A 142,312-nucleotide genomic window follows, 5' to 3' on the forward strand; every position below is an offset into this window, starting at 1 on the left:
GCCAGTGAGTAACTGTGGCTCCGGGGACACATCCATGCTCAGAAAGCCATGTGCAGGCCAGAGGGCAGAGCCTCACTTCTCATCACTTTTTCAGATAGGATACCCATTAACCTTCCATTACCCTGAGCCCAAGCAAGCCATTTCCCAGGATGGCCTTGCGTTTTTCGGCTTTAAAAAGCAAATGTTCTTTTCTCCTGAGATGTCCATTCACAATAACCCAAGTTTTCTGTGCTTCTACTCTGGCCTGAGCATGATGCTGAAAACTTTAAGGGCATCTTTAAAGTTATTGTTGTGGTTGTTGTGGTTGAAGTGCTGTAACTTTAAAATCAAGATGTTTACGTATGTTAGGCAGTTAATACCTGTATTGCCAGTCTGCTCCAGTTTTTCAATAGGGTCCCCTTATATAGTCTAGGCCTTAAAGCCTCCCACCCCCATTCTCCAGAACTTAGTGCATATTTTAAAAATTCCCTGTAAATAGCAGCATGGTGTTTATTTCACAGATGGGAACACTGAGGCTTAGATGAAGTTAACTTGCAGTGCAACATAGCCCACAAACACCCAGAACAGAATCTCCTCCGTGTTCTACAGCACTACTCTGTTTTCTCAAGTTAATTTCTCTATTTAAATGCCCTCCCTTTTGGAAGCTGGGAGTGATCTGGTCCTGGAGATATTGTCCTCTCTATTTTCTCCCCCAGCACTGGGGATCGAACTTAGAGCATCGTGCATGCAAAGTGCTGGGCGTGTGTGGAGGGTTCTGTGGGCTGTGGGCTCTTCTTAGCTCACCCCCTCCCCCTTTTCTTTTACTGACTGGATGTTTCCTTCTGTTGCCTTCAGGTCCTGGAACAATGCTGGGCACAGCAGACATCAGAAGGTTTAGGTGCCAAGTGGAGAAGCAGGGACAGCCTAAGTGAGTCTTCAGAGCTGGGCAAACTGCCTGGCCCAGTCATACCCACCTTCCCCTCCTGGCAAGAAAGAAGGGACTTTCTTTTTGTTTCTTCTGGTCTTAGAAAGGGATCAGGTAAGGGGTTTTGGAGGTACAAGTGATTCCAGAAGTCCCACTCAGGACATTCTCAGCCTGTCCCTTCATTCCACAAAATCTATCCTTTCCTTGCTGGGCTCTTTCCCTGGGCTCTGTGTCTGATCTACAGCTGCACTCACCGGCCACCATCCCAGAAGAATGCCTTCTCCAAGGCTGTAGAACCCAGTGTGCTTGTGATTTCCGTGTCTCCATTTGCATACATTTGCATGGCCTTGTGCGCTCAGGGTCTGGTTCTCTGAGTACTTTATCTAGGGCCTGGTGCAGCTTTCCCCACATGAAATCTTGTTTTCCTCTGAGCCTTAGTATTCTAGAAGCCAGAGAAGTTTGCATCTGATAATGTCCAAGAGCTATAGGATTCTGGGGTTGGGGTGTGTGGGGGCAGGGGTGTAGAGTTTTCAGGGAAGGAAACACTGAGAGAGATAGGATCTTGGGGGTTCACAATTGGAAGCAAAGCTTAAGGGCTCCGAAGACTGGGACTGGGGTGGGATGGGATCCGGAGAAAGGGAGAGGTTGGCAGCTATTATCTTAGCCATTGTTCATCTCTTTATTCATCCATTAGTACGTGCTCCACCAATGCGGAGACTGTGCTCCACACTAAGTATACAACGTCTTTGAGTTTGTGTGTTCCTGGGGGTAGGGGAAAGCACAGAGCAACCTCAAGTGCCACTTGTCAAGTACTAGCCCCCTTCTTTCTAGAGACAGGGTCTAGTTTTGCCCCGGAACACACCCAGCAGTACACTGGCCAGCCAGTGAGGTGCAGGCCACCCCACCCAGCCGTTTTAACAGGGGCTCAGGGGAATTTGGGTCCTGTTGCTTGCAGAGTAAGCATTTCCCACCAAGTGATCTCTCCAAGCCCCGTAGGACATCTTTGTTTTGTTTTGCTTTAAATTAACGCTCATTCACTTAGTTGAAAAGTAAAGTCATTAGCCCCCACTTATAGATGGGGAAACTGAGGTTCAGGGAGATTAAGACAGTCAGGAGGTGATAAAGTTACAGATTTAAATCCAGTCTGGCGCCTCTCTCTCTCTCTCTCTCTCTCTCTCTCTCTCTCTCTCTCTCTCTCTGTGTGTGTGTGTGTGTGTGTGTGTGTGTGTGTGAGAGAGAGAGAGAGAGAGAGAGAGTGGTGTTATGGGGGAAGAGATGCTGTATGAAGCAAGGAGGAGGACAAGCCTGGTGAGCAACAGTTTCCTAGGCTTAATTCTCCTGTCTCTGTTAGCAAGAGAGAAACCAGAGAAAAGACTGAGACAGGAGGCTGCCTGGAGGTTTAAAAGGGCCAAAGGAAAGAGAGGGAAAGAGAAAGAAGGACAAGAAATTTTAATGCCTTCGGACATCAAAATAGTTGTATGCAAATGAATGCAAATATAATGCAAATTGTCCCTCCCTCCCTCCCTTCCTCCCTCCCTCCCTCCCTCCCTCCCTTCCTCCCTCCCTCCCTCCCTCCCTCCCTCCCTCCCTCCCTCCCTCAACTCTCTTTCTGGAGCTGGAGGATTCACTCAGAGAGTAGCCTAAACTGGATGTCTTGGTTGTGAAGCCATGGTCTCTCAGACCCTTCCTTGGGTCCTGGCGGTGTGACCTCTGACCCCTCCATGCCCTCAGCTCTCATCTCAGCTGAAGCTTCTTCCCGGGGCTCCGTTTGTACTTGACCAGCTTCTCTTGATTCAAGGCCAAAGTCTGGAGTCTAGCTTCTTCCCAACACTTGAGCTGGAAGTGTTCTGAGACTCCTGAGAGGGGGTGGGGTGGGGGTGAGGGTGGCCATCTCCAGCTTTGTTTTCTCCCCAGAGGGAAAAGTGGCCTTCTTGGCAGCTGGCCTGCTGAGCACTCCTGTTTCCTGTCTTGTCAGCTGGATTGAGTTGTCAGGGCTGGGAGAAGGGTGGAGAGCAAGGCATCCTGGAAGGCCACCAAGCAACAAGTCCCTTCTAGCTCTTTCCTTCTGCCAGATGGGTTTCAGGGCCCTGAGCATGGGACTGTGGAATGGGGGCGGGAGGGTCTCTCTATCTTAAGTTCATAAAAGCCATTGAATCTGCCCCCCCCCACCTCGAAGAAAAACAAGGGCGGAAGGCAGAGGCCAAGATGGACTCCCAGGTCTGTTTTGAATAACACCTCTGACTAAATTGGATGGCATCACTGCCAAGAGGCATATTACAGAAGACAGACAGAGCAGGACAGTGCCAGGGTGACACAGCCAGAGGTGTCTTGGGAACCAGGATAAAAGCAGCTGTAACTGGGGAGTGGAAAGGAAGGGACACAGAGCACAAAGCTGTGCTCGGCTCTGATGTCCCTAATGCTGACTGTCCTGTGCCACTCTCAGCATGCTCCCCAACTGCCTGCCAGCAGCCAGCCCTCACCCTCCTCACAGAAACGCATGGCTCATTTTGTCCTCCATGGCTCAGAAGAATAGATTTTTTTAAAAAAGTCTTTAATTTAAAAATCGCAACACAAGAATTTTTTTCCCCAATCAGCTTTTTGACCTGGAACCCTGGAACTGAATTCCTCTTGCCAGCGCCAGGGCAACCAGTCCTTTCTTGGCTCTGAAAGACCAGGTGATACTCCAGGACACCTGCACTCTCAGGGCAAGCCTAGGCCCTGTGCGCCCTCTTGTGGAAGTTGGGAGTGTAATTTTTGCCTATAAAATTCCAGAAAAGAACCCTTCTGTGGACGGGCAACCACAGGTCAGGACCCCAGTCCCGGACAAACAGAGATATCAATGCTGTGTGATTCCCATCAAATACTGGACCTGTCTACGGATCTCGGGTGTATTAAAAAAGCGAAGAAGCTCTGGAGATGTCTCTAAAAGCTATCAGGTGCTGCAATGACCCTGAACTCAGAGGAATTAGAGGCCAGTGCATCCACAGCTGTATCAAGTAGCCACCAGAGCCACACACTGGCCCAGGAACTAGAGACGCCACAGGTATTGTCCTTCTCTGCAAGCTCCCAGTCTCTTGAAGGTTATATCACGAACAGATGAGTCCTAACAGGAAAGTATAGGTTTGTCATGAGGCTCCAATGGGGTGGAGGTGTGCCCTGTTGGAATCTGGTTGTAGACCAGAAATAGACAACAATGGAAGGTAGGGAGCCATGAGCCACACACAGGGGGGCAATGACCAAGCACAGGAGAAAAAGGTTTGAGAGAGTGGGGAGATGGGAGCCTTGGAGGACAGTCAGTCAGCCTTACATACACAGAGGAGATGCTTGGCTGGCTTCACTGGTGGCCCAGCCTAACCCAAGCATTTCTGAGGTGGAAACTTTTGGGCTGGAGAGAGAGGGAGTGGCTAGTAGGAAGTCTGTCCTATAATCCCAGCACTTGAGAGTCTAAAGCAGGTGCACTGCTTTGGATTTGAAGCTAACCTGGGCTACCTACTGAACTGTGGTTCAGCCTTGGCTTCAGGGCAAGACCCTGTCTAAAACACAAGTCAGGCATGGTGGTGCACACCTTTAATCCTACCGTTCAGGAAGCAAGGCAGGTGGTCCTTTGTGAGTTTGAGGCCAGCATGGTCTATATAGAGAGTCCAAGACAGTCAGGAATACATTAACAGATCCTGTCTCAGACAAACAAACAAACAAATGAACGAACGAACGAACGAACGAATGAATGAATGAATGAATGAATGAAAACAAAAATAAGGACTGGGGAGATGGCTCAGCGGTTAAGAGCACTGTCTGTTCTTCCAGAGGTCCTGCGTTCAATTCCCAGCAACCACATGGTGGCTCACAACCATCTGTCATGGGATCTGATGCCCTCTTCTGGTGTGTCTGAAGATAGTGACAGTGTACTCACACACATAAAATAAACAAAATATTTAAAAAAAACAAAAAACAAAAAAAATGTGCATTCTTGCTGAAGCAGCAGGAGAAGCAGGGCTGGGTGGCAAAGACTGATGCATGTTTGCTGTTCTCAGTTTTTGTTTTAGGGGGGAAAGAGTTAATAGTTTCAGGGCTAATAGGTTAAGGGGTAGGAAAGAGCAGGTGGTAAAGAGAGGGGAGATCTGCCCACACTGGGAGGCTTCTGAGGAATCAGGGAGGGGTTGAGATCCAGAGGATAGGGGAAGAAAATGCATGTTTTTCCCAAAGCCGGAGGCGCTCAAGAAAGGTAGGTGTGGGGCTGGGAGGTGGTGGTTTGTCCCACTAACCCCAGCACTTTGGAGGCAGAGACAGTTTAAGGCCAGCCTGGTCTACAGAGGAAGTTCCAGGACAGCCAAGGTTACACAGAGAAACATTGTCTCAAAAAACGGGGGGGGGGGTGGGGGGGGAGAGAGAGAGAGAGAGAGAGAGAGAGAGAGAGAGAGAGAGAGAGAGAGAGAGAGAGAGGAGAGTCTGGGTCTGGCTTCTGTTTCCTCTAAGAGGAGGAGAACGGCTGCAGGAATGGAATGTCTCTGTCTTTCTCTTCCTGCCTGATGCGAGGCAGAAGCCAGAGGCAGACAACCAACCCATCACTCCATAAGACAAAGACAAAGCTGCCACTCCTGGAGAGCGATGGTCAGTCTTGCTCTGCTGAGCCTAGGTTCTGGTGTGGCTCGTGACCCACACTACACACAGTCTTCTTAGCTGGAAACTCAAGGGGTCTACTACAGAAGGTCTCCATGAGTCCCTGCTATGTGACCCTGGGTTTCCACCCACTCTGTTGTGTTCCCTTCCGTGGCCATCCTGCAAGGTCCCCAGCTGGGACTATGGTGATTATCAGCAGCAAGCAGAATCAACTGGGCTTGCCTTTTGTGACACTGTGGTTTATTTACAGGGTGCCAGCAAGTCTAAGGGGATTCGGACCAGGGGGAAACAGGTCGCTGGTGGGCCAAGGCTGAAGAAGCAATATGGGGAAGGCTGTTCAGTCTTAGGAGTCCCAGGGTCTGGGAAGAGTAAAAGCTAACATCAGATGTGTGACATTGTAGCAATGAGGGGGGTGTGGCTACATGCTCTGACTACAACGTGTCCTCCCCTCATTGGCCATGGACACTTACACTGTCTGAGGCCCAAGGATGGGGAGAGCAGGTGCTATGTACCCAGGGACTAGCCTTCTGGGGCCTCTGGGAGGGTGGAGAGGAACAGCCGGCTCAGTTGATCCCTGGGTCTTTGTGCTGTTGAGTATAAACTCTAGAAGCTTCCTGGGAAGCCTCCCTGGGTGGGCAGATCTCTCTTTCTTACCCGTTAACCTTTTAGCCCTGAAACTAATTCAACTCTTTCCCTCCTAAAAGAAAAACTGAGAACAGCAAATATGCATTGGTCTTTGCCACCAGGCCCTGAGATTCTGCCTGAGAGTTGGATCCTCTGACTGCCTCTGCAGCGTTGCCACCACTCCAGGACTTACAGATTTGCTAATTCCTTAAGAGTCTCTCTTCCTCTGAGTATATGTATCTGTGGCAGTAAAAATAAAAAAGTGGGCATAACGGTTCCCATGAGTACCCTGGTGGTCTCCCTCCCTTGTTAGTTTCGGCTCCATCAGGCCATTGGAACGAGCACTAACTTATCTCAGATTAGCATCTCTCCTGCTGACTCTGTTAGCCATGAACTCTCCCAGCTACCCAGTAAAATCATGGTTCTAGAAGTCCAGCAGTGGCTGGCCTATCATGGCTCCCTACCACAGACTCTGCCCACACTCCCAGCAACCACCCTCTGGTAGTTAAGGTATAAACTCCCAACTACCCAGTAAAATCAAGACTCAACAAACTGTAACCGAACAATCAGATCTATACGTTAATTCTCAATCCACAATACATCCACACAATAAACTTACAACCAGTTGATAAGGATATAAACCGCCCACCTAGATAAGATACATTTGCCTACAGAAATCCATCCCAGCTACCTTGGCAATTCAAGACCACCCGGATCTGGGTCATCCTTCCCCATCTCCATCTTGATTCTCCTCTCTTCTCTCCTGCCTTACAAAAGCTTTGTTTCTGCCTTATTTTTTTTACTGTCCAATCACAACCTTGACCTAACTTGTTTGCCTTCACATGCATAAAGAGAGCAACCTACACGTACCCTAGGGCTTCTGCCTCTCTGTAGAGCCCTGGCAAACTGCTCTGGCAACGTGGGGAAATGAGAGCATCCACGTGCATCAGTGAGCGGGTATGTGGGAGCAACTACTGCAATTCCCTTGCCTACGATCCAAATGCTTCCTTACCATTCCGCCCTTTTGGTCTCCAGCCTGGCTTGTAAGAGCCACTAATAGCAACCCAGCTGTCTACCTGGAGCCAAGCAGCTAGGAACCTGTTGGACCATGAGCGGGGAAGGTGGGGCAGGAGTGGGATATGGGGGCAAGGGGTGAGATACAGTTTAGGAATGTCCAAATGAGGGAAGAAGAGGGTTGGTTTGCACATTGTAACAGATGGGTGATGGGGGAGTATCTCGATGAGGCAACCTGAAATTTGTGATTCCTCTTCAGCCACCCAAGGGTTGGCATTACAGGTGAATGCCATCAAGCCAGGCTGTGCTTTGGTTCCTTTCCTCCCTTCCCTTCTCCTTTCTGAGGTAAGACTAGACTGGAACTCACTATGTAGCCTCTGAGTGCCGAGATTGATTGCTGCTGCACCTTTGGTTTTTGCTTCTTTGTCTTGACACAAGTTGTCACTCTGTAGTCCAGGCTATCCTGGAAGTCACTGTGTAGCCCAGGATAACCTTGAGCTCATGGTACTCTTCCTGCCTCAGTCTTCCAAATGCTGGGATTATGACACGTAACGCCATCCTTGGCACTTAGTAAAGCCTTAGTTCTTAAGAGGGACCCTTGCCCACTTCACGCAAGATGCTATTTCTATGCTGTCCCACACACCCAGGTCCCACAAAGACTCTGGAGCAGAGACAGCTCAACTGCAGCAGTCAAAGTTCCTCTACTTAAGCTCTTCCAAGGCTGTGAAGGGGAAGACTGGAGAAAGCCTACAAGAAGGGTACCAGGTCTGCTGCAGGTTAAGGGAGAAGCTGGTGTGACCTTTTTCCTCTCAGGCAGAGGTACCCAACGGTTTAAACTTCTGGTTTCCCTGGAGCCTTCCTCACTTTAGGGAAGGGGATCAGTCAGGATCCTGCTCTGCCACCTCTAAACCCAGCGTGACCTGTATCTCTCCTCCCCAAGTTGTCCAGTGACTACTACCACAGAGAGCTAGTCTCACAATTAGGATCTCTCCTGCCCCCAAACCCAAGCCCTCTTTTACAGGTGAGCCCTTTGAGCCCTGCTCTTAAAGGCTCTAGTTGGCCACTCAGATAAACCCATTGTCTTAGTCAGTATTCTATTGCTATGAAGAAACACTACTATGACCAAGACAACTCTTATAAAGGAAAGTATTTAATTGGAGTTCGCTTAGTTTCAGAGGTTTAGCCCATTGCAATCATGTCAGAGAGCATGCAGCAGGCAGGCATAGTGCTGAAGAAGTAGCCGAAAGTTCTACAAATCCATTGGCAACTGGGAGAAAGAAACCCCCGAAGGGCACTCCAAGTGACACACTTTTTAAAACAAGTCACACCTACTCAATGAGGCCACACCCCCAATCCTTCTCAAATAGTGCCACTTCCTGATGACCAAGCAATCAAATATAAGAGCCTATGGTAGCCATTCCTATTCAAACCACCACACTCATTCTGGTTGGAGGTGACATCAGTAATGTACCCTATGCCGGATCTCAGCTCTGTTCTTTTTGTGTTGTTCTTTGTTTGTTTTATTGAGGCAAAAATTAGTCTTGAACATTTTATCTTCCTGCCTCTGCTTTACAAGTGCTGGGATTACAGGTGTGTGACCCCAGACTGCCTCAGTTGTGTTCTCACTAGTCACTGGCCTTGGGCAGATGTCTCAGGGTTTTATTGTTTTTAAGAGACACCATGACCATGGCAACTCTTATAAGGAAAAACATTTTTAATTGGGACTGGCTTACAATTTCAGAGGTCCCCATAGTCTATCACAGTCTCAATAATGTTTAAAAGCCCAAAGTTTAAAGTCTCTTTTGAGAGTCATGTAATCTCTTAATCATGTAATCTCCAATAAAATCAAAATCAAAAAGCAGATCACATCCAACATCACAGGGTATAAATTACCATTCCAAAACATCATACCAAAGAAACACTGGACCAAAGCAAGGCAGCTGTTTGTTGCTTTCCTTGGCAGGTACACCATGGCTCTCACATCTCTAACATCTTGGAGTATCCAAGGCAACTTCAACTTTACAGCTTCTTGTTCCAATGTCTGGGACTCACACACAATCTTCTGGGCTCTTCCAAAGGGCTTGGGTCATTTTTCCAGTTCTTCTGACCACTCTATGCTCTGGTTGACTCCACTCCACTACTGCTGCTGTTCTTGGTAGTCATCTCATGGTACTGGCATCTCCAATACGCTGGGGTCTTCCACTGCAACTAGACTTCACCAATAGCTCCTCATAGTCTCCCTTCATGGTGCCAAGCTTCAAGTTCTTTGCATGACCCCTTCAGTTGGGGACTTCAACTGTTGAGGCAGCACTTTCACCCATGGCCTCTCACACTGCCACACCTCAGCTGTTCTCCATGATCCCTTCATGCCTTCAAAACCAGTACCACCTGGATGATTCTTTTTTTTTAAATTAATTTATTATATATAAGTACACTGTAGCTTTCTTCAGACACACCAAAAGAGGCATCAAATCTCATTACAGATTATTGTGATCCACTACGTGGTTGCTGGGAATTGAACTCAGGACCTCCGGAAGAGCAGTCAGTGCTCTTAACTGCTGAGCCATCTCTCCAGCCCCACCTGGATGATTCTTACATTTTACCAAGTCTGGCTGCCAGCATGATATCTATCTCTGGAACACAGCTTCTTTGTGGTCCCAGAAAACACTTCCTGGAAGATTTCACCTTAGTGATGCTGGTCTCTTCTTAGCCACCGCTAATTTCTTAGCTCTAGTTAACCATTATCAGTTGTTTTGGTAACCCCTTTTAGTCTTGACTCTAAAGCCAGAGTCACATGGCTAAAGTGGCTGAATTCTGCTGCTTGCAGGAGCTAGAACATAGCCCCCTTGTTCTATGGCATCATCACCAGCTTTCTGTTTTCCAGTTCCTTCATTGCCTAAGCTTGGATGTCCAGGAACTTTCTCTGTAGACTCACCTTGAACTCAGATCTGCATGCCTGTGTCTCTTGAGTACTAAGATTAAAGGTGTGCATCATCACTCCTGGACCTAAGCCTTTCTTTACCTTTTCACAAGATCTTTATAAGCATGGCCATCATGCTTCAAGATCTGGATCACAGGTATACTCTCCACTTCTGGACAGTAGTTCACCCAGATTAAAAGTCCAAATGAAAACAACAACCAGGTAGCAATAACGCCTAACATGATATTACTATTCCTTGTTCAACTGCAAACAAGTAAACAGTAAGCTTAGCTTAGTGGGAACTTGCCCCAAGGTCCTTAATTCCACTGAATATCCTTGAACACAGGATTTAGCTCCAATGCACTTCCTGGTGTCCTTTTAATACTGGAACCATACATTTCGTAATTTTCCCTTCTAAGCTTGGTTTGCTTGATCAAAATTATCTTCATAAGAATGAACCACATGGCAGAGTCTATACTAGGCTTTTTTTGATATTTCCTTCATCAATGCAACCAATCTGAATAGCTTCAACTTGATCCAGGCAGCCTCCCAAGAAAAGGGCAAAGAGTAGCCACATTCTTCACTAAAACACCATAAAAATGATATCCAGGTAACATGCTAAAATTTCTCTCCTTTGAAACCTCTTAAGCCAGGTTCCCATAGTTCAAATCACCCTCAGCACCAATGCCTTGATATTCCTACAAGGATGGTCCATTAAGCCCCACCTAAAGCATGCCACTGATTTCCAACAAAAACATGGTCAGGCCTATTGCACCAATGGTGTACCATTCCTGGTCCCAACTTCTATCTTTGTCTGGCATTTATTGCTGTAAAGAGACATCATGACCAAGGCAACTTTTTTTTAATCATATAGGCATTTTTTTTGGTTCTTTTTTTTTTTTTTTTTTTTTTTTGGAGCTGGGGACCGAACCCAGGGCCTTGCGCTTCCTAGGCAAACGCTCTAACCACTGAGCTAAATCCCCAACCCCTATATAGGCATTTTTTAAAGGTTTATTTATTTATTTTATGTATGTGAGTACACTGTAGCTGTCTTCAGACACACCAGAAGAGGGCATCTGATCCCATTACAAGTAGTTCTGGACCACCATGTGGTTGCTGGGACTTGAACTCAAGACCTCTAGAAGAGCAGTCAGTGCTCTTAACTGCTGAGCCATCTCTCTAGCCCTGACCAAGGCAATTTTTATTAAGGGCAACATTTAATTGGGGCTGGCTTGCAGTTTCAGAGGTTCAGTCCATTATCATCACGGCAGGAAGCATGGCAGCATGCAGCAGACATGGTCCTGGAGAAGGAGCTGAGAGTTCTACATCTTGATCCAAAGGCAGCCAGGAGAGGACTATTTCCCATAGGCCACCAGGAGGAGACTTGAGCATAGGACCTCAAAGCCCACCCCCACAGTGACACACTTCCTCCAACAAGGCCACGCCTACTCCAAGAAGGCCATGCTTCCCAATAGTGCCACTTCCTATAGGCCAAGCACATTCAAACAACCATAATCATCATGGCAAGAAGCACGGTGGCAGACATAGTGCTGGAGAAGGAGCTGAGAGTTCTACATCTTGAACCCCAGGCAGCAGATGGAGACCGTGCACATTGGGTACTGGGTATAGCTTAAATATATAAGACCTCAAAGCCTACCTGCACAGTGATACACTTCCTCCAACAAGGCCATACCTCCTATAAGTGCCACCCCCTGTGGCTAAACATTCAAACAAATGACTCTGTGGGGGCCATTCCTAGTCAAACCACCACAGCAGGCCACTCAATTTTACATGAGAGTTGTAACTCTATAAAATATTACCTGATCCCCACAAGGATCCAATGGAATATTTGACACAAAGACACTTTTGTTGATGTTTTGTTTTATTTTTTTAAAAGATTTATTCATTTATTATGTATAAGTACACTGTAGCTGTCTTCAGACACACCAGAAGAGGGCATCGGATCTCTTTACAGATGGTTATGAGCCACCATGTGGTTGCTGGGAATTGAACTCAGGACCTCTGGAAGATCAGTCGGTGCTCTTAACCACTGAGCCATCTCTCCAGCCTGATGTTTTGTTTTATAAGACAATCTTGCTGGTGCTTAGGCTAGCTTCAAGTTTTCTTTCGTCCTTCCTTCCTTCCTTCCTTCCTTCCTTCCTTCCTTTCTTCCTTTCTTCCTTTCCTTCTTTCTTTCTTTCTTTCTTTCTTTCTTTCTTTCTTTCTTTCTTTCAGAGACTTTTTTATTTATTTTATTTTATATGAGAACACTGTAGCTGTCTTCAGAGACGCCAGAAGAGGGCACTGGATTCCATTTCAGATGGTTGTGAGCCACCATGTGGTTGCTGGGAATTGAACTCAGGACCTCCGGAAGAACAGTCAGTGCTCTTAACCACTGAGCCATCTCTCCAGCCCCTTCAAATTTTCAATTATTTGGACTGGGTCTCGAAGTGCTGTAACCTGAGCCTCCACACCTGGCTAGAAAGCTACTTTGTAAACCGTGAAGTGTGACAGAGGAATAACTACTGATAAAATGGCCTCTTCCAGGGGCTTTCACAGGACCTCTAAGACGTGCGGTGGTTTGAATAAAAATGACCCCCATTGCTCATAGATTTGAATTCTTGGTTTCCAGTTGGCTGACCGTAGGGAAGGATTAGGAAGTGTGTCCTTGTTGGAGGAGGCATGTGGCTGAGATGGGCTTTGACATACCAGAGCCAGCGTCTTCCTCTGCCGGCTGCCTGCCGGTCAGAGCATATAAAGCTCTCAGCTCTGGCTCAAGCACCATGTCTTTCTGCTTCCTGCCGCGATGATCATGGACTAACCCTCTAAAACTCTAAGCAAGCCCCCAACTAAGTGCCTTTTTAAATATAAGAGTTGCTGTGGTCATGGTGTCTCTTCGCAGCAATAGAACAGTGACTAAGACAGACAAGAAGCAAAGCCTTCCTTCTGTGCCCGTGCTGACCTGCCATGGCCGACCACCTCTAGCTATCTAAAGGCTCGGGGTTTGGTGATGATTTGGCATCAGTCACCCCAGCAAAGCACTAACTGCTGTGGTGGAGCTTGGGGCACCGTGACAGAGGCGGGGATGAGACTGGGCAGAATTTACAACTGTGGTCTGTTACTCAGACTGTGAAATATCAGCATTAGGGAAGACCAACCCCGAAGTCTTAGGGAATTTACATTTTACTCCCACCCTTGATGCCCAGCGAGGGGCCCCAGTCAGAGAAGCCTGGACAGCCCTCAGAGCTCCGTCAGTGCAGGGCACAGGCAAGCTTGGATCTCTGCAGGAAGGATGTTGGGAAAACACTCCAGGTCTTGCAGCATACACTTTATTTATTGTTTGTTTTTGAGACAGTCTTGCCGTGGATAGCCTAGTACTCGATATGTGTAGCCCAGGCTGACCTGGAACTCTCAGCAATTCTCCTGACTTACCCTCCTGAATGCTGAGATTACAGAAAACGGGAACACTTTTTATTGTTTGTTGTGTTTAGACAGAATCTCATGTAGTCCAGGTTGACCTCACACTTGCTGTGTAGCCCAAGCTGGCCTTGAACTCCTGATCCTTCTCCCTCTGCCTCTCAAGTACCAGAATTAAAGGCATGTGCCACCATGCCTGGCTTACAACCCTGGTTTAAAACATTCTTGATGTCTTTGTTTTGTTTGTTGTGTTATGTTTTTCAAAGATTTATTTTTATATTTATTTCTTTTCTTGTGCTGTGTATGTGGGAGCCCTTGGAGTCAGAAGAGGGCATTGGATTCCCTGAAACTGGAGTTGTGAGCCTCCCAAAACGGATGCTCTGCTGGAAGGGCAGAAGTGTGCTTAATGGCTGGGCCATCTCTCCAGCCCCTGTTGTTTTAAGACAGGATCTCAAGTAGCACACACTGGCTAGCTAGCCTTGAACTTGCTTTGTAGCTCAGGCTGGCCTTGAACTCTTGACCATCTTGCTTCTGCCTCCCAAAGATCATTGGCAAGTGCCACCACACCTGGTTTGAAGCATTACTATGACTATGACTACTGCTGCTGCTGCTGCTGCTGCTGCTGCTGCTACTACTACTACTACTACTACTACTACTACTACTACTACTACTATTACAAGTTCCCATTTTGTAGCCCTAGCCTAGTACTACTACTACTACTACTGCTACTACTACTACTACTACTACTACTACTACTACTACTACTACTACTAAGTTCCCATTTTGTAGCCCTAGCCTAGAACTATGTTTGGCAAAACATGCATTTTGAAATGCATTACTTCTAGACATTTGGAAGTCAAATGGGAGATGGAAAGAAGGAAGAGACTCCACAGAAGGAGACCATCTTCCATCCAGAGCAGTTGTTAAAGATCATGATGGAGGGAGAGAGCAAAAAGGACAGATGGGCTTCCTTTCTTGTCTTCCGGCAAGGTTGCAGCAGGCTCGGTAACCTGATCAGGCTGTCTCCCCACAGATCCTGCACTAGACCTTGGTCCAGCAAACCTAGGTCTAGCCTGGAGACAGTCTTTTTTCAGAGCCATGAGATAGATGGAACTGTTCTGCACTCTGCTGCTTCCTTCCCCAAGGCCTATGAAGAAGGTTTGAGTCTGCTTCCTCTCCCCTGAGGAGCTGGGTCCTCTGTGGAATCAGAGGCTTGGTTACCCATAAGCCTCTGCGGCCTTCACCTTGCTAAACTCACTGTCCTTTAGCCTCAGCACACACTCGGGCTCTTCCATGAAGTCTTCCCAAGTACAGCTGCCTCCAGCTGCCTCCAGCCTGCAATTTGCTATGCAGTGTGGGCTGGCCTTTAATTTGCATAGAACCTTCTGCCTCTGCCTCCTGGGTGCAGGAACTACCAGTGAGCACCATGACTTCCATCGAGGGCCCAGATGTGGATGCTGGAAGTCTGGTTCTAAGATCACTCACTGGCTTATCTGTTCTCTCTTTTTTTGGTTCTGTTGTGCAGGACATTAAGTCCATGGCCTTGCCCATTCTGAGCCCATTCTCATTTATTCTCTATAAATGAGCTGTCTTCAGTCCCTGTCTCATCATTTATATAACTTATTTGTATTTGCACTGGTGTTTTGCTTGCATGGATGAGCGCCACTTGCAAGTACTCTTGGAGGCCAGAAGAGGGCGTCAGGCTTACCATGTGGGTCTTGGGCATGGAAGATGGGAGCAGCCAGTGTTCCCATCACTGAGCCGTCCTCCAGCTCCAAGGTTTTTATTTTATTTTTTCATGCGTGAGAGCCCTTGGGGGCCATAAAAGGGTGGCAAACCCCCATTATGTTGACGATACAGGTGTCCGTGAGCCTCCCCACCCTGGAAGTGGATGTAAAGAATTGAACTTGGGTCCTTTGTAAAAAAGCAGCATGCGCTTCTGAGTCCTTCCTACTTCCCCTGTTCCATCATCTTAATCACAGAGACTCACAGAGCACACAGTAGGAGTTTTAGAAGTTGCTTTGGGGGCGGCCCGGCCGGGGTTGCTATGTGTGTATGTGTGTGTGGCGGGGAGAGATAGAAGTGGCTTTGCCCAGACTGGCACAATGTAAAGGCACATTTCTGACACGAGGTGGCAGCATCGGACAAAATTCTCTCAGAAAGCCTAGGCTGGAGCCATCAGGTGAGTGAAAACTTAAACGACTTTTATTTCTGGTACAAATGATAAATATTTTGTATTAAAAATCTGGAATTCAAGTTTTCCTTGTACTTCATGCTCCCTCCCTGCCCCAGAACCTTGCCAAAGTTCTTCAGCCCAGAGGCAGGAAGAATCGGTGCCTGCTGAAGTATCCAAGTTGGGTCTCAGAAAAGGCACACAAATTGGGTCTTGGGGGCGGCATCCCTGCTCCCCGTTGCCCCCAGGGTAGAAAGAAGGCACTGTAACTGGACACAAGAGCTGGGGCATGAGTCCCCAGCTGTCCCTCTCTGGTTCCCTTGCTGGTGAAAAGGTTCCCTTGCTGCAGGGCCACGCCTCCAGAACAAGTTCCACAAAAGCAGCCTAGGCTGGTACCTTTTGATTCCACATATGTGAGCACTTCAGGGGAAAGGAGAGGCAAGGGTACCAGTCTGGAGAACTGCTTTAACCCCCTCTGCCTCAAGATGGGCGCAGTTAGGCTTCAGGGCTGCCTCAGGGTTGCCCACACTGCAACCCTCTCTCAATTCATGCAGATGAGGCCGTGGCTTCAGGGGCAGAGGCTCAGGAAGAGACCTAAGGTCTCAGATTGGGTTGCATCGCCCTCTGGTGGTCAGTGAAGGACTTGCGGGCCCAAGCATCCATCCTGGGTCCTTGGTCCTGGGTCCTGCAGTTAGGGGTCCTCATCCCAGAGGCACAACTGCCTCTGAGGTACATAGAAGTCAAAGCGGTAGCTTTTTCTGCAGCTTCGGATACCACACTTGTAGGGCGCTGGCCGGTCACGGCTGTGGCAGTACTTGAGCATGCAGGGGTACCAGGCCAGGCTCAGACTGTAATGGCAGATGCAGGGCTTTCCTCGGTCCCCCACTTGTCCACAACGAGGTAATTCCACCTGTTCTAACTCCTTGAGCAGAGGCTCGAACACAGAACTGTCCACACCTGGGGGAAAAGGCAAGCATAAAGAAGGCGGGAGCGCCTTAGCCCAGGATAGCCCTCTCTCTTGCTACCCCTCCCAAGGCTGTCCAAGGGATGAACACTGGTAAGCCCTGAGCCTGAGGCTAGGCTAGTGGGCTACATTAAATGACAGTACCCTCATCCAGTGAGTCTCTACTGTGTACCGGGGATTCAGAATTGGTCCAGAGTTTACTGGTGTGGTTGGGACTGTAGTGTGAAAGGGAAGTCAGGGCCCAAACCAGACCTGACTGCATAGCCTACACTGGACCATAGGGCCACCAATGATTTAAATAAAAAACTACATAAAGGACATGGCACCTCAAGTAGGTAGGGCAGGGATGGAATGACAGGAACAGGGTGGGTATGACCATAAGAAGAACATTCATGAGGAGTCCTGGGGCAGTGACAGGGGCCTGGCCAGGGCTCTGCTTAGCAGGCATGGGACGAAACAGCTTCTGAGGTACTAATGTCAGGCTTGTGTCTTCTGTGGGATGTGTTCTGGTGGAGGCGGGTGTGTTATGGGAATGACCACAAAGTCCAGCCCTGCCTTGGGAGAGGCAGGCTTTTTTCTATGTACAGCTCGTTGGGCAGAAGGCCCAGGAGCATGCAGCTTGAATCTCCCTGTCCCTCATACACAGAGGACCTGACAGTCCTAGCAAAGGGACCTGGAGAGGGGCCAGTAGTGTTGCACAGGGGCCCTGCAGAGGTGGGAGGAGGCCCCTGAGGGCTCTGGGAGAGATGCTGGCACCAGGGTTGGTGAGATGCTGAGTTCTGAGAGGTGCCCAGCAGAGAGACCTATGGGAACATGTGTGTCCTCAGTACATGTAGTAATAAGAGTGGTGAAGAGTTTTTCACAGGACCTAATGGGTTGCCCTTTGTGAGTCTTCTTATTCTTGCCACATAGGCACCACCTCCTCTAGGAAGCCTTTCCGATGTATCACAGCCTACCTTGGGGGCTTCACCCTCCCCCAGAATGCCCGTCACTCATGGCTACACACTCACATTCACTAGTGCTGGACTGATCTACCCACCACCAGCTATGGAAGCCGGGTGTGTCCATGTGGCCCATCCCAGAAGCGACTCAGTAGCTCTCTCTCTCTCTCTCTCTCTCTCTCTCTCATACAACAGAGTCACTTGGCAATGTCTCTCCCCCACCCCCTCCTGTGCTTCCCCTTCTGCCCACCCCCGGCTGACCTCGCTCTGTCCAGAACTGGGCATCCTCCTGGCGCGTGTAGATGGCATCGGTGGCCTCGGCACACACGTTGCGGAGATGGGGACTCAGCAGGCCTCCCTGACTGAAGTTAACGGCAATGTCCATGTGTAGCTGCTCCAGACCGCGCACTTCTTCAGCCTGCCGCACCGCGCGGGGGTTTTTCTGTAGGCACAAGGCGGGGACACATACATCACCGTCCTTTCCTTAGGTTGTAGAGGGGAAACAAGCCCAGCCCGAGAAACCGATACCCCAGCGGCGGTCAGAGCCTGTCTGGTTTTGCTTCCTAAATTTCTGGGGCTTTCTGGCAAGCTCAAGGTGGCACTGGTTAATAAGGTGGACAAGCTGTTCTTGGGTACAGGACAGTGTGGGTCGTGTGCTTTCTGAATCCAGGGGACTAAGTCTTTCCAAGCAGGGTGGACAAAATGTAGGGCCCTGGAGGGAAAGATGCCATAGGCAGGCCTGCAGCACTGGTCCGCTTAGGTAAGCTTGGGAAAGCCGGAACTCCAGGGAGGGATCCACGCAGGTCAGTGGGTTGAAGGGCTGCAAGCAATGTCTACCAACACACTTTCACGGATGAGTTCTAGTTCTAACCAAGGTCCTCGATGTGGAGACTGAGGCATTAAGGCAAGGTAATTTGTCCAGTGTCACAAATGAGGGACAGGAGACAGGGGGTATTAAATTCCAATCCCTGTATCTCCACCCAGAAAAGAGTGAGTGGGACCTGAATTAGTGGTTTGGGGCGACCTGAGAGTTGGGCCACAATACAGAGTAGAGATCTGGGGCTCTGTAGTCAGTTTGGTTGTAAGCAAAATCAGGAAGTCAGGACTCTACGAGGGTGAATGTTAAGAGGTGGGGAGGAAGATCTAGGGGTTGACAGTTAGGGGGAGGGGGGACATGAATGAGAACCAATGACTACAGGTGTGGGGCTCTGGGTCGGGCCTGGCCAGGAGTGGGCACTCACCTGCCGGAGCTTGGCCATGGCCTCACTGGGGATGATCTCATTGTGGTACAGTCGTGTGACAAAGCAGAGTGCCTGGAACTGACTTTGCCCCTTCTCCAGCTCCCCCAGGATCAGGGCTCGGAAGATCTTCACATCCTGCAAGGGAAGGGCAGGAAGATGGAGACCAGCGAGCGGGAGGGGAAGGCCCCAGACCAGCCCTGGAGTGGGACAGGCCTGGATGCTGTATCAGTGCCTGCCCTCAGGATACCTCCTTCCTCAGAGAATCAAGAAACCGCTTATCTTTTCCATTCACACCCTGTGACTTCAGAGGTCACACCTCAAATGTTTCCACGGCTTTCTGGAGAACTGACAAAGTGAACCACCGGGAGAGCTTTTCCAAAGAACCCTTTGACCAGACAGACCTTAATCTCAAAGGAGCCGGCACCAAAAAAAAAAAAAAATCTATCACTAATGGCCTCTCCTGGGTGGGGACCCAAGAGTCCTTAATCAAAGCACCATGGGAAGGAGGAGGAGGAGCTACATACATTTTTTACAAGCATGCATTCCAGAGCTCTCTCTGACTTTGTTACCCTTAGGGGCGGGCCTCCGAAAAGCTCTGGGTATTCTGCACTCAGTCAGGCCCTAGCCCCCCACCTCCATTAGGGATTGTGGAGACAAAGGCAGGCAGCTGCAGCTGTTGCTGTCTTCCAAGGCTGAAGTGGCTCACCTTTCCCCTCCTCTCCACTTCCTCCTTCCCTATGGGGATAACTCGTGGCATGACCAATGGGCCAGTGGTTCCTTCCTATTCTGAATCACAGTACGCATGAGAGAGGCTGGGGCAGGAAGAAGGGGCAGAGCCTCAGGCATCTTTTGCCGTCTGTTTGCTAGAACCCTCGGTTACATCTGCCTGCATACCCCACCCCCTAATCTCTATCTCACCTACCAGTGCCTTCCTAACTCTGCTGAGGAGAAGGAAGTTGGTAGGAGGTCCTACTCAGAAGGGGTCTCAATCTGGGAAGAGCCCTTCCGTGGAGGTGGGGGACGGGGGTGGGGGGAGGGGAAAGGGGCTGGAGGGGTTGCGGGAGGGGTGGGACCCTGAGCTCAGTAAGTATAGCTGGGATACTTCCTGGTCCCTGTGCCCACAGCTCTGCCCTGACACTAGGTGATGTCATCCTAAGTTTTCATTGCTCTGCACTTGTACCCTGGGCTGCCTCACCTGCAGCCCCCTTCATCGAGGGCTTACTGTGCAACTGCTAATGTCCAAGTGTTTGGAGAGCAGGGTCAGAGTGTTCCTCGGGATTCTAGATACAGGGAGGGGCTGAGGGTTCCACCACTAGGCCTCATGTATTAGCTGCCCCAGGCTTTCCCAGGCTTCACTGTGATAGGGGACAGACAGTTCACATATCTGGCAGGCTTGGGTGGAGCTGATGACCTGGAGGGAATGACAGTATTCAGCACTGTAAGCAGAGGTGACTGTCATTGTTGCAGTGACCAGCAAATGTTAGGGATGGTCTGTGACAAGTGTCCATTTTCTTTTTGTTCTGTTTGAGGCAGGGTTTTTCTAGGTAGCCCTGGCTGTCCTGAACCTCACTATGTATACCAGGCTGGCTTCAGACTCAGAGATCCCCTGCCTCTGCTTCCTGAACGCCAGGCTTAATGGCGTGTGTCACCACTGCCCTGTTAATAATCTTCTCATAGATTTCACCAATACTGTAACTCTACAAGGGATCTCCCTGACTGCCTTTACCAGAGACGGCTTTATACAACCACTTCCTTTAAATGCAACAACTGGGGATGGGCGAGTGGAGAGTGATATCCTAGAAAGGAGAAATTGAGGCCCAGCTGGGGAGAAAAGTTCCGTGAGGCTCCTCATCCCAGAGCCTTGGAAGGAAGGTGAATCAGCTCCGCTTAACACCCACTTCCTCTGACAGGAAATCCCTTCTCGGGTCACTGTGTTGGCATCTCCTTGTCCTGCCAGCCTGGGCCATCTGATCCTCCGTCAACTCAGGTCGGCTGAGGGGACGCTGGAGGATGATCTGCCGGTGGCAGGTCCCATTCTAGCCAGGCACAATTCTGCCAGGTGGGATCCCACACAAGACCTCCCATTCCGAGAGTCTGAGTCAGGCAGTGCCTGGGAGGAGCCTCAGGCAGGATCCAAAGTCCACCTCACTGGTATCTGCAGCTCTCACCCCTCTGAATCCTATCTGGGTACCGCTGGCCGTCTTCTCACGGACACGTGAACCAAGTGCCCAGCGTTCTCAGGACTGCTGTGGGGCTCAGTGAATGGAGATACCCTCCACCCACCACAAGGAGTGAAAGGCATTAAACATTTAGAGCCAGATCAGAGGCAAGGGCTCTGCTTGAGGAGTTGAAGAGATGGCTCAGTGGATAAAGTGCTCGCCACACAAGCATGAGGACCTGAGTCCAATCACCAGCACCCATGTGAAAACAACGGGTGTGGTGGAACATGCTTGAGATACCGGCATGGGGAGGTGGAGGCAGGAGCATCCCTGGAACTTACTGGCTAGCCAGGCTGGTCTAATCACGAACTCCAGGTCCCAGTGAGAGACTCTCTCAAAATACACGGTGAGCAATGGTGCCTGAGGTTGACCACTGGCCTCCTCCACACATGCAGATGCACATATGTTCACATGCGCTTGAGTGCTCAAGTGCATCTGCGTGTACATGAATACACACCTACATGTGTGCACATACAGAGACACAGACAAACAGATAAACACACAGACACACAGACACAGACAGACACACACAGAGAGACATAGACAAACAGATACACACACAGAGAGACAGACACACACAGAGAGACAGAAAGACACACAGACATAGACAGACAGACAAACAGATAGACACACACACAGAGACACAGACAAATAGATAAAAACACAGATGGACACACAGACACACATACAGAGACATTGACAAACAGATAAACACACAGACAGGCACACAGACACAGACAGACACACATACAGAGACATAGACAAACAGATACACATACAGAGAGACAGACACACACAGAGACACAGAAAGACACACAGACACAGATAGACACACACAGAGACAAAGAAAGACAAACAGATAGACACACACACTACACACTATACACACACACACACACACACACACACACACACACACAGAGTGTGCACGAAACCTGCTTTATAGTTCCTTCCCTGTTTCTGAATTAGATACTAACAGCAATGACAACTACCAGGTGCTAACAACACGAGAAGCTTCGTGGGCACAGAAGGAAGTCCTCTGTCACTGTATAGGACAAAGAGTCACTGAAGGTGATAACTGGGAAAGAGAAACTGCTGTTACTGTGCCTCAAACACATTGCATCATGAGCTCAGAGGTCTTCTCCACAACAGAGGCAGAGCTCTATGACAGAACTTGGGTTGGGTAACTCGCTCAAGGCCAAGGATTTAGGGGAAATATAGCCAGGATTTTAACCAGGTAGCCCAGGCTGTCCCACAGCTGAGCTCTTTCCCCAGAAAGCACAGTTGCCCCCCTGGACCAACTAGCCTAACTTCCCTGATGTCCAACTACAGAAACAGGCTGAGTGGGTGCAGTGTATTCCTAGCAGTTGGGAAGTGGAGGCAGAAGGATGGCCAGCCTGTAGAAGACAATTTGAAAGAGACATTTTTGTTTCGAAGGCCAAATGGAAGGAGGGAGAAGGAAGGCGGCAAGGCTGAGAGGGGGGAATAAATGAATGGATGGACTGAAGCTCAGGCCCACAGAACCAGTGAGTGTCATAGGACTAGAACCTGGGTCCCTTCCTGTCACACTCACTTGGCCACCATACCTAAATCCTTGGTTGATTGCCTAGGAACATGGCAGTTCCTACTATCACTCTGTGCATAGCTTGGAACAATAAAACAGCAGGCAGAAATACCTCCTGTCCTCTGACCGCCCTGGGAGAAACCCCTTTATACCCGGGTTCTCTGATCTTCCTGGTCCTGTTTTCCCCCAAAGCTGCATGCCATTTCCTGGCTCCAGGAAAGGAGTGGGCATCATATTCTGACTGTAGCCTCCCTGCTTGACCCACTAGCAAGGCTCCAGAACACCTAGGACAGTGTGAAAGAGCTCCCCTGCTTTGAGAACATCTGCCCAGATGTTAAGATCTGATTGAATCCAGGCCAGATGGAAACCTGGCTTCTAGACCTTTCTTTGCCTGGAGTCCCCTAGGATGACTCACCCAGATGTTGTCAAAAGCCCAAGACAGATGGCACAACTGGGCAAGAGAGAGGCTTAGGGTCTGGGCTGGAACTCCCAAACTGGGAGTCTTCCATAAGGTCCTTTCTCCAGGGACCTTCAGTCTGTAAGGAAACACTGGGGTATACAGCAAGAAGAGGCCAGGCAGGGTCAGGGAGGGTTGCTGAAGTCCTGTGTGTAACTGAGGTACATGTAGGCTTGAACATATAGCTAAGATATAATGCTAAGAACCAGGACTCCCTGCATCGGATGCTGGCCTTGCTGCTTCTGGCCAGTAACCATGTGTAACCTCCAGTGAATCTATGTGAAGTCTCGAGTCTCAGTTTCCATACTTGCCAACAAGGCCAGTAACAGTACTGCCTTGAGAGACTGCTTCGAGCAATGAGACCTGGCCAAGCTCAGAACACACGCTAGGACTCAGTTTCTCCTGACACTGCAACCCCTTGTTTCCAATGCCATCTACTCCGGGCCTGAGAAGTGGTAAAGACTCTTCTATAGATGGACTGGGGGCCCAGGCAGGTCCGATGACCCCTGTGAGGCTGGCACGCATCATCGGGAGAGCCCTGAGGACAATCCCAGAGGCAAGGCCATGAAGGAATGGCCGGGTCCAAAGGCCCTGTCATTAAAGGACTCCTGAGGTAAAGAAGGCTGACTTCACACAATCAGTTTCAGAGCCAGGGTGAAAGGCCTGGAGTTCAAGTTTATGCTGACAGCCGTGGAGGTGAAGGATGGATAAGGGAATAGCTGTCCTTGTGAGGATGGGCGGGGTGGGGGTGTGTGTGTGGAGGATGGGAAGGCTCCCCGCAGTGAGGGCACTGAGTCAGTGTAAAGAATGCAGGTCTTTCCAGCCTGGAGTGTGGTTTTAAGTCCTGCCACCACAGCCCCACCCCATTTTACTGTCCCCTGAGCATTTAATGCCCTCTAAGAATTATCACACTCTTTACTATAAAGCACGGGCTGGCATCCCGTGCTACTTATGTACTGAAACACAGTTTCCAGAGCGAGCAGTGCTGGGTCACTCCCTGGTCCTTCCTGCAAGCCCCTTACTCTGTGGGGATGCCCCGCCCCATCTGTCCGTCCTCTTAGGCCTCAGCTTGCAGGCATCACCGGTTCTGACATGGTCCTGTGCTAGGACCTCCAGCTCTACACAGCCACCTTCCCAGTGCCCTGCCTGCCGCATTTACCTTCCCTCCCAGGAGCACATCTCAGGGCAACGCACCCCTGCCCACTAGAAGATGGAGGGGGTCTCTCCAGAAACATCTAACCATGCACAGACCACTGAGCAAGAAGAGTATGAAGGGGGTTTGAGAACAGCGAGAAGCGGGGCGTGCACTAGGCCCGGTGAGATGGAGAGGGAATTGGGGTGGAGTCTGGGGGGTAGGTGGGAGGTGGCTAAAGAGTCGGATACCAAAGAGGGCAGGATTTAGGATCTAGGGACCAGCTAAAGAGTCTGGGCTTAACTGACTTAAAGGTCACTGGAAGTCACTGGTGGGTCAAGCCTAGGGCCGGTATGAAGTCGGCTTGACACTTGACTGTGCCCCGGAGAGTATTCCCTGACTCAAAAGCCAATCACTGTCCTTGCACTGCAGTGACTCATCCAGGCCCTCTGGGGTCAGAGGCTCCAGCCTGTTTATGTGGTAGCCAGGAGCTAGCACAGGGCAGAAGTTCTACACTCACTGGCTGAGTGAATGGATTCTCCCTCCCAGCCTTATCTTCTTAGCCATATCTATGGGGAGGGGATGAGGGGCTGCACTCCTGCAGGTCTATTAGCCCAACATCTACTATTTCGTGTTCCAGAGGGGAAACAGAGGCAAGGGGCTTTACTAGTCGCACAGCAGTAAGGCCAGCAGTAGAGACTCAGACCTCCCAGCTCTCGGGTCAGGACTCTGTGTCACTCTGAGGGATGGATATTCCACTCCTCTCTCTGCGCCTTCCCCAAACCGGTCCACCTTTTGAGACCCACTTCGTTTCCCACAGTGGGGGTTTCTTGGGTTCAGCTTCGAGGAGGAGGTTCCACAGGAACAAGGAAATGATGGCAGGCAGCTGTGCTGGAAAAACACCCATGACAGGAGACACCCTGTGTGGGCCCTCCAGGCCACTTTCCCGGAGAGGCCCACAGAGCGTTTCCTGCTGGCGGAGGGAGGCCTGACCCGTGATGGGTCAAGGCTGGAGCACCATGGCTTCCCATAGCTGCCTTTCAGACTGGGTCAGGGAAGACGGTAACACACTGCATGGCTTGGGCCACTGCTATCGGGCTCCTTCTTTATTCTCAAATCAAATCAAGCCTGGGCTGATGCACCCAGACTTAGCCTGGCTTTCCCTGCCCTCAGGCCACAGGCTGCCATCTTTCACACAGATCTGCCGTTCCTCAGTCTCTTCTCCTCACAGAAAGGCTCCCATTACACACACGCATACTCACACAAACACATGCACACACACTCAAACACACCACGGCAGCTGAGTTCTCTTCCTCAGCTTCTCCACGATGAAGAGTCAATCCCACACTTCAGCCTCATTTCCTTGGTCTCCTGTGTCCCCCTCCCTCTGTGATTCTCCTGCTCCACTTTCACACGCAGCAGGCTCTGGCTCATACACCCTCTCACCCACGGCCTCACCGCTCTCCTCACGAAGGCCCTTCAGCCACACATCCCAGGCTCCCAGATCCCAGCTCCTAGCTTTCAGTGCTCTCAGGATGCCCCGCTGTGGTACACATTCTAGAAGCTTCCTGGGGCATCAGGCAGCTAGGTGCTTAGTCTCAGACTGCTGCTATCACTTTCCATTACAGAGCAGATGAAAACTGAGGGGACCCAGGGAGCAGAGCTGCCTTTCCACGGTGTGTGTGTGTGTGTGTGTGTGTGTGTGTGTGTGTGTGTGTGTGTGTGTGTGTTTGTGTGTGTGTGTGTCTACATGCATGTATGTGTGGCACAGCCCAGGCCAGAAGCCACTGGCCACTCGCTGCTCCAGGGCCTCCACAAGCAGCAGCTACCCCCACTCTGCTAGCCCCAGCCCCCTTGCTACTGGACAGTTGGGGCTCACAGTCTCTTGGGAATATGCTGTCATCTCAGTCTCCTCATCACCAGACCGCGTGACTCTGGGGCCCAGGCCGGGCCAATCTAAATATTTATTCCTCCGCTCCTGGCTGGGACTGCTTCATGACTAGACAGGGCCCAGCTTCATTAGGGTGGGGCTGGGGACTGGGGAGTTAGAGCGTTCCCTAGCCAGGCTGTTCAGCGGTCAGGAGCCCCTCTGTAGCTCTGCCTTACTTTCCCAGGAGTAGGAGTAGATGCGCTCAACCCAGAGGCAGGATGCTACAGGAGACTTAATGCATCCCCCCACTGCATACACAGACCTCATCCAGGCCTGGACAGAGGCTTCTTGTTATAGGGTTAGTATGACTATTAGCCAGTACCAGTAGCCCTCACAGCCAGTCCCCAGACCTCCTAACAGCCCCTCGTGCTCTGTCAGCCAAATCCCAAAGGTCACCACCATCCCGACTGCCCCAGAAAAACAATGTGAGGCTTTATGTGGATCAACTGCTCCCCACAGTCTAGCTGACTCAGGGCTCCTGATACAGGGTGTCATACTTCCCTGGGGAGATGCAGTGGAGGGGCCAGGGGCCTGCTTGGTGGCTTGCATTGGAACTACACTTCTTATGGGTCCCTGGCTCTGCAAAGCCCTCCTCCATCACTCGGAAACGGAGTCTAGGCTCAGAGACACTAAATTACATGTTGCATCACACAGCTAGGAAATAGCAATCAATCAAGCAATCAATCAATCAATTAAATTGAATAAAAAATGCAGAGAATAACTGGACGTATTTGGGACCTATTTTCCAAGCTAGCCTGGTCTCTCACCCTCCAGGACCACCCCCGCACTGCTGAGGAAGCCGGGGTCCCCTAACAGTTATGAGTCTGGGAGACAGGGCCCATACGAACTGCAAATAAGGAAGTGTTTGTAGATTCTTGTGCACCAGGGTTCTTCCGCACTCCTGCCACTCCACCGTGTGTTTCATCTTTTTGGAAGGAACTTACTCAGAGAGCTGGAGTCGCCCAGTTAGCCAGAATGTGGTACAAAGATCTCCAGGAGCTAATCCTGGGTTACCACCAGCCAGCCGTCATAGACCTCGTCACCAAGGTCGCTTTCAAGCTCAGTTTGTGCGTCTGCAGGATGAGGCAAATGTATTTCACGGTGCAGCAATGCAGATGACTGAGCCACGGGTGGTTTTGGAGGGACTTCTCAGTGCAAGAAGCCATATTATACCTATGTAGTCTGCATCTTCAGGTTGGGTCCCCTGCCTGCCTGCCTGTGGAGTGTCTGTGAGCTTACAAATTCCATCCCCTTCTTCTCTTAGCAGTCTCTCCAGCAGGCTACACCATTGGCTCCTGGTGGTGGTTTTCACCAAGAATCAGGATAGGACTCCATCTGGACATAGCATCTTGATCAGGGATAGGAGATGCTAGCCACAGGCCAGGGAGCACACTGAACCATAGGTCAGACTTTGCACCTCAACCCAAGGAGACTTCATCAGATATGGAGGAAGGTCTAGAATTGGACCCAAGAGCCCCCCCCACACACACACACAGCCTGGTCTCCTTACTTCCTGTTAACTTCTGAGAAAACGCCCTGTGCTGCAGAAGTTTCCCTTCCTCAAAAGCACTCCTAGGGGGTTGGGTGATGGTTCAGTTGGCAAATCGCCTGCTATGTATGAGGACCTGAGTTCAGATCCTCAATACCCATGTAAAGAACCGGGCACCGTTGCACACGCCTATAATGCTCATGTTGGGCAGAAAGAGAAGCAAGGGAGTTCCTAAAGTTACACTGGTCAGCTAGCCTTGCTGAATCCATAAGGTTCAGTGAGAGACTCTGGCTTAAAACTAAGGTTGAAAGTGGTGGGGGAAGACGCCTGATGGCAGCCCTGGCCTCCAACACACGTGTGCACACGTGAACATGTACCCATGCCCATGTACCCACCAACATGTGCACATGTGCTCACATGTGTGCGCACACACAGGCATGCACACAGAGACACACACAGACATACACGTGCATACACACACGAACACACACTCAGGCATACAAGCGCGTGCATGCGCATACATACACTTTTATTGCCCTCTGCTCTCCAAGCCATTGCATATGTTCCACACCACAAACCATAGGAGGCTCTACACAGACAGAGTAGGATTTAGGGCCTTCAAAGCGTCTCTTGTCCTACACCTGTATGATGTGACAGTCTCTTGGGACAGTGTCCACGTGAATACTGCAGGTCCTCACTGGCTACATTCCACGGGAGCCCTGCCTTTGACCTCGGACAGGGAATCTGACGGTTTTTTTTGGATGGTTCCTTCCTCTGGCTTCCACTTACTACTGGTACCCAGAACGGGGAAGCAAACTTCTAATCTCCCTGGATCCTTATCCCCTTGGAGTAACTCTAAGGTGAGCCATAGCTGAGCTATGTGGCTCTTGATGCTGGCACCCCAGGGTCTCTTTCCTCTTCAATCCCCACCTCCCCATATTCCTATCCCCCCAATGTTGTCACACATGACTTTCTTCATATCTAACAATACCACCTTCCCCTTGCGGCCATTCCCAAACCAGGCAGCTTTCCTTGTGACTCATCCCTTCCCCTGCTTTTGGACATCCAGATAGGGGGACAGAGAGCTTTGTCAGAGATACAGTGTGGGGGAAGGAACTCAGAGGGGCTGTCAGATAAGCAGCCTGAGCAGGGATAGTAGCATGGCTGCTATCACTGTGTTCAGTTGCTGTATACAAGCAGGTCAGATTACATATGTAGGGCCTGGATGATAAACTGTGTAAAGAATGTTGCATACTATATTTATTTAGGAGTTAGAGTTCCTATTGATTTAGGCCCAGAGAATAATGGCTGCTTATAGTACATTGGGGGCTGGAGAGGGTAAGGTATGAGGCGCAGCAGCAGCAGCAGCGTGCATGAGGCCCTGGGTTCAAAACCTAAGCCAACACTGACACATTAGAGTGTGTGGGGAGGGTGGATATCATGTAGCCCAGGCTGGTCCTAAACTCACTAATAGCTGAGGATAACCTTGAGCAACTCTTAGTCCTGCCTCTACTTCCCACGTGCTAGATTACAGACGTGCATGCTCAGTTTATGTGGGGTCAAGAAACCCAGGGTTTCCTGCATGATAGGCAAATACTATATCCACTGAGCCCCATCCATACACTCCCCCTTTTAATGGATCTCCAGTAGCCCAGGCTGGCATTCAATTTCCTGCCCCTACCTTCACCTGACATTCCTTAAAGAACCTATTTGCCTGGCTCTCCTGTTCAGATGTCTGATTTAGTGAGGAAGAGTTCAACTGGTGTTAGAAACCTGCAAACTCCCCAGGTGACTCTTCAAAGTCACTGAGCTGTGCCATGCAAGCATTCTTTGAGTTAGAGCTCAGGGACCTGGTGAGTATTAGCCCGAGGAAGAGCTCCAGGTGACACAGGACAACCAGGTGACATAGGACATTCCATGCTGCTCATGGGATCTGCCAGCCAGGTCCAGATTCTAGCGTCCCACAGATGACTGCTTTACCAGCCTCGGGCCAGGATGCAGGCAAGGTAGGGAAGAGTCAGTCCTGGATACTTATCTGGAAAGAAGGCAGGGCTGGGAAGGGGTTGTGTAAAGGTCAAGACCACTCCTGCTCAAGGGTGACACTGAAACCCTAGGTTTGCTCAGTCCAAGATTGACTGCTGTCCTAAAAGGGTGGCTAGCCATTGATTCGGCAGCTTCCAGAAGGTGGTTGTTAGTGGAGGCTGGCACCTACCATCCTATCTCTCGAGACTGTGAGTCAGGTAAGAGGTCTAGCTAGGCTAGACTTGTGTAACAATTTCTTTGGGATATTGAAACATTCTATCCTGCAGGGAAGTTCCTGATGCAGGAAGTTAGGCAACTCAACAGAGTTTCCGGAAGTCCCTGAAACTGACCTGATTCACTAGGCCCCTCTTTTCTGAGTAAATAATAAAAGTAAATAATAAAAGCTTCGTTTCAAAGAAGATGCTCAGACCAGCCTCGTTATGGGAAAGACAAATGGCCTGAAAGAAGTTTAGAACAATTGAGGCACCTTGAAAGGACACTCTCCAATCTGCTGAGCTGCCTTCAGGCTTCGAGGATGCTTTTGTGAGTGGTCACCGAGCCTGCAGCGGGCCTTGGTGATGCATCTGCCTTGAGTCATTTCTGCTCCTGTAACTAACTCCTCATCCATATGCCTGTAGGTAACCCCAAGAAAACTCAACTGGTTTGCCAAGCTGGACTTTGGTGGTATTGGTATGCTCATCTGTTCTAGGCTCCCTATTTGGGGCGAATAGACCTGTGTATAGCATCTCCCCAGGAAAAGTTTTTGGTCACACTACATAGTGAGATTGTATAAAAAAAATTAAAGATAAAACAAAAGTTTCAGACTAACTTGGACCACACAGGAGGTTCAAGGTCAAGGTCAGTCTGGGCTTTATTTGAAAACCTTGCCTCCAAGTCAGGAAAAAGACAAGAGGCAAAGAGAGACTCTAGTCTTCCCTAGGCTCCACGTGGACTTTCTTTGTGATCTCTTGCTTACCCTTCAACCTCTTTAATCCAAACTGACCAGGGAGGAGGCTGGCTGAGAAGTGGGGTGAGCCAGCCTCTGAGCTAGCTAGGGGCTTCTTCGTTTCCTGAGGAGCAGAGAGGGCATACCTATATGATTTGCTCTATGTCTGGCTCTGCCCAAGGCCTCAGGCCAGGTGGCAATGTTAACCCATTTTACAGAAGAAGAAATGAAGGCCCAGAGAGATCAAACAGCTGGACAGAGGTTGGCCTCCTTGACCAGCTCACAGGTGATTAGGCAGACTTGCCTCATTCAGTCTGTACTGTGTCTCCCAATGGTGATCAGATTGCAAGCATTGATATTCCCGAGAAGATTCAGGATTTTTTTTTCCCCTAAAACATCTCCCTAATGGGGGTGGTGCACAAAAACACAACTTCTGGGCTGTTTTCTACAAGAAAAATCATTAATTACTTCTAGACAGAACGAACCAAGGTTTTGAGGGTAGAGCCCTTGAGAAGTGAGCAAGACAGGCAGCCTGTGGGAAGGACAGGCACAGAGTGGCTCTGGCCAGTAGAGGTGACATGCTGGCGTAGACTAAACACTGTCCTCCCTAGTCTCTGTGTACCCCACTCCACCCTAGCCGGGGCCAAAGACGTCCTCTGACAGCTGGTTTTCTAATTTCTGTGCCTTCTCCTCTTCCTCTACACCCCCTGCCCTCCGTGAAATTGAAGATGCCAGGGGCAGGTGGGAAATGCCAGCTCTGGGTCAGAGGTTAACCTGCAAAGCAGACTTTGGAAAACAGGGTGAAGGTTTGAGCTACCATGGGGATTAAAGGGAGCACTTGAATGTTCCCTGCATCTGAGCAGCAAGATGTCCCCACACCCCATGTCCAATCCCCAGTCTCCCAGCTCCGGGGCAGGCCACCAGCCCATCACAGCCGCTGGTGCTTCCTTTCCTGGTGGCCTTTCAGAGCAGAGCAATCACAACCTTTTGTAGCCAGAGGCTAGAAAAGCTCTACTCCACTCCTAGCCTTCCATGCCCCACCCAGCTTGGCTGTCTGACTTCTGGCCCAGGGACAGATACAAGGCTCCAGGATGGTCACAGCACATGGCCACCCGGGCATGTGGGTGGGAAACTAACGGCCCATTCTGTGGCTGGCTTTTAGGTCAGAGGCTTAGAGGGGAGATTAGATATCCACTCCCGATTGATTCTGCCTGGAACACCACAGACACAAAATGTTCCTAAAGTTCAGCTGGGCAAGCAGGGGACATGCTGGGCGACCAGCTCCCCTTTCTCCACACACTGGTTCACTAGTTCTGTTTGCATCTAAGAACCCAGCTTGGGCCTGTGTGACAAGCATTGGCTACCATTCTGCTAAGTCCTCTGTCAGGACTCCCTGGGCCTGGGCTAGAACATCAGTACAGACTCATCTCTACCCCACCCAACCCTGGATCTCACCCGTACCTCTGATGCCTATGGCAACCTCACAGGATCCCTAGTTGGCAGCCCAAACTCTGCCGCCCCCCCCCCCAAGGTCTCCAAATATTTCCAGTTTTGGAATGGAGCGGAGGGGAGAGGAGGGAAGCAAGGGAGGGGTAGCAATTTGGTCCTGGATATTCCTCACTTCTGTTCTTCCCCCAAAGACAGAGGGATGCAAGGCCTCCTTTTGGGGGGGGGGGGAAGAGCTGAGGGTGGATGAGTAGAAGACTCTCCTCCCCCCAACCATGAGATAAGGTCTCACTCTGTAGCCTGGGATAGTCTTGAATTTGTATTCCTCCTGTCTTAGGCTCCTGGGATGACAGGGGTGGTATTCACCTTCATTTCGTCCAGATTTTTCGATTGTTGGGTCACTGTCTGTCACTCACACACTGGAGCTCCATTTCCTGATAACTCTAGCATCCCTTCTCTCTTTCCATACCACCACACCACACCCACAGAGACAGAGAGAGATAGACGGGAGGGGGGGCAGCAAAATTGTGAACTTCACCAGCCCCTGTCAGGCATGGGCTGAAACAAGGACAATCCTTTCCCCATTCCCTCCCTTCCCCTCCCCCAACTCTTCCTAGGCCCTCTAGCTGCAAGCATTTCAGCTCTTCAGGTCACAGAGGAGAGAACTGCTACTAGACTTGGGAGGGACCCAGGGCAGACAGCTCTGCAGGGAAAGCGATCCCGGAATGGTGCTCAAGGCTGGAGGTCTTGAAACCAGTTCCTTGCCAAATGCAGCCGAGGAAAGGAAACTAACTCCACACCGCACAGCCACAGGGAGAGCCAAGGTTCTCATGCCACCTGTGGATTTCCCCCTTTAGTCACAGAGGCTGTGGCAAGAAGGGAGGCCTTGTTAACAAGTACTTTTGTCGGTGTGTCAGTTGGGCACAGAAACTGATCAGTGCGTGAGAAGGGCCTTGGTTACTCAGAACCAAGCAACAAAAAGCTAGAGGAGCTCACTGACGAGAATAAAGACCTAGATCTGGGTGCTAGAGAGTGGGCAGCGAGTTAGAAAGGTGACCTTGGGCAAGTCACGTCCTCCTTTCAGCACTGCATTTCTCTTTTGCTCGCTTGAGGGTGCCTGGGACGCCCGACTGCTAAGATCGCAAGCCTCCCGCCCGGCCCCCTGTGGTGGGTGGGACGGGACCGGTGGTGGTACCTCACCTTCTTGAAATCCGCGATGAAGGAGATGAGAGTGCCGTCCGGTTTGCGCAGATCAAGGCTGATGCTGTCGGCGTCGCTGTCCGCTTGCAGACTCTCCTCAGTCACCTGGCCGTCGGGCAGCCTCACACGAACCCGCAGCTCGGCCGGAGCGCCGCTACTCGCGCCCACGCCGTGCGGCGCCCCAAGCAGCAGCGGCGACAGCAGCAGCAGCAGCAGCGGCAGCGCGGGGCGCGCCGAGGGGACGTCGCGGCGGCCAGGGGGCCGCATCCCCGGGGCCCCCGGCGCGCCGCGTGGGGGAGGGGAGACGCGCCTACAAAGTTTGCCCGAAGTTGGGGGTCCGGTTCGGGGATTCCCGGCAGTCCCCACCTCGAGAGGAGAGACTCAATCCGGAGGTTCCCCCACGACGTGCTGCGAATTCACGTGGGTCGCGCACAGCCACGCACCCGGAGTCCCGGACGGCGCCCCCTGTGCGTGTCCCCCAGCCGCCCCGATTCCTGAGCTCCGGACTCCGTTCAGCACTTTTCATTCAATCCCACCCCCCGTCACTTCCTTCAGAAAACAGAAACCACCAGGACCTGCCTTAAAGAGACCGCGCACCTCTTGGCCCTTAAAGGGACCGCAGTGGCCCAGAGAGGGGCGGGGATTGGGGACTGCGGCTCAGCCGCTTTGTGGCCTAGGCTGGCTTTCTCTGGATCCCTCCCTCCCGCCGCACCGGGTCACCGGCCGGGCCTTGTCCAGAGTTTGTGCTCCCGGCAAATCCCTTCCTCCAATTAAGGGCGGGACGGGTGACTCTTCCCCCCCGCCCCCCACACCCCTTCTGGCTTGTTCTGGTGCCACGTGGATGAAATAATCGGGCTTGGATTTTCAGAGGTTTTGCTTAGTCTTTTAGTTTCTCTGACACAGCGAATTTCTCAAATGCGGCTGGAAAAAAAAAATCAAGCCTCACCTAGCATTCTGGTCTTTTTCTAGGTTGGGGAGTACAATTAGGGTTTAAGGGCCCTCTGTGCATCCATCAGGTGTGAGCTGTTTTTGTAAATGAGGCGGCCAATCTGGATGTCACCATCAAGGAGCCTAACACTGTGAGCCGTTATTCAGTTTTCTCTCCTGTGTTCAGTCAGCCTTTCCCCAGTCCAGCCCACCTCTCAGGGCCCCTGCTCTTTCCGGGAGGGGAAACACCAGATTCCAGGCCACTGTGGGCATCCAGATAGGAATGAGCACTCTACTTCAACGATCGCTTTGATGTTCATTAAGAAATGGCTTCCAGGATCCTTAAGCCTGTAGGTTCAGACTTTCTGGAAGAGGACAGGGAGCCCTGGCAACAAGGTCCAGAGCGATGGTTGATGATCCAGAGGTTGGGAGACACTTGGTACTTGACAGCATCTTTCTTGGGGAACCACCTGGCCCCTGAGGACCTTTTCTTCACCCGGGGGCGTTGGGGCAGGCTGGCAGACAATAACCAGACTGTTTCCTTGGGGTCTTAGAGCTTGAACTGGCAGCACTGAGTTGCCTGGGGTCTCAGAGCTGGCTTCTTGCCTGATAGAATGCTAGATCTCAAAGAGGCCTTCAAGCTGGGACTGCCCCCATGAGTCAGTTCCACAGTCATTAGGGGCCTCACCCACATTTCCTAACTTCCTCTGTTGAGTCCTGTCCCATTCATCATTAGTTTTGTCCTTGAAGGTATTCCCAGGCCCTAGACCCTCCCCCTAGTCCAAAGATCCTCCCATGCCCACTCCCACCCCCTATCCCCCAGGTCCCCAATGAGAACCAAGAAGTGGGCAGAGTCTTTCTTTCTCCGTTCAGACTTTGTGCCTTGGAAACACAAATGAAGACGGTTTCTATATACCTGTATCTTCCCTGTGAAAAGTCCTCCATTTCAGCTGGATCAGACCTAGTCTTTCTTTTTGTTTGTTTGTTAGTTTGTTTGTTTGTTGTTTTGTTTTTCAAGATAGGGTTTCTCTGTGTAGCCCTGGCAGGACTCCTCAAACTGACTGGCCACAGAGATCTATCTGCCTCGGCCTCCCGAGTGCTGGGATTAAAGGTGTGTGACTCCACTGTCCAGCCTGCTCTGTCTTTTAAAACGACAGGGAACAAGGAACCTTTTCTATGAGCCACAACCATGGCCCTAGTCTTTCTGGTGACTGCACCAGGTCTTCAAGATTGGGGAAAAAAAACTCACAGGTTTCCCAGCAAGAATTTCAGAGTCACCTGCCAATCTGCGTATGCCCTGTTCTCAGCCTCCTATACCATTCATTGTAGGGGTTTTGTTTTGTTTTTGAGATAAGGTCTCACTGTGTATGTAGCCCAGGCTATAGTATCAGGTCCAGGTCCTGTGTTAAGCATTTTATACATATCATCTTATTTAATTTCAGGATATCCTTCCTAAGCAATTCTCTTCTTAGCCTCTTTTTATTGGCTAGAAGCCCAGATTTAGAGAGGTACTATACCTCGAGTCACACAGGTAGTCCAGCCAGCAGCGACTGAAGCAAGGCTACCTGACCACAAAGCGCTTGCTTTTAACCACAGTAGCACCTGCCTGTCTGAAACCTTCACTTTCTTCCAGTCCTGAAAGAGCACACACCCCCATGCTATCTTTTCCTGTTATCTAACGGTTCATGTGGGCAAGATGCTGTCAGTTTAAACAAGCCAGCCCCAAGCTGGGAACTGCCTGCCTTCCACACGTCACCCAAGTACAGAGATATCCATTCATCTTGGACTCAAAAGTCCTAGAAGGAGAAGTTCTCAGAACCCTAATTACCATGACGACAACCAAACAGTCCTCGTGTGAGGGAGTCCTTTATGTCTTGTCTTTATGTGCCACCCAATGCTCAGATTTCTGTCTTCTCAGCACTAGCCTGAGGGAAAGCAAGTTCTGGGTCCCCAACAGTGGCTCTGAAAGGGCATCCGGACCTCAGTGCCATCGTGAGCTGTGTGATGCCCCGAGTCTCTTTCTTCAGCTGGGAAGTGGGTACATACACGCTTAGCTCATTTAAAGATTTGCTTTTCTTATTTTTAATTATGTCTACATGTGTGGGTGTGTGCATGCGATGTGAATGCCCTTGTGGAGACAAGGGCACTGATCTCCTTATAGCTGAAGTTACAGGGACTTGTGAACCCTCTGACATAAAAGCTCTTAACCACTGAGCCATCTCTCCAGCCCCCCTCTAGGGTTGTTTTAAGAATTAAATGAAATGTCTACTAAAACAGCTCGCAACATGTGATTGGTACAGGTTCACGGAAGGGAAGTTATTATAATTTATGATCAACGCATCAAATGCTAAATCTAACTACACACAACTTCCTGCCTTATAACCGTACAAATACATCAGCGCTCAGCAGATGTTTTTGTCTGCAGCTGGATCGAGTCTTTTCGGCTGTAATTGCCTGTAAACCCTGAAAGCAGACCCGGACAGCAAAACTCCACGAAACAAGGCTCTTTGCTTGTTGGTCTGAGTGGGTCTTTACCTAGTCTGTCAAGAAGAAGTTTCACCAGGCTTTCTCTGTCTGCGATCGCTGGTAAACAAGTGTCCACAGGACAGAAGAAAGAGAAAAGCAGCCAATGATCTGTGTGGAGAGAGAGACAAGCTGGCAAGGCAGCTTGCCCATGGGCAGGAGACGGGGAAGGACATTTCTCCTTGCTGTTTCTCCACAGTGGCTGTGGAGTTTAGGTTGCATTACAACCCTGTTCCTGGGCCCTTGCAGACAGGGCAAGCCGTTGAGCCTTGAGTCTGAGGGAGAATCCGGAATGGAGTGGGTCAGTTTATTCTCTGTCTCAAGACTGCCTAAAAAGAAAGTTCCAAGGACCTCGCTGCCTCAGCCAAAGCACAAATTAGGTTTATGGGATCGCCGGATTATACCTCTGTCTGTCCACTATGGGTGTGGTGGGAAACGGGCTGGAGCAACAGCAGCCATTGCAGAGAGAGGAAAACAGAAATGACTGGGTGTCAAGGACAGCCATTCATCCTCGGGTGGGAAACCAGACACAGGGGAGCCAGGCTGATTCAATGACTTTCAGGCCTGAGTGATCTGAGCCACAGAGAAAGTCAGCTCTCTCAGCTCTTAGACGGAAGCCTGAGGACTCCTGAAGTTCCAGCCTCCCCTGCAAGCTAGTTTCCGAGGGGTAGGGGCGTGTACTCCTTCCCTCGGGGCAGGCGAGTAGTGCACAGGCAAGCTAGGCCCCTGTGCTGTGAAGTAGTAGAAACAGGTGATGGGACTCAGTACAGCGGCTCCTTAGCTCAAGTTGGAAGCAGAGCCATCTAAAAAATATTACAGTGGGTAGGTGAGATGGCTTGTGGGTAAAGGCACTTGTTGCTAAGCCTGAGTTCTGTCTTGGCCCTTACAAGGAGAGAATAAATTCCTGTAAGCTGTTCTCTGACCTCTACATAAACAGTGTGGGATACACACACACACACACACACACACACACACACACACACACAGAGCAAAATGTAAAAAAAAAAAATTCTTTTTTCAGCAAACCCAAAACTTCATAATTGTTACAACTGGTACCATAAACCAGAAGAGACTGGCCTGAACCAGAAAGACTGGAAGGTTCTGCGGGATCTTGCTTAGACTTAAAAAACCCATAAATCGGGATTGATAGGCACAGGGGATGTCCCAATCACAAAGTGAGCAATTCAACATACCTACTGGTGCTGAGTCTGGTAGGTTTCCAGACACTTCGCCAAGCAGCTGAGGCGTGACGGGGGTGAGGGGTGGGGGAGGGCAGCTGCCCCAAATCATTCAGTAGGATGTTGAAGGGGCCAAGAAATGTTGGGCCTTGTGGGAAATGCCAGTACCCATGGTTGGTTTTTTTTCCTCCCTAAGAACAATGGGTGGCCACTGAAAGGTGTTGTTCAAGGGGTGACATGATCAGACTTGTGATTTAGATACCTGGGGGGTGGACTTTAGCCATCTAGTGGGAGGTGATAATAGGCTTGCCATGGTAGTGGCAGTTGGGAGGTTTGGAAGAGTCAAGCTTCAGCCTTGGGAGTAGGAAGGGGCAGGGAATAAGAAGGGGTCATGGTCAGTGCCTGCTTCTACTAAAGGCACTTGGGGGACACCACGCAGGGAGAAGCTCCGAGATGACTTTGTTAGGGGCTCTTCAGGTCCACATCACTGTCTCTGCCTCGGTGTCAGGACTGCAGACCATCCAGGGTCTCGGGCCAGCTTCTGATGTCATTCTCAGATAGGAAACTGGGTGTCCCAAAGGTGGGCTGTGTCCTTTCCCAGACATGGTTCCCGCTTCCTTCTCTACCCTCCAAGTCTCTGTCCTGGATGTGGCTCCTCTGTCTGTCCCCATTCATGTCCAGCATGATGCCCTGTCCAAAAGGTTCTCAACTGTGAGTGATACCTTCCATAGCTCTGTGTGTCTGACATCGAACTATGGGGGAGAGAAGCTATAGCCTCATGTCTGCTCTCAGGATCCTGATGGTCACAGGATCCTCAGAGAATAGGCCCCTCCAAGGGCAAGTCGGGCACCTCTTCATAACAGAAGACTTCAGGGTATTTTAGGATAGCAGTGTCTTGGTGCCTAAGAATATTCTGTGGACCACTGGTGACACAGGTGTCCCCTGAGATCATCCTATCCTGTCCTTTGTACCCCAACCATTCCCATTACCAGGGCAGTTATCAGAGTCCCTATAGAAAGGTCATGTCCTGTGCTCGACACATTCAGAGCACCAGCAGAGACCTTCGACAAGCCCTCCGGCTGCAGGAGGATCGATCTGGCAAAAGTGTAAGAGCACCTTGTGTGCAGTGATATTCTCAATGTGTAAGTACACTTTATGATGAAGCCCTGAGGAAATTTTTTTAAAAAAAGCATGTGGAGTTTTAGCCCAGTTTTTACTGCTCCTACAAAATGAATATACATGTAACAGCTTGGGAGAGAGGACCTGTCTTTTTACCAGAGGGCCCGGCATGAGCGGGCCTGGCCTGGAGAGGAGCCATCAACGTGTCTTTGTGCTATTGCTGCTACTGTGGGTTCTCGGGTCTTGGAATCTGCAGCTGTCATCTGGTTGATACTATCCCTAGAGCTCGGGCCAGAGCTGCTAAGGTTTTGACTCAGAGAGGGCGGACTTGGGTCCACTTCCTCCTCTGAAAGGAAAGAAGCACCCTTTCCCAAATCAGCCATTGCAAAACCACACTTGCTATCTTTATCATTTCCTCTTCCTCCTTCTCTTTCTGAGAGACAGTGCCTCAGGCATCCCAGGCTGGCCCTCAGTTTGCAACAGTGTCCTCCTGACTCAGTTTCCCAGGTGCTCTGATTACAAGTATGTGCTACCAAGCCTGGTTTCCCTCCCTCCCTCTTCTTCTCCCTCTCTTTCCTTTCTTCCTTCTTCCCTCTCTCTCTTTTCCTCCACTCCTGACAAGGTTCCTCAGCTTCCTAAATGCCACCAAAAAACCAGAACTTTTTAAAAATTGACTTTATATTTTTTTAAAAGAGCATGTTTTAGACTGTATATTACATGTTTTAGCATGTAAAGTCTATGTTTTAGACTTAGAGCAGAACTGCAGGGATAGTTTTCACAAAGCCCTTCTGCATCCACATAGATGGAGTCCCCCCCCCCACCGCCCCACATGCTCTCCCTTCATGCGCAAACCCCTCCCAACTGAGCCACGCTAGTGAATGAGCCTGTGTTGACATGCCCTTATCTCTCCAAGTCCATGGCTTCCATTACGCCTCTCCCAGCATACATTTTGTGGGTTTTGAGGAACGCATCATTACACTGTTACATGCTTTTACTCCCCAAGCCCTCTGTGTTCTGCCTATTCAGCCCCTCAGAGAACCGGACGTCATCGAGGAGGCTCATCAGGTAAATGGGTGTGCTGCATAAGCCAGACAACCTGAGTGGTGTAAAGAGAGAACTGACTCCTGAAAGTAGTCTTTGGGTCCCCACGCCCTGGCCATGCCTTTCATGCAAAAGCCCCACCCCAACACTAACAATGATAAAAAATTTAAATGCACGTAATGATTTTAGGTCATTTGAGAGAAAATAATGCCTAGCTATTATTTACTTCAAATTATCTTCTGAACTTTGTAGCTTTAATGAAATTTTTTGCTGGCTCTTCTCTGCTTTCTGTCCTGCTTTTCTCAACATCCTTTCTCTTTTCAATTCTTTCTTCTTCCCTCCCTCCCTCCTTCCTTTTTTCCTTCCTTCCTTCCTTTCTTTCTTTCTTTCTTTCTTTCTTTTTCCCTTTCTTCCCTTCTTTCTGGACAGGATCTCACTCTTAAGTTCCTCCTCCTTCGGTCTTCCAAACACTGGGATTACAGGTATGAGCCACCATGCTTGACTTTAATATTAATTCAAACCTGGATGACCAGGCATTAACTGTGTGCTTTTCTTTTGACACAGGGTCTGACTCTACAGTCTGGGCTGTCCTTGCCTTGTCCCTCCCTCTTCTGCTTCTTGGAAGCTGGGCTTGTGGCTCCACCCCGGGTTCCTCTTATCTTGCATCAGGCTTGTTTTGAATTTACCATGTAGCTGATAATGACTTTGAACTTATGATACCCCCTATCTCTATCTCCCAAGTGCTAGAATGACAGTTGTGTGCCACCCTGCTGAACTCCAGCTGTGTGTGTGTGTGTGTGTGTGTGTGTGTATGTGTGAGCATGTGTGGTGTGTTTGTGTGTATGTGTGTGTGTGTGTATGTGTGAGCATGTGTGGTGTGTTTGTGTGCCTGTGTGTGTGTGTGTGTGTGTGTGTGTGTGTATGTGTGTGTGTGTATGTGTGAGCATGTGTGGTGTGTTTGTGTGCCTGTGTGTGTGTGTGTGTGTGTGTGTGTGTGTGTGTACATGCTCACACATGCCACAGTAGGAGCACAGAGGTCAGAGAACAAGCACTGGGAGTCAGTCCTCTCCTACTCTGTGTGTCCTAGAGATCAAATTCAGGTCTCCAGGAGTGGTGACAAATGCCTTTACCCACTGAGCCATCTGGACAACCTTTGTATCCTTTCTCCACTCCTGTAAAGCCTCAGGTGCAGGTAGAATTGCTCATCTGATAGGTAAGGATGTAGAAGTTTGAAGAACTGAAGGCGTGTGCCCAAGGTCGCACTATGAAATGTGTGTGTATGGGGCACTCGACCTTAAGCCCAAATCCGACTCCTCTCCATCCTTGAAACTGACCGGCACAGCTTTCAAACTCGAGACCTCAGGTTGGGCCAGCCTTGGCTCCCTGCCCCCAGCAGAGCCCAGGCAGCCTTCCCTAGTGCACAGACCCTCCATCCCCTGAGCCTCATTTACCTTCTCCCAGTTTGTGTTGGTAACCATGACTCACAGATCAAAGAGTGCGCTGTCAGAGGATGCTGGAAATCAGACCCAAGCCTTTGGGCGGACTGGCATTTTCCTGCAAACAGACATTTTGGGGATCTCTGAGCTTCTATAGATGTAGGGTTAGAAGCCATATTCTGGGGTTTCTTCTGTGTGGGCTGGAACTTCTAGAATCTAGACAGTCATTTGCAACATCATTAGTGAATGTTTAGTGCCAAAGGGAATGCACCAGAGATGAAGGGTCCATGTTGTCCAAGAGCTGAGATGACAGGATAGGTCTGAGCCGTCACACCCAGCTGCCACTTACTCTCTTCCCCCCCCCTCACTCTTTCCACCCGTTAACATTCTTTGAATACTTTCATGGCTGTGCACTGACAGTGGACAGACATCATTCCCATGTAACTGATTTACTCTTCCTGTATTTGGGCAGGTGTAAGTGAGTGTGTTTGTGCCAGTGGGCACACCCACTCGGAGACCAGAGGTCAACATCGGGCATCTTCCTCTGCATTATGTTTTATATTTATGTGTCGTTTATGGGTGTGGGTGTGGGTGTGTGTGTAGGAGCGCGCGCATGCAGGACATATATGTGGAGGTCACGGGACAACTGGCAGGAGTTGATTCTTTTCTTCCACTTGGTGGGTTCCAGGGATTAAATCAGGTCATCAGGTTTAGTGGCAAGTACCTTTATCTGCTGAGTCATCTCGATGATCCCTCCATCTACTGTTCGAGCCGAGCTTGCTGTTTTAGATAGTCTGGCTGGCCGGCGAGCACTGGGAATTCTGCCGATCTCTACCTCAAACGAGTTGAAGTTATAGGTGCAAGTTGCTGTGCCTAGTTTTAGGGTTTGTTTTGTTTTTCTAGTTTTTGGGAGGGGGTGGTTATTTTGAGATACGGTCTCACCATGAAACTCCAGCTGGACAGAATCTTGGTATGTAGATTAGGCTGGCCTTGACCTCTGCCTACTGAGTGCTAGGATTAAAGATGTGTGCACCACGGACCTAAGTCGTGCTTAGTTATTATGAGGATGATGGAGATCAGGGCCTCTTGTTTGCCCAGCCAGCACTTTACACACTGACCAACCCTGTGTCATTTAAAGTACAGTTCTGCAGACTCTGGTCACTCGGACACTGAGGCAGGAGGATCTGAAGTTCAAGAGCAGTTTTGTCTGCTTACGAAGATGCTGTTTCAAAACAAAGCAGGATATGGTGGCTGGCCCCTGAAATCCGAGCACTGCAGAAGCTGTGGCAGGAGGGATGCGATGCCAAGAGTTCAAGGACAGCCTGGGCTACAGGGTGAGACCCAGTCTCCAAAACCGAACCAAACTAAACTAAACCAAACCTGGACAAAATAACAACAAAAGAAAACAAAACCTATAAAAACACGTTGCTGGTGGTCAAGAGTGGAAACGGGCAGTAGGGCATGTGCTTAAGCATGTGTAGGGCCCTGGGTTTAATACCTAGAACCAATTAAAAAAATTAAAAAGGTTTCTGGACCTCAACTATGGAGGTCATTGCCCATGGCTGGGCATTTTAATCAGGTTCTCTGGGATCATTAAATTATTCTGAGAGCCACTGTAAAGCTGATATCTCCTCCCAAGTAATGTCCCTGGTATTGGGACTTAGCAGAGTGTCCATAGCATGGTCGTACTTGAGAATAAGAAGACAATGCTAACCCTTTCATACACAATGGCATCCATCCTCCCTCAGTCTCCACTGCCCTCCCTTCTCACACCCTGGCCCTATGAGAGGTGAGAAAGGGAAGAGGGTCCCCGTCTGTCCACCTCACCTCAGCCACACTGGAAGAGCAGTCCTGGGCGGATTGTGAACCCCCAGGGCAGAGAGTCTGACCCAGCATGCAACGCTTCATCCTGACCAGGCAAAGATCTGATGGTAACAATTAATGTTAACGAGGCTCCTTCTTCGTCTGGGCCTGTCTGGAGGTTTTGCTAATTAATACTTCTATGGTCTCTTGGGTCCCTAGAATGAGAGGTCTGGGAGACCTGGGAGAATTGTATGGTTTCGTCCAAAAGAATCTGTAAGAAGACTGAGGCCTTGAGTGGGAAATGATAGACACAGCTGACGTTTCTGGAGCAATCCCTCCATGGCTGGTACCAGCTTGAACATTGTACATGAGCACGCATTCATTTCCACCTTATCCAGGAAGTAAGGCTGCTGTTTGTCATCCTCTATGGGGGGGGGGGGGAAGAGATGGGCACAGGTGTTAGGCCAAAGGCCACACCTTGGCCGTCTTACTACCAGGGTTCAGTTCCCACTCTCCAAAGCCTGCTGGGCACATGCCAATCACCCTTAGTTCTCAGAGCCGATGGCGGTCTTGAGGTTGGCACAGGCTCCTCTTGCCATGCCCTTCGGTCTGAATGTGGACTTTCTGTTTCAGGGACCTTAATGCAGGTGGGGCAGGGCAGGGACAGGCCTTTCCTTCTCCAGTGTGGGTGTTCACAGCTTATGAGAGAGCCTTACGCCTGGGCCCTCCTGGCTGCACCTCCTCTCCTTGTTCATCATGAATTGCTCCCACCTCCAAGGCTATGGTATGGAAGGGAACTCAGCCATTATGAACACTCAGCCAAGGTCTCACTCTCAGGGACTTGTCTCCATCATGACTGTGGGACCCGAGGAGACAACTTTCAGATTTCTGAAAGCTGGGTGTGACGGCTCCCCTGTAACCCAGCACTCGGGAGGCTGAGGCATGGAGGAATGTAGATTGAAGGCCAGCTTGGACTATGTAGACATGTCTCAAAAACAAACAAAACCAGGTGTGGGGCTCTACACCTGTAACCCCAGGGTTGGGAGGCTGAGGCAAGAGGATTGTATGAATCAGGAGACCAGGCCAGGGTGTTTCTGATATCAAGTGGGCCTTTAAGTGATGAACAAGGGCTGGAAGTTCAAAATGGACATATGCCAAGGGCTAGGGAGTCGCACAGGACAAAGTTGAGAAGAGACTGCCGCGGTCTAGTTAGGTGGTTTTGGAGTAGTGACTTAACTAACTGCCAATTTCTAGCACTAAAACAACATTTAATTTGTGATTTAAAAAAACTCAATCGAATCTATTACTAGTATGCACATGTATGTGCAAGAAGGCATGGCGTATGAGAGCCACGGGGTGGGTGTGAAGGTCAGAGGCCTTTCCTTCCACCCTGCAGAAGCAGGGTCTCTTGTTTCTGTTGTACTGTGCACTCCAGGCTAGCTGCCCCGTGAGCCTCTAGATGATCCTCCAGCCTCAGTCTCTTGCTGTAAGGGTGCTGGGTCTGTGCATTTGCTCCACCGCTTTGCACATTTTCATGTGGGCTCTCCCCAGGATTGAACTCCAGTCACCAGCCTTGCGTGACAGCACTTTTACCTGCTGAGCCATCTCTTTGTCCCTGTTGTCTTCGGGATTGGCTCTTATGTAGCCTAGGTTGGCCTCAAAATCTTTATGGTTCAGAGGATAACCTTAGCCGATGATCCTGCCTCTGTGCCTCCCAAATGCTGGGATTATAGGTATGCACATGCACCCCAGCATGGAACTAATGATCTCTAGTCTTTGGACTGTAGGGGGGATTAAATAAAGCACTGCACGTAATGCCCCGGATCCCTCAGCCAGCAGCTTTGCCTCTTGACCACGGGTCCACGATGCCTCAGGCCTTGACCGTACAGAGACGTGTCTGATACATGATCTACAGAGGGCTCTGCTTTCCACACAGCTTGACCCACAGGCAATGGTGCCAGAGATTTTATGAGCAAGAGACAATAGAGGCTGATTTTCCGTACAACTCGGTGTGTTTTCAAGGGGAGCTTGGGAGAGAAGGGGTCTGTAGCCACTCAGGCTCCTGAGGGGAATTCTGTTTCCCCAGTTCCCCTCCTCCCCTCCCCACCTCTCTTCAGCCCCCCTCCCTCACACCCTCCTCCAACCACCACATCTGGATTCAACTATGGAACAACGGGCTTTCTGTGAACACCCCCACCTCCTCTGCCCTCAGCCCACCGCTTCAGAACTTTGGTTCTCACAGGGTGGGGGTGGGTTGGGTGAGTCAAGAAAGCTCTGAGCTCTCTTTCCGAAAACCTGTAAGGTTAAGTCAATTTCTCTCTCTCTCTCTCTCTCTCTCTCTCTCTCTCTCTCTCTCTCTCTCTCTCCTTTCTTCTTTCCCTCCTTCCTTTCCTCCTTTCCTCCCTCCTTCCCTCCCTCTTCCCTCTTTCTCTGCATCAACCAAGAGGCCAGCCAGGGTCCAGATCAGAGTTGATGAGCAGCCTCTCTTCCTGTCCAGTAGAAGCCTGATGAGCTCCAGAGCCCGGCCGGCCGCACACTGGAATGCAGTCACAGTGGAAGGCAGCTGTAACTCTCATCAAAGTGACATCAGCCCCACAGCAAGAGGTTGCTATAAGTCCAGGGAGAACCGCAAATGCAAAGAAAAAGCTCCCTTAACTAAAAGATCCCTGGTGTCTGGAACTAATAGTGGGGCCTCCCTACCCAAGGTCCTGTTGGAGAGGTGGGAGGGAGCTAGAGCCTGTGAGGACTACCTCTCAGCCAGGCCCAGTGCTCTGAAGGGATGTAGCTGGAGTCCTCCCTGTCACTCTTTCTGAGGCTGGCAAGGTGCAAAGTCGGCTTGTGTCTTGAGGGCTGGCTGGGGACGTCTGTTCATTGACTTTTTAGGGACTGGAAGAGCTGTTGGCTTTGGTCATAAGGATTTTGTGAGCTTTGCTGGGGGAAAAAGTCATCTATGGTCTGAAGGTTAGGACTCACTGATGGCTTCTCTGGGTTTTGTCTGACTGATTCTATATATGATAGGTGATGTGTGATATGATATATGATATATCATAGGTATATGATATGTGCGTGTGGTGTGTGGTTTAGGCATACATGGCACATGAATGAGAATGTGTGGGTAAACATACCCACAGAGGCCAGCGCAGGACATTAGGCACCCCCCCCCACACACACACACTTTACTACCTTGAGACAGGATATCTCACTGAATTGGAAGCATGCCATTTTACCTAGACTGGCTGGCCAACCAGTGAGCTCTCAGAATCTGCCTGGCTTCATGCAGAATTCTGCTTGGCTTTCCTTGGGTTACAGGCCCACTCCCTAATCTAGGGTACAGGGATTTCCAGCCATCTGCAGATTTTTAGGTGTTGGAGATTTGAACTCAGGTCTTCATGCTTTCCAAACACTCTTACCTACAGAGTCGTCTCCCCAAGCCCCATGGTTTGGTTGCTGCTGCTGCTGCTGCTGCTGCTGCTGCTGCTGCTGCTGCTGCTGCTGCTGCTGCTGCTGCTGCTGTTGTTGTTGTTGATACAGGCTTGCCCCAAATTTCATATACAGCAGAGGATGACCTTGAACTCCGGACCTCCCTGCCTTCACCTCCTGAGTGCTAGGATGACAGGCCAACCTGCATTTCTGAGTTCCAGGACGATGACGGTGCTGTTGGCTCCAGGCAGCACTCAGACCTGCACTGTAGCAGCAAAGTGCTGACTCAGGCAGACTGCAGGACTTGCATGGGACTTCAACAGGGACCCCCAGGGCCTGGCTGTCCACAGCTGTGCTGAGCTGAGAGAGCAGTGTTTGGTGAAATACGCATTCTCCCGAGTAGTCTTCTGTATGTTCACACAGCTCCCCGGGTGGGTGTCTTCACTGTCCCATTTGGCAATCTGCGCTGGCATTAAAACCCAGTTTCTAGGCTGTGGATATAGTTTCGTTCGTAGAATGCTTGCCTAGTATATTAGTCACTTTTCTATTGTTATGACAAAACCCCGCAACGACCAGACCAACTTGGGGAGGAAAGGGTTTATTTCATCTTACAAGTCAACAGTCCCCCATAAAGGAAAGGCAGGGTGGGACTTCAAGGCAGAAACTTGGAGACAGGAACTGAAGGCCTGGAGGACCACTCTCATTGCATTGTTCTCATGGCCCTCTTGGCTTGCCCCAACCACCTGCCCAGGGTGATGCTGCCCCCAGTGGGTTGGGCCTTCACCCATCAATCTTGAATCAAGAAGATGCACCACAGGCTTGCCTACAGGACAATCTGATGGAGGCATTGCCTCACGTGAGGCTCCCTCTTCTAAGAAGACTCAATCTTGTGTCTTGACAGAAATACTAACCAGCACACCCCGGATGCACAAAGCCCCGGGTCAGTCTCTAATTTCAGTGCTCAGGGGGTGAAGGGTAGAGGCAAGAGAAAGAAACTTGCTTAAGCCACACCACAAGTTCGAGGATAGCCTGGCCTACATAAGACATTGTCTCAAGAAACAAGAACAAGTTGAGTCCCCCACCCCACCCCCCAACCTCCAGGGTCCATCTTCCTCTTCACTGCCAAAGAGGCTTAGGGAGAGCAGGGATGCAGAGAAAGGCAGTTACCAGCCTGAGTCACATGGTCCAGGCTGAAGGGTCGAGCACCATCAACATAAAGTGAGCGATTTGACGTTGTGGGTAGACAAACAGATACACCTGACACTGGAGAAGGCCCCGCTAACTCAAGGGATGCTTCTGGGACTCTCATGGATGAATGTGGCAGCTGAGACGTCCTGGGGGCAGGAGCTTGGGTAGGAGGAGAGCAGAAGACCTCCTGCTTCCCCATCAGGCCAAGTGGGCCAACCCATAAGACTCAAATGGATCACCCAGGGTGTGGTGTCGCCACCTGTCCTGAGACCCAAGGGTCTCCTGGAGCTCTTGTGAAGGTCAGGCCTGGGTTCAGCTTCCCTCAAGTGGAACATTTTTGTGGGATTTGGGCCCCTGTTACCTGCATACCTGCCACCCCTCTTTCAAGTCCTTGGGGTGCAGGGCTCCATGTGTAGGTTCCCTGTTGTGATAACCCCACAGGTTTCCTTCAAACTCAGGGTCTTTCCTCCTCTCCTCTGCCTCAGAAGGAATAGATCTTAAATAAAAATGGGAAAGCTAAGCTGAGGGTGACAGCAATGTCTGTCATCCCTCCATGGGAACAGTGGAAGCAGGACGGTAGCCATGAGTTCAAGCCTAGCATAGGCTTCAAAGAACGGCCCCATCTCAGAGTCCAAACCAGACCAAACAGGCAAAAACAAACAGAACCAAAAACCAAACCAAACCAAAACACCAAAACACCAGTAACAGCAACAACAACAGCATCATCAACAACAACAACGCCAGTCCAGATCTATTCTAAGTATGAGTTGGAGCTCTCAGAAGATGTCACCTTTGACTTCCAGCTGACCTCTCTAATGCAAGTGTATAGTTCACGTTTTGAAAACTAGCGTTAGGGGCTGGGGATTTAGCTCAGTGGTAGAGCGCTTACCTAGGAAGTGCAAGGCCCTGGGTTCGGTCCCCAGCTCCGAAAAAAAAAAAAAAAAAAAGAACCAAAAAAAAAAAAAAAAAAAGAAAGAAAACTAGCGTTAGGCCTGGAGTTGAAAGGAAGAGATTGTGGCAGGGTTGTAATGGAAATCTGTGTGCCTGCTGCAGCCTGCCATCCAGGTGGAGGTAACCACTGCTTCAGATGCTCTGTAATGTATAGAGGGCCCTGGGGTTGCCATGTTCATATCTCAGAGTGACCGAGGTCGTGCTCCCTGTGAAAGCGGGACCGCTTATTTCCAGGGATTGATTTGGAAAGAGTCCTGGTCTCTCTGCTTTGATATGAGCTATCTATATAGGATAGTCTATGTAGGATCTATCTGTCTGCCTGTCCATCCACCTGCCCGCCCACCCATTGATCCATCGATCCATCGATCCATCGATCCATCGATCCACCCGCCCATCCGTCCGTCCGTCCATCCATCCATCCATCCATCCATCCATCCATCCATCCATCCATCCATCCATCCATCTATCTATCTATCTATCTATCTATCTATCTATCTATCTATCTATCTATCTATTCTATATAGGATCCATATGGAGCTCTCTCTACGGAGCTAGCAAGGCCTTTATGACGCTATAGAGCAGTCCCCTTAGTCCAAGCCTGCTTCTTCTCTTGTAAGCACATTCAAAGCTCTGCTTCCCAGGAGCCCCATCTAAGACAGAAAGGAGCAACAGAATGCAGTGGGGCGTGTGTGTGTTGTGTGTGTGTGTGTGTGTGTGTGTGTGTGTGTGTGTGTGTGTGTGGGAGGATGTGGTTCTTTATTTTATGTATATAAGTACACTGTAGCTGTCTTCAGACACACCAGAAGAGGGCATAGAACCCCATTACAGATGGTTGTGAGGCACCCTGTAGTTGTTGGGAATTGAATTCAGGATCTGTGGAAGAGCAGTCAGTGCTCTTAACCATTGAGTCATCTCTCTAATCTCGAGAGTGTGGTTCTTTTCTTTTTTCTTTTAAGATTTATTTATTTTGTTAATATAAGTATACTGTTGCTCTCTTCAAAAACTCCGGAAGAGAACATGGGATCCCATTACAGATGATTGTGAGGCACCCTGTAGTTGCTGGGAACTGAACTCAGGACCTCTGGAAGAGCAGTCAGTGCTCTTAACCACTGAGCTATCTCTCCAGCCCAAGGGTGTGGGTTTTGAGACAGAGTCTCAGTAGACAGCCCAGGCTGGCCTCATATTCACTATATGATCCAGATTGACCTCAAATTCATATAAAATTCCCAGCAGTCCTCTTGTATAGGCCAGAATGCTGTTACTTTGTGTGTGTGTATGTGTGTGTGTATGTGTGTGTGTATGTGTGTGTGTGTGTGTGTGTGTGTGTGTGTGTGTGTGTGGTGTGCACTGGGGGAAGGGGTGCATGTGCTATGGTACACATGTGGTGATCATAGAGTAACTTTCCAATCAGTAGGTTGCCAGGCTGTGTAGTGTAACAAACACCTCTACCCACTGAGTTATCTTGCCAGCCACTGTCTGTTCCTCTCCCCACAGATGCCACATGGTTGGGACTTCAGCTTTCAGTATCTCTGGGTACCAAAGAGGGGTCACCTACACCCAACCTAGTTGACAAGACCCAGGCTTAGTCCTGCCCTAGTGACAGATGAGGACACCACTGATTTTTTTGGTTAATTAGTGTTCTCTATCTGGTCTCCATGCAACTAAGGAACAGTTCTTCTGGTCTGGTAATAGTCAAGGCAAATTTAGAAGTAGCAGCCTATTGACTGCCTGAGTCCCAAGCTTCTCCCTCAGGTCTAGCTCCAGAGCACTGTGGAGACCACCGTGTGAAGAGGACTCCCCTAAACTTTGTCCTTGTACACCACAATGCAATTCTACCCTTGACATATTCTCTATGAGAAGAAGCCCAATGCTAGACTCCTTCTGCTGAGGAATGGCGGACCTGGAAGGCCATCTGGAAGGGTTTGGGGAGCAAAATTAGGCTGATATCGCCTTGGTTCTGGTGGACCTACTAAGTGCTCCCTTGATTCATTCTCAGGTCTCTGTGAATGATGGCAGGCTTTGGATATTTTGGATATTTGGCCACTTGGAATACACACACACACACACACACACACACACACACACATATAGTCACAGTTCACAAAAAAATAGCTCTCTTGAATTTGCTGTATATCAAGGATGACCCTAACATCTGATTCACCCGCTGTACCTCTCTAGATGTGGGATTACAGGTGTGCTCCAGCCAAGCCTGTTTTATAATGGGATTCTGGAGAAACCATCAGAGATTCATGATGGTAGGCAAGCACTGTCCTGACTGAGCTATATCCCCAGCTAATATTAACCCCTTCACCTATTCTTAGCTTGGAGCTTCTAAATGGGGATCTGAGTTGGAGATCCGCCGCCTTCCCTGGGAATATAAGACTTTAGGGGAGGAGGCAGGAGTCTAGAAGTGACACCTATCTACTAAATGGATAGTTGAGAATCTCTTGCCTTGTAGCTAGTGCTATGAAGTAGGGTGGCTCAGTGGTGGGGTGGTGGGGTGGTTTGGTGACTGTAGTGGTTTAAATGAAAATGACCCCATAGATTTTAGGGAGTGGTATTATTTGAAAAGATTAGGTGTTGTGGCCTTGTGGGATTGGTGTGGACTTCTTGGAGGAAGTGTGTCTCTGTAGATGGGCTTTGGGCCTCAAATGCTCAAACCAGGTTCAGTGTCTGCAGCCCTCTCTTCCTTCTGCCTGCAGATGCAGATGTAGAACTCTTGGCTACTTCTCCAGCACTCTGTGTCTGCCTGCATGTTGCCACGATGACAATGAACTAATCCTAAGCCAGCCCCAACTAAATGTTTTCCTTTATAAGAGTTGCCATGGCCGGGTTGGAGAGATGGCTCAGTGGTTAAGAACACTGGCCATTCTTCTAGAGGTCCTGAGTTCAAATCCCAGCAACCACATGGTGGCTCACAACCATCTGTAATAGTATCTGATGCCTTCTTCTGGTGTGTCTGACAGCTACAGTGTACTTATATATAATAAATAAATAAATCTTTAAAAATAAATAAATCTTAAAAAAAGAGTTGTCATGGCATCTATTCACAGCAATAAAACCCGAACTAAGACACCTAGCATCTCTCTCTCTCCCTCCCTCCCTCTCTCTCTCCCTCCCTTCTTTTTAATTTCTGTGGGAAGAATCCCAGCTTGTTTCCTCTGAGCTTTGTGTGTGTGCACGCACATGAGCATCACACACTTGTATTTTTCTACTTAGCAAAATATTAATTATCCCACCCTGGAACCTTTTTTGTCAGGTGTATTTTGTTTGCGCTACCCTCTAAGCTGTGCAGCACAAAGAAGCTGGTTTTTTTTGTTTTGTTTTGTTTTGTTTTGTTTTTTCATCTCAGCCAAGTCTCTTGTAGTGTCTAAGGGGAGACCTGTTCCACCTTGCTGGGTGCAGGCTGTCCTCTGCGCCTCACAGTGGCGCCCAGTGCTCCTGCTGTCTCAGCATGTCTCCCACAGTGTGGGAACCTGTCATTTTCTTCCAGGAGGCTGTGAACATACCTACACCTGTATTCACAATAGCTAGTACAGTGTCTGGCATAGAGCTGTGACTCTATGAGTATTTCCAAGGAAGCAGGTAAATGAATGAAAATAAAGAACAGAGTGAAGGAGGCATAGCTTCCTGTCAGCACCACACCATGACCTCTTGCCCATTCACATATGGAGCTGCTGTGAGTGCAACTTATGACTTGAGCCCTTCCTGCTCCAGGTGTCCATCCGGTGAGTCCCAGCCTCTTTCCCTGCCTACTAGGATTGGGGGGAAGCTCCTGGGAGCAAGTGCAGCCAAACACAGAGTTTGAAAGAGGCTTAGCGAACAAGCGATTGATGGTCACCTAGATCCATCAAGGTAGAATTGGGCTCCGTCCCTGGGAGCTGATAAGGAAGAGCCTCTGAATTCTCAATACTGGCCTCTCTGGTTCCACTTCCCACTGCACTGCGTCACAGTGAGCAGCAAGTGGCTTGGTTTTTCTCCATTTCACAGATGAGGACATTGTGGTGTGGAAAGTGGAACTGAGCTTTTACCCAAGGTGGCGGATCTGCTCAGGGACCAAGTTCAGGGTGAAGGGTTATTCTTTTCTTTAATGAAAAATTTAAATTTAAATGTGTGTGTGTGTGGACAATTTTCAAGAGTGTGTTCTCTCCTCCCACCATGGGTTTCAGGGATCAAACCCAAGCAGATGCCTTCACCCACTGAACATGTCCTAGCCCTCTCTCTCCTGAGTGCTGGACTTAGACACATCCACGTTCACTGTCTACCAGAACCTGAGGCTCCAGCTTCAGCTCTGAATCCAGGGCTCATCCCTCAAGCATCCATGTGTGTGTGTGTGTGTGTGTGTGTGTGTGTGTGTGTGTGTGTGAGAGAGAGAGAGAGAGAGAGAGAGAGAGAGAGAGAGAGAGAGAGAGAGGGAGGGACAGCACAACATTCAGGAGTCTCCTCTTCCATCACGTGGGTTCCAGGAATTGAACTCAGGTCATCAGGCTTGGTGACAAGTCCTTGACCCACAGAACCATCTGGCTAGCTGCTATTTGTGTGGTCTGTGAGCATGGACAACACGTGTAGCAATCGAACAACATGTGTAGCAATAATAAAAGGTTGGGCACATCTGGGAGCGTGCGTTTGGTGGCTGTGATGGCTCTGAACCAAAATGAGAAAGAAAATGGTGGTGTGTGCAGTGTGTATGTGTGTGGGTGTTGGTGGTGTGTGCAGTGTGTGTGTGTGTGTGTGTGTGTGTGTGTGTCTCGGGTAGGAGGTAGTATGTGCAGTTGGGGCGGGGCTCAGGCCACATCCCAGAGGCCTGATGCCTTCCAGCCTGCTCTGTGGAGAACAGAGAAGGTCGGTGGGTCCGGGAGTGGGGGTAGGAAGGATGGGGGGATGAGGGGTTGGGGGTGGGAGTGGGGGAAGATCCCTAGCTGCTGAGTCTCTTATCTCATGGTGGGTTGAGGCTCCAGTGGGACAGTAGAGCTGGAAGCCATCAGAGCCTTCTCTGTTCTGGTTCTTGGGGCCGCCTTAATACTGTTACCTCCTCAGCCCTCAGGTTGGAAGCCTCATTCTCGAGCCCCATCCCCACTCTTCCCTGCTGCCCAGATCAGACACCAAAATATTTCCACATTTCCTTTGGAAAAATCCTGGGAGGTCTGTTTATGACTGTAGCAGAGAGCCACACATCTGTGCACAGTTTGGCTGGGACATCTGGAAAGCCAGGAACTGGAGTCTGTGGGAATTTGGAGTCCATGGTACCTACCCCTAGCCTCAAAGAGCTATCTCTCAGGATTGTCATATCGGTTGGGTCATGTTCTATAAATAGCCCCTCAGTGTCTTTACCTGCATACATCCACGCTCACAGACTACTCTCACACACTTGGTTCCAGTAGGGTGAATGGTGCAAGATGGCATCCCTGACTTCGAACAGCACGCTTATTCATAATGAACGCCCAGACTGTGGCATTCGAGAGCATCGCCCTTGAGCCAGTCACACCAGCCTTAGCGGGGTGGGACAATCGGTGCTGACTCAGCAAACCCACGCAGAACCGTGCGGCACACAAGAAGGCGTGACTCACTCCCAGCCACCCACAGAAACCCACCCCAAACTGGTCAAGGGCCTGCTCACCCGATCTCAGGAAAGACCTGCCCTCCCCTGGGAGACTTGGGTACTTCCAACTTGGGGATGCTCCTGCCTCGCTCGCTCTTTCTCTAACAGAGTCTACTCCTTAAGGCTGCCATGCAGCCCTCTGCAGGACAGGGACGCATAGAGGACTCGAGGGACCCCACTCCTGATTTACACCCAACGTTTTCCCAGAAGACTTGAATGTTCCTGGGGCCATTCTCACCCTTCCCATTGCCAGAGACTGCACGTTGACGCCTTTGATCCCCACTGTGAAGCCTCCTTCTGTCTCCCTCATTCTTTGGTTTCCTTCTTTCTCTGTCTGGAGCCTCCCAGATTCCAACAATCTTCTTGGTCAGGCTAGGAATGTATTCTTTAGGGGAAGTGGGGGAGGGGTGGCAGAGGCAGCAGAAGGGAAAGAGAAGAGGGGAGGGGTAGGTGGAAGGAGAGGAAACTAGGGGACAGTGGACAGGAAGGGCCGAGGGAAGCGGGTGGTGGAGGGACAGAGACAGAACCAGATTCCTAGACACTCACTTGACTCTGCTGGGAACCCATTTTAAGACCCAGCTAAGCCCACATGAGACTGAATTTCCTGGCTTCTCCGGCAGTATATACCAGACTCCTTCTCTTCCCTGTCCACACCAGGATTGCCCAAGGCTCCAGAGCAGTTTCGAGCCTCTTCTTCAATGCTTTCCCACTCTTCCTCTGTGGACAGGCTAGTCTCTGTGGAGGCCTAAAGGCCAAAGGAGTTCTGATTTCTCAAGCTGACCCGGCCCTCCTGGAGTGCCTCCTCTGGCAAAAAGCCTGGACCACTGCAGACCTTCCGTGCCTTGGCTTTCCCAGGCTGGACCACTGAAGTTTCTGTTCATAGCCTATGGATAGTCTGGGAGTCTTCTAATCCAACCGTGAGTTAGAAACACCTTCAAATTCCACTGTAAACCTCAAAGCCTTTCATTTTAGCTTTTGTTTTATGCATATGGGTGTTTTGGCTGCACGCCTGTCTGAACGTCCTGTGTGTGTGCCTGGTGTCTGTGAAGGCCAGAAAATGTTGAACCTCCTGAAGTTGTGAACCTTCATGTGTTCATCCACTGAACCATTTCTCCCTCAGAGCTTTTTTTTCTAATTGGTTTTTTTAAATTGCAGTGTGTGTGTGTGTGTGTGTGTGTGTGTGTGTGTGTGTGTGTAAGCCACAGCCTACATGTGGAGATCAGAGGACAATGTGAAAAGGCCATATGGGCTCCAGCATTGAACTTAGGCCCTCAGGTTCCGGGACAAGCACCTTTACTTACTAAACAATGTTACTGGACTTCGCTCAGCTTTTTGTTTTGTTATGAGACAGAGTTTGGCACAGTGCAGGCTGGCCTCAAACTCACTATGTGGTTAGAGCATGACCTTGAACTTCTGCTCCTCTTGCCTCTACTTCCCCAGTGCTGGGATTACAGTTATGTGCAACCACCCCCCATTTTATGGTGTGCCGGGTATCCAGGCCAGAGATTTGTACAAGTTAGGCAAGCCCTCGCTACTAACTGGGCTGTTACCCCTAAGCCTCAACACTTAACTCAGACAGAGTTCCTACACGTGAGGCAAGAAACCCATTTCTCCCAAGTTTTGTGCCTTGGTCTCCTAAATGCAAAATGGAGACTTCACTGAGTGGGACAGCTTAGAAGCCACTGTCTGCAAAGCACCCAGCCACTTAGCAGTCCCCTGATGGGTGATGCCAAGTCCGTTTTTCTCCCCTTACTTTCCCCTTTTACTCTCCTGAAAGCAGATGTGAGTCAGGGAAGAGCTAGCTGACCTCACTGCCCCAGGGACAAAGGAATGATGGCCTCAGTTCAAGAGCAAAGTACAGGAGTTTTTGATTAACTCGGAAACACCACAGACTTCCAGGGGCCCAGCTGCTGCAGGGTGGGGCATGGGGGCGGGGCTCTTGAAGACTGTGAAAGAAATTGGTTGATGTAGCACATGAAGCCATGAAGGCAGGCAAAGGCTGAGGCCAAGGCCTAGCTTTTTCTCCACAGCTGGAGAGGCAGAGCCTGGACTGTGTCCTTCACTCTCTGTGACAAGGCTGCACTGTGTGTGCCTGGGACTGCAAGGCCATGGGATCTCCCCTCTGTCCCTGCTTCACCTCTCAGCCCCCTGTTCTAAGTGCAAGTGCGTCAGAGGCATGTTTCTTCTGGACCCAGCTGGGAGAAGGTCATCTGAGGGGAAGCTCTGTGTGCACAAGGTCAGTGCTCCTGGACCTGGAACTTGGCCAGAGGGCACAGGGTAAAAGTGAGGGGGTAGAGAGAGAGAGAGAGAGAGAGAGAGAGAGAGAGAGAGAGAGAGAGAAACCCTGTCTGCTCCCAACACAAGTTGCCTCCAGCTTCCTCAGAAAACCTTTGGTGTTCCCATCCAGGGGTCCCCCCAGGCAACCAGCGCTGTCTAAGAGACATCCCAAGATGTTTTAGCAAGAAGGCCAAACTACCATGTTTATTTTATTTTACTTTGCCTGCATTTATTTTATGCTGAATTTGTTCCTGTGCCATGAGTTTCTGTTTCTTCAGTTTCTTCTGGGATCTTTTTCTTGCATGCAGCCTCGTCTTCTGGCTTTGGAACGGTCTGTTCCTTCTCAGTGAGGACCATCTCAATGGGGCAGGGGGAGCTCATGGATGGGTTAATCCGGCCGTGAGCTCTTCAGGTTCATCTGAGCATCTTAGGTGCCGTGTTCACCTGGATGTGTTCGGTGACAGAGAATCTCCGTCTAAACCCTTCAGTCCAGCATCACTCTGCATTTTTAAGCATGTGCAGCAGAAATTCAGCATTCCATTTTGGCCACCGTCCCTGTGTCCAGCCACAGTGTTTGGCCTGGGCGCACTGACTCCACCATTATACCTCAGGAATGGCATGCATTGATTCTTTAAAGTGACATCCTTCAGATGCTTGGTGGCTTTGTGGATATGCATACCCTTGATGGCCTGGGCAGTTTCCCAGGGGTTCTTAAAGTGAACAGGAAGGATTGAACCTCTAGAGTTACATGATTTTGTGGGGTTCTGTGGGTTGAGAGAGTGGCAAACCATCTTCACAGGTCACCTCTGGCCACTTATAGGAAGAGCTTATTTTATTTAGACAGGATCTCATGTAGCCCAGGCTGACCTTGAACTTGCCCTATTGTCAACCATGGTCTTGAGCTTCTGATCTTCCTGAGTGCTGGGATTCCAGGCTTTCTCTAGTATCCACAGTCATTTATTTGGTACTGGGGATTGAACTTGGGATTTGAAGCACGCTAAGGAAACACTTAACCAGCTGAGCTACATCCCCACCGCTCTTTATGTTTTTGAGACCCATCCTTGAGCTTGGCGGCTGCCCCACGGGTCTATACAGCTTCCCTGATTCTGGTTTGAATCTTTCCCAGATATCTGACAGAATTCGTTAGGTGCCAAGGAATTAGCATAGGCAGTTTGTTTCTCCTCCTGCGGATGAGCCAAAATTTGGGGAAGATCCCTAAGCTGCTTGTTTCTCCCACTCACGCAGCTCACTCAGCCCCTAGCTGCCTTCCCACCCAGACACATGGGAAAATGTCCCGTTAGCCCTTCCAGTCATGCGAATGAGGCCACAATTCAAAGGCAGTGGGCAAGGAGGAGGCAGCGTGGAGCAGTGAGAAAGAACCAGCCCTTTGTGCCGAAGCAGGGTCCTTGGGGTGAGTACATTTTTGGCATGTTTAGAAAGATTTCTCTTTTAGAACAGCAGCTGAGGAGGAAAAGGGAGAGAGAGACGGATGGAGATGGTGCAAGTCTGTCCCGATATAAAGAATAGAAAGAAAGCCAAGGACTTGCTTGACATGCTCGAGGCCCTAGGTTCAAGTCCTCAGCATGGAAACTAAATGAACCTGTGAGTAAAATGGAGGTGCCAAGAGTGGGTTTGACTTCCACTCATTTTCTTCTATGCACTAGCAAGTCTCACTAAGTTGCTTACACTGGATTTGAACTCCCTCTGTTGCCCCGGAGGTCTTGAACCTGTGATGCCTCCTACCTCAGCTTCCTGAGAAGCTGGGATCACAGGCCTATACCACCAGACCTGGACAGATTGTGTGTGTGTATGTGTGTGTGTGTGTGTGTGTGTGTGTGTGTGTGTGTGTGTGTGTGAAAGAGAGTACACATGCATAGATTCATGTGTGTACATGTATATGTGTGTGTACACACACATGTATATGCACACACAGATAAAAGGCTGACATTGAACATCTCTCTTAGTTACTCCTACCTTATTTTTCTGACGCAGGGTCCCTCACTGAATCTGGAGCCCACTGATTCATCGAGATGATTCATCGAGATGCCCCAACATTCCCGTTTCCACTCCCCCAGCCCCAGAGTTACCCGTACACACTGTTTGCACTCAACTTTTGACCTGGGAGCTGGTCAAAAGGTTTCATGCTTGCACGGTTAAGTTGTTTACTGGTCTAGCCATCTCCCTAGAGCCTTTACTCCCATTTTATGTGTGGGAAAACCAAGGCCGTATAGAGCGTAGTGACAGCGAGTACAGGTAACTCTTGCTGTCCTGGACATGCTAAGTCTCTACAAGGATGACCCTATGTAACCCTATTTATTCCTCACAGCCAGATGAGGCAAGTTCTATCATTATCCCGCCTTCAAAGATCAGAGTGCAAAGACTTGCAGATTCCCAACTGGAGGGCATTTACCAAAAGTTGAGAAATATGGGCTGGGTGTGAGACCTGCTCTCAGAGGACTGAGTCTTAAAACAGGGAGATCCATCTTGCATCAAATTCTGGTAGATTCCCATGTTCTATTCTTCTTCCTTGACATTTACATTTACATTTAGGGGAAATAAGCATCATTCATTCATTCATTCTCCTGAAAAATGACTCACTGACCGTGCTGTACATGCCGGTCATTGTGCTAGTGTTTGGGGATCCCACAATGATCCTGCTACCTTCTTGAGGCTCTCAGTTGAGTGATCGAGGGCATAAGCAGGCAAGCGGTGACCTCACAGAGACCAGGTGGAGTCTGTCTCAAGGGTCCCTGAGCATATGGTGTCCTATCTCCTTCCGACTGGGGAGGAAGTACCAGCTCCGGTATATTTTATGGGAATAATGGCTTGCCTGAGGTGAGAGGACAAGTTGACAGGGATTCAAGACACTTCCTCAGTCTTAGAATCCCGGCCCCGTTCCTTGATTCTTGCAGAAGGAAAGGGGTTGCAACCTGAGTGCTGGTCAATCAAGTAAGAGCTAGAAATAAAAGGTGTCCAGCCAGGAAAGAAAGAAGGGCGTGGCCACTGCTGATGCCAAAGTCTTACATATGGGAGTTCCTAAGGGATTTACAGAACTGTTTTGAGTAACAACAACAACAACAACTACTACTACTACTACTACTACTACTACTACTACTACTACTACTACTACTACTACAACCAAAAGACAGCAAAGTTCAGGAAACAAAAACTATACACAGGGGCTCAGTGGTTAAGAGCACCCGACTGCTCTTCCAGAGGTCCTGAGTTCAATTCCCAATAACCACATGGTGGCTCACAACCATTTGTAAAGAGATACGATGTCCTCTTCTGGTGCATCTGAAGACAGCTACAGTGTAGTCATATATAATAAATGAATAAATCTTAAAAAAAAAACCCACAAAACTATACACAAAAAGCAGTAGCAGCTGGATATGGTAGCATGTGCCTGCGACCATAGTACTTGAAAGACCGAGGCAGGAGAATGACATGTTTTGACAAGCCTGAACTCCACCACGGGATTCTGTCTCTAAATACCAAGGGCTGAGGGTGTAGCTCAGTGGTAGAACTCAGCATGCACTTGGTTCTGAGTTTGATCTCTAGCGCCCCCTGGCCACTCCTGCGCACATGTGCAAGCCCAAGAATTGGTGACACAGCTCTATGTTTATCATGAGTCATGCGGGGCTGGTGAAGCCCATTAGCAGGTAAAGGCACCTGTTGCCGAGCTTGACTATTTGGGTTAGATGCCTAGGGTCCACATAGTGGAACAAGAGAACTGACTCTTGAGGGTGTCCTCTGATCACCCCATGATTGCCCTGACATATATGCTACCCACATACATACAAGTCCACCCACATACATCCTTGCACAAAATATATTAAGTAAGGCCAGGGCATGGTAGCACAGGCCTTTGATCCCAGCATTTGGAGGGCAGAGGTATGTGGATCTCTGAGTTCAAGGCCAGTCTTGTCTACAGAGTGAGTTCCGTTCCAGGAGAGCCAGGACTACAGTGAGAAAAGCTTGTTTTGAAAACAAACAAACATGGGCTGGAGAGATGGCTCAGCGGTTAAGAGCACTGACTGCTCTTCCAGAGGTCCTGAGTTCAATTCCCAGCAACCACATGGTGGCTCACAACCATCCGTCATGAGATCGGATTTCCTCTTCTGGTGTCTGAGACAGCGACAGTGTACTCGCATTAAAAATAAATAAATCTTAAAAAAAAAGGAAAGAAAACAAACAAGGAAAAAGGAGAAATAAGTCAACTAAATGAATTTATTTGTAATACATTAAAAGTGAATAATTATGTGGGGTTGGGGATTTAGCTCAGTGGTAGAGCACTTGCCTAGCAAGCGCAAGGCCCTGGGTTTGGTCCTCAGCTCTAAAAAAAAAAAAAAAGACAAAATAAAAAATGAATTATGTGAAAAGAAATGCAGGAATACTAAGAGAATTATACTAATATGTTATTTCTCCTTGAATCGAAATGAGTCCATTCAAGACAGATTAGATTATATTAATGGCGAGTTTATTGGGAGGCTGCTCTTGGGCCCAGTTCACTGGTCCCAAGGATTGAAGTTAGGGGAGTTGCCATGGGAAAAAAAGAGTGAGGGAGGGGGAAGAGAAAGAGAGAAAGGGCGCTCAGAGAGAGAGAGGAGGAGGAGGAGGAGGAGGAAGAGGAGGAGGAAGAGGAGGAGGAAGAAGAGGAAGAGGAGGAGGAAGAGGAAGAGGAGGAGGAGGAAGAGGAAGATGAGGAGGAAGAGGAGGTAGAAGAAGAAGAAGAAGAAGAAGAAGAAGAAGAAGAAGAAGAAGAAGAAATAATCAAGAAGGCTGGATTATATAAGGAAGAGCCTCTTGTGGGGAAGGGTAGCCCAGCCCCTAGGCTGCAAAATTCAGGATTGGGGTCAGGGTATGCCAGGTAGGGACTGAGGAATGCTGGGAGAACCTGGAGGCCAGGTCTGCTTTGATGAGTAAATTATGCACCTCAGTCCCTTGTCCCTGGGTCAGAAACTAGACACAAACCATTTACAGTAACTTCAGAAACAGTTAGGATTAAATTTAACCAGGGAATTGAAAGATTTGAATACAGAAAACTATAAAATATGAATAAAAAGTGCAAGACACTCAAATAATTGGTAAGCTATACCATATTCATGGAGTGGAAAAATTAATGTTGTTAACTATCCACAGGTGTTCTCTGAACACAAGTCACAGGTACATGAGCCTGCACACACACACACACACACACACACACACACACACACACACACACACACACACACAGCAAATAAATACAAATTTAAAATGGAAGAGTCCAATGTCTATGTTTGGGATTTTTGTAGAAACAGAAACAGTGTGTTCTGCTGATAGACCAAATGTCTCATTCTCTTGCGTTTTTCCCCTTCTCTCGGCAGAGGGGGCCATCAGAAGGGTTGGGAAGGGAAAGGCCAGGGGTAACCTAGGCTGTTTAGTCTGCAGGGTTGGGTGGCGTACTCATTCTCCCCCCCCCATTTTCCCTGCCCCCTGCCTTCTCACATTCCAACCTCCATTTTTCTCATCCTCTACCCCATTATTTTTCTAGCTCCTCCCCCCTCCTTTTCCTCCCCTCTTATTTTCTCCCCCTACCTTTTACGGACCCATCCCCCTCCTCCCTATTTTCTCTGCCACCTTTTACACCCCCCACCCTCCTTTTACTTACCTCCCCCCCACCCCGCCCTCCCCAATCCTCCTCCTTTTCTTCTTCGAACTAATTGCTTAAGAGGTGAAGACCAGGTCGACTTGTGAAAACCCTGATCCATCACCATGGTGATGCTAATTCAAGCTGAGTTCAAAGGAAATTGCTCCAGTTAAACCTAACAAGCTGGAGCCTGGCGCCCCAGCAAGGACCAGTGCCAGGAGGAGGGAGCCCACTTCCATTCCTGTGCCCAGAAAAATAGGAAAAACAGCTCACGGGTGCTCACACTTCTACTCTGGTACCCTCTTGGTATCTGAGATCTGCCCAAATGACTTAAAAGTCATTGCAGTGAGCCCCCTGCCTCCAGACCAGATTCTACCTAAGCCATGTCAAACAGTCGGACAGCCAGCAACATTGCCATTTTAAAGATGCTCCAGCCCACAGTTCTGAGGTTTTAGCCACCCCTGCTGGGGAGAGCTCTTTATGGGTCACGCACCAGCTCTCCCCTTGCTTTCTAGTAAGCACAGATTTGGGAATACCACCAGTAAAGAAACTGGTACTTCAAAGAAAGCTTCTATTCACTTCTCCCACTGGTGGTCCCCAAGTTGCCAGTGTGTGGGGATAAGGAAGCTTTTAGTGGGAAGACTGGCTCGGTCTGGCTAGTTTGGAATGGCATGGTGAGCCCAGAGCTGGGGACAACTACTTTAACGAATGTCATTAAACGGAGAGCCTGGTAGACGTGGGTGAGGGTGCTTGCCACCAAGCCTGACAACCTGAGTTCGATCCCCAGGACCCATGTGGAAAGAGAACCAGTTTTCACAAGTTGTCCTGTGACCTTCAAATATTTGTCATGGTGTACACACACACACACACACACACACACACACACACACACACACACACACACGCACAAATATAATTTAAAAAAAAAACGGAGAAAGGGTCTCCACTGCATAGTACAAGTGAGCAGCCATACTGGTCGTTCTCTAAACAACCAGTCCCCACACTGTTCTTGTCCCCAACCGCACGGGCTCCTCCAGCCCCACAGCCTGCTTGCTGCCTGTCCTGATTTCCACACTGGTCAGCCACAATGTGGACTGATGTTTCCTCTCTACTGAGGGAAGGGACCCTGGCTTCTTTGTCTACAGCCTGGTTCTTTCCCAAAGCAGGCACTAATTATTCATTTCATGTCTGAATGCGGAATGGGAACCCCAGTGTGGTGGGAGATCTGTGACCACCTCAGAACAAGATACCCCAAAGAGCATGGTTTGGAGTACTAAAGCTGACCTGGTCAGCTTCATCTTTAGTAACTGTCCCATCTCCACCTCCTGGAAGAACTCATTTCACACCTTCAACCTCCCAAAATATCAGTGATCCTCAGAGGCGCTAAAGAGATAACTGTCTAGAAGGTATAGCTGGAAGGCCAAGATTACCATGTCTCTGCCGAATACTTCCTGTAGCCAAGACATCTCATTTAAATAAGCAAGCCGTCTGAGGCTGCCCTGGCAGTGGGTTGGAAGGGGTAAATCTGCTCCTCAGATGTTTCCAGTGACCTCGAAAAAGGAAGCCTCCTCACCTTTATATCCCTCTCCTCAGCTTCTTAAAAAGTAACACGGGACTCTCAGTGCTCAGCTTCCGCTGTCTGGGAAAGGACTTCAGGAAGCTGGGAATGCAATACTGTCCCTACCTGCACCAAGCTGAGGAACATACAGCACTGAGGTTGGCCTGTGCACTACACTACACCACAAGGCCTTAAAGGGAGAGCTGATGGGTGTTGATTACAGAGGTGACAAGCGGCTAAGAGGGAGGAAGTGACTCAGCAGGGGGTTAGGGAAGGCCAGCCTCCGCTCCAGGACAACTTGTTCTGTGCTTTATACTAGCCTGGTTTCTTTTATCCCAGCATCTCAAAGCCCCTTTTAAGCTTGAAGCGGCCCTGGCCCAGGGAGTTGGGTCATTATCTCAATTAACTGGAGAAAGCTGGGGTGGAGGCTGGTGGGTGGGGGTGTAACTTTCCTCGGAATTCTGCCTGGAGGCTGGTACCCAGGGCTGCCAGGGTTTCCTTGTCCCAGACCTCAGCGTTAAGCACCAGGATGCTGAAGGACTGTGGGGCAGAAAGGAGAGTGGAAATCACTTTCCTGCATGGTTAAAGTCCTCATGTGAATTTGCAGGGCTGAGTCTTCCCAGGGAACAGTTCCATGGCTACAGTTAGGAACTATGGTCAACTGCAGAGAAAGGTAACAGGGGGAGTCCTGGAGCCAACCTTCCAGCAAGGATTGGGACACGACAAGGCCCAGCTTTGCTAGCCTGTACTGGCTATGCCAGCCAGTAAACTGCATTCCGTTTCTCTTATCTCTACTGCCAGCGCATCTTCTATCTGTAACCCAGCAACCAATCACCACTGGGCTCCGCGTACCCTACCTGAGACAAATACAGTGCTGGCTTGGAAACTGCCTCACTGAACAGTCTTGAGTTAGTCTTCTAACTTGTCTGAATTCCAGCTGCAACATAAGGTCCACTCAGAGTCTAGAAGACAGGAGAGCCGGCTCCCACTAGCACTGCTTGTGGGAGTGTGGCAGAGCGTTTGGGATGCTGCCTTCGGTTTTCACTGGGAACAGGACACAGAGGGCATGTAGTTAGTGCTCATGGGTCGCATGGGCAGGCGTAGAACTTAGGCTATCACCGGAAACCTTCAAAGGGAACGCATCTCAGCCTTCCTCGGCTTGGTGAGGCAGCCTCCTTCTGCTGAGTCAAGGCACAAAAGGTGTCTGAGTGCTTGATCTCAGCTCGCTGGATAAGAGGGGCAGAGTGCAGGGGTGTCCTGGGAAAGTAGGGCCAGATGTTGCACAAGGATGAGCAGGGGGTGGAGAAGGTCCAATTTAATGGTGATGATGAGAAGGTGACTGAAGAGTCCAGGGCTGGCTTCCTTGACCCAAGATAGCCACCCACCCTTGTGCTGCTCCACACTGCAGGATCAAAGTCACCCTGTTCTCCTGTGCCCTAGGAGCAGGTAACAGTGCTGGGCTCACCAACACCCTAGCTTCTCACGGGGGCCCGCTTGATGTAGCTGCCTTGGTTTTTCTGAAGCCCAGCTCACCGCCCCCGCTTGTTTCTGAAGAGGCTGGTTCCAGCCCTTCTCTTGTTCCGCCTCCAGCTTGGGTTGCTGACTCAGTCTGCCGCATTGATGTCCAGGACGCCTCTGCCTGTAGACTGTCCACCTCATTAATGCCAGGCTTCTTGCTGGCCCATGGACGCTTCCATCTCAGCCCCCTCCTCCTGTTCTCTCTGTCACTAAGTTGGGCTGATCTATTCAAGGACCTCAGTGTCTGACTTTCGATTTGCCCTTGGCCTTCACATGGGTCAGCAAAATGTGTGCCACAGGCCTGGTCCTGTCTATATCCTAGCCCTTCCTATTTATTTTGTTTATTTACTTATCTATTTACCTATTTCTTTAGTGGGTGCATAGGGGTGTGTGTGTGTGTGTGTGTGTGTGTGTGTGTGTGTGTGTGGTGTGTCTGTGTATGTGTGTCTGTCCGTGTGTGTGTCTGTGTATATACATCTTTGTGAATGGAGACAAGAAGACAACTTACAGGAGTCAGTTCTTTCCTTTGACTATGTGGGTCCCTGGGATCAACCTCAGGTTGTAAGGCTTGGCAGCAAGCATCTTTACCTGCTGAGTGAGCTTGCCAGATCCATTGTAATTTCTGAGACAGCATCTCTTACTGAATATGGAGCTCACTGAGTTGGCCTGACTGTCTGGTCAGCAAGCATCTGGTTTCCTTATGTCCCCAGCACCGGGAGCAGATGCAGGTGTGTACCACTGAGCTGGCTTTTTACTTGGTCCTGAGGATGGAACTCAGTTTCCCATATGTGTGCACCAAGCATTCCACCAACTGGGCCACTCCCCAGCCCTGTTTATTTCCTTTTTGAGACTAGGTCTCGTGTATCCCAGTCATGCCTCATAGCCATGACAATCCTCTCAGCTTTACTTCCCAAGTCCTGCAGGTATTATATGCACCCCCACCACAACTTGTTTATGGTGCTACTAGGGATAGAACCCAGGGCTCTGTGCATTCTAGGTAAACACTCTACTAACTGAGGTATCCCGCAGTCCCCCCTGGACCCTTTACAATTTAATTTCCCTTCTCCTCCTTTGGCTTGGCCAGTCCTCTCTCCTAGAGGCCATATTGTGCTGACCTCTCAAGGCCTGGTTCACGCCAAAGGCCTCGGTCCGTCTTGGATCTGTGTGTCTGTGGGTAGCTGCTTGCTCCTGGCCTGGAGCCCAGCTGGGGGAACTAGGAAGCTTGGCAAAGCTGAGGCAGCTGGGAGCATCTTCTCACTGAGTCTGGAAGACACATTAGGGTGGAGATGCATGGGAAGATTCTTAAGTGGGGAGAGAAGCGGGCTGGACATCCAAATCGTAAGGAGATAAGAATGCAAGCTTCGGGGGTTTGGGAGTTCTAGAGAATGCCTTCTTCAGTCTGACCTCTTAGATCATCACCGACGTTCCCAAGTCTCCCACCCAGCTTCCTTGGATGCCTACATCTTTTTCTTATCATCTCCTTCAGATGCTGGCTCAGTGAGTTTACTGAGGTCTCTGCTGAACAGATTCCCTCATTTTGCAGATGACAGAGACTTAGAAAGATGTGGTGACTGGTTTATACCCACATAGCCAAAAGGTTCTTTCTGGGAAACCAACCAGAAGTCCTCCTGTTGGCGGCGAACTCATCCCATTATGGTCTCACATCTGTGAGGTGTGCGCACATGGGTGCCTGTATGGTTTGTGAATCTCTGTGCAATTTCTCCAGAACCCCTTACAGGACTTTTTAACCAGCCCTCTGGTTTCCTTCCTCCCCTTCTATTTTCTCTCTGTCCCTGGATACTGTTCTGGGCTGTCTTGTCTCACGATTCAGTTTCTTGACAGAGGATAAGCGGCAGTGGTGATGTCCGCACAGCTTCAGGACCCAGTGCTTCTGAAAACCCAGTGGCTGTTTACAGTGAGCCCTGCCCGGGAAGGAGGGACATGGGTCTGCAGCCCACACAAGGCACAGTGCAGTCCTGGTATAAACATGGCTTCCTGGTGAGCCTAGAAAATGTTCTCTACAGGCAAAAGGGAAGAAAACAGGTGGGTGGGGGAACCTGTGCTCTGACTCTGACTTGTTCTTTCGGCAGTTATGTGACCTTGGGCATGTTTGTCTAGATTCCAGTTTTCTTAGTGGGATAACAGTGCTATCAGCCTCCTGGGAGTTGGGTCAGAAGACATAATGGTCAGGGACACACTTGGAAGACGCAAAAGGTCATCTCTCTCTGTTTCTCTCTCTGTCTCTGTCTGTCTCTGTCTATCTGTCTGTCTCTGTCTGTCTCTCTGTCTGTCTGTCTGTCTCTGTCTGTCTCTGTCTCTGTTTCTGTCTCTGTCTCTGTCTCTCTCTCTCTCTCTCTCACACACACACACACACACACACACACACGTCCACTGGAGGAGTACAAAGGTTTGAACACATCCTCTGGTAGCTTGCTTGCGTCTTCCTCTCCCTCTTCCTCTTCCTCCTCCTTCAAATAGGATCTAGCTATGTAACCCTGGTTGGCTTGGAACTTACTATGGAGACCAAGCAAGCTGTCCTTGAACTCACAGAGTTCTGACCCCCAAGTGTTAGGATTAAAGATGTGGGCCACCATGCCTGACCCCTGCCAGCTCCCCCACTTTTTTTTAATTGAAAACAGTTTTTTTTTCATACAATGTATTCTAATTATGGTTTCCCCATTGCCAATTCCTCTAAGAATCTGTCTACCTCCCTTTCTGTCTTTCCTTAGAAAACAAGCAGACATGTAAAGAATAATAAAAAATACAATGAGAAAACAATCCTCCCACCAAAAACTTAGAAGAGTAAAAAAGCAACTGAACAAGAAAAAGAGCCAAAGAGAAAGCAGAAGAAGCGCACACACACACACACACACACACACACACACACACACACACACGTACACACACAGAGAAATCCCATAAAGCCACAAAACTGGAAGCATAATTATATATGCAAAGGACCTGTAAGGTTAAAAAAAAGTCCTGACAAAACATTCTTAGACAAAGAACCTCATCCACTGATGCCCCTTGAACTCATTTTCTGTTGGCCATCTTCAGTCGGTCATGCTGCCTGCCCTTAAGAGTGGTTTGTTTCCCCAGCAAGACTCTGTTGGAGGAAACTACATTCTCATCTGCAAGTACTTCCGGGTTACGAATGGGGGTGTGAATGCACTTCTCCTTTCAGCTCTAAAACCCCATCAGACCCGGACCTATGTAGGCCCTGTGCATGCTGCCTCAGTCTCTTTGAGTTTGGTGTGTGCCTGTCCTGCTGTTAGAGAGCCTTGCTTCCTGGTGTCCTCCACCCTCTGTCTCCTCTTCTGCAGGATTCTCTGAGCCCTGAGGAAAGCAGAGGAGGATTTGATGGAGACGTCCATTTAGGACTGAATGTTCCAAAGTTCCTCACACTCTGCACACCGTGGGCCTCTGTATTTGTTCCTGTCTACTGCAGAGAGGAAGCTTCTCTGATGATGGCTGCACAATGCACTGATCTCTGAGTATAGCAGCGTATTGATAGGAGTCGTTTTGTTACTACGTTCCTTCAACAGTAACACTTCGTTTTCCCCTAGGTTCCTGGCCTATGAAGTCTCAAGTTCTTGGCCCCCCCAAGTAGTGTTTGGGATGGATTCTATCCATCATGCACTGGGCCTTAAAGCTGATCAGACATTGGTTGGTTACGCCTACAAACTTCGTGCTACCACAGCACTAGCACATCTCGTAGGTAGGCCACCCTTGTAGATCAAGGAGCTTGTAGCTGGTTGGTGTTTACCTTTCCCTTGGGAATCCTGCAGGGGGCCTTCCAATATCCTGAACTGGTACCAGAAGGGGTGAAGGCTCTAGGTAGGCACCAGGTCAACCTCTCCATGTTCGACAAACCCTGTGGGTAGCCGTGTTTTTGGCCAAACTTCAGTTTGTAAAGAGTGACCAATAGCCTTGACAATAGCCCAGTGTGATGGCTATTCTTGGTTGTCAACTTGACTACATCTGGAACTAACTGAAACACCAAAATACAGAGCACATCTGGGCAGAATTTCTGCTTAATTTGAAGTGGGAAGGTCTGTTTCTAATCTGGATCTTTAGAGTAAGAAGACACACCTTTATTCACTTTTTAATTATTAATTAATTAATTTTTAAAGATGAGTTGGTGTTTGGTCTGCCTGTATGTCTGTGTGAGGGTGTCAGATTTTTTTTTTTTTGGTTCTTTTTTTCGGAGCTGGGGACCGAACCCAGGGCCTTGCGCTTCCTAGGTAAGCGCTCTACCACTGAGCTAAATCCCCAGCCCCGAGGGTGTCAGATTTTGAAGCTACGGTCAGTCGTAAGCTGTCATGTGGGTGCTGGGAACTGAACCTGGGTCCTCTGGAAGAACAGTCAGTGCTCTCAACCACCGAACCATTTTTTCAACCCCAAAGACACATCTTTAATCTTTAATCCAGATCTAATCTGAGTCGCACCTTTGGCTGGAGACCCTTACAAGGACATGGAAGAAGGAGACTTTTGCTGTTTGCCTTCTCGTTCTTCTTGCTAGTACGTCCGTCCCTTCACGGGCACTAGGGCCTACTTGTTTGGGATTCCAGGATCTACTGAAGACAAGCTGAGACATCCACTTTGTAGACTGAACAACTTCTGGATTCTTGGACTTTTCGCTCATAGGCAGCCATTGCTAGACTAGCTGGACTTCAGCCTATAGGTCATTCTAATAAATCCCCCTTTTATTCATATAGAGAGATTCGTTCTGTACACTCCATTACTCTAGAGACCCCTCACTAATACACCTGGGTTGTTTGGGGATTCCCATGGGATCCCTTTGGCCAACAACTCAACCAGATATAACCCGGTCTTAGTACTAGAAGCTTCATTTGATGATAAGAGATGTCCAGTTGGGGCTCCATCTCCCAACCCCCGCACTAGCTTTTGATGAGACAGCTCGAGAACACATATGCCTCTCCCTCCTCTTTCATAGAGGACAGTTTGATCACACAGCCCATTTTCAAACATACTTTTCATAAAAGAAACAAACCCCTTTCTTTTAATAGGGGTGTCGCAGAAGCCCGATTAATCACTGGAGATGCTGAGAACACTGCAGGATGACTGTGGTGATGCTTCTGCTGTAATCGAAGCTCAGGGATGGGTGGTGCTCCTGGAGTGAACTCAGCTGGGGTCGCTGTTTTATAAGAGGCAGACACAAAGCAAAGTAAAGAAAGTTCATGTCAGAACCAGGTTGTTAACACACGGAGGAAAAAACACAAAAAATACTTGCCATGGGTGGACACGTGCTCGTTTCTAGGCTAGTGAAGGGACATTGCCCATTGGCCACTGCTCTCCTGAGCCGGCAACGTACTGCCAAGTGGATGGTGTCTATGACGATGGCATCAACTGGCCAAATTCTAGGCTCTCAAGAAGCTGCTGTCTTTGGAAAGGGTAGGTAGGTGTTCCGTTGCAGACTTCAGGAGAAGGATGGGAATGAGGAATAGGACAGAGAAGACTGGGTAGGCCTGGAATGGAACGTCCTCAGGCCTGATGGGCTCTCTTAGTTGGTATCCGGAAGGCAACACGTGACCCTTCTCCAGATGCCGTGTAACTGGCAAGCTCTACCTGATCCTGAGTGAGAAGAACCGATAGGCCTCACTGTCTCCAGCCCCGTTCCCTATAGCTGAATTAGACCACATTCTCCGGAATAACATACTCAGAGAGGACAGTGCTCCTTCTGCATTTTCATACAGGAGCATGTGTTGAGGTGTTATGGAGGGGCTCTGGGTCCTGGTAAATGACACTCTGGGGTTACCATGGTTACTGGCAGATGGAGAGAGATCGGTCAGTGGCCAGCAGTGGTGGAGATGGTGGTCTGTACACAAGAGGCTGAATGTCTTGATGGCTGTCACGACGAGCAAACTCATTCCGGCTGCTGATGCTCTGGCAGGAGACGGAGCCAAAAGGTCATTTTGTGCATCCTCCTGCTTCAGGCAGGACTAACTTTTGATGTACAGCTGTCATATTATCACCCTATGTTCCAAGGGTTTATGGCGCTATCCATAGAATCCTCTGGTCCTCTATCCGTCCATCATTTATTGAAAGAGGATTAAGGCATGGGTCCTTTTCCTTAAGGACTTATAGTTCAAAGCTGGGTATGATGGTGCATAGCTGTAATCCCAACATTAAGGATGCAGAGTCAGGAATGGAGAGAAAGAGGTGGGTTGGAGCCCAGCCTGGAGTAGACTCTGTCTTCAAAACAAAACAAAAGCAAGACAACAAAACTCAGAGCAGGGGGTGGTACTCAGAGGTAGAGGAAGGCCCTGGGTTCCAACCTAGGCATTGGTAGGAAGGGAGAGAAGGCCTTTACAGCTTGGTGTTTCTGAATATCCCAGGGACCCATGAAGGAATAATTTCTAGTGTCCAATCTACAGGCTTTTTTAAAAAAATATTTTTATTAGATCTATTTCTTTACTTACATTTCAAATGTTATTCCCTTTCCCAGTTTTCCTGTCCATAAGCTCCCATCCCCTCCCCCATACAGGTGTTCCCCCATGCACCCCCCTTGCCACCCCCCCACATTCCCCTGCACTGGGGGGTCCAACCTTGACAGGACCAAGGGCTTCCCATTCCATTGGTACCCAATAAGGCTATTCTCTGCTACATATGCAGTTGGAGCCTTGGGTCAGTCCATGTATAGTCTTTCGGTAGTGGTTTAATCCCTGGAAGCTCTGGTTGTTTGGCATTGTTCTTATGGGGTTGCAAGCTCCTTCAGCTCTTTCGATCCTTCCTCTAATTCCCCCAAAGGGGGTCCTGTTCTCAGTTCAGTGGTTTGCTGCTAGCACTGACCTCTGTATTGGACATGCTCTGGATGTGTCTCTCAGGAGAGAACTGTATCCGGTCCCTCAATCTACAGGCTTAAACACATCTAGTATTAATAACTAATATCCTCACTTTATAAATAAAGGTGGTTAAAGTAAGGTCACGCATGTAGTCATTTATGCAAACTTGAAGCATATATTCTTGTTGTACATATTTCTGAGAATAGTGTCTATTCCAGATCAACCGGATAATGCTATTCTGCACTGGACATCCAGCTTACATTTCAAGATCAATTGGAATATTCTAACCTGGGACATGGACCAACATTAAACCTAGGGTAAAGCACCACAACTGGCAGGCTGAGCTCTTGTTACTGCCCAGTTCACTGCCCGTCGTAGTGTGGCAAATAAACCTGTCTTCTTTCTATCCAGCTCTAAAGGGTAAATTCATTTGCTGCCTGCTAACCCCTTCCTCCTACCGTCATCAGCATCAAATCAGGACCACTATCCCCAACACCACCATCATTACCATCAAAACCCAAAGAACTTCTCATTTAAGTTTTGCATGGGGGCTAAGGCTGGAAGATTACAAATTCAAGGCAACATTGAAATGTGATACTAAGAGCCTACCTCAAAATAAAACTAAGACAATAAAATTAATTCTTTTTTTGAGACTTGAACAGAACTGAGGCTGGCCCAGCTCACTGTGTAGATCACATTGTCCTCTAACCCATGATTAGATCCTCCTTCCCCAGCCTTCTATGTGCTGGGGTTGGTTACATGCACTCAATCCAATTCCTGGCATAACAAATTCTCTCATTTGTAATGATGGATTCATACAATGTGGGGCCGCTCCTGCTTCTGCTCAAGGGTCCGAGAACACTTAGGAAGAGGATCATTGTCCCCAAGAGCATCAGTGTGGAGGGTGTCAGCCCTAGTGGCATAAGGCAGGCCCAAGACTTGCTAATTCATTGAGATGAAATCCTGCACAGAGACGCAGGCAGCAGGGCTGACCCCTTTGCCCTGTCTGAACCTGTTTGGAGCCCTGCCCTTGGCTTCCCCCTACCTCCCTGGGGTCCTCTCAGCTTCTAAAGCAAGGAAGGAGGAGCTGGCCTGAGGAGGGGAAAGGATCATCCCTTGAACTCCCCCACCTCTCTTGACTCATCAAAGTGGGGGTATATGGCTGCTGGAGTAAGTGGGGGCGGAGAGGGAGAGAGCCACTCTGTAGGCTGGGAAAGATGCAGAGCCCTCATTAGCGTCTGACACCTCTAATAAAAGCTGCATATTCCCCAAAAGCGATTTTTGAAAATCCTCTACTCTTTGAAGCTTGGTCTTAAATAGCCACTCCTTCATGAATCTAATGGGAAACCAAGCCCCTGGGCGAGCTCACAAAGGCTCTACCTGGGGCACCTCCTCTGTCCGAGCATCTGAGGTTCTCCGATGGGGACCCTTGATGCCTCTTGTGGCTGGGCATGAAAGGGAGTTGTTGGTCCTAACAGAATGAAGGACAGCTGCCTCCAGGCAGGTATGGCTGGAGTGGAAACAGACAGGCTGGAGTGCGTCAGAGCTGGGAGAAGATTTGGAACTTGGAAAGTGGATGGGGTTAAGACATGTGGTTAAACCCCCCAAATAATTTTTTATGGTTATTCTCTTTTCCTTTCTCCTCTCTCCTTCCTTTGTTTGGCTTAAAGAAGTAGGATGTATACGAATATAATAAAAAAATAAGCCCTCTTTACTTCAGGCTACCCATCTCCTAAGCATAGGCTATAGTATATCTGAATCAGTCACGCTTTTGTTTGTTTCCGAGCCAGGTTTGGCGGTGCACATCTATAATCTCAGAACTAAGAAAGCTGAGATAGGAGGATCGTTATGAGTTTGAGGCTAGCCTGGACTATTTAGCGAAGAGTCCTTGCCTCAAACAAATAAGCAGGCAAACACAAAGCTAGACATGGTTGGCATATTTCTGTCACCCTGACACTTGGGAGGTGGAGGCAGCAGGGCCAGAAGTTCAGGGACATCCATGGCTTAGGTGGTCAAGCCTTGGCTAGTAGCTTTCGACAATACATATTAGAGATCTTTGTAGAAACCTACTTTATTTATACACACATTTTACTATTTTTATACGGTCATCTGATTAATTTCATTTTTTTCGGCCATGGTGGGTTTTTTTTTTTTTTTGACATCTCCAAAGAAAAGTCATTCCAGTTGATTTTACGGATGAAGTTGAGGCTGGCCAGCTTTATCCACAGTCATCTGTGTAATGTCTAGAAACAGAATTGCTGCCCTAGGGCTATGCATCCCGAGACTGATAGACTTTGATTACATTGTCTTCCAAATAGACTCATCAAAGTGGTGACAGCATTGTATGCCAACCTCGAAATTCTGCTCCCTCTGCCCTCCAGCCCCCAGCAGGAAGTCATACAGTGCATTGAGGTGGCTGACTGCCTTGTGGAGTACTTGAGACTCACTTGTATGGGGGTTTGGGATGGAGAGGACCATCCATCCTCCTAACAATGCAGAGATGTTTGCTCAGCGATGCTCGGATGTTTGCTTTGGCTGAGTGCTGCTTACATCTCTGAGCCAAGCTACCGGCCCACCCCAGGGAGCTCCGTGGAGATCCTCCTTGTGTACGGTCATATTTTGATCATTCGAAGCAACACGATTTTAATCTTTCAAAGTCTTTGCAATCCACATTTCGTTCCGTGTCGGCTTCGAGGAAGGTGGAACAAATAGCCCTCGTTGGATGAAGAAACCAAGATCCAGGAAGCTGTGTGATGATGGGCTGGGGTGATAGGAAGGGTCTGGTTTAAGAGTAGGGAGTCTAGAGTTCAAATCCAGCACTGACTTCAGTTAGCCACGTGATCTTGGGCTTGTGGGAAGTGTGTAGTTAGGAGGATCACCACACCTTCATCATAAAGAACACAATTTAATGTCTGTCCCAGATGCTGCAGTTAGGTTGGTGACCAGGAGGGACATACCATGTTCAACTGGCTGGCTGCTTGTGATTTGATGGCCAGATGTGGGTTGGCTAGTCCTAAGCTTGTTTCTGTTATCCTGACATGGCTCCTGGGGGTGAGGGGGGATGGAGAAGGAGAAAGGGGGAGCAGGAGGGGGAGAGGGAGAGAGAATAGAGGCTTCTCTCCTTGGGGTGATAGTACATCCTCTGAGGTGGCTTTGGTGGTGGAGTGGATCCTGTACTGCAGGCAAGGAGGCAGGGCGATGGCTAGGGCTGATGGGGCTGGTCAGATTGCTAAGGAAAGGGTGTCCTACTGTGGCCCTTGCAGAGGCACTGTAGGAAGCACCTCTCTCTCCTCTAAGATGGCTCCATACAACCAGCCAATCTCTCCAGTCAGGTCTTCTCCGCATGGCCTCCGGAGCCGAATCGAAGACAGGCTTCCATGGCCTCCTGCTCCAATCCTGATCTGTTAGTAGCCAGCCTTCACCTATCCTGGCTTCCCATCTCCTCAACTGCGGAATCCCTGACTCTTTCTTCTCTTCTAGCATCCTGGACTAGGTCACACCAAGCAAGCCATCCCAACGTCAAGTGTGGCTTTCCGGGAGAATGGCTGTGATTATGTGGCCGCTGCTGAATTCTGCGTGGCTTTGGAAATCAGCCAAACTTGGGAGTCCCTGCCTTGGCCATCAACATTTCTACTGGAACAAAGAACTTCGAGAATGCTTCCCACTTACACAGGCTCTCAGAATCTCTCATTATACCTCCTCTGATGACCATCACAGAGGGGCGTTCAAGAACATGGAGGTGTCAAGAATGAGAAACCGGCAGTCACTATACCAGACTGACAGGGGTCCGGGAGCAAGGCCTGAGCTTGTCTCCAAGCTGACAAAGACTCACAGAGGACCCAGCATCTCCTCAAGCTCTTTCCTTTCTTCTTCCTTTCCCAACCCCTCCTAGGTCTCATGTAGCCTAGATCGATCTCCATCTCTTGCTGCTCTTGTCTCTACCTCCCACATTTGGAATTACAGGTCTGCACCTCGGCTTTAAGCTCTTTCTTTCTCTGCTGTTTGTTTTTCCTTTCGTATTTTTATGAAACAGGGTCTCCCTATGTAGTTACGGCTGGCCTCGAACTCAGCAATCCACCTGCCTCAGCCTCCCATGTACCGGGATTATAGGTCTGAACTATCATACATAGTTGCTTCTTCTCTTTCTTTTTCCTTTCCTTTCTTCTTTCTATGCCCCATGCTCCTCTTCTTTACTATTATTTTTCCCCCTCTATGTTTTGGCTTAGGATCTTGCTCTGTAGCCCAGGCTGATCCTGAACTAACTATGTAGCCCCAAACCAATGGCATTCTTCTTGCCTCCCCTGTCCTAGAGCTGACATTTCAGTAGTGAAGCACTTCACCTTGCTCTTTAGGCTCCTTGTCCATGGATCTTAGGAACTTTGATGCTGCCAGAGGCTTTCAATAGAACACAAAGATGGTGGGATTGAGGAAGGTCGGAGAGGAAGCCACCTAGGGGCTTTAGACTAGGGGCCTATATGGGAAGCAAGACTCCTGTTCCGGGCCACCCAGCTGTCATCATTCTTTGCCGGGAGTCAGAGCCTGACAAAGCAGGCAGGACACAGGTTAGAGTAGTAGCAGGAACCAGACCCAGGGCAGAGAGGAGTTGACTGAGCCTGCCCTGGGAGGCTGGTTGAGCGGTGGTGTGGCGACACCCTGTGGTGAAAATGGGAACTACATCTTGGTTCACTGAAAGGTCTGGGAGGTGCTTTAGGCAGCAGCCCCTACTATGAGAAGCAATGACGCAAGCTCAGCTACTGCCCACCTTCTAGTTGCACTTACTAGAAGCCTTACATTACCCCCACAAGGCCTCAGTTTCTTCACCTGTGAAATGGGATGTACCAGCAGGTTGTGCTAGTCAAGGGGACAGATGCTTATCCCAAGGTCTAGCATGGAAAACCAGTCAAAGAAAGGCTGGCCATCGCTGGAAAGAGGACCTCTTTCCCATGTCACATAGTTAGAAGGGAACCTACTGTGTTTTACTGGAAGCAGAGTTTGGACCCCGAGCTGATAATGGTTCTTAGGGTGGAGAGAGTTACATATCATCTTAGGTGGGGCGAAAGAAAGTCGATTGGCCACATCTGGTTTTTATTATATTTTTTAGCAAGCCTGCTCTGCAAACAAGAGAACTGGATCTGTGGCCCCTGGCGTGACTTGGAATGATCTGTCACCCTTCTATTCTTTTTAAAGATTTATTTATTTTATTTATAGATGGTTGCAAGCCACCATGTGGTTGCTGGGATTTGAACTCAGGACCTCTGGAAGAGCAGTCAGTGCTCTTAACCACTGAGCCATCTCTCCAGCCCCACCCTTCTATTCTTAAAGAGGAGACCACGGGCTGTAGGGATCCCACTGGCCTGGGAGACATGAGTTAGGGCCATGGAACTGGATGCTACCTCAATCCTCTATTTCCAGACTTGGCCAGGGGTGGGTGACAGTTGTGTGTGTCTCTTTTGAGTCCCTTTGTCACCCACCCAGCTCTTATAGGAGTCTCCTGAGAGACCTGGGCCTGAACACCTTCCCTTTCTCTCCCTTGTGCATGCTTCTCCAAGGAGGACAGCCAGGAAATTGTTGGAGAAAGAAGTTGGGTGTGGCCTTATGTATCTGTGACTCTGATCATGTGCTCTAACTGTTTTCAGGAGAGCTGGCCCCACACCAGCCCTTGTTTTCTTCCTTCATCCTGAAGAGGAACAGCCCGAGCCAAGAATGAGCTGGATGAATCAAGCAGCCACTGGCTGAGTGATTCAGGCCACTGGGGGTGGGGTGGCCTCCTGTGCTGGGATCCTGCCCAGAAGCAGGGTGGGACCTCTCCTTGTAACATGCTAGAGCTGGCCCAAGGAGACGGAGCTCTTGGAGCTCAGGTGTCAATGGTCTCCCTGCCCCACCTGCTCTCAGTCCTGGGACATTTGGCAGGGCTTGTCCATTGTCTGTACACCTCTGTGATGGGTAAGGGGTCTGAGATGTGGCCATGGTACGGCAGGCAGCCCACTCTGCTGCATCATACCTGGCACTGGCCAGCTCAACCTGTGAGGCAGCAATCTGGATCCTAGGGTCCTGGCATCTGTGCTCCTAAGAATGGCATAGAAAGTGGGGCTGTGGGCTGGGTTGAGGGAGAGCTGGAGCAGAGAAAGGAGTTGCAAGTCTGGGTGGTAATAGGGACTTAGGGAAATGGGCAAGGTTAGGAAGTGGGGAACCAGTATGGTTGACGATTTCTGTGGGAGACCAGAATTCTTAGCCAGAGGTTAGAGGATATAAGTCCTACCTCCAGAGAGCAGAGTCCCGTGGGTCACATACTGCGCACATGACCACAGCACGGTCATGAATGTACACATGGTCAAGACAGACCTATGCTCAGGCCTAAATGTGGTCTTACCCTTCTTGCTGGCTGAGGGCAGTTCACCACCTTGTTCAGTGTGTCATGGATGCTATATTTTTTTACCCTGACAAGGGTCAAGAAGATCTTCCTTAGGGCACTCTGGGAATCAGGGGTTGAGGGGGGCAGTACCTAAATCCTGCCAGCCACAGAAGCTGCCACATTAGCAGTTGTCCCTGCAGCCGATAGCCTCAGGCTCCAGGCAGAGGCCCGCTGTTGCTTCCTTCATTGCTCTGGTGCTCTGTGGTGGGCTGGGCTTGTCTGTCAGGGTGGTCTCTGCCCTGTAGCTAGTTATTTAAAGTCCCTCTAGCTCAGGGAATTGTCAGTGTCTAGCACCCTTGTTCCTGTTCCTCACAAGCTGAGTAATCCTGGGAAGTTGGTCCTCTGGGCCCCTGGTTCTTCACCAGATTGGTGACAAGAGAAACCTGCTTCAGAAGACACTTGGGAGCAGAAAGTGTGCCACTGTGCCCGGTTAACAAACTCTTGCTGATTGCCTGCTCGGTGCTCACTGTGAGTTTACAGAAACGTAGGAATTCAGTCTGATGCCTACCCCAGGGAGGGGCCACCCTTCTAGAGATAGAAACACTGACCCTGATAGAAACCGTACCCTGGGCGAAGCCCTACCCCCAATACATGCAACAGAGGAACCTGGTTTAAAACAGGAACCTTGCTGGAATATGTGTTTGAGAGCAGCCCTCTCCCTGCTACAGGGAATCCGAGGGCGATCATAAAACACATCCCGGCGCTGGCCAAAAAACAGGTCTATGTGGGGGAGGGGGGCAGCCATCAAAGCCTAGCGAGCCTAGGCAGGTCGGTCAGCGCTGGGAGCCAGAGAGGCCCAGGCTTCCCACCGCTCCCACGGACCGACAGCCACGCTGCAGTGCCTCACATCACCGCACCGGGGCGCACGTCTGCCCACCTCTCGGTCCCTCTTCAAGCCCCCTCTGTCGGCCCTTTGTCTCAGAGGTTCTTTCTACATTTCACTTAGGAAAAAGAAAAAGATGCCTACCGCTTGAATAGCGTTTGGAGATGACCTCCCTTGGACTGAGTAATTTGATTTGCTTCCCCAGGCCAGTGGCCATGAAGGTGACATTTAGAGTCAAGTCACTGGTGGAAGACGGCCATCCATTCATTAAGCGCCTACTCATAAGCTCAGCTATGAGTGATAGCCTGTGAGACTTTGCTCAGCTATTGGTCATCTTAGCGACTTGGGGCTGCCTCCTGAAAGCAGTGGGAGGCTGCTGCAGGGAGGTCGGCAGGGTGTAACAGAGGGAGGTGGCAGGCAAGGCATGTTTGTTTTGGAGTGATCTCTGTGACTGCTGAGAATGGATTCGAGTCAGGGTGCTCTGAGACAGCAGCCAGGGTCACTAGAGACGTTAGAGATGTCCCAGTGGTCATGGTGTCAGGGCTACAGTCTTACTGAATTTATCTGGGTGTGTTAGAACACCCCTGGAATCCCAGCATTCTGGAGGCAGAGGCAGGTAGGTTGGTGCAAACTCCAGCTCAGCCTGGGCTACACAGCAAGACCCTGAGAACGAACGAACAAACAAACAAACAAACAAACAAACAAACAAACAAACCCACAGAAAGCCGACCAACCATCAACAACAAAACAAAACAAACCCCTAAAACACCACCTGGGCGTGCTGGTGTATACCTATAAATCCTAGCACTTGGGAGGCTGAGGCAGGAGGATTGGTGCAAGTTCAAGACCAGCTGGGGCTTTAGAATGAGACCCTGTCTCAAAACCAGGACTCCTTTCCTGAGTAACAGCAACGTTTAAAACAGCTCAACATTGCAGCTCCTGCTTGTAATTCTATCACTTGAGGGGTTGAGGCAGGAGGATTGCTTCAAGTTCAAGGCCAGCCCTGGCCCCACTGGGACACTCCACAATTCAGAACACTAAACCAGACAAAGAATAACAACTGACTGACTAAGCAAGAACCCAGCGGTGTGCACTTATGGGGGGGAGACAGGCAGTGTAGCCTCTCCTCATGCCTGGAAGCACTTCATTCACTGCGTCCTGGACCAACTTTCCTTTCCAGAGGACCTTTTCCCACTCTAGGATGTGTTTGTTCTGAGGCTTCACTCAAATCGGCCACACCACCTCTTAGCTGTGACCATAGACACATTCCCCATGTCTGTAGCTGAGTTCTTGGGCAGCCCCCATGCCAGACCCAAAGGCTTTTACACTGAAAGCGTGTGTGTGTGTGTCTGTGTGTGTGTGTGTGTGTGTGTGTGTCTGTGTGTGTGTGTATGTCTCTCTCTCTGTGTGTGTCTCTCTCTCTCTGTGTGTGTGTCTCTGTGTGTGTGTGTGTCTCTCTCTGTATGTCTCTCTCTCTCTGTGTATGTCTCTGTGTGTGTGTGTGTGTGTGTGTGAGTGTGTATAAGGTCACAATTTATAGATTATCTCTCTTGTTCTCTGATCTCAAGGCACAATCAGAGGCAACCCATCCCCAGGGAACTGACTCATGATAAAGGTCTAGAAGCTCAAATAAGAAAGCATAATGGTGAAGCAGTGTATGAAGACCTTATAGAGTTGTGAGCACAATCCCAATTGCAGTGATATATGGCCCATGCACCCCCACGTGTGCCATATCACACACATACACACACACACACACACACACACACACACACACACACACACACACACACACACACCCTCCGCTGACTATTGCTGCAGTGACTACAGAGGACAATGCAGGGTTTAGGTTAGCCACATACGTCTGATGTGCTGACTACCTTCTTGTATGTCGGATCCAGGAAGTCCCAGGGTATGTCTCTCATGAACTCTTGTCTCCCAGTAGAAAGCACCTCTGTGGCACCTGGGAAATCCCTGATCTCTGGAGCATTGGGGTGTTCGTAGCTGTCCCTCAGGGTCTGTCTTTTCTTCTTCCTGACACTGATTGCTTTTGAACTCTCAGAATCTTTCTCCAAACAAAGCATGCCTCCTCAGACTGCTTTTCTCCTCCTGATGCTGAGACAGGGTCTCAGACTGTCTGAACTCACTAGGCTGGCCACACACTTCCCCCTCAGTCTCTTAAGTGCTGGGATAACAGATGTGAGCCTCCACAGCTGTCTGCTTCTCACTCTGAGCAACGGCCATCCTACTCTGTGTGCACTTTGGTTCCTGGAACTCAACATATAGGCTTCCAAATCCTTTCAGCTTTCTGTTTGTAGATATACTCTCCTCGTGTGGTTACTATTTCCGAGGTCATTCTTGGAAGCTCTTCTTGTCACAAATGCTGGCAAATCTATCCTGTGTGACCAGGTTTACTGCTAGTCATCCTCATCTGTTCTGATGATGAAGAGGAGGAAGAGGAGGAGGAAAGAGTAGAAGGAAGGAGAGAAGAGGAAAAGGAAGAAGAAGAAGAGGAGGAAGAAGAGGAGGCAGAGGAGGAGGAAGAGGAGGAAGAAAGAGGAAAAGGAAGAATAAGAGGAGGCAGAGGAAGAGGAGGAAGAAGAGGAGGAGGAGGAAGAAGAGGAGGAGGAGGAGGAGGAAGAGGAAGATAGCTCACATTTGTGAACTCCACAGCTTGTAAACTACATACTTCTCTTTAGTTTTAGAACAATACGATAACTGTGTGAGTTACATAGGTCCTGGCACACCGTCATGACCGGAATGCTAGTAGTTCTTATCTATGATGTAGCAGGTTTAGAACTACACTAAACACTCAAGATCCAACACCTTATTTGCAGCACTCCTCTGTTCTCTTGTACGGTCACCAAATTGCATGTGTTGTGACCAGGTACCTCGGATGGCAGCGACCCCATCAACACACCATACTGGCGTGGCCAAAGCCACCACAACAGCAGATCGATTGTTTTGAAGAGAGACAAACTCAGTTCATGGATGGCCGGTCAGTGGTGTGCTCCCACCCCACATCAGAGCCAGGGTAGAATTGTAGGATGAGAAGAGGGAGAGAAACGGGAGCATTCCAGATAGAACAGAACCCTCCCTCGCATCACCCATGGAAGCAGGACTTGGATGCCGAAGTTGGTAATTAGCCACATGCCTTGTGCCAGTCACGTGACTTCTATGGCAGGCCTCCATTTCCTCTGAGCCAAAAGGAATAATAAAGTTTTGGCTTCATATAACGGAAAAATAGCTTTGCTGCCTCAATCGACAGCAGTTATAAAATCTAGACATACGTGCGCACACACGCACGCACACACACACACACACACACACAGAGAATGGTGCATATGTGTGTGCACAGGTGCGTAGGTCAGAAGGCCATCTTCAATGCTGTTCCTCAGGTACCATCCATGGCTCTTTACCTTGTTACCTCCAACTCTGGGGAATAGGAACTCAGACCACATGTGTGTTGGTCAAACATTCTACCACTGTGCTACAACCCCAAGAGATGCACCTTGACTTTTGAACCAGGGTCTCTCACTAGCCTTAAATTTGTTTAAATAGGCCGGCTGGTCAGCATCAGTCTGCTGGAGTCTTAACTCTGGGGTTATGACTCTGCTTTTTATGAACTCTGAGGGTTGGGCTCAGGTCCCATGCTGGCAAGGAAAATGCCTTACTGACTGAGCTTCCCAGCCCTAGACAAATACATTTTGAGAAGAGATTTATTTTGTGCATGTTTATTTTCCTTGCACATGGGTTTGTGTACCACATGCATGCCAGGTGCCTGAGGAGGCCAGAAGAGGCTGTTGGGGCTTCTGGAACCGGATGGTTAAAGATGATTGGGAGCCACCATGTGGGCGCTGGGAATCGAACCTGGGTCCTCTAGAAGAGCAGCCAGGCTTTTAATCACAGAGTCATCCCTTCAGGTACTTATGCAAATTTTTTGTTAAATTTGGTTCTTTGCAAATGTCTCAGAATGATCAAAAGCAAGCAGGAACTGAAATCTCAGTTTCGAGGAGTGAATTTGTGAGGAAGATTTGAAGGCCTATTGGTTTGAGGTGTTAAAGTAGCCAGGTAAGGCTTGGAAGGGAACAGGGCTGAAGAGGGGGTGACCCTCCAAAGCAGTGCAAAACATGTTTGTATAAAAGTGGCCCAAGGATTTTCTGCTTACTGAGCTAGTAAGCTAAATGACTGAGTCTGTGGGGGAAATACACACACACACACACACACACACACACACACACACAAACACACACACACAAACACATAAACACACACAAACACACAAACACAAGCACACACACACAAACACACACAAACACAAGCACACACACAGAAACACACAGAAACACACACAAACACACATACAAACACACATAAACACACACACAAACACACACAAACATAAGCACACACAAACACAAGCACACACACACAAACACACACACACAAACACACTCACACCTCACTTACCACAGTGGATATGGTTTGGAGTTTGAGTCCAGCCAGAGTTGCCAACATCTGGAGTGAAACCGGTCCTTCAGAAGAATAAAACAGAATCCAGAGTCTCTGTGGCATATCATGATGCTCAGTATCTAATTGGAAGTCACTGGGCATGCAAAGAAACAGCCAAGTGTCACCTGTACTCGTTCAAAACACCAGCTGATCCCAGCCCTGAGATGACCTGGATTTTGTGATTAGTGGATAAAGATTTTAAAGCAGCTGTTAAAACATGTTCAAGATCTGGGCTTGGTGGCACACATCTGTAATCTCAGCTGTAGACCGAGGCAGAGTGATTAAGTTTGAGGCCAGCCTGTGTTGCAGACTGAAATCCTGCTTTAATAACAACAACATGTTTGATAATTTAAAGAAAAATATATAGATTGTGAATGAACAAGCGGGAGATCCGGGGAAAGAAACAGATGCTGTTTAAGAAAACAAATGAAAAATTTATAGCTAAAAATCACTAAAAATGAAATAAAACGTCATCAGATAGGCTTAACGATAGAGCTGGGAATGTTAGGAAACAGTGAACTTGTAGGTGAATCACCTACAAGGATTGAGTACTAGTCAATGACCTGCCTAACATCAGTTAGAACAGGGTTGGTCTGGGGCAGTCACACACTTGTAATCCCATCACTTGAGAAGCAGAAGCAAGAGTCAGAAACTACAAAGTTCAAGGCTAGTCTGGGCTACATGAGTCCCTGTATAAAGAACAAAAACAAAATGACCAGATGCTGTGATGGTTAGTGTTGTGTGACAACCTGATTACATTGAGATGTGCCTAGGTGTGTCTGTGACGTATTTCCAAAGACATTTAACCAAGGAGGAAGACCCACTCTGTGTGGCACCATTTTCCTAAGCTGGGGATATGAGAAAGTCCACCAGCGCAGGCATCCTCCTGACCCACTTCCTGTCCACTGGAGGACACTGCCTCTGTGTGCGTTCTTACTGCCATGATGCTATCTCCACCACAGGCCAGAATCCATGGAGACAAGGACCACAGATGGAAACTTCTGGAACTGTGAGCCTCTCTGAAGTCATTTTCTCAGGTATCCATCACAGCGATGAGATAGCTACTGAATGAATACAGATGTGATAAGCGTCAACACTCAACTTACAGTAAAAGAGGTCCAACAATCAAAGAGCCTGAACTTTCCTAGAAAAAAGAATTCTAAGGATGGTAGCCTCGGTTTCCACAGAGGCTGAGGAGAGCTAGCCTGCTCCCCTTACACGTCTCTAACTTGTCATGTCCTTAAAATTCCTCCTACTCTCTTTCCCTTCCCCACTCCACTTCTCCCTCTCTTTTGGATCTACCACTCAAACGGAATTCATCAAAAGAGGCCACAGTTACTATATTGGTATCAGATGAAGTAGATTTCGAGACAGAGCGAAAGTGATATTTCATAGCCACAAAAGGGTCAACGCATTAAAGAATCACAATAATTACCAACATGTTCCAAAGCCTTGTAATAATAATAATTATGATCTGTACCAAATCTAATAACAGAGCTTCAAAATACGTGAAGCAAAAGCTGACAGAACGGAGGGGAAGAATAGAGAAATTCACATTTACAGCCGCGGATTTTATGCTTCTTGAGGTAATTGACGGTGTAATTGGACACAAATTCAGTCAGAACACAGAAGGCCTGAATGCTGCTACTCGTTTCCTTGACTGAATGGATATTTCTGAAATATGACACAGAACAACTCATTTCCCCCAAGAGTGCATGGAACGCTTGCCATGGTGCATCTGGGGGTGGGGACACAGCTCAATTGTTAGAGCGTTTGACTAGCAACACCAAGTCCTGGGCTAGATCCTCAGCACCATGTAACACGAGGAGTGCTGGCTCGTGAGTGTAACCCAGCACTCGGGAGGCAGAGGCGGGGAGATCAGTTCAAGCTAATTTGGGCTATGTAGTGGGTCCTGGTATACATGAGACTTCACAAAAATAAAAACAAAATAGACATGGACAAGCAAAAAAAACAATGAGTCACGTGCTGGGTAAAAGAAAAAAGTCTCAGAGTTTACAAGATTGAACAGCATGCTGACTCACAGCCGTGATAGATAGTAACACTAAGGGCCTGGAAGTCCTAGGTGGGCCAGTTTGTGTTACACTGAGTGCAAATCCATCCCAGGTGACAGAATGACAGCCCCTTCTCCAACTCCCCAGTGGGCAAAGAGAAAAAGCATGAAAGCAATGGAATTGGATCCAAATCTATAAGCTGTTTTGCAAATCTTGATGCTCTACCGTCATTATTTAGTTTAAGATATTTTAAAATTTCTGTCTTAGGTTTTGTCTTTTTCCTCTTCATTCTGTAAGTTTTGCTTCATATTTTGAAGCACTGTTACTAGATTTGGTGCAGATTATTATTATTATTATTATTATTATTATTATTATTATGTTTTAGAACATGTAATTATTTTGATTCTGTAATGCATTGACCCTCTTATGGTTATGAAATATCATATGCACTCTATATATTTGTTTTTGATGTTGCTGGTTTTTTTGAGACAGGGTCTCTCTACAAAGCCCCGGCTGTCCTGGAACTCACTATGTAGACCAGGCTGGTCTTAAACTCACAGAGATCTGCCTGCCTCTGCCTCCTGAGTGCTGGGATTAAAAGAGTATACCACCATGCTCAACAAAGCTATGTTATTTAATTTCAAACCCAAAATACACAAATGATGGGTCTAAACATTTTTTTTATTTGTATGGGTCTGTTTCTATATATGTTGTGTTCACTTGTATGTGTGGGTGCATGTATGTGTGTGCAGATCAGATGTCTTTAATTGATCACATTTCATCTACTTGTCTGATGCAGGGTCTCTCACTGACTTGAAGCTCATCAATTCCCCTAAAGTGATTGGTCTATGTATGAGCCTTAGGAATCCACTTCACCAACTGAGCCATCTTCCCCAGTCTCCATAAATGGAGTTTCATCCACTAGATCAACCACAAATTGAACATTCTAGATCAAGACTGTATTTAAATTGGGGCTATAGGTCAGGGCACAGCATTTACCCTGGCATGACTGAAGCCAGAAGTTCAATCTTCATTAAAGCCTCAAACCCAAAAACCAACAACAACAATAACAATAACCACTCCCCAAAACCAATCAACCAATCAAACCTGGAACAAAAGGCAAAACAGAACAAGATCCATTTGATACACTTAACCTACCGACCATTATAACTTAATAACAGGGCGGCCGCCAGCTAGGTTAGAATGCTGACATTCACCACTCCTTGTGATCCAGTGGCTGACTGGGGATGCAACTCTCTGCTGTTTCCTGTCATCAGGAAAGACATGTAAGCCCGTCCATATTGAATTAAATTCATAGAGCAGTTACTGTAACCCACCTTCCTTACGGAATCAAAGTGAAAAGTGTTACTCTTTGTTTTAGAAAGACTCTGCGTGTAGGAACCACCCGTGAAAGACTTACAGAGGCCGCAGAAAGATGGAGTTGCACAAAGTGTACATATTAGGGACTTATAAACACTTATCATGGGGTTGGGGATTTAGCTCAATGGTAAAGCGCTTGCCTAGGAAGCGCAAGGCCCTGGGTTCGGTCCCCAGCTCCGAAAAACAAAACAAAACAAAACAAAAAACAAACAAAAAAAAACCCAAACACTTATCAGAGTGTGCCTTGGGCCATAGCAACCGAGGATCCTTGGAACTCAGGGCAGGAGGAAGAGGTTTATATGCCAGCAGGGCTGCAGCCAGTGGAAATGTACCTGGGTTTTCTCAAAACCTATTAACATAGCACGCATCAGGTGAGCAACAATCTAGGCCTGGCCCCAAAGGCTTGGGTGGACTCTTAATGACTTTGTTTATCTTCTAGGGTACGGAATGGACGCCAAGGTTGCTTGGCAGACAGAAAGGTGGTTACCACCACAGGGGCCGGAGTCAGGTTAAGCTGGATCCTGACGTTATTACATCAGTTAAGTATTCAAAAATCATTTGAAAAAAAAAAAGTTCCAGCCACTCATTGGAAAAAGCTTTGGAAAGTTAGAAAAGTTTAATCGGTCTGATAAAGGGTATTTATTTAAAAATCCAGCTGAAGTCACCATTACTGGTAAAAAATCCCCAAACACGTGCTTCACAGCTCAGGACAGACTGCCAGGTGGGTGTTCACCTTCATTTCTACTGTTACAAAGTGTGCTAGCGATCATAGGCCCAGGAACAAGGCAAGAAAAAGAAACAAGTGAGACGGGAAGAAAAGAAACAATGTATATTAACATGGCATGGGTAAAAGTCTTACTAGAACTAGTAGGTGAACTTTGCAAGGTTGCAGGATACAAGGTTATTATATGCAAATAAACTGTATTCATGTATACTAGTGTTCAGAAAAGCCATTGGTTACACAGGGAATATATCTGTTATAATAGTATTATACACAATGAAACAGGAAAGTCTTCAACAAAGATATGCAGGAACTGTGCTCAGAAAAATCATGGCTGAGTGAAATGGAGAAGATCCCAGCAAAGGAGGGGATAGCTGATTATGAGTGGGAAGACAAGAAGAAGATAATTTTTGATAAATTAATTTATAGAGGTAATGTAATTCCTATTGTATTCCTGGTTTTCTGGTATATTCATTCTGAAAATATACGGAAGTATCAAAAAGGAAAACAAACCTAAAAATGAAAGACTACCACAGGGGCCACCTCATCTGAAAGATGAGGGCTGGGTTTGCTTTACAATCTTAAATAAATGGAAAGGGAGATGGTTCTGTATCGGCAGATAGACAGATCTGTGAACATACAATAGAAATGCTGGACACAGGCCAGCGCTAAACATAGTTGATTGAATTTAGTCAGAGGAAGCTAAGTCATTCTGCGAAGAAGTAAAACTCTTCGAGCAAGTGGTAAAGAAATAATTGAACATTTTTTGGTCCAGAAATAAATGAAACTTAGCTGGGTGTGATCATTTAGCCCCGGAATCCCAGCACTGGGGATGCTGAGGCAGGAGACCTGCTATGAGTTCCAGGCCACCCGGGACTACATCCTGTCTTGCAAAAAACACCAACCAAGGCTGGGGATGTAGGTCAACTGGCAGAGAGCTTATCTAGCAGGCACAAAACCTGGGTTTGAGTCATAGAACCTCGTGAGCCAGGTGTGGGAACACATCTTGTAACCCCAGCGCTTGGGAGATGGAGATAGGAGTATGAGGAGTTAAAGGTCATCTTTGACTAGACGGCAAGTCTGAGTGCAGTCTGGGTTGTGCGAGACCCTGTCTCAGGAAAATGGAGAAAATAAATACAATTATATTGCCAGTTAAAACCCAGTTAATTCCCAGATTTGTCATAAAATTCATTTTGGACTTGCGACTTTGTCTGGGCAAGCTTGGGAGACTTTATTTTACGACTTCCAGCAAGATAGCAACAGCCAAGACAGTGTTTTATAACATAGGGAAGTCATTTAGATGACCGGAAGAGCAAAGGAGTCTGGGACTAGGCTTTTATAAATACAGCAAATGGGTTTTTCATAAAGATGGCACTGTAATTTAACAGGGGAAATAATAGTTTTTGTCCAACAAGAGTTTTTAACAAATGATCCTATAAAGATGGGATATTCCTGGACAATAGTAAAAAAATTATTTTGTATCAAAACTAAGAGATAACTAAAAATTTTTTTAAACATAGGAGGCATAGCTCTTTTTTTTGTTTAAAGACTTATTTATTTCTTTATTTTATATAAGTGCACTGTAGCTGTCTTCAGACACACCAGAAGAGGGCATCAGATCCCATTACAGATGGTTGTGAGCCACCATGTGGTTGCTGGGATTTGAACTCAGGACCTCTGGAAGAGCAGTCAGTGCTCTTAACCACTGAGCCATCTCTCCAGCCCGAGGCATAGCTCTTATAAGAAAAACAATCAATCTTTTGGATTTTATCAAAATGAAAACCTGCTCTTTAGAAGACATGGTTCTCAAAGTCGAAAGGCAAGCCAGACTGGGGCTGAAAACATTTGCAAAATCTGTGTGTAACCACGGACTTGGGTCTAGAATATATGCTTGTATCTCCTTTTCCCTCCATAAGAAAACAAACAGCCTGTGTAAGAACTGGGCCAAAGGTATAAAGACACTGAGCCAGCCCATAATGGCTAGCACACAACAGAAGCCCAGCGTCATTAATCATTGGATGAACTCACACCTCCATCACACTGGGGTGCCATGCAAGGGCTAGGAGGGCTACAATGGAACAAGACTGATTAGAACTTGTGTGGGCAAGATGGGAGACAAGAACTCTTGTTGGAGGGATTCGAGATGGTGCGGCCACCCTGGAAAATAGTCTGACAGTTACATGACCAAAGAATTCATTCGTGGGGCTGGGGATTTAGCTCAGTGGTAGAGCGCTTACCTAGGAAGCGCAAGGCCCTGGGTTCAGTCCCCAGCTCCAAAAAAAAAGAACCAAAAAAAAAAAAAAAAAAAAGAATTCATTCGTAAGACATGAAGACAGATTTCTGGGGGCCAGGAAGACAGTTTGGTGGTTAAAGCGTTTGCTATACAGGTGTGTGGATGCCCAGAACCCGTGTTTATGCCGAGTGGATGTGCTAGCCAGCCTGCAGTTCCAGACTCAGAAGGCAGAGACAGGGGATCCCTGATCAATCTGACTAAGGAGAGACTAGCCATGTCTGAGAACTCTGGGATTGATTGAGAGACCCTGGCTCAGTGAATAAAATGAAGGACTGGATAAAGGATGATGATTCCTGTCATCATCCTCAGGCCTCCATGTGCACGTGTACACAGCACGTGTACATTCACACTCGCACGTGAGTGCCCACAATGTGCAAATGTGTATATACACAGGCATACTCCACACAGGTGAGACGGGAAGAAGGGGGAAAAAGACATTTCTTCATAGTATGTTTTTTTTTCTTTTCCATTTTCCTTTCCTTTCTCGCTTCCCCTTCCTTTACTTCCTCCTTCCCTCACTCCCTCGCTTCCTCCCTTCCTTCTTTCCTTCCCTCTTTTTTCCTTTTTTCTTGTACTTTCCTTTCTTTTTGTTTTTGAGATAGGTTCATGCTTTGTAGCCCAGACTGGCCTGGAACTCACTCTGTAACCTACCCCAGCTTGTGGCAAACCTCCTGCCTCAGCTTCCCAAGTACTGAATTCTAGGCCTGAGCCACCACACCCAGCTTATTCATGGCAGCTGGTGTCACAACTTCAAACTGAAACAAAGACCAAATGTCCGTCAAGAGTTGAATAGATAAATCAGTCGTGGTTCACCCAACAATGAACACTCTAAAGGCAAAATCGTGGATGGCTCTCAAAATGCCGTGTCAGAGGAAGGAGGCCAGAGAGAGAAGGTGATATTCTGTAAGTACTCATTGATATGCCACTCTAGAAAAGCTAATGTCAGAACACAGGCCGGTGATGTCCAGGACCTGGCAGTAACCCAAAGGATTGTGCATCTCATTACTGTACATATTTATCAAGGGCTCATTGCCTGGCACGCTGTAAATTGGTTTATGTATGCCTTATTTGATTTTTATAGCTTATTTGAGGCATGCTTTGATAAGTCTTAAAAAGCATGCTGTTAAGCAAATAGGCCAACCACATAGTTTTTAAAAAAAATCCATAATGCATATGTCTGAAAAGGACTTGTTCCTACCAAAATGTACAACAATGTCCTCTCATTCAGTGACAGGGGCTGGGGCATAGCTTAGTAGTGAAATTTAACACGTGTGAAACTCTAGGGTCAATCTCGAGCATTAATAATATTAATAGTAAGAATCATAAGAAGGAGCATAAGGAGCTAGGGTGATAGCTCTGTAGTTAGAGGGCTCAGCGCATATGTGTGAGGGAGGACCTGCATTCGGACTCCCAGCACCCATGTGAAGACTGGGATGACTGTGCTTGGCTGTAATGCCAGCTCCAGGATGCTGAGACAAGAGGATCCCAAGGGCTCACTGACAGCCATTCCAGCCAATCAGTGAGCTAGAGACTCAGTCACAGACAGATCCTGTCTCAGAAAAGAAAATGAAGCACGATCCAGGAAGATACCTGGTATTGACCTTTGGCCTTCACATGTGTACACATGGGCACATACATTCTCATACCCACATGCAAGCACCCACTTGAACTTATATATGTACTCCCTAAAAAGTCAAACAACCCTATTAAAAGCTGGTGAAAGGGTTGAAGAGAGTTCTCACATGCAAAGGGAACCTTATGCACATCAATATTCACACAAACACTGCGTGACATCATTAGTCGCTGGGCAACTATGAGAGATCACCACAGATCTCCCGGGGGCTGCATTGAAAACACTTATAGGGGCTGGAGAGATGGCTCAGGGGTTAAGAAAGGAGGTAGGCTGCTCTAGCAGAGGACCCTGGTTCACTGCCCAGTACCCCCATGATGACACAACTGTCCATAACTCCAGTTCCAGGGGATCTGAGGCCTCTTCTGGTCTCCTCCAGCACCAGACACAAATATGGTACACAGACATACATGGGCAAAATGAAAATAAGTAATTTTGGGGGGACGAGGAAGGAAAAGCCTACAATCAACAAAAGCTGAGTGCATACTCATCCACTGTTGGGAAACACATAGCACAGCCACATCTGAAAAAAAAAATGGACTCTTCCTCCCCCCTTCCTTCCTCCCTACTCTCTCCCTCCTTTCTTTCCTCCCTCCCTTCCACTCTTCTTCCCTCCTCCCCTCCTTCTTTCCTCCTTCCCCCTCCCTCTTTTTCCCTCCTTCTCTCCTCCTCTTTCCTTCCTTCCCTTTTCCCTCCCTCCCTCTTTCTTTCTCTCTCTCCTCCCTCCTTCCCTCCCTCATTCCTTCCCTTCTTTCCTCCCTCCTTCTCTCCTTCCTTCTTCCTTCCTCCTTCCTCCCCCTCCTTCGTCCTTCCTCCTCCATTCCTCTCCGTCCTTCTGTTCTTCTGTCCTTCTGAATTTATTTGTGTGTTGCCCATACATACAAGCACCCGTGCATGAGCAAGAACATGGCACAAGAGCCCTTACAAGTGCCACAGTGTTCATGTAGAGGTCAGAAGACAACTTGTGGAAGTCAGTTTTCTTTTTTCCACCACCTAAGTCTCAAGAACCAAACTCAGATCCTCAGGTTTAGCGGCAAGCGGCTTTTCCTGCTGAACCATCTGGCCAGTCTTCGAAAGTTAAACACACATACTGTTCGATGCCGCAGCGTCTCCACTCCTGGGTATTTGTTTACCCCGGAGAAGTGAAAGTATGCCCACAAAGACAGACGTTACAGGAGCCTCACACACAGTAGTCATGCACTGGAAACAACCCACATGTTCACCAGCAAAACTTTGAGATGAATTCCAATGTCCACATCCAGAGGAATAAAAAGCTACGGGCATGAGACGGGTGAGTCACAGAGACGTGATGCTCAGAAACAAAGCAAGCCCGTGAGAAAGCTTGCTGTGTAATTCTGCTTGCTCCAAGATCTAGAGGAGGCAAATCGAATCGGTCGTTGTGGGTGGTGTCAGTCTGGAATGGTGGTAGCCTGTGGGATTACCTGGGAAGGAACGAGAGGGAATTTTCCAATAAGATGTTAATGTACCGTATTATGACAGAGATGTGGGCACCAGGATATAAACACTTATCAGCGCCATGCAGCTAATATTTGTACATTTTAGTATGCAAATTTTCTTAGAAAAGCCTTGTCAACAAAAGGCATGCACATCGAGTGGGCGAAATCATAGCGACGCGAGAATGGCGTGATGTGATTGTCGTTGAAGCCAGGTGATGGGCACACAGGGGTCCCAATTAGACCATTATGTTTACTTTGTGTGTTTTCCTAGTTTCCCTGTAATAAAAAGCGAAATAAAATAAAGGGGAAGAAGAGGATAATTGCACCTTGAAGGGCTGTTTCGAGCTCCCTCGAAGGTAGGGAGGGCTTCGAAGGCTGTGGAGTACATTCCGAGGTCGAGCTCTCCCTGTTTGATCCCCCCACCCCTCCCAGTCAGGCTCCAGCTGGGCTGTCTCCTCTGCTTCTGCGTCCTTCTTCTTCATCCTTCCTGCTGAGTTCTTCTTTTACCGTTGCTCCCCCTCCTGTTTCTTCCCTCCACCTTCTGTTTTTCCAGAAACAGGGTCTCACTCTCCAGCCCAGATGTCCTCTATTCCAGATGTCCTCCTGCCTCAGCCTCTCCGGTGCTGAGATTACAGGCGGGAGAGCAGTACCTCACACTCTTTCCCACTTGTCTAGCTTCTGCTTTGAACCATCATTACCTTTTCCCTGTGGCCCTTTGTCTACCGGGGTGACATGGTGGCAATGGTGCCCATTTTGGGGGAGATGACGGGGGAGGGGCTTGGGACCCCTTTGAGGCTCCACTTTCTTTCCTCTTTGTCCTTTGCTCTCTATGCTGATGATGACGTGAGTCTTCCAGAAGAGGCTGGTGACACTCTTGCCTCATTGTCTGAAGCCAAGCCATCCTGTAACAGGATGGGCAGGCTGTGCGGCTGGCACTTGTCATCTCTGTCTGGCTTCCCCCAGTACTCTCAGATTCGGGGAAATTTGATTCTGGTTCCCAGCCCTAAGACCTGGCTCACCTCCCTGCAGAAGCCACCCTACCCCACCCAATCTTGTACCTCAACCTGGTTCCTGTTCAGACAGACAGACTTCGGTGACAGCCTCCCTTCTCTGTCAGCACCCCAGCCCTGCACCCTGATCTTTTTCTTGCCAGGCATCAGCATCATGAGATGCTGGCCCTCTGCACTCGCTCTGAGCGCATTCTCTGTTAACCACCTATGAGCTCAGCAGTGTTTATTGAGCACCTGCTGCTTGCTAGGCACTGTTAGACCCTGTGGCCATAGCGATCCGAGGTAAGGGAAGTAAAATGAAACACAGGGTTATGGTACAGTGTTGCCGAACAGCTCCTGGGTGCTTGGTGAAGCTGTGGACACACAGAGAGTTCTTATATACAGCGTGGATCGGGGTGGGCAGGTCAAGCTATTCTAGACAAAACACCCATGAAGCTAAGACCCAAAGTAGGTGAACAGGCCTGGACACAGCCTCTGAGACAGTGGGGTTAGCTCTCCTGGGCGGGGCTCCCTGGCAACTGCAGGCAGTGCAGGTGTAAAGGGAGGGTCAGGCTGAGAAGAAACTTGCAATGATGCTCACAGCCTCCCTGCCAGGAGTGGCCCATCCTTCCTCAGCTAAGACTCCAGTGTCCTTGCTCACACTGGAAAAGATATGGACTTTTCTGGAGTCGGTGAAGTAGAACTGGTACCCAACCTTCATTCATCTCTTACTGGAGGGCCCCCCCATGCCTGATCCCTGCACCCCAATTCCTACCCCACACCCATTTCCCCAACCTCTCCTGCCCTGCCCCGCCCCATCCCGCCCCACCAAGCCTCTGGCTGGGCAATGACTCAGGAGGAGCTGGCCTCAGTGTCTGACATGTAACTCCCGCCTCTGCCTCTGTGACTCGCCTGTTCCTCTGTTCCCTTTGTCTTCTGGGGAATCCTGTCTCTTTATCTGTTTTTGGTTGTGGTTATGATGCCAGTGCTAGCCCTGGGTACATTCATATCCCCAGCTAAGCATATATACCCAGGCAGCCAGGCCTTGATGGAGGCTTATGCTGACCTCACAGATGGCAGATACTATTGAGCTGACATAGAGGGGCACCAGGCACCCGTGGGGTTCAGTGGCTTCTCTAGGGTAGAAAGGCACCTGGAGGAGGCCCACTCCCCCACACATACTGGGAAGCTGGAGGAATGTGGAGGCATAGAAAAAAAAACATGTTAGGTACTTCACAGAGTAGCTCCTGGCATGCCCAGCTAGGAAAAATCACTACCAGAGTTTAGGGGATGAAAGAGAAAGTTCTGGGGCTAGATCACACCGAGTTCAAACCCAGTTCTTCTAGCTATTAGCCTACTGACCTTGCATCTGTTACCTAACCTGTCTAATTCCTCTTATGTAAAATGAGGAAGATAAAACACGTCACATATAATGGTAATGCCGTTTATTGATTGGGAGACTTCTAGCTATTCCTGTCACCCACTGGGAGGCTTGCAGGGATTGTCCCTTCCATCCCTGGGAGACAGCCGAATGGGATTGTGCAGGAGAAAAGCCTCGAGCATCCTTGAAGTCAGTGAGTGAGGGAAACAGCTCAACTTCTTGCTCTTAGCTCCTTTTTTGGCTAAGAGTAAAGTTCAGGCTGGCTCTAGGCTGAGTTCTGGCTGCTGTGTGGCTTTGGGAGGGCTGGTTTCTATCTCTGGGCCTCTGATTCTTTACCTGTGTTTTATACTAGGCAGTTATGTAACCAGGAGTGGGTCTATACGAAGTTCCCAGCAAGAAAATGCACCAAACCTGAAACAGAAGCTGGTTCTCTTCCTCTAAAAGCACCAGTAGTGGTGAAAGAGGAGCCGGCTGACAGGCAGGATCGAGACAAAATGTCCTCCTCCCCAGCCTTCCTTGGACGTTTACCTTCTTAGACCCGGGCAGACGTTCCAGAAAGGAAGGGCAAGAGGTGCCCGTGGCAGGACTCCGAGGAGCCGGAGCCGGAGCCAACAGGAATTCTATGCTTCTCTTTGTAGCCCCTTGGGATAACTAAGCTCCTGGGGAAAGGGGGTTGCATCTCATGATTCCCTGGGGCTAGGGCTGCTGGTTCAACCTCTCTACACCTCCTAATACTTTAACAAACTCCTATTCTCTTCTTACTTCCCGTGTGGCCAAAAGTGTGTCAGCCATATTCCGGCCCCTGCCACCGTGCTTTCCCTCTCTGAGGCCGTGGCTTCCTCACTGCCATGAGCGATCTCCCTCTGGAACCATAAGTCAAAACCAACCCTTTCATTCCTAGGCTCTTTTCTCCTTCCTCTCACAACTCTGCAAAAATAAAGATCCAAATGTCAAGGAGGAAATGCTGCCCAATCCATTTCCACTCTAATCACCCGCGCCAGCCCGCACTCCTCCAGTGCGGCGCAATCTGTGGAGTGGCGCGATCTGTGACTAATGGCGCTATCTGTGGCAAGGCCTTCACTTAGCTGTCCGACTGAAGTCCCTCTAGCTGCAGTTAGTCTAGAGGGTAAGAGGGAAGCCAGCCCAGTCTTGTTCAGAAGGGTATCATTAAGCCTCCCCCTCTCCAGGCTAAACAATCCTAGTGCCTTTAACCCTTTCCTCTTAGGTCCTGTCTCCCAAGTCTTTAATTATTTTTGCTGCCCTGTCCAAATTTCAGAAGGCAGCCCTATAATCAGAGAACTTCAGAGCTCCAAGCTACCTGGATAGACTCTGGAGCAGGGCCAGCAGCAGGGGTGGCAGGCCCTGCCATTGCACAGAGGAGGGAATGGGTCACTCGCCCTTCTCAGACTTTCGTAATGGCTCCTCCAGCAGAGGACAACCTTGCCTGGGTCCCTTTATATACGTGCTTGGGGCTTTTGAACATCTGCAGCCAGTGCTGATATCTTTAACCCTCAGCAGTCCTTCTGAGTGAGGGTCAGCCTCCTATGTAAACTGGGAAACTACATCAGCGAGATTACGTAACTTTCCCAAATCGACCCACTGAAAAAGTCCCTTGCTGGACTTGTTTGGAACATGTCTGCAACCCAGAACTCCAGACTGAGGTAGGGGGGAATCATCCATCACAAGTTCAAGATCAGCCTGGATTATATAATGAGTTCAAGGCCAGAAAGAGATGAGACTCTGACTCAAAAAGGAAAAGAGAACAAGTAAAACACAACAAAGTTAATTGCAGTAAAATGGAAGTGGTGGGCTCCCCCCCCCAAGCTCTGCCCCCACCCACTCTTATAACACTCCCACCCCTAACTCCTTGCTCTCACACAGGCCCGGGGTACTGTCCTGCAGAAAAGAGCATAGGCCCAGGAAGTGGAGTCAGGAGCCCAAACCGACTCAGAACCAGCAGCATAACTGCGAACTTCCGAAGGGCCTTATTCCTACCAGTTGCCCGGTGGCTGTGGGAACTGACCGTGGAAACCTAGAAGGCACGGAGAAGCAGTGTGGTAAGACCAGAGATCTGCTGCAGCCTTGGGCTGGACGGCACCTTCTTTAGGAAGCCCCTGTCTTTAACAGTACCGGCCTCTCAGTTGCTAAAAGGAGACACACTAACTACATCTAGGGTAGTCTTTATTTAACACCAGCCAATTTCTGGCGCTAGCCGTGCATACCTGTGAACCCAGCACTTGGGATGCTAACTGAGTTCGTGGTCAGGTGGGCTAACATAAATGAAAACAGAACAGAACAAAAGGAAACAGCGGGGGCCCAAAGTCAAAACCAGAGATGTATCAAGTCTGGTCCCGACCTTTCTCTCACAGCCCTGATGGCTACTTAATTCATTTTTAGTAAGACTAGAACTCCAGTCACCGACTCCAGGTGCACAGTAAACTGTCACCTCTACCATATTGAAGGTAGACTCAAAGGAGAACCGCCTGCAGCGTAAGTAGTCATAGAGCTCGCTCGGGATGCGTGGTAGGGGAAGGTGGGACTCAAAGTGTCTCCCTCTCATGTTTTTAAGGGTCTGTCATCCTCTAAGACACATACCTAAAAGACTTTCCAGGGAGAGTCTTTTCTGGAGGCAGGAGAATGGTCTGCCTTGGCCACTCCCCTCCCATCCTGGGTTCCCAGGAAGTCGGAGGAGCCCTTTCCTTTTAAGGAATTTCCTCTTTTATGACAGGAGGGTTAGAGGCAGAGTCAGAAAGCAGTCAGGCCATCAAAAGTGGGCGGAGGAGGCTGCTCCACCCGCTGAATCAAGGCTTACAGGAGCGGGGAGAGGAGGCCAGGGTCAGATGCGGGTGGGCGTGGGAGTAGGCAGCCCAGTGGGGGCTGGCAGGCAGGGCAACCTGGCACTTGTCCGGAGACAGCCAGAGAAGACGCAGAATCACAGGACTCATCCCGTTCTGTGAGGATGCTTCTCTGGAAGCTGTATGTCAGCTTCCCAACCCTTTGTTAGGGAGGGAGGTCCAGCACTGAAACCACACGACAGGCTTTAAGGAGGACAGGAGGGAGGGCAGGATAAGATAGGCAATGAATGGCTGAGGAGGCCAGGCCTGGTTCTTTTCTTTTCTTTCAAGGCTTTTAAAAGTACAAAGTTCCTTCTGCTTTGGTCCTTGGGGAGTCTTTTGCAGTCTGTGGGTGACACATAGGTTTAGAGGACCACCGTGCAGTGACCTTTTCTAGGCTGCAGAAGGACGGTAGGCTGTAGTCAGGCCCTTGGGTGGGCACACGTGTAGAATCAGCAAGAACCCTCAGGGAGTGAAGGGATAGTCACCTTTCTTTGGAGCCCTGGGGTCTCCCCACACTTCAGTGCTGGAACTTGACATAGCCCAGGTTAGCCTTGAGCTTCCCAAGGAGCTGAGAAAGACCTTGAACTTCTGATCCTTTCTCTCCTACCTTCTGAGTGATGGGTTTACAGGATGTACCACCATTGCTCAGTTTATGCTGAGGGCAGAACCTAGGGCAAACACCCTCCCTACAACCGAGGGCTTCATGAATGCAAGGCACGCACACCCCCCTTCCCCGTCACTGAGTCCCAGCTTCAGCCTCACCTCCTTGGGTCAGCTCTGCAGCTCTGGTTAGGGAAACTGAAGGCTATGTGGTAGACAGGGAGGATGCAAGATGTGGAACCTGCTCAACCTGGTAGACAGGAAGTCACTTTCAAGGTGGCCTGGGGCTCTCCCTCCTCTGGGCTTTCCAAGCCCCCTTGTGTTTATTGTCCAATGAGCCATTCACCCAAAATTTGAATGGATTTCTTACTCTTTTCCCAGGACCCTGCAAGCTCCCCAGCGTGGATCAAGGGCTCATTCCTGTCTGTATGAGGGGCCCTTGCTCAATGCCAGGCACACAGAAGTGCTCAGGAGTGGGGATGAACCAACACTAACAAATACAGGCAGGTCTGAGCTAGATGTCTCTTGTGGGATTGGTAGGTGCTAGGACCGAGGCATGAAGCGTAAGGCCTCGGATCAGAGGGAAGGCCTCTTGGAAGAGAAAATGGAAGCTCTTCATCTCATGTGCATCGAAGCCCTTCAACCTGCTTCCCCTCCCCAACTTAGGACAACTGAGAATGGCTGACCCCAGGATCTGCAACCTATCCATCTTCCTACAGTCCAACTGTGTACCTTCATCATCCATCCACCCACCCAAAGCCTGGGATGTGTTGGAGCAGGCCCATACTGACTCAGGAGAGCAACAGGTACTGTCAGCATCTTGGGGTATTAAGTGCAGATTGACACTTCAAGATGGTGATAGCAGGGCAGGAGGAAGCAGCAAGTTCCACAGGCCAGGGCTTTGTAGGAACAGTCAGGTGCCAAGTCTCCATTAGCAAACTTCTGAAAGTCACGCACTCAACTACAAACTGTCTGCATCCCTCCTTCCTCTCTCTAGTCTCTCTTCCTCTCTCCTATTCTTCTCTTGTCTCCTTTTCCAATTACTTTTTATCAGTTATTCATCTGTTTAAGAACCCATCCATTCATGCATTCAGCCATTCATCCATGCATCCATTCATCCATCCACCTGCCCATCCATTTATCCACCCACCCATCCTCCCATCCACCCACCCACACACCTATCATCCATCCATCCATCCATCCATCCATCCATCCATCCATCCATCCATCTATCCTTCCACCCGCCCATTCACCCACTCACCCACCCATCCATCCATCCATCCATCTATCCTTCCACCCGCCCATTCACCCACTCACCCACCCATCCATCCACCAACCCACCCACACACTCATTCACCCACCCACACAACTATCCACCCACCCACCTATCCATCTACCCACCCACCCATCCACCCACCAACCCACCCATCCACCCACCCACACACCTATCCATCATCCATCCATCCATCCATCCATCCATCCATCCATCCATCCTTCCACCCACCCATTCACCCATTCACCTACTCACCCACCCATCCATCCACCAACCCACCCGCACATCTATCCACCCACCGACACACCTATCCACTCACCCACCCACCTATCCATCTACCCACCCACCAACCCACCCACCCACCAACCCACCCATCCACCCACTTATCCGTCCACCCACCCATCCATCCATCGATCAATCAATCAATCAATCAATTCATCCATCCCACCCATTTCTACTCATATTCATCTTTTGACTTCTCTTCTCTATCCACAGATTTGATTTTGGTTTTGGTCTGGGCGTCTGTGTGTCTGCTTTTTCCTAAAGCTCACGGTACTTCCCTTATCTCTGGACGCAGGTGTATGAACTCCAAGGACCAGAAGCAGCTGCTGGATCGCAGGGAGCCCAATGACTTTCCTCCCATCTTTTCTTTCTCTTCCTCCTCTCTGGTTCTCATCATCTGGTCCCTCAGGATGAGGGAACTCTCAGTGGGTGAGGAGGGGACATGTCTACACCAAAAGACCTGGACAACCTCTTCCTTTCCCTCCTTGCTTCTCTTAGGCCTCAGGCAAGAGTGCAGTGACACTGGCCTGACCTGGCTCCCCCACCTTACCTCCTCCCTCCAGCCCTGTTTCCTTTTAACCTCTCTGTTTTGTCTTTCTCTTTTCTTCATTTTCATTTTGTTCTGTTTGTATTCATCTATCTATCTATCTATCTATCTATCTATCTATCTATCTATCTATCTATCTATCTATCTATCATGCAGACCAGGCTGGACTCAAACTTGTGGCAATCTTCCTGCTTCTACCTCCCAAGTGGCTAGGACTACAACCCTGAGTCATTACAGACTCTGGTCTGGCTTTTTGACAATAGTTGGGTTTCCCAAACCAGAAAGCCTCATCAGTTCTTAGGCAAGCCACCAAAGAGTTCAAAGGAGAGGAGTTCCCACGAGGCCCCAGGACAGGGACAAGCCATCATTCCTACCTCCAACACACATCTCTTCTTACCTCTAGCTGCTTTGTGAGCCAAGTGTGTCGCCTTTTCCCCAGGGCTGTGATAACAAAGGCTTAGCTGCCAGCCTTCTGAGTCAAGGGGTGGGGTTCCCAGGGTTTAACCTGAATTCAAGCAGAAGGAATGGAGACCCTTCCCCTGCACACACCCCAGAACGTTCCACACCAGCCACACCCACATTCTACCCAATCCGTCCATCACCAAGGGGAAAGGGGGCAGTCCTGTACTCCATGGGGGAGCTGCTTCTAGGCTGTCTGGTGTCCTGTAAGAACAGAAGTTCTGGTGCTTGGCTAGGGGATAGGGAGGAAGAGAGCTTAGCAGCTCTCACATCTCTGGAGATGTCCCACACTGGACTGTGTCATTTTGGAGCTTATTCCGTAGGGCCTGGCCAAGAGAAGATGTGCAGGTTTTTCTGAGTCATACCGGAACACCTACTATGGAGAAAGGGAAGAGTCAAGTGTCTGGTCTCTGGGGACCCCACACCTGGCTGTCATTGCTCAGATTCCTTTCATTGCTGTGTTTCTGGCCCAAAGGCCCCAAACAGGTTCTGATCTGTTCTGAGGGGATACCTAAGGCCTGCATGTACACTTTCTTAGGGCCATGGGCACAGGTGGCTCTAAGAACTAGGGATAGAAGGGAAGACTTCACAACCTCAAAAGGCCCAGACTATGGTCCCAGCCCTGTAATGGGCTGAAACCAGTGTCCTCTTAGTGCCTAAGTTCTATCTCTGTCAGAAGGCACAGTTAGGGACTCCAGTGGCAATGGTCCCCAGAGACCAGACACTTGATTCTTCCCTCTCTCTATAGTTGGTTTTTGGTATGACTCAGAAAAGACCCACACACCTTCTCTTGGCCGGGCCCTCTGGAATAACATCCAAAACGACATAGTGGGTGAAATGTTCGCTGGACAAGCATGAAGACCTGGCTCAATCTCTCGCACCAGGTAAACACTAGATGTGGTATCCAGTGCCTGTAGTCCTACTGCCAAGAAAGACAGGCAGATCCAATGGTCAGCTCCAGTTTCAGCAAGAGCTTTTGCCTCAAAAAAAAAAAAAAGGGATAAGCAATTGAGGAATATGTTGGACAGATAGACAGACACGTGCACAAGCATGAGTATACACACACACACACACACACACACACACACACACACACACACACCTTGGGGGAGAGAGGGGGAGGAGGAGGGTGGAACGGAGGGAGGGAGTGAGGGAGAGAGAGAGAGAGAGAGAGAGAGAGAGAGAGCGCGAGCGCAAGCGAGGGCCTTGAGAGCGCCAGACTGAGGATTGTAGGGAGGCTTAAATAAGCTCAGACATGCAAAATACCTAAGGCATCAGCTGCAAATTGGTTAGAATCAGTTGTGCAAACAAGACCCGGGCCACAGCTTTCCTCAGAATGTGCTGTCCTAGGGTGGAGACGTGCTTTTGATATCCAGCCCGCAAATTACAAGGCGATTTGGCTTGTGTGACCCAATTAAGAAGCTTTCTGTCCCGTGGACCTCTGTGGACACCTCACCTTCTGGCCCCAGGGGCACTGACCTCCTCAAAGCCTGCCCACCTGTGAAGACAGAGGCTCTGCCTTTCTGCCTGAAGTGCATCTGACGGAAGCAGCCTAACTGGTTGTCAGTGGTGGGAAGTAATAAAACTGGGAGAGAGAGAGAAAAAAGACACGAGAGAGAGAAAAAAAACCACATTTCTTTAAAATCCCGGGCTAGGGATGAATGTGCAGGCGTGGCCCAGGTAATTAGCTACTCTGCCCCGCCTGTGCTCCGCCTATGGCTCCTCCTCCTGCCCCACCTCTCCCACAGGTGTGTCCCTGGGCTCTTGCTGCTAGCCCCACTCCGTGCCTGAGACACCCACTGAAGTCACCAGCCACAAGACCCCAACCAGCAGAAACAGGCTAGCAAGTGACCTGCCATGGAAGGTGCCGATGCCTCCAGGAGCAATGGGGCCAGCCCGGAAGCCAGGGACGCTCGCAGCCCACCGGGTCCCAACGGCAGCCTAGAGAATGGCACTAAAGCAGACAGTAAGGACACCAAGACAACCAACGGGCACAGTGGGGAGGTGACAGAGGGCAAGACCCTGGGCAGTGCCCTGAAGTCAGGGGAGGGGAAGAGTGGCCTATTTTCCAGCAACGAGTGGCGCAGGCCTATTATTCAATTCGTGGAGTCAGTAGACGACAAAGGCTCCAGTTACTTCAGCATGGACTCTGCGGAAGGCAGGAGGTCCCCTTATGCGGGGCTCCAGTTGGGGGCTTCCAAGAAACCTCCTGTGACCTTTGCTGAGAAGGGGGAGCTGCGAAAGTCCATCTTCTCCGAGCCCCGCAAACCCACGGTGACTATCGTGGAGCCGGGGGAGGCCCGCAGGAACAGCTACCCCAGAGCTGACTCCAGCCTCCTGCTGCGGTCTAAGTCGGGCTCTGAGGAGGTGCTGTGCGACTCCTGCATCGGCAACAAGCAGAAGGCTGTCAAGTCCTGCCTGGTGTGCCAGGCTTCCTTCTGTGACCTGCATCTGAAGCCCCACCTGGAGGGCGCTGCCTTCCGTGACCATCAGTTACTCGAGCCCATCCGGGATTTCGAGGCCCGAAAATGTCCCCTGCACGGCAAGACCATGGAGCTCTTCTGCCAGACCGACCAGACCTGCATCTGCTATCTCTGTATGTTCCAGGAGCACAAGAACCATAGCACTGTGACGGTGGAGGAGGCCAAGGCCGAGAAAGAGGTGACTTCCTAGTCCCCTCGCTGCCTTCCCTTACCCTTCCCACCTTGACCCTCACTGGGGACTTAAGTCTTCACGGTGCTCTGCTTTTAGAAGACAGTTCTTCCTCCTCTTCACCTCCGCCAGGGGCTCAGAGGTCATTCTCTAACTTCCAACGATCTTATGAGAGGTCATCCCCTAGCAAACAGATTAGACGCTAGGCTAAGCTCACGTGGTGAATCTTAGGTCAGGCCAGAATGTAAAACTGAAGGATTCGGAACTCTTCTGGACTCTGCTTGGCTGATCTGTCTCTGTCCGTCTCTCCATCTGTTTCTGACTCTCTGTTTCTGACTCTGTCTCTGTTTCTGTCTGTCTCTGTGTCTCTGTCTGTCTCTGTGTCTCTGTCTGTCTGTCTCTGTGTCTCTCTCTGTCTATCTCTGTCTCTCTCTTTCTTTCTCTGTCCTCACATGTAATAACTAAGGCAGGGAGGAGACACTAAGAGGGGACTTGAGGGCTTCTGAGGACCCTTTTTGCTAGTTTCAGGTTTGGATTTGCAGTCCAGCAGCTGCTTGCTCTGCCCTAATCTGGAAGCCACTCCCGTCATCCCCACCACCCCCATCTCCATTGCTTACTCTGCTCTCAGTCGGGCCCTGCGCCCTTTGTTTTTGTGGCTCCAGCCAACAGGTCTGTGCCTGAGGGTGGACAGCATTGGAGTGAGAGCATTTGTGGGTGGGTGGATGTAAATGTGTGTTTTATACGCACGCGGGTGTCTGCGAATGTGGGTGTCTGCTCGTATTTATGTCAGTGTGTTTGTGTGAATTCCCTGTGAGTGATTAGGCGGCAGGCACATCCCCGGGGAGGAGCAGAGGCAAGTGGAGACTTGTGGATATGGTACACCTGGGGAAGGTGTTCTGGGTTAAGGCCCAGCTGTGGCCGCTGGCCTTGTCCCTTCCTGAGCTCACTCACCCAGCAGCATGTGGCTGGCCTCTCCAGGGGCAAACCTTCCTGGTGGCCAGTGCAGGGGTTTTACTTTCTTGTCAGCTTTTGTACCCCCAAGGGACCCCTCCTTACCCAGCTTCATCACCACAGGCTTGCTGGTCACTCACTCTGTGCCTCTTGTCCCTACCCTTGGGCAGCAGGTTCTGAGTCACAGGTAGGAGCAGACTCAGACATCCTCTCTAAAAGCTTCATTTGGCTCCCAAAGGTACCTTCAGCTTCTCCTGTCCCTGACCCCAGTGTCCTCTGTCACCAGGGTTCTTTGGTTCCAGGCCAGCTTTTAAAAAAGCTTTAGGATGGGAGACAGAGAGAGGGAACGTGAAGCCCATTCTTAGGGACTGTGCTTGGGAATTCAGAACAGAAGGAAGGGGACTAGGAGCCAGCCTTAGACCTGTATTAGCAGGTTGCCAGTCACGAGCTCTAAGACAGCGACTAAGTTCCCCCCATGTGACACCGAAGGATGGGCTAGACCAGGGGTTCTCAACCTGTGGGTCAGATCCCGTTGGCAATTCTCTGTCTTCAAAACTATTTACATTATGGTTCATAGCCGTAGCAAAATTACAGTTATGAAGCATCAATGAAAATAATTTTGTGGTTGGGGTGACCCCCCAACAATGTGAGGAACTGTATTAAAGGGTCACAACATTAGGAAGGTTGAGGACCAGTGGTCTGGACTGTTTTCACATTTCTCTGTGAAGCCCCAGGAGTTTTAGAAAAGTCTCTGAGGACTCTGGGGTGAGAAGGGGGACAAAGTGGGCACAGAAAGCAAAGGTTTCGGGTCCTACTTCCACTGAAAGCCTGGCGTACACTGGTCTCTTTTCTGGGCAAACTATGGCTCCACTGTGAGTGTCTGTGGAAGGGCCGCTTCCAGAGGGCAGGAAGGTGTGGGCAGCCCAGTCTGGAGCCGCAAGAGCTCCAAGTTTGCTATTCTCAGCCTGGGGCTGCTATAGGTCTCAGAGAGTCCTTGACTTTGAGGGCTTGGTAAAGAAGTAGTGTCTCAGACAGACAAACAAGATAGGACACCCTCCCAGGTATGCAGAAGCATAAACACGGAATTGCAGAGGGAGAATACCAGGGTTAATGGGGCATTCACAGTCTCACGGCCTCCTGTTCAACCCGAAGATGGGGGGGGGTAGGGTCATACCCCATGAAAGGATGGAACCTGTGGAACCTGGCTATATTATATATTCAGGCTGGAGAAAGATGTGCCTAGGTCCTCTTGCAATATTTAAGATCACCTTAAGAGGGAATGGCTTCCTGGAATGGCTGCTATGGTGGGAACTTGGGGTAACCTGGGGTAACAACTTACCTCTCTGCTCTTGCAACACACAAGGATAGACAGAGAGGATTGGGGTTGAGCATCCAGGAGGCAGCACTGAAGCAGTCTGTCTGGGGCTGGCTATTATGGGATGTTAGACTTGGGGGGACTTTGACCCAGACTAGGGGAGGTGGTCTGATGGACTGGGGGTGAAGCAGAGTGTCAATTCTGGCATCCTCTGAAGGCATCTGAACCAAACTCAAACACCAGTTCCCGCATGCCTTTGTGCAAGGAAGCAGGCAGAACCAGCTCTGCAGGCCTGCTGGTGAGGCCAGGTGAGGTCATTAGGCAATGTCTAGGTTAGTTGCACAAAGCCGAAGATGACACCCATGGCCACGGGCACTCGTGCCCTGGACCTCCATCCTCTGTACAGACTTGGAGCACAGGCTGTGCCGGGAAAAGATCATGTGTTGGGCCACATGACGGTGGCCCATTCTTCTAGTGGAGCTCAGTGTTTCCCTTTCTACTCTCCATGTCCCCAGTGGCCCCCTAGACGCTCACCGGTCTAGCTTATACCTCTGGGTGTTCTCTGGCTGTGTTAGGAGGTAAGATGAAGAGGAGCATCAACATCCCGTGTATCCATTGTCTTCCCTAACCATTCCAAGTCCCTCCAGCTCCAGCCGCCTGCTCTAGGCGGCCCTGTCTTAAGGTGCATTTGACCTAGTCTCTTCAGTGCTGCCTAGTCCCCTTGGCGTGGGAAGGCATATGCTAATGACGTTCAAGCTGGAGTGCTACCCTAAAGGGGCTCATACTAAGGGACTTGTCCTCACTCTAGGCATCCTCATTTGGTCCAGTTCTCTTACTTGGCCCCGTGGCTTGGTTTCTCATCTTCTTGCCCAATTCTCTGAGCAAGGCTGAGCCACTAGGGCACTGGGCTAACACAGCCACTGGTCCTCGGGTTTCTCACTGTGCTAGTTTGGGGGGACCGGGATTCAGGAAGAGGAGCCAGACTAAAAGCTGGGGTGCCTAGAATCTTGCTGGGCATTTTCAGGGTCTAGGTGTGAGACAGGGGCATGATCAGTTGGACGCTGAGGGGAATCAATTAATGATGGGAAAGTGAGGACCAGGCAGGTGGTTGGTAATCCCGTCTCTATGGAGCTCCAGGGTTGGGCTCAGCATTTGCATGGTTACAAACAAGCATTCCTGTGTCAAGGGGGCGCAGGCTCAGTGATGCAGAGACTCACACAAAGGCCAGGGATGGAGAGCTGGAGTGGGGTGGGATTCGAGAAGGAGGGTGTTCTCTCTACCATTTCAAACCTCTTTCCCCAGCAGGATTAGAAGAGTCTTCTTGTGATCTTAAAATCCAAGGGTCTCCAAACAATAGACTGCAGGCTGGGGTCCCTAGATGATCTGTTAGAACATAGAGTCCCTCCCTGTCTTTGCTCCGGGATGTACTGGTTCACATGGAGTCTCATGTATAACTCACCACAAGGGAAATGAAGCTAAGGGATGGGTAGTGACAGCTGTACGGTTCCTCAATGATCTGCAGATGCCAGGATGAAGCCTTGAACTCTAGCTTGCACCCTTCTTTGACCTAAGGCAGGAGGAAGCAAAGGGGTGAGAGGGGACCCTCAGTGGAGCTGATGGACAGATATAGGGCCATTTGACGTGTGAGCATAGAAATATGAAATCTATTCAGCATTTCAGATTCTTATCCAGGTAATTACTATGTGTCTGAGAGTACAAATTTGGCAATTAACTGGCTCATTTGGTAAATGTCACAGCCCAGGGCCTGTGCAGTTAATTCAGGCAGACAGAACATCTTGGCTGGCCAGGTTCTTCTTTCTGGGGGCCCTGGTGGTTTGCCTGTCTAGTGCTTGACTATGTCTATACTTGACTTGAAGCACCTCAGGATGTGCCATCCCTGTACTCTCCGCGGGCTTCTACTCACTCAAGGACATAAGAATTTTAATGCTGGGTGACCCACACAAGGGCCATCCTAGCCATCCAGAGGAGAGGCCCCAGACAGTGTGGGAGAAGGGAACAAAGGAAGCTTTTAGGGACAGGCCTGGGCAGGGTGTGGGGAAAGAATCGAGGAGTAGGAGGAAACCAGGAGGGAGGAATGGGGAGGGGCGGAGCCCTAGGGAGCTGACACTTGTCAGTCATCTGGGGGAGGGGAGAAAGAGTGGTAGCTGGAGCCCGTGTGTGTGTGTGTGTGTGTGTGTGTGTGTGTGTGTGTGTGTGTGTGTGTGTGTGTGTGCTGTAGAAAGGGAGAATTGCTGACCGGCACCAGCTCCAAGGAGGAGGGAATACGGTATAGGACAAGGTCTATGTCCTAGCAATGTCTAGACTTCTACCTAAGAGGTGCTTCTGAAGGCCACAGAATAAGAAGTGGGCCCTGTGATTGCAACTTGGCTTTACATCTCTTTCTCAATGTGTACACTCGGACCAGCTGCATAGCCCCTCTAGGTCTTGGTTGCTGCTTCTGCAATGCATGGCTAACACCACTGACCTCCACAGGGTCTTCGGCTCATAAGAGATGCTCAATAGCCCAATGCCTTTCCTCTTTCTATAGTCATATCATCTTTGGTCATCCTGTTGTTATTTTCTATGCAGAAAGAAAACCTGACAAGCACTAAGAAGATGTAAGGCACATCCCTAGAGATCGGACCCTAATACCTGTCCTCAATGGGGCAGGATTCCTCCTAGATGGGAAAAGGGACCATTACTGGGACACTACTCCCAGCCCCAGGAATACAGTGTATCCTGCAGGTCTGGTCTTGCTGACTGTGGTGTGTGGGTACTGTGTCTGACATCTCCCAGCCCGTGTCTGACATCTTTAGAGCCTTAGAGAGGAGGAGGGCCAGTCTCTCCTCTGCCTTGACCCATTCTGCTGCCTACTGATGCAGACAGCTTGTTTCTACTTCTGATCCTGCCCTTGCACGTGCCCAGGCTGGCCATCTCCTCCTGCCAACACAGGTGGCTAGGTAACACCTCCTCTCTCCTCTCCAGACCTCAGATGGCCCCTGTGCTCCTCTCCTTCCCTGTCTTTCATAAAGTGACTCCCAGGAGATGATCTCTCTTTGTCCTTAGCTTAAATGCTTTGCGGCCTCAAACTGCATTGAACTCTGTCCCTTGGACTCAGTACCTCGTTCCTTCCTCTTGGCTAGCTGATCCATTCTTCCAGGAAGAGCGGTTACCCAGTTGCGGACTGACAGACCGCTGTGCTAGGTGTCTCTTGGCACCACTGCTTACCTCCAGCTCTCAACTCTGGTGCCCATCTTATCCCACTAGCAGGGCTTTGCCTGGCCTCAGCCTTTTCTACCTCTTTCCTGCTTCCCTCAGGGTCCTCGACCTGCAAGTGGATATCTTACCTTTTAAGTGTGGTGCCCCAGCCACTGACAAACTCCCTGTCTGCCCTCAGTATCTTGACTGTGTCCAAACCACATCTGGACTCACCAGGCCCCACGTACCAGCCTCACCATCCAACACATCTCGGCCATTGCCCTACTTGCTATGTCCCACCTGGGAGATGCCCCAGAGAAGTGGCCATGGGGACCACGGGGACCATGGGGACGTGACTCAGTCGGTGCTTCCTCTGTGCCAGGCGCTTTCCGAGGGCCTCCCTTGGTGATCCCCATGTCTCCTTCACCCTCTGTAGTGGTATGGGTGCTCAGGTTTCCTCTACAGCACAGAGGGAATGAGAGCAGAGGTAAGCGAAGGGACTTAGTAAGATCCCACAGCCTGCCCAAGGGAGGCAGCTAAGCGTCTCAACCTTAGATTCTTACTCATGAGCTTCAGGTGAGCAAACTGAAAAGGCTCAGCTACGGAAGATGGGAGCTACTCCTGCTGTGCTTGGACCCTGGGATGGGAGAGTTGCTGGGACACACCCCTTACCCCATTTCAGCGTCCAACTGATCGTGTCTCTGTGGTCAGGCCTGGACCACATTAGGGTCTTCAGATCACTAGCTCTGCTGAGTATTATTTCCTGGGCACTTTGACTCTTCCCCCCGGAAGAGTGGAACTGGAGGGTGGGGGTTCACTCTCTTTGTTCTCTTCCCTCCCGCTACTGTGTCTTCTCCCAAACTTTGTTCCAGAGACCCAGCCAAGTCTCCACCCTCATCTCTTCATGCCTGTCTTCCTCTCCGGTGATGGTATTTTCCATGCTGTGGGGGTTTCAGACGTTGGCCGTGGGACAGGTGCTTGCTGAGAACATCTTAGACTCTTTGCCTGGAGAGCCCGGGAATGTGGTGGTGGTTGACAGGGCATGGGAGAAGCACTTCCTGTTTGGGGGTCTCTGTGGTTCCTGAGTTCCCGCTTTCCATACCTTTGGACACCATTTCTAAAAGGCCAATGGGAACCTATTTAGTATTAGAAGCCAGGCTCGGGGATTGTAGCGAGCATCCCAGGGCATTTCCTCAGCCTCGGCCTCAGGGCCTCAGGGCCTCAGGCACCCTATAGGCACTCCTTAGTTCCGTGGTCTGTTCAAAAGCAGCTGTGGATGCCGAAGGCCCAGCTGCTCACACCTCCTGGCTGGGAGAGCTCATCTCCTGGTTTGTGATTTCTTCACCTTAGCCAAGGTGTTCCTGTAGGTTCCCTCAGGGAGATGGTTAGAGAGACGGGTAAAAGTCTGTTTTTGAACCCCAGTGGTTCTGAGAAGCTCCAAGTCATGCCAGATCTCCTTGAAGGATGATCCTTTTCTCTTCTAGCTGGACAGGGCTTTGGGAGCCCAAGTGAAGTCCAGGAGGAAAACAGAGGTGTCCTCGACTCACCCAATAGCCTTGGCTTTAGTTCCCTGCCTCCAATCTGCCTCAGTTACTACTTTTCAGAGTACCTTCCCCCGACATGGAAGCCAAGGGTGAACTTAATCCTGATGTCTCAGTGCCCTCCCGATAGAGCTTCTTTCAAGCCCACCACAGGGTCTGACGGTGTGTGAGCCTCTGAGCGGGGATCTCAGGTCCTCTCCTACCCTGCCTGGTCTCACCCTGTAGTTTTTTTCCTTCAGGGAGCCTGGAGGAGTGTTCCGGTCTTGCCTACACTGCAGATATGCTCCCTTTCTTATAAACAGGTTTACAGCCGTGCCTGCCTAGACGGAGTCTGTGCCGGCGGCAACCCCAGCTCTTGCTTGCAACATAAGGCCTGCGTCATGCCACAGAAACGCTGCATGGGTTTCTGCTACAAGACACTCCCTGGGCAGGGCTCTAACAAACTGGGCTGAGTCCAGATCCTCTTTTTCACCAATGTCCCAGGCCTACTGAATGGAGCCAGAGGCTCCCAGCTTTGGGGTTAGGTGGGACTCATCTAGGAGGCTTAGCCTCTGTGAGGACACAGCCTAGCTGCTCAGCCCTAGTGGTCCATTAACACAGAAGTATGGTATTGGATACATTGCTGGATTCTTGTCCGATAGCACAGAGCCCAGCAGATCTGAGGAACTGATAACATTAGCTGAGTGAAGGACTTTACAGATGAATGTGCCTGAGTTTGCGCTATGGTGAATCACCAGCCTGGGTCTCTGGTTTTGTCTCCCCCTACCCCTCCCTGCTCCTGACAACTTCAACTTTCTCTACAGACTGAGCTGTCACTGCAAAAGGAGCAGCTGCAGCTGAAGATCATTGAGATTGAAGACGAAGCTGAGAAGTGGCAAAAGGAGAAAGACCGGATCAAGGTGAGCAGCCCGAGGCTCCCCGGCTCTGCCCTTGCTTGCCCACTTGCCTGTGTCACACACAGACCTCAGCTGCTGCTCCAGGCTTTGGCCCACGGTGATACCCATACTTCTGAGTTTAGACTCCTCCCACCCCGTTTGACATTCCCACCCACCTTCCTTCTCAGCCTAGGCCTTTTAGGTGGGATTTTTTTCCCCTATCACCCGAGCCAACAAACAAAGACCTAGAGCCCTTTCTCTATATATCTCCCAATGTCATCTAAAGGCTGCTCTGCCCACTAGACTGCCCAGCTACTAAATACATATTCTTTTCTACTTGGGCCTGCACGGAAGCGGTATGTCTGCTGTGACTTGGATAAATGTGAACCCATCTAAACTTACTGACTGTGGAGCCTGGCCTCAAGAACAGCCAACTGATTTACTTTCCAAATAATGATTGTTCTAATTGGGGTTTCAGTAAGCATACCCTGACTTGTGGGAGGCTATGGGAGCTCATAGAGAGTCACTTGAGCATGGAGTAGTGGCTCATGCTGACCCACCCACAGGAAAGAGCCTCAGTAAATAAGGAAGGAAGGGCCATAAGAAACACCTGCAGACAGATGTGGTGACACACACCTGCAATCCCAGCACTCAGTGGGTAGAGGTAGGAGGATCAGAAGCTCAAGGCCAACCTTGACTACATAAAAAGTCCAAGGCTAGCCTAGTTGTAATCCCATCTCAAGCAACAGCAATAGCAGGGCAGTCCACCTAAAGCCGAGGCATGCACACTGGCATGGTTAGTGTATAAGTGGCATTGCTCGACGATGCCTTCCAATGAGACTGGTAGACAAGTAGGCTAGTCAAGTCAGGGCCCTGGGGTTCTCTGAGTCTGGGGAAACCTAGGGTTTTTTTTTTTTTTTCCCTCAATGCAACTCTTCCTCAACCCTCCTCTGATAATGGACGTAGAGCTTTACCACCAACGAGAAGGCTATCCTGGAGCAGAACTTCCGGGACCTGGTGAGGGACCTGGAGAAGCAGAAGGAGGAAGTAAGGGCTGCACTGGAGCAGCGGGAGCAGGACGCTGTGGACCAAGTGAAGGTGATCGTGGATGCTCTGGATGAGAGGGCCAAGGTGCTGCACGAGGACAAGCAGACCCGAGAGCAGCTGCACAGCATCAGTGACTCGGTGCTGTTTCTGCAGGTAGCAGGCTCCACCGTTCAAACCCTCAGCTCCGGTGCTCATGTCTGGCCCTCACTCATTACCCATCCATGTATGATTTACCCATTTACTCACTGCCCACTGACCCACTCTCCATCCATTTATCTGTACATCACTCAGTCCTTATTCATTCACTACCTATCCATCTCCTACCCGTGTATCCACTGTCAATCCATTCACTCATCTTTCCATTTCTATGCCTCTATTCACCACCCATGCACTTGCTAGCAATTCACCCACCCATTACCCATACACTCACTATCCATCCACCTAGCATCCATCCATCCATCCATCCATCCATCCATCCATCCATCCCCCCATTCAGTGTCTACCAATCCACCCATCTATCACCCATTCATTACCCATCTACCCCTCCACTCACTACCAACCAACCCACTCATCTACTTACTACCCACCCACCCACCATTTATCCACCCACTCACTACCAATCCTTCCATCTATTTAATTTTCTATTCAGTCCACCTTTCTACTACTCTAAGGATGGCACGCAAATGTCACCTTGTACCAAGTTCAATTGCTATGTACCAGCAGTGGTCTAGGCTTGATAAGAAAGAGTTCTGTGATTAATTAGTAATGCCTGCTTCGGGAAAGGGAGGAGAGGCAGGAGAGCGTTCGTATTTGTTATCTTTGATCTAGTCTGTTTATGTATTCATGCATCCATCTTTCTGTCTGCTAGAATGTTTTGATACTCCTGGGCGGGCGGAACTCTATCAGGTGCCATGGTGAATAGAGAAGTATAAGACATGGTTTCTGCCCCCGAGCACCTGCAATCCAACTGGGAAGATAAGACGTGTACAATTAGAGAACAATATGGAAAAGTGTGTAATTAAATGATAAAGCATGTGGCTCAGGAGATAAGTGCCTATGGAAATTCAGAGAAGGGCTGTCGGGCTGGAGCAATCTAAGGACGACTTAGGAGAGGAGGTGCAGTTTGGAAAGGGTCTTGCAGGCTGCTTAGGACTCGAGGAAGAGGGATGCTCCGGAGAGGGAGAAGGGATGTGTGAGAACCACAGAAGGATTGAGGCGGGATTGAGTAAGCCTGTCAAGATGGAAACACATGTTCTAGTATTTTCACACACCTCTTTACCTTCTCCCTTAAAGTCTAAACAGTCTGTTACTTTCACAACTTCCGGAGTATGAATGTTACATGCACATAAGTGGTGGGAGCCATGGAGTCTCTCATCTGAATACTAATTCAGTCAAGGCTAATTTTAGTTGACTCATCTGTCCAGTGAGGAGTAGTAAGGCTAGCCATTGAGCTGATCCTAGAACTCAGCCCTTCCGGCTCTCAGCACAGTCCCCAGCTAAGCCGAGAGTTTCCTTGCAGACCAAGATCCCCGTAACTCACAAAGACAGGCAAAGTTAACGACTGCTTTTCTTTCTTGATAGGAATTTGGTGCGTTGATGAGCAATTACTCTCTCCCTCCACCTCTGCCCACCTACCACGTCCTGCTGGAGGGAGAAGGGCTGGGACAGTCACTCGGCAACTGCAAGGATGACTTGCTCAATGTGTGCATGCGTCATGTTGAGAAGATGTGCAAGGCCGATTTGAGCCGCAACTTCATCGAGAGGAACCATATGGAAAACGGTAGGTCCTCCCTTGTCCACAGGTCCGAGGCTGAGTGTGTTTCTCAGTCAATTCCTCCTGCCGGATATACACAAGAACCTGGCTAGCTGACTCCTCATGGGCCCCATTCATTCATCTGTCGGACATGTTCAGACTCGGGTTCAGGGATTCTAGCACCCCCAGTGAACTGGCAGCTATTACAAGAGGTCTCTGGAATGGAGAAACTCTGGGAACTGCTGTACAGGTGGGCCATTCATTAAAGTCAAGGGCTGGTTTCATTCAAGTCTCCATCTGATGGTCAGCTCTAATCTAACAGCTGCATCCTGCTGCTGCTTGAATGGGCTGGCTTTGAATGGATGCGTTACAGGCTTCATGAGTAACCCAGAATTACATCTGGACTTGGAGGGAGGCCTGTCACCATGGCTGTGATGAGTAGTGTTAAGCCCACAGGCTAAAACTGACCTGGTGGTGGGTTGGAGGTGACGGGACTTGGCGTGACTCTCTGACTCACCTGTGCTGAAATCAGCCCTTCTCTGCGTCACACTTTTCCCCTGTGGGGATCACCTGAATTATCTCACAGAAAGCCTCCTAACCTGAGGAACTGCCCTGCTAAGCCCTATTCCACCCAACACCAATCCCTTTAGGGCCTGAAGCCTGGGCACTTTCTCTGAGACCAAGCCCCAGTGGCTCAAGGCCCAGTGCAGGATCTTCAAAAGCAGCTTGATTGGGCCATCGGCACCAATGGGAATGATTCTGTCTGGTCTCCAGTTGAAGCACATCCTTCTTCCCAGAGGAGAAGGGCTAGGAGTATTCAGGGGACCACACATGTGCTACACCACATGGTCTCCTTGTGAAATATGGGAGGGGGGCACTCAATCACACCTAAGGACAGATAAGTCATTTTAGCAAGACAATCATTTGGCTTAGAGTGGCACTCAGATCCTGACAGCCTTTTCCTAATGACGATAGCCATGATCCTAATGGGGATGGTGACAGCTGGCATGATTGAGGGCTCCCCTGGACGTGGGCGTTATGCTGAGTTCTTTCCTTCCTTGGCCTTTCTCCATTCCCTGGAAGGGCGTTGCATCTTGCTGACACCCAGGTTGTTATTCAGAGAAGCAGCCTTTCAAAGGGCCCCCAGCGGATGGGGAGGACATACTGTTGGGCTTCCCGCTGTTAACCTGATGCTATGGCTTCTCATCTTAAACGGGGCCACCACCACTGTTGACAGCAGCAGTGGTTTAAGCAAGGACCACCATAGTCTCTGTGGTCCACACCTTGCAGGAGACTCCCTGGGTATGGTTTGGGCAGATGCAAGAGGACAGTCCCAGCTAGGGTAGGGTAGCCTGGGAACCTTGTAGGAACCACCCAGCCTCCTGGTGGCTCACTGCTCCATTTCTAGGTCACAATGGTTCCTGCCACAGTCTCTGTGCAGGTGTGGCCCGGCGTCCCATGTAAGGTGTGTGGTGTGATGGTAGCCAGGAGCGAGGCTGGGTGTGCTGACTCAGCTGCCCTGCACCTGTGTCGCAGGCCCAGGGGGAAGCCTCCTTTGCCAATGTCACATTCTTGTCTCCGTTGACTGTCGGCTGGATGGTATCTGTTATAGGAGATAGAGGATGGGTGGCACGTGAGTCAGACCTTGGAGAGACCATCTGCTGCTCCCTGATGATGGTTTGCCTATCAGACTAGGGGTGCACTTCGCCATCCCAGGCCCAGGGCTCAGAGGTGCCAGGCCACCTTCAGAGATCCTTTAGTCTACTGGGTTCCGGGATCCTGCTAGATGATGGGGTGAGGTGATGGGGATGAAGACGAAGGATGGGTCTGAGCCATTTACTCCTTACCCGAGGGGTGTGTGTGTGGAGGAAACAGCAGTCAGGAAGTAGCAAGGGACAGGAGAGGGGTGGAGGGCAGCAGGATAAGGGTGGAGTTGGACACCAAGAGACAGAGTTGTTGGGGTTTGAGAGTCTGCAGTTGTGTGCAGCTTACCCTACACAGCTGAATGGCTCCCTGGACCACGGAGGGCAAGAGAGAAGCTCAGTCCACTGCCTGATGTCGTTGGGACTGAAGTAGAGGCAGGGAACAAACCCTTTGATTGTTCTATCAACAGGGGAACCACCACCCTCCCCTACCAAGTCTTGATTTCCTTTTCTGTCACCTGGAGATGTTCACATCTGCCCAAGAATTGATGTAGAAATAAAATAAGAAATGGGTATCAATCATGCACATGATAGCCTTCACCAGGAGACAGTGTGTCTGGGAAGAAGCTCACGGGAGGAGCAGAGTGGGTGTGGACACATTGTTGTCACGGTCTCTGTGAGGGTTTGACTCTCCCTGTTGGCCAGCCCCTCTTCCCCGTCTCTCCCTCTGATGACCTGCCCTCTCTTCTAGGCGGTGACCATCGCTACATGAACAACTACACAAGCAGCTATGGGAACGAATGGAGCACACCAGACACCATGAAGAGATACTCCATGTACCTCACGCCCAAGGGTGAGGGAGTGTGCTACCAATGGTAGCGGGCTGAAGCCCCTCTCAGATGGGGTCTTCCTGGGCAGGTGTCCATAACTCAGTGTGTCTGGCACCCGCACTGGCGCTTCCATTCACTTGAGGGTGACACATGCCCTGGTTTGGTGACAGGTTATCCTGCACTCTGCTCCTTAGGTGCATGGGTCTCCCTCCTAAAGCAGCCTCTGTCTTTCAGAGTATCTTCCAGACTGCTCTGGCAGGCCAAGTTACAAGCAGTGAGCCTTGGGCAGGGCTGCTGCCTCCAGGGCTTGTCTACCCCTCTGCATTTTCCCCTTGAGTCACCTGCCTCCCTAGCCTGCCCTCCCGGGGACAGCCTGGTGGTCTCTAGGCCAGGGCCTGCCTGTCCGTGGCTCAGAACAGTCTGGAACATTCTCAGAGGCCAGCAACAAAGCACAACAGGGCTTGTTACTATAAGGGTGGGCATCCCAGGCCACAGGCCCAGGGTAGAGGGGGTGTAAGGATGCATGTGGGAGCCAGAGAGCCTAGAGCTAAGTGGGGGGTGCTGGAGAATGGAGGGCGGAGCAGGATGAGGGAAGATCTGGGAAGGCATTTAGCTGGAGAGAGGAGCCAGAGGCTCTGAGCAGTTACTGACAGACAGACAAATCCGCAGGGCTAGGGATTGGGAGAAGTGAGCTCATCAGACAGGAAGGTCTGCACCCCACCTTTCATAACAACACCCAGACTTTCTGGAAGGTTGTAGGTAGCAGAGAGGTGCCAGGATTTCCCCTCTGACATTCCTGGGGTGAAGTAGGCTCTGACATTAGTCCTGTCCCCTCTCTGTCCAGAGCTTTGCTCTTACTTATCCAACAAAAGGACAAACTGCACTGGCCAGATCCCCAGAATCTCTCTCCTTAAAAGCCCCTGTCTGCCTCGCACCAGCCTGGTCTCTCTGCCCTAGCCCTGCTTGGTTAAGGGCTAGCCAGATGATGCTATCTGAACCCCACTGATGGGGTGGTCTAAACTCCACTGGCTTCTGCATAAGGGAGACCCAGGGACAGAGTGGCCCCACTGCTGACCACCAGGTGTATGGGGTGCAGCCTCCTACATTAGCTCCCTAAGAATGCCAAGGCTGAATCAACCTGAGGCCGGTCACTGTCCCCTCTGGCCTGTGTCCTTCTGTGTGAAGAGAGGCAGTGAGACCCCAGAACTAGGAGCTTTTTTGGTTCAGATTCTGGCCCTGAGTGTCAGTTGTAACATCTATAGAAAAAACAGGTTCCTCTGGTGTCCCTGCCCTGCGGGGATAGGACGGGCAGGACACCTGCAACTCCCAGGCTCAGGGTAGAGGAGAGGCATGGGAGGAGCTGCCAAGATGTCAAGAGGATCAGAGAAACAGGGCCACCAAAGACTACCTGGGAGCTCAGAGTGACTATGACTCCCTCCCGTGGAGAAATTAGTTCCCAGGTTCAGGAAGGAGGGGCCTCTGCCCAGTGCAGAGGGCAGGGCTGTGATGATGAAGGATGGACAGACAGACAGTGCAGGGCTGGGCAAGTCAGCAGTGGGTTGGGTGGATGGTGTCTAGGCAAGAGGAGTAGGGACAGCAGGAGGGACCTGACCTGGGGCTGTGTGGGAGCACAATGCTGAGGGCAGCGAGAAGGAGGCTGTGTTGATACAAGATCCAAGCTGGCCCATTAGTCTTTGTAGGAGGCTAGGTCATTGGCTGAGGACACAAAGCTTCTATCCTCCACCCCACCCATGACCCCTCCCCCTCCCCCATTGTCATGCCTCTCTTCCTCCTCCAACCCCAGATCCCAGCCTCTGCTTTCCAGTTCACACAGGCACTGGCTCAGGAGTGTCAGCTTGTCAGCCCCCTGCTCTTAAAGCTCCCAAGTAGGGTGACCGAGCATCTTAGCATACCCAAGACACCCAGAATTCTAGTGCTCTGGGGACAATGGTCAATAGTGCCCCTTCTGCTTCCCAAAGGGTCCCCATCTGGGTGACAAGTTTTGGGACTACCTTAGGCTAGAACCCAGGGACTGTTCCTAATGGAAGATTCCAGTGGCTGTTGGGGAGGTGTTCAGGATACTAAGGTCCCCTTAGCAGCAGGTCAGAGTCCACAGGCCCCAAGCTGAGTCAGGCCCACACTTCTGCAATGATGTTTCTGCCCCACAGGTGGGGGCCGGACATCCTACCAGCCGTCCTCGCCCAACCGCCTCTCCAAGGAAACCAACCTGAAGAATTTCAACAATCTGTATGGCACAAAAGGTAGGAGGGTACTCAGCTTACAGTAGGCAGGGGCAGTATATGTAGGTGTACATGTGGGAATGCAGATGGGATGGCAGTGCCAGGGCTGAGCCATAGACTCAATGTCTTGTCTACCCAGTGTCAGACAAGGGGAGAGACAGTGGGGGGTGAAGGGGGAAGAAGGAGAGGAGAGGAGAGGAGAGGAGAGGAGAGGAGAGAGAGAGAGAGAGAGAGAGAGAGAGAGAGAGAGAGAGAGAGAGAGAGAGAGGAGAAGGAGGGAGAGAGAGAGGAGAAGGAGGGAGGGAGACTTTTCCTGGCTTGTGCAGAACTGCATGATGTCATCGCTTAGGGTGGGGAGGAACTTCTGAGACTCAGCATCTTTAAAAAAGCCCCAGGCCACTTGTTCTTCTTATCCCTGAAGGATGAGTTTGGGGAAATGGGGTGAGTGTCTACCCTGAGGTTAGCCGTGGGGGCCTCTCCTAGCAAGTATAGGACTGAAGGCCCACAGGCCCGAGCTGACTTTTGCATTTGCCATGCAGTGGCTAGAAATGACTTATCTAAGATGCAAAGGAAAGGAAGGCATGACGTCTGCCCAGAGGCATCGGCATCGCAACAGCTCCTTATACAGAACTGGCTGGGGTGGGGGAGGGGTGCCGTTCCCAGGGGAGCTGTCAGATACACGATCTCCAGCTTCCTGTGCTAAGGAGAACGCTGCTCCAGGTCAGGATCATGTGCTCACGAAGCCTCTGTTTTGGGGGATCCTGCCTTTGTGCTGGAGCTCTTGGGTACCACCTTCCATGTACAGAGTGCCCTGGGCCAGTTCGGCCAGGCACCCCCGACCCAGAGAAAGCCCTAGGAAGACCCCCTAGGAAAGAACAGACCCCTGAAAACTGGAAGGTCACTGCAGTGCCATCTAGTGGAGAGGGTGGTGCATGGCCTCTTTTCTGGTCAAGGTTCACAGCTGTAGAGGTCGAGAAGCTAGCTCAGCTGGTAAAGTATTTGCCACACAAGCACAAGGACCGGAGTTTGACTCCCACCGCTCACGTGCGAAAGGTGGGCACGGTTCTGTGCACCTGTAATCTCATTGCTAGGGAAATGGGGGATCCGGAGGTCATACTGACCAGCCAGCCTGGCCAAGTAAGCAAGCTCCAGGCCCACAGAAGACTTCTGTGGAAAAGTGACTCAAGACACCCGATGGGCATGTGGACTATGTGCTTGCACACCCGCCCACCTAACCACCCACTACCTCTCCCACCCACTACCTCTCCCCATCCCCCATTCCACATACAAAAGGTTTACAGCTGTGGCCAGACCCAGCAAGACAGTTCACTTTAACTACTTCGTGGCCAGAACAAGGGTCTGAGGAGGTGTGCACTTGATGAGCGTGCCCCAACGTCATCTTGGTGCCCTGGCTGTTTCTCCCTATGTCCTCTTCCTCAAGCAAAGGACCATTCTGACAAGAGTGAAGCTAGTGTTACAGGAAGTGAAGTCACAGCTCGGCTGGGGTGCCAGGAAGTGGGTGAGATTGGGAAGCACTTGTAGGCTGTGTTAAGGGCTTGACCCTCATTCTGAGAACAGGAGCTGACTAGCTGGCTTAGTGGGTAAAGGCACTTGCCGTGTAAGCCTGGTGACCTGAGTTCAATCCTTGAGACCCCATGTAAAGGTGGATGGAGAGAACACAGAGGTATCTTCTTGATCTCTCCATGTGCACTCTAGCACAGGCTACCCCGTGGGACACACGTACAAATCTCCGTCTTTTTCTCAGGACAGTGGCCCGCAGCACATCTAACCTATATTCATCTTCCATAGCAGGGAAAACTAGGGACAAGTGATGTAGGCATAGTAGCACCCTGACCCCAGGGATAGCCAAAGGGACCAAGCGTCAAGGGTTCGATCGATCATGTCCTGGTTCTTCTCCAAGCCAACCTACCTGGGTTTGACATGCCTTCTCTGTCCTGCCAGGTAACTATACTTCCAGGGTCTGGGAGTACTCGTCCACTGTTCAGAACGCCGATGACATGCCCACTGTGCAAGGCAACTCCTCCTTCTCCCTGAAAGGTGAGCTCACTTCCTGCCCCTTGCTTTGCTTACAGGCTGCCCTGCTTGAGTCTCTGTTCCCTCTCTGGCTCGTTCTTCCCTCACGCTCTGGAGGTGAGGATGCCAACCTGGACGGAAGCTGGGCCTTCGGTGCCTCCCGAGGCAAGGGAGGAGGCTGGGCTATGGCAATGCTTCTTAGGTGTGACACACATGATGGGTCCTAAAGATGGACCCTCTGCATCCCTACCCCCTGGCTCAGATGCTTCTTCTGGGCTACTTTCCCAGGATCTCTGCTACGGAGTCGATTTAACTCTGATTATCCAGTGACTCCCAGAAGCTGACTAGACCCCAGGTCATATAGCAGCCCCCAACTTCCTGTAGAGCCATCTTGTAGCAGCTTGTTGTGGGGGTGGTGGGGAGATCAGGTCTCTCAGGCCTAACTCTTTTTCTATACTTGGGCCTTCACCTACCTGCTGTATCCCTGGAATCTTGAGCAGGTTGAATGGGCCTGTCTCCTGCAGTTAGGGTCATCCTGAGTATACAGGCAGAGTCCAGTGTGTGGTAGGTCAGGGCCCTCCTGTCTCTCCCTTGGAGGCAGCTCTGGTGAGGAGGGATTTCACCTCTGACTATACCCAGACACTTACTGTGGAAGGATCAGAGACTTGTCCCTTAGGATGGAGAGGGAAAGGAGTTGTCTGGGACGCCACCCCTTCCTGAACCTCTCCTCCCCTACAGCCCACAGTGGCCTTCAGAGTGGCTTTATCACGTCATGATCCAGTTCAGGCTAGGGCACAGCCTGTATCAAGGACAGGGTTCTTGGGCTACTAGCGAGGGAAGGAGTAGGAAGTTCCCCACTATGGGACCCTGGGGAAGTGTCTGGGCCAGGCTTGGGACATGGTGGGGACTCCTTGCCATGCTGGCTCCCAGCAGGTGACTATTTGCTCCCTGCTTAAGCCTAGCCTGAAGGTTACATGGCACAGAGGGCAACAGCTCTTAGGCCTGGCTCAGACAGTTTCCCATCAGACTGCATACAGCCTCCTGCTGAGGCCCTCTTTGGAAGGGTTTCTCACTTACAGTGAATTTACATTACCTTCATGCTGACTAGGAATGGCCTAGCCAGGAGGCCCTGTGTGCCAGGATGGCCCACAGTTCTGAGAACCCCTTCCCCACACCCTCTGCCAGACCCACAGGCAGGCAGGGCCAGCTCCAGCTCCCAGGTCTGTACAAGGCTATAGAAGCACAGGGTAGGTGCTCCAGTGTGGAGCCCCTGTGAGGTGTTAGAGCCTCAGCCTCCTGGGAGCCGACTCATGCCACTAACACCTCTCTCTCTCCCAGCAGGCACTGGGAAAGCCCCCTATCAGTTCACAACCTTGGGGCAGGCCACTGCAGAGTTTTCCAAGCCACTGGACCGCAGTGGGCTGTTTAAAAACAATCCTGGTACCTGCCTGCTTTCCATCCCTCCCCTTCCTCAGCCATAGTAGGGCAGGTGGGCCATGCTGTGGGAGATCTTTGCCACTTCTAAGGGGTCCTGGTCCCTATTCCTCAGAGCTCCTCAGAGAGAGATGCATGTCCCCCGCCCACCCTCCATCCTGCCTCCCCCTCTTTGAACCTCTGTCTGCTACCAAGGCTGGTCTCCTGGGCCACCCCTGTCCCCACCCTTAGCTCTTGCGGCTGGTATGGGTTTTTCTTTCTGGAAAGAGGGAGGTGAGGTCTCAATTTCCAGTTTTCATTGTCACCCAAGACCTATAGAATCTTCTTTCTCCGGCAGCTCCCACCCTAGGTGCAGGGACAGCCCCAGGGTTCTTGCTCACTATAGGGGGAAGCTCTGTAGGTGGTAGGGCCCACCTCATGTAGCCACAGCCTTGGTGGACAGTGGTTGCCAAATACTGAGCCTGTTAACCTCTCGTTCTCCAAATCATGGGCAATCTGCCCTGCAGCTGAGCAGACTTGCCATTGTGTCGCATAGTCAAGCCCTTTATAGAGGCCTCTGGGCTGAGAAGGAGGGCAGGGAGGCAGGCACCTTCTCACCAAGTACTGAGAGCCTCCTGCTGGGACTTTGGACTTGCTGCCTTAGCCTTGAGTGACAGTCACACTGGCCAATAGCTGCCCTTCTGCGGGTTTCGGGTCTGCTGCTGGTGAGATGTGAGACAACCAGAGCCAGGCAGAAGGAGTGGGATGATGGATTTGGAGTCTGGCAAGCCTTGGTTTCCAGTCCCGATAGCTCCTTGCTTACATATGACTCAGGCAAACTGCTGAGCTAAAGGAAAGGATCAAGCAAGGGACAGACGCTCACACGATCCTTGGCACAAGTGGAGCTCAATAAATGAGAAACATCATCTAGAGGCTTCCCGCACAATGGGGCCAGAAGTCCCTCCTTCTGGGCAGCATTGGCAGGGGCTGCTGAGTGAATGGCTGTCCTGGACCTGACAAAGGGACAGGTCTAAGTGTGGCAAGCCCTCTGGGCCAGTGGGTGGTGATCCTAGCAGCATAGTGCAGACCTAGACTGGGAGACAGCATTTTCCTGCTGTCTGGACCCATCCGCCTGGCTGGCTCCTCCTCCTTCTGTCTGCCTTGCTGCCTCCTCCCATCACCTCCCAGGACTTCCAGTTGGCAAACGCACCACCCCAGCTGCCTCACACCTCTGCAGGTGGCTGAACTTGGCCTTGGGCTGGACGATGCTTGGGGTCACTTTGGGACAGGCTCCGTCTGTGGGGCTCCCTCATTGCCAGCCAGAGCTCTCCTTAACTGGAACATTTTGACTTCCCAGGCTATCCCTCCCTCCTCCGGAGCCAGGTCCCCAAGGCCCAGCCTCAGACTTGGAAATCTGGCAAGCAGACTCTACTGGTGAGTAAAGAGTTCCAGGAGGGAGGCAATGCTCTAGGCATGCGCAGTGGTGAGTAAGGCGCTCCAGGAGAGAGAGGGGCACATGCTCCAGGCATGCGCAGTGGTGAGTAAGGTGGTCCAGGAGAGAGGTACATGCTCCAGGCATGCGCAGGGACCTGGCAACTGTGCAGCCTTACAGAGCCCGTGGGAAGAGAGTGACTTTTCTGTGCCATGCTGGGAACATGGGAGTCGGCAATGACCCATACACTCAGAGGTAGCAAAGACAGAGAAACGGACTTACAGGCAGGGGACCCGAGTAAACGCACACTGCCTTCGATCTCAGTTTTGAACGTGCAACATGGGCATCCCATGTTTGTACTAGCGAGTGGTCACTGGGTATCTATGGTGGCTTCGTCTCCAAGAGGTATGTGATTGTGAAATACTCAGTCCACTGGACCAACGTCCCAGAGATGGGTTTCACTCTCAGGGTTACTTTCTGTCTCTGACAGCATGTAGGCCATTAGGGGTGATAGCGTGGGTGGGGGGAGCTGGAAAACTAGATATTCAGGATTTATTCTTTAATAACCCAAAGCTGGGGTTATGAGAAAGCAGCTCTGGACGTGAGCGTGGCCAAGGCATCCAGGCCACCTGCTTGCACTTCAGAACCACATACCCTTCTTAAGACTCTATTCTTATAATGTGATTGTGAGATGAGGGGGCTCTCCAATTCCCCGCAGAGGGGATATGTCTTCTCCTTGCCTGGGAACAGCAGGGATCAGAGACTATGACCCTGGAGCCTTCCTCTTCCCTAATGTTTCCCTCCCAAGGCTTGCTAGGTCCTGAGAGGGCCATCCGGTGTCACCATGCAGGTAGTATCAGGGTTTTGTTGAGATGGGGGTCAGAGCCCTCACTTCCGTTGCTTTTGCATTTTGAGGTCAGAGCATGGGATTTGCTCTGTTCTACAAAGAGCAGCTGGGGCTGGTTTAATTGGAAAAAGTCTTTAATTTGCGGGTGAGAGGAGCCAAGTGATTGCGTATAATGCAGAGCTGGGCCCAAGGGCATTGGAGCAGTGGGATTGTGGGAAAATAATGGGAGAGAGTGATTCCTCTCTCTACTGTGCACTTCCCTACTGTCTACCTTCCTGTTTCCCAGAGTCCCCACAGGGAATGCTCTCCAGCCTCCAAGGCTCCAGCAGGACAGAGCTGTGCTGTCCTACTGTGGCACCTAGTGTTGGGAGGACAGAAGCCAGTGTAGTGTGAGGCATGGAAGTCAGGCGGGCTGCAGCCCCAGTCAACACCACACCAGCTTCCTGTGCGATTTTGTATGAGTTGATCTTCCATGCTTCCGTTTTCTTCATTTCTAACATGAATTCCTCAGCTTGGGTGATCTCATAGTCCTTCTCACTCTCACATGTAGTGACCCTAATTCGAGAGGGATGGAAATGAGCACCCCACTCACCCCCTGCCCTCGCCTCTCAGACAGCAACATTGTTCATTGGCCTGCAACCCATATGCTATTGACACAGCCTTTCAGAAAGAAAAGTTCTTGCTCTTTCCTCTTACCCTGCGGACTGCTTTGGGGCCCAGGAATGCATCTGAGGTCTAGAGAGACCTGCTAGAGCGGACCTGTGACTTTGTCCATGCCCTGCCTGATTCCTACTATGCCAGAGTGTCAGACCAGGGGCCTCTGGGAGGCCCAGAGCAGCTCTGTGCCTGACCCGCTTAGGGACAAGGCTGATTCCTGAGACCCTCCGGAGGCCAGCAGTGCTTGTAGTGGCCAAAGGCAGCTCCATTTTGTTCTTCTGTGCCGGCCTGGGGGACTGACTTCTCAGTGGGGGTTAGGAGGAAGGGGCTGAGTTCCTGAAATTGTCATATGACATGGTCTCCACAGAGAGGGTCAGAGAGGCTGGTGCTCCATAATTATGGATAGTGGGGAGGGAGCACAGTGGAGGGCGGGGCTGGCACAGTGGCACACTCATTTGCTCATTCGGTACCCTTCTGTCAGGGGGAATCAGCAGAGAGAGCCTGAGCTGTCATAGGACGTGCTTGAGACACAAGAATAATAGCAGGAAGTGGAGTGGAGCAGGGGGTGATGGGGTTTGGAGTCCAACCTCTGGGTCTCTCATCCCATTCCCCCTGTTCACTGGCTGGCGACTGGGACATGCTGCCCAGCCTCTCTGTGCCCCGGTTTGCTTACTTATAAAGTGGCTGTGATCATAGTCGCCTATTTAATTGGACGGTTGTAAAACCTAATTGAGTCTGTCCATGGCAAGCCCTTGGCACGGTGCTGTGTAGTTTTGTAGAATACAAAATGCTATAGCACACAGTGGCTGTGGTGACACTAGGAGGATCTTGGCGGTGGGGGCGGGGGTGAAGCCCAAGCTTCATAGACTAAGGTGCAGGAACAGACTCGAGTTAGAATTTGGACCTGGAAGTTATATCTCCAGTCGCCTCCTGGTAGCAAGATAGGTAGGTCTTGCAGGCTGCTTCAGAGTCTAGGCTGGGTGGGCTGGCTAGGGGCTTCTACGACCACCTGGCTTACCCTAATCATTCCTGTCTCCCCACAGTCTCACTACCGGCCATTCTATGTCAACAAAGGCAGCGGCATCGGATCCAATGAGGCACCCTGAGTTCAGCACAGAGGAGCTCCATTACCCCACCCTCCCATTGCTCCTGCTTTCCAAGCTGCTGCGCTTCCGCACGGGCAGGAACCCAGCCCCACTCTGCCCTCTCACAGCCTCTGACAGCCTTACCAGGGTACCCTAGCTTCCTCTGCTCCTTTTCTGCTTGGTGACATACAGCCGCTGTGACTTCTATGTGCGAGGCCAAGTTACCTACCATCGAGGCCCGAGACAGCTGGGTTCTGTTCTCATAGACCAGGCCCACATAGTGCCAGTCTGTCTGTCCACCTGCCGAGGCTCCGCCATGTCGGGCTTGGTGACCGTTTCCTTCCACCAGGCGCCTAATTAGGGCAGCCTCTTCACTCCCATCCCTTTGGCTCACGTTGTATCGGCAGCCCGAGCCTGTCAGAAGACAGGTCCTGTGTGTCCTCTGCATCCCCCTTACTACAGCATGGCTGGCCTTGACCATGCCTTAGGGGATGCTCTCAGTATCCTGGCTTTTTCCCAGTCTAGCCGAGAGGCTCTGCCATGTGCTCTTCGAGGCTGCAAAGCCAGAGAATAGGCTATCCTGTCTGGCGAGAGGATTGCAGCCTAGACATTTCTCCCCCATTGCTTGGAAGAGCAGTTCCCCGGATGTGCCACAATCCACTCATGAAGATTTGCCCGTAGACTTGCACTAATGTGGGAATTTGGTGCTCTTTGAGGTAATGGCCAGCAGGAGGGCTGGGAAGAGTGGTGTCACTTAAGAGGTACCACCCGGATTGGGAGAGTCGGCCTCCATCCATGTCACATGTCACCGGGCTTGGAGAGGGCCAAATCAGGAACAACACTGAGTGCTGGGAGCTTGTCTCCCACTCCAGGCTGATGGGGGCTCATGGGTCAGCTTGCAGGGGTGGGGAGGGGTACTTTTGGCTTGGGCTTCCCCCTCCCTGAATAAACCATTTGTCTCTTTATTCTCTGGTCCTGAGTGAATTTTCCCTCAGGGTCCCAGGGGGCCACTGTTAGGCAGCCCCCCACCCCGTTACTTTTCTTGTTTTAATTTGTTTTTCAAGACAGGGTTTCTCTGTGTAACCCTGGCTGTCCTGGAACTCACTCTGTAGACCAGGCTGGCCTCCAACTCACAGAAATCCACCTGCCTCTACCTCCTGAGTGCTGAGTGCACCATCCCCACTGACATTGTCTTGTTATCTTGAAAACATGCTGCCTTGTGTCTAGTCCCCAGACTCTGAGGAAAGCAGCCCGGGACTTTCCGAGGCACCCTTTCATTAGCACTGAACACAAAAGACAGAGGCCTAGGGAGCGCTTGAGTACCCTGAGAGCATACCTTAGAGCAGTGGTTCTCAGCCTTCCTGATGCTGGGACCCTTTAATACAGTCCCTCATGTTACGGTGGCCCCCAGCCATAAAGTTATTTTCATTACTCCTTCATAACTGTAGCTCTGCTACTGTTACGAATCAGAATGCAAATATTTGTCTCCCAATGGACTTAGGAGACCCCTATGAAAGGGTCATTTGATCACCAACGGATCATGGCTCCCAGCTGGGAAATGCTACCCCAGGGTCTCCCATAGGTGCTTTGAGTCCTGCGGTAGAGGTGGACCAGAGGCATGGCCCAAGGACAGTCTCCATGTGAGGGCCCTGGGAGGTAAAGGCCACAACAGAGGCTGCCTCCCAAGGGACGGCACCATTCTGAGCTTGGGGTACAAAGGAAAGGGGATGACACCGTCCAAATCCCTAGGACCCCAGAGAAGCCTAAGGGACAGTCAGGGAGGACTTCCTGGAAGAGGTGATCAAAGCAGGCAGAAGCATGGTGTAATAGAAGTCAAACTTGGCAAGCTTTCCCCTGGTGGGGCCAGGACATCTTTGTTCTCATGGTCTTTACTCTCCCCCCTACCCCAAGCTGTCAAAATGTTGATGGGGAGGGGGCTCTCCTCCACCCCACACACTGCAAACTGTGAAAAGATCGAAATCAGCTTCAGCTCATGTATCTGGAGCAGCAACACGCCTGCCTCCCCCTTCCCTGTCCCCCTGCATATGGGTTCTGTGGAGCTTTCAGATTTCAACAGTGGGGCCTCCCAAGAGAGGCCGCTGGGAACCAGAAGAAAGAGGAGAAAGAATGGTTAAAGGTGGTTGGTCTTCAAAAGGCTCAAGAAAGGCAGAGGTCACCACCGGCTGCTGGGGAGAGCCCTCAGCACTGCTAAGGGACCTGCACTCATGTTCTGATCCCCTTGGTAGTCACCCAGAGAGCAGACAGAGTTTCCTATACTTGGTTGACGCTCCCTAGGCTCTAATCTTGCTGCGGGTTTCCCTAAGAAATGGTCCCCAAGGAGTGCCCAGCAGTTGCGTACTTAATGCTACAAAGTCCATTGGCCTTTTCTAGGACCTATGTTTTGGAGCTGAGATGCCCAGACTGAGAACAATGCTGGCCCTAGAGGCTCCCAGTCTTGGAGGCTCCCGTTCCCACTTCCCACTGTAGAGGAGGGGATGGGATAGGTAGGAGTCAGAGTTCTCAGGGGAAAAGTCGTGGTGGGGGATGGCTGGGCCACTGCCTATCCTCAGAAGGGCTGCCACCTAAGCATAGAGGTGCAGGGCAAAGGAGAGAGTGGGCAGGGCCTGCAGGCCCCTGGCCATCTGCTGGGACTAGGTGACAACATCACTGAGCACCACCCTCCCCCATCAATCCCACCACCGCCACCATTTCCACAGCTGTGAGTATAAAGCAACCATTTCTCCCCCAGCTCCAGGCGACCTCCCTCTGAGAGACAAGAAGTGTCTCTCCCAGAAGGGGAGGGAGAGAACAGAAGCAGAGCTCTGGTCACTTTGGGTTCATCTCAGAGCCAGAAAGGTCTGGGTTGTAGGAGGTTCTGGGTGACACGGGTGCCTGTTAGCAGACAGGAAAGATGCCGGCTATCCTGGGGTACAGTAGGAAGCAGACAGGAAAGATGCCGGCTATCCTGGGGTACAGTAGCAAACTCTAGCTAGGCAGTTGGGAGACCTAACTTCTCACCTGGCCCTGTCATCTTCTCTGTGTCCAGCCTTCTCCAGTGTCCCCACTGGGTCATTACTGGAGTCCATTCTCAGCTGTCATAGCAAAGAGGGTCAGAAGGGACTGGGGAATGTACTTGGCTCACAGGCAGGGACTGCAATGGAGGCCAGGCTGGGATCTGGGCAGTGATTCCCAACTCAGGGCTCTCTTTCCCCAGCCCAGCTGCCCTTTCTCTCCTTGAGACCTGACTCAGGGCCTCAGTCCTCAAACGGGGAGAGCCCTTTCCATTCAGAAGAGAAGCCTGGGGTATTGCAAGCTTTGAGGTCGGCTCTGGGCCTCCAGGACCCTAGGGACAATGCCATTATGTCCTGGAACACTGATTTCCACATGTGGGCATGTTTGGGAGCCCAGAAACAGTCTCCTGAGGAGAGGGTGTGGGAGAGGAGGGCATCAGACCCAGAGGGGAGCCAGGAATATGTGCTGTGATATGTTGGGGCTTCTCCGCACGGGAGAAGCCAGGTGAGGGTGCATAGTCAGAGCCATTTGGCCTGGGCTGGGGTCCTGCTTTTCCATATAGCAATTCCATGATCTCGGGCACATTGTCCCACCTATATGAACATCATTAGATGAAGAACTTTAAAGAGATGACCATGAGCTCCAAAACCCTGATTGAAAAGATTATTCTGGTAAGTGATCTATACATAAGTGATTTTATCCTGATCATCAAAGCAGCAGTAGCGAACAATGATGCCGTGGTCAGAAGCGGGAGTCTTCCATTTCTCAGCATTGTTTCTGTTGTTAGTATACGTTCTTTCACATTTTTATACACTCTCATCTTTCATAATGATTTTTATCTTTCGGAGACTCTCTTGTAGCCAAGTCTGGCCTCAAACTCACTATGTAGCCATGAATGACCTTGACCTCTTAATCTGCGTGTTACGTGATAGAATTACAGGCCTGTGCTACGGAGCACCTGGCTCCTTCACTTTTTAGCTCCTGAATTTGGCGATGAGCGCTAGAAAGCCTGGACTCAGGTTCCCAGAGTTCTAGAACTGACCAGCAGGTGGCAGCATTTCACCGTTGTTAATGGGCACAAAAAGTCCTCCTCTGCCTAGGCAGCGGCGGTGGCGGCAGCATCTGGGTTGCTCAGTTAGCTCTTCCACAAAGGGGGCCAGCCTGCTCCCCCAGCACCCCCAGCATTAGCTAAACAGATCTTCTCGTCCTGGACAAGATGGGCTAGGATGCACTGTGCCGAACGGTAAAGCCCTAGCCTGAGCAGAAGTGAAGAACTTGTCCTTTGTCCCACCAGTGCATGACGTTTCTGTGACTGCCGTGGGGCTGGCCTCATCAGGGGCCGTGGACCTACCAGGTTCCTTTCTGCATCCCTCCGCCCGTCTTTGTTCTCTCATCATGTCTTCAAGACATCTCCCAAGAGTGACCAAGGCAGTTTTGTCTTTCTACTGACTATTAAGTTTGAAAACGAGCTGTGGTTCGGCCACATAAACAAGGGAGATAAACACTAATTACTTGGTGGATGTGCCAACTGCTGGTTCAGAATCCATCACTTTGCCAAGGCGGAGGCTTGGAAGAGGCTAAGGGAGAGAAGATGGGGGTGTGAGCTGGTGCCTTGGGGGCCGGTAGATGAGGAGTCTATGGGGGTGAATGAGCTCATCTCTCCTCAGGGTGATGAAAATACTTCCAGAGTCCCTGAGATTCCCCAGGATGGATAGGACTCTAGGGAAGAGAGGGAGGCAGGGAGGGGGAGGGAGATCTTTGGCTAGGCTCATGGTCACCAATACATTGATATCCATTAGTCACAGTGTTTGTTTCCCCGATGGCCCGTCAGCCCTTGGTAGAGCCTCGCATTTCCTTAAGGTTGGCCCATCACTACCTGAGGACCTCAGTGGACCACAAACCTCATTATTGACAGTGTCCTACCTTCGGGAGGCTGATCTGGTGATCGGAGGCCTGGCTTGGGGAGCTCGTATTCAAAAGGACTCTACCGGTCTTGGGCATGAGGGCCATGTGTACAACGGCTAAGAGGTGTTTGCTCAACCAGATGTGTTTGTTTCCTGGGCCCAGGTGAAATGGATATACAAGGGTCACACTTAGGGGACAGGATTGGAGGAAGACACAAGACCAATGAATAAAACTCCATTTATTGTTGTAGCCTGCCCCCCATGCTGTCTGTAGCTGAGGTTCCCGATCGGCAGATTCACTTAAAGGCAGATTAAAAACGGTATGAATAAAAACTGCACCTTTATGGAACATGGAGTTTTTTTTTCCCGTTGTCATTATTCTCTGGATAATACGCTTATTTACATAACATTTACAGTGTATCAGATATAGGTAATTGGGGAGACCTGAAACCTACCAGGAGGATGTGTGTGTGTTATATGCAAATCCCACGGTGTTTTACACAAGTGGCTTGTGCATCTATGCATCATGAGGATTGGGTGCTGTCATTTATCCTCATCAGGCACTAAGGGGTGATATTGCTGGAGCAATGGCAAGAGGTAAGCACACGAGGGGTAGAGGACTGCAAGGCGGAGATGACCTGAGTCTGGCTTTCACCGGGAGGGATGGGGCGAGTTGATGCAGTGTGGTAATGTAATGGCTGTCTCCGCGGAGGCTGTGCGGAGCACTGAAGAGGGGGATTCAGCATACATCAAGGGCAGAGGTCCTCAGGGACCAGGATGGTTGTAAAGACATCACCCAGACGCCTTGTAGAGGAGGAAGGACACACAGTCAGGAAAGCTGACCCAGGCTGATACGTAGGGTATCACCATCACAGGAAGTAGCTGTGGGCAAAGCGCTGAGATTCAGGACAGGCAAGTGGGGGAGCAGGTCCCAGCTGCCAAGTGTGCTAACACAGGTGAGGGGTGCTTTGCCTCAACTGTCACGGGCTAATGAGGATACTACCCCAGAAATCACCCCTCGCTTATCTCCACACGGCAGGGAGCATGTTGGGTCAATAGAACAAGACACATTTTTTTTTTTCTTTCTGATCCTCAGTTTTCTTGTCTGCAGAATGGGATTAATGCTTGCCAGCAAGGGCTGGTCTACAAAGTGCCTGGCATTTTGTTCTCAGGGGTAGACAGGTGCTAAACCAACAGGACAAGGGTGGCCCTGTCATTCCCTGACCACTGTTCTTGTGGCGATGGCTTGGAAACCGAACTTTCCCATGTAGGCAAAGGCCTGCTAATCTTTGATGTTGCTTGACTGTGCACACTGTGGCCAGGCTGAGCCTGGGCCCTTCCTTTCCCCGTGAGCACGTAGCCACAGGTCCCCTGAGCTGCCTCTGGTAGCATGAGGGACAGAGGCCAGCCTCCTTCCGGAGTGCAGGGCTAGCTGCTACATGCACGCACGGGTGGCTGGGGTAATTAATTTACGCATTTTATTCTGCTCAGACTAATAAGATCCCATCCACCTTCCCCGAGCCCTTCTCGCTGAGCGTGTGTGTGACGTCATCTCCACTCTAGAGATGCCCCCACGCTCCATGCTGGTGTCCTTGTCTCAGTCCAAGCTTTTAGGCCCTGGGTCCACATACCGGAGGCTGCTCAATTTTCCTGCCCAAAGTCTGCTAGTCCAGGAATACCACAGAGGTTTTCAAAAGACGCCAATCAACTCTCGTGCAGCCCGCTCACTGAATCTGCAGAGTCTATACCCGTGCATCTAAGCAACTGGGGAAGAAAATGACTTGGAAAAAAAAAAAACAGCATCTACATTAAACATGTATATGCATTTTTGTCTTGTCATTAGTCCCCAAACAATACCACCCGACACCTATTTCCATAGCATTTGCATCGTCTGAGGCATTGTAAGTCATCTAGATGCTGTGTACAGGGTGCAGGATACAGGATACAGTCCAGGAGGATCTGTGTGGGATGCATGAATGGACGTGCTGTTTTATACATGAGACTAGCTCATCCATGGAATTGGGTATCCACTGCATCCTGGAACCAGACCTTCTTGGCTTCTGAGGGACCAACATGCACCATCTGAAGGAAAACGAAGACCCAGGGACCCATCTTTGCAGCTCTTGGCTATTGCTCTCATCCCCTCTGAGCAGAGTCTGGCTCAGAAAGAAGCAGAAACACAATGCTACCCTCTGCATAGTGACATAGTGGCCCGCGCGCGGCATAGCCTCAGCAGAAGGGTCCCAAGTGAAGACCGTGTGATGGAATAGTGTGTGTTGAATTCTGCTGCTATACCATGAAAGGGGAAAAGGGACAGATAAGTGTATCTTAGCTGAAGAGAATGATCCCCAGGCAGGTACGCAGGACCACAGCTGTCCCCATAGCACATCTGGAAGTCACAAGGCAGGGTAGTACGGGAACTTTTCCCTGGGGTCCTCTGGAGGGTCTTGAGTCTTCAATGCATTGAGCATCATGTATTCAAAAGCATACTGGCTGTTGAATGGTAAATACAAATCAGAAAGAGACGTGTGTGTGTGTGTGTGTGTGTGTGTGTGTGTGTGTGTGTGTGTGTGTGGTACTGCCTTGTATCTGGGGAAGAGGCATAGGAAGGTGGGTCTTTGCTACATTTTTCCTGAGAGTGAGAGGTGAGGAAGAGGTACGTTCTCAAAGAACTGGTGGTGGATGCAATGCCAGGGCGAGCCTGGGCTCCCTCAGCTCACACAGGAATCCAAGCAGATGCTTGAGGTGTTTTGAAGGTAGCATAGGAGGGGGAAGGGATATGGGGCAGTGGGGAAAGATACAGGTTCCTCACTTCCATCAACCTTCCACTCAAGCCTGCTCAAGGAGCTAGTGAGGAAAGCCAGTCTAAGCCCTGGCATTTCCGTGACAACTGTATCCTCCAGACCTGTCTGTGAGTGGACACTTTGGGACTTAGTTCAATGCCAGCCGCTGTGTCCCAGCAAGGCTCCTCATTAGCTGAGGACAGCAGGGCTAGCTCCTTCCGGCTGCTTCCCTCTACTTACGGATTCCATTTGTATGCTCCGAATCCAAATCCTGCAGGATTTAATATCCACTCTGTAATCTACTGGCACCAATAGGCATTATCTAACTAAACCTTAAATTGGAAATGCTAGGCTTCCATTTTCCCCATGCCGTCGGGAGGAGCCGGGGCTCTGTTCGTCCGATGTAATTTACTCTTGCACTAATTAAAGCGCATCTCTCCGCTGTCCTCGCAGGCACGCAGCCTGCTCCCTGGGCTGCATGCAGGAGGTAAGGGCGAGGACCTGAGCTGGCTCTTCCAGGTCGAAGACTGCCGCTGGCTTAGTCCCAAATTCCTTTTGCTTTAGATCTACTTCATTTCCAGTCACATGACCCCGGGACAGGTAGGCAGGACAGCAGCTGTCCCCATGGTACATCTGGAAACCACAAGGCAGGGCAGCATGGGAACTTTCTCCTGAGGTCCTCTGGATGGTCATGGGTCCCCGATGCATTGATCAACATGTCACCAGCTCTATCACTCACTCGCTTACTCATTCATTCATTCATTCATTCATCCATTCTTTCATTCCCTTCCACCTTTATTAAGCTCTCACAGCAGGCACAGAAATAAAATATATTAAACCTGTGATCAGGCTCTTCCTCCTTGGCCTCTCTCCTCATTTGCCATGATGGTTTTATTTGACATAAATTCCCAGGACACACTATCTTGTCAAGGAACCCTTGGGGAATAGGTAATGTTGTCATAGATTGTCATTCTCTGCTTGACATTATCCAGTAACTCTCACTTAAAAAAAATTAAACATTTTATTTTGAGATAACTTACAGTTGTCAAGCTACAGGTCATTGTGAAAGATGGTGAAGACCTGGAGGTGTCCTTTATGGCGTCCCCCAATATTAGCATCTTGGAGAACAGCACAAATCACATCCAGAATGTTGAAGTTGACACGGCCAAAACACGGGACACCAAAGGATTCTGCTGAAAAAGGACCACTTTTCCATAGTCGGCTTTGCAAAGCACCCGAGAGAAACCAACTTCAAAAGGAAATGTTTGTTTTGGTCTGGGGTTTCATACGTTTTAGGCCCTGGCTGCTTTTAGGTCGGTGGCAGCACATTTTGGCAGAGGCTGGAATCAATCGTGTGTGTGTGTGTGTGTGTGTGTGTGTGTGTGCATGTGTATGTTGTGAGAGTGTATGTGAATAAATGTGTGTGAATGTGTGTGTAAGCATAGGGTAGGAACGTGTGAGTGTATGAGTGTGTATGCATGTGAGAGAGAATGTGTGTGTATGTGAGTGTATTGTGAGAGAGTGGATGTGAGTGAATGTTTATATAAGTGTGCGTAAGTGTATGAGTGTGAGTGAGTGTGTGTGAGTGTGTATGTAAGTGTATGAGTGTGTGTGAGTGTGCATAAGTGTATGAGTGTGTGTGAGTGTGTATGAGTGTGTGCATAAGTGTATGAGTGTGTGAGTGTATGCGTAAGTGTATGAATGTGTGTGAGTGAGTGTGTGTGAGTGAATGTGTGTGAGTGTGTATGTAAGTGTATGAGTGTGTGTGAGTGTGTGCATAAGTGTATGAGTGTGTGTGAGTGTGTGTGAGTGAATGTGTGTGAGTGTGTATGTAAGTGTATGAGTGTGTGTGAGCATGTGTGCGTAAGTGTATGAGTGTGTGAGTGTGTGTGAGTGAATGTGTGTGAGTGTGTATGTAAGTGTATGAGTGTGTGTGAGTGTGTATGTAAGTGTATGAGTGTGTGTAAGTGTGTGCGTAAGTGTATGAGTGTGTGTGAGTGAGTGTGTGTGAGTGAATGTGTGTGAGTGTGTATGTAAGTGTATGAGTGTGTGTGAGTGTGTGCGTAAGTGTATGAGTGTGTGTGAGTGAGTGTGTGTGAGTGAATGTGTGTGTGTATGTAAGTGTATGAGTGTGTGTGAGCGTGTACGTAAGTGTATGAATGTGTGAGTGTGTGTCTCTGTGTGTTTGTGCTGCTCACTCCATCACAGCCAGGAGGAGGGAGAGGAGGGACAGGGTAAATGATCTTCTTCGTCCAAGGGGGCGCCACTGCCTACAGATTCCACTTCCTCTCATCAGCTCTTTAAACAGTGACTCCCACACTGAGGAAGGCAGAGTCCCCAGATCCAGTGTCTCCCCAAGTCCCACTCTGAACACCACTGCATAGAGGACCAGACCTAAGATGCCTAAGTGTTAGGGGATGTTCATGATTCAACCAGTAGTTGGAGAGATGTCTCAGAGTGTTTTCTGCTCTTGCAGAGAACCCAAGTGAGGTTCTCAGCACCCACGTCTGATGGTTCACAACCACCTGTAGCTCCAATTCTGGAGAAGCTGGTCCATCTTCTGTCCTGCTTGAACACCTACACTCACGTGCATACACCCTTCCCACCAACCCCCTCCCCATGATTAAAATTTGGAATAAAAATGAATATTTAAAAAATCCAACCCGAACACCCCCCCCCCCGCCTCCTCCTTCCCTGGCCTATCAAAGCCTCTGGTCAGCCATTTCTCATGTAGAGAATTTTGATTTTTCGCAGATAAATTCAGCAGGCCGTGAACTTTGGAGACCAGCTGGAAATTCATAGATCCTCACACCTTGGTGAGCGAGACACGGGCCACTAACCCATTTCACAGCTACGCAGGTGGGGGCCCAGTGGCAACGTTCCCTGAAGAGGCCGGATGTCAGGATGGGCTACTCTGGCTGTCCTCCAGCCCCGGGCTCCAAGATATTCACAGACTTGCACTGATGGTACCGGTTTTCCCCAAGGCAAAGGGAACTCTTACTGCTTTTAGAACACAGTTTGAAGCTGGCTGTCAATCCAGTCCTTGGAGCAACAGCGTCTGCGTGTCCTGAGTCTGAATTCTTCCTTTATGTATTGTGTGTGTATATGAATGCTCTCCCTGCAATACACCTGCACGCCAGAAGGAGGCACTAGATGCCATTGCAGATGGTTGTGTCCCACTACGTGGGTGTTGGGAATATAACTCAGGGCCTCTGGAAGAAGGGCCAGTGTTCTTTACTGGTGAGCTATCTCGGCAGCTGGAGTGTGAATTCTTAAGGACAGGAGAGAAGTCCCCATGAGGGTCCTTGCCATGGGTCTGGGTTAGGAGGACGATTTGAAAAGAAGGTAAGGCTGAGGGTGTCTGGCCTGGGCTTGGGGATCTCTCTTGCCTCGGGTATGTGTGAAGGGTACTTACTGCTCCTCACTGCTCCTCACTGTTCCCTCTCAGACCGACCCAACCCCGTAGACTGGGACGGGCGTCATTATGTGCCCCTAAGCCCCAATGGCTTAGCTTCAGAGTGATGTCACTCAAAGAGCTAAGTGAGCATAGGACTGCTGTGTGGCTGGCATGAACAAGTCTCCGTGAGCACCCTCTCTTCTCCGTCAGCCATGAACTCTGTGACCTCAGGCTTGTTCCTGGTAATTGGTCTGGCAGTCTCGCCCGCCTCCCCTTGAAGACTGTTTTCAGGTCTCCGGCTCTCTCTGCACACAGTGGGCATCCTAGGCCTATGGGAAGCAGTGCTCTCTAGACTCAGCAGTGCTCCCTAGACTCAGCCAGGGGTCAGGGAAGCTACTGCCTGTGTGCCTGAGAGAAGAGATTTCTCAGGTTCACCTATCAGACACCTGGTGTCCCCTAGAAGGCAGGGGCAGACCAGGGCTGAGAGGAAGGGGCTGTGATAGGGGTCACAGTCTTTGTTCAACAACAAAGACTTCTGTGGTGACTGGAGGAATCCAGCAGTAGAGCAGACTGTTGTGTGGGGTAGTGGGGCTCTGTCAGGGAAGGTGTGCACACGCTCATTCTGTTCTCACCCACTGACGGTCAGCTTTGGGAAAGCATCATGGATCCATCCTATCCCTGGGTTTCACAGACATGGGTTCAGGTCTCAGTTCTGCTACTTTTCCACATTACGATCCCTAGCAAGTTCTCTGTGGCTCAGTGTTCTCATCTGTAAAATGGGAATAATGTGGTTCCCCACCCACTTCAGAGACTGAACTGACAAGACAAGAACTAGTCAAGATTGATACATAAATGAACCCACAGAGATGGTGACATCACACACAGGATCTCTCAGGTTCAACCCAGGCAAAGTGTCAGCACTGAGACAAGGTTAGCATTTGCAATTGATGCAATCAGGGCAAGAGAAACTCAGTGTTCAACAGAGTGACACTGGATGTATCAGCCACCCTCCAGGGTGGGCCCCATGCCCAGGAGTATTTGGCCAACAGAAAATGGGCTCTCTTTTATTTTATTTATTTGTTCTGTGTGTGAGCTTTTTGTTTTGTTGTGGTTTTTTTTCTTTTTGTCTTATTAGCATTTTTGTTTGGTTGTTTTGATTTTCATTTGTTTTGAGAAAGCAGAAAGAACATGGAATTGGGTGGGTAGGGGGGATCTGGGAAGACTTAGGGGAGAGAAAATATAATAAAATGTATTGTGTAAAGAAGAGAGAGGGAAAGAAAGAAATGCCCTAGCACCAAGTACACACAAGAGCCTTGTGAATATTACTTCCTGTATGTGATTCTTTCTATTCCATGGAGGTCTCTATAATAAACACTTCACCATTAAGCATCTGAAGGAAAATCTGCGCTCAGGCTAGTCTAACTCAGAGCTGCTGGTCATCCTCCTGAAGCACAGACCTGGGTGCAGCTAGGTATTCAAATCTGAACCAAGGGGCTGGCAATCCAAGGACGTAAAGAACACAGCCAGCCAATAAAAGGCAAGTGCCCAAGTATAATATGGACAAGAGCTCTGGGTGTGTATCTTGCTAAGGAAGATACAGATGACCAAAACACAACCGAAAAGCGAGTCTCTGGGATCTGCTTCTCTGGTGTGGGGGCGGGGGTGGGGCATTACAGACTTTATAGGCATTTTAAGTGTGGCTTCTGGAAGTGTGAGCTCAGGCAAGCACTTCCCCGACTGAGCCACCGCCCAGTCTGGAATCACATTTCAAATGAGGGAACCAGCTGTCATTTAAAGTCTGTGTCAAAAAAGCTACTAAAAGGAAAGATGAAGTCATATCAGAACCTGAACCGAGTTCAAGATGTTGGAGTGGTGGAGGCTGGGGAGTGGTGGAGGCTCGGGAGGGTGGAGGCTGGGGAGGGTGGAGGCTGGGGAGTGGTGGAGGCTGGAGGGTGGTGGAGAGTGGGGAGTGGTGGAGGCTGGAGGGTGGTGGAGGTTGGGGAGTGGTGGGGGCTGGAGGGTGGTGGAGGCTGGGGAGTGGTGGAGGCTGGAGGGTGGTGGAGGGTGGGGAGTGGTGGAGGCTGGAGGGTGGTGGAGGTTGGGGAGTGGTGGGGGCTGGAGGGTGGTGGAGGCTGGGGAGTGGTGGAGGCTGGAGGGTGGTGGAGGCTGGAGAGTGGTGGAGGCTGGGGAGTGGTGGAGGCTGGAGGGTGGTGGAGGCTGGGGAGTGGTGGGGGCTGGAGGGTGGTGGAGGCTGGGGAGTGGTGGAGGCTGGAGGGTGGTGGAGGCTGGGGGGTGGTGGAGGCTGAGGAGTGGTGGAGGCTGGGGAGTGGTGGAGGCTGGAGGGTGGTGGAGGTTGAGGAGTGGTGGCTTTGCTCATGGGCATTTTGGGTGGAGTGTAGTGGAATTTAGGACTTTGTTCTGGGCAGTCGTATCTCTGAGTAAACCCACAGAGGTAGAGTTAAGTGCTGAGCTCAGACCTGTTGGTAGCATCCATTGTCCCTGTCAAGAAGGTATCCGCTGAGCCATCTCTTTGGTTAGTTTTAGTGGAGCTCAGTATCCTCTCCCACCTCACTGCCTCCATGTAGAGGCTGTCACATCATTATGATGCTGTGCAGATTGCTGTAAATGACCCTAGGTCTCCCAGAGATTGACCACGCATGATAGGCTTAGAGAACGGCTCAAGTCCATTGGCTTTGGATGGTTGCCAACCCTCTGACCTCAATCTTACTACCAGAGGTGTCTGAGGGTGTCAGTCCCCACCACTGGCCATAATGCACAAAGCAAGAGTACAAATGAAGGCTGTGCACAGTGGGGTACACCTATTGTCCCATCCCTTAGTAGGAACAGGCAGAAAGTTTGCTGTAAGTTTGGGGCTAGCCTTGTCTACATAGCAAAATCCTGTTCCTCACAAAGGGCTGGGCATGTAGTTACGTTGATAGAATGTTTGGTCATTATGTACAAAGTTCTGTGTTTGATTCCAGTACTCCATAAATCAGGCATTTGTGTGATATATATCTATAATCCCAGCAAGATAGGTTAAGGCCATCCTTAGCTATCTACTGAATTTGAAGTCAGCTTGGGGTACACGAGGCTCTATATTTTAGTTTTTTTTTTTTCCGGAGCTGGGGACCGAACCCAGGGCCTTGCGCTTCCTAGGCAAGCGCTCTACCACTGAGCTAAATCCCCAACCCCCCCCCTTTTTTTTGGTTCTTTTTTTCAGAGCTGGGGACTGAACCCAGGGCCTTGTGCTTCCTAGGCAAGTGCTCTACCACTGAGCTAAATCCCCAACCCCAAATGTTTACTCTTTACAGAGGTTTTTTTGTTTTTTTGTTTGTTTGTTTGTTTTTTGTTTTGGGGGCTGGGGACCGAACCCAGGACCTTGCGCTTCCTCGGCAAGCGCTCTACCACTGAGCCAAATCCCCAACCCGAGGCTCTATATTTTAAAAACAAGTGCAAAATGAAAAACAGGAACTCATTTTGTTGGCTTTTGGCCCTTGAATTTACTTCATGAATGGATGAGGGGTGGATTATCCCAATTAACAGATGAAGAAATGGGGGGCCATATGTGTGGTACCTCACCAAAGGACACAAGGTCAAGATGAGACCCCGCTCCAACTGTGTCACCAGGCTAGACTCACTGCTGGATCTTGGTAACACTGCAGGGTTGAATGCTTCCAAGAACACCATCAACAGTGACTGATTTCAGCAGCAGGACAGACCTGTAGACATGGACAGATGTTACCAGCTCCTGGAAGGAAGGGGGCCGGGTCCCTTCAGCACCACTCAGGCCTAGGAGGAGTCTTTTGGATGTGATAAAAGTGTGGCTCTGGCAGGGGCTGGGGAAGGCAGCAGGGGAGGGAGGCAGTGGATGCTCAGGTCTGTGGGGAAGCAGACTTGACATC

At 50.0% G+C, this 142,312-nt stretch overlaps 2 protein-coding genes and 1 long non-coding RNA gene across 4 annotated transcripts; 2 read left to right on the plus strand and 1 right to left on the minus strand.

Moving 5' to 3' along the window:
• Positions 1–15,679: 15,679 nt before the first annotated feature.
• Positions 15,680–33,651, minus strand: Oaf (out at first homolog). The gene is made up of 4 exons (NM_001014090.1): positions 33,221–33,651; positions 18,816–18,950; positions 17,836–18,016; positions 15,680–16,626 (listed from the first exon to the last, which is right to left on the minus strand). Exons 1-4 carry the CDS (start codon positions 33,485–33,487, stop codon positions 16,361–16,363), a joined length of 849 nt encoding a protein of 282 aa, NP_001014112.1. The 5' UTR covers positions 33,488–33,651; the 3' UTR covers positions 15,680–16,360.
• A 21,305-nt stretch (positions 33,652–54,956) lies between these two features.
• LOC134480039 (uncharacterized) lies at positions 54,957–59,826 on the plus strand. Its single transcript, XR_010054146.1, has 2 exons — positions 54,957–55,322; positions 58,675–59,826. It is a non-coding gene; the product is annotated as an uncharacterized LOC134480039 (long non-coding RNA).
• A 43,714-nt stretch (positions 59,827–103,540) lies between these two features.
• Positions 103,541–128,285, plus strand: Trim29 (tripartite motif-containing 29). 2 transcript variants are annotated; one of them, XM_063265103.1, is made up of 10 exons: positions 103,580–104,462; positions 112,262–112,357; positions 113,300–113,533; positions 114,962–115,160; positions 117,528–117,629; positions 119,775–119,867; positions 121,809–121,904; positions 123,219–123,320; positions 124,651–124,727; positions 127,273–128,279. In XM_063265103.1, the coding sequence occupies exons 1-10, from the start codon at positions 103,659–103,661 to the stop codon at positions 127,333–127,335; spliced, it is 1,866 nt and encodes a 621-aa protein (XP_063121173.1). In that variant the 5' UTR covers positions 103,580–103,658; the 3' UTR covers positions 127,336–128,279. The 2 variants fall into 2 exon arrangements, with proteins under 2 accessions (NP_001100285.1, XP_063121173.1); NM_001106815.1 differs by lacking the exon at positions 123,219–123,320 and having other exon boundaries at positions 103,541–104,462; positions 127,273–128,285.
• Positions 128,286–142,312: the final 14,027 nt, after the last annotated feature.

This window comes from Rattus norvegicus, chromosome 8 (genome assembly GCF_036323735.1).
Source record: "Rattus norvegicus strain BN/NHsdMcwi chromosome 8, GRCr8, whole genome shotgun sequence".
Classification (NCBI taxonomy): domain Eukaryota; kingdom Metazoa; phylum Chordata; class Mammalia; order Rodentia; family Muridae; genus Rattus; species Rattus norvegicus.

Coding starts and splice junctions, on each gene's coding strand:
- Oaf (NM_001014090.1), bottom strand. CDS start 33,487: ATGCGGCCCCCTGGCCGCCGCGACGTCCCCTCGGCGCGCCCCGCGCTG. Junction 18,951..33,220: donor TCATCGCGGATTTCAAGAAG/GTGAGGTACCAC, acceptor CTTCCCTTGCAG/GATGTGAAGATCTTCCGAGC. Junction 18,017..18,815: donor CCATGGCCAAGCTCCGGCAG/GTGAGTGCCCAC, acceptor TTGTGCCTACAG/AAAAACCCCCGCGCGGTGCG.
- Trim29 (XM_063265103.1), top strand. CDS start 103,659: ATGGAAGGTGCCGATGCCTCCAGGAGCAATGGGGCCAGCCCGGAAGCC. Junction 112,358..113,299: donor AGGAGAAAGACCGGATCAAG/GTGAGCAGCCCG, acceptor TAATGGACGTAG/AGCTTTACCACCAACGAGAA. Junction 123,321..124,650: donor GCTGTTTAAAAACAATCCTG/GTACCTGCCTGC, acceptor TTGACTTCCCAG/GCTATCCCTCCCTCCTCCGG.